This window comes from Microchirus variegatus (assembly GCF_963457635.1).
Source record: "Microchirus variegatus genome assembly, chromosome: 3".
Classification (NCBI taxonomy): domain Eukaryota; kingdom Metazoa; phylum Chordata; class Actinopteri; order Pleuronectiformes; family Soleidae; genus Microchirus; species Microchirus variegatus.
This window is the reverse complement of record NC_139804.1, coordinates 29,019,225-29,151,177: the sequence shown is the minus strand read 5'-3', so window position 1 is coordinate 29,151,177 and position 131,953 is coordinate 29,019,225. Positions and strand designations below refer to the sequence as shown.

General features: G+C 40.1%; 9 protein-coding genes across 10 annotated transcripts; 6 read left to right on the top strand and 3 right to left on the bottom strand.

Moving 5' to 3' along the window:
• Positions 1-2,161: 2,161 nt before the first annotated feature.
• Positions 2,162-6,486, top strand: sarm1 (sterile alpha and TIR motif containing 1; the record flags this gene model as incomplete). Its single annotated transcript, XM_083886550.1, has 8 exons — positions 2,162-2,646; positions 3,410-4,028; positions 4,124-4,336; positions 4,674-4,765; positions 4,859-5,185; positions 5,284-5,473; positions 5,969-6,090; positions 6,375-6,486. 8 exons carry the CDS (start codon positions 2,162-2,164, stop codon positions 6,484-6,486), a joined length of 2,160 nt encoding a protein of 719 aa, XP_083742676.1.
• Positions 6,487-9,067: 2,581 nt separating this feature from the next.
• On the bottom strand, positions 9,068-11,796 carry slc46a1 (solute carrier family 46 member 1; the record flags this gene model as incomplete). The annotated part of the gene is made up of 6 exons (XM_083886445.1): positions 9,068-9,122; positions 9,219-9,375; positions 9,495-9,578; positions 9,906-10,384; positions 10,512-10,903; positions 11,488-11,796. The coding sequence occupies 6 exons, from the start codon at positions 11,794-11,796 to the stop codon at positions 9,068-9,070; spliced, it is 1,476 nt and encodes a 491-aa protein (XP_083742571.1).
• Positions 11,797-15,421: 3,625 nt separating this feature from the next.
• LOC310925264 (solute carrier family 13 member 2-like) lies at positions 15,422-25,658 on the top strand (the record flags this gene model as incomplete). The annotated part of the gene is made up of 12 exons (XM_083887163.1): positions 15,422-15,523; positions 18,629-18,757; positions 18,860-18,996; positions 19,477-19,706; positions 20,997-21,168; positions 21,550-21,672; positions 21,772-21,981; positions 22,260-22,354; positions 23,855-23,970; positions 24,076-24,237; positions 25,150-25,287; positions 25,530-25,658. The coding sequence occupies 12 exons, from the start codon at positions 15,422-15,424 to the stop codon at positions 25,656-25,658; spliced, it is 1,743 nt and encodes a 580-aa protein (XP_083743289.1).
• Positions 25,659-50,954: 25,296 nt separating this feature from the next.
• Positions 50,955-59,826, top strand: foxn1 (forkhead box N1; the record flags this gene model as incomplete). The annotated part of the gene is made up of 9 exons (XM_083886941.1): positions 50,955-50,975; positions 52,602-52,709; positions 53,176-53,451; positions 54,182-54,277; positions 54,658-54,782; positions 54,912-55,008; positions 57,862-58,069; positions 58,208-58,666; positions 59,555-59,826. The coding sequence occupies 9 exons, from the start codon at positions 50,955-50,957 to the stop codon at positions 59,824-59,826; spliced, it is 1,662 nt and encodes a 553-aa protein (XP_083743067.1).
• Positions 59,827-62,029: 2,203 nt separating this feature from the next.
• unc119a1 (unc-119 lipid binding chaperone a1) lies at positions 62,030-75,343 on the bottom strand (the record flags this gene model as incomplete). Of its 2 annotated transcripts, none has more annotated exons than XM_083886197.1 (5): positions 62,030-62,142; positions 62,247-62,419; positions 64,054-64,147; positions 64,317-64,430; positions 75,220-75,343. In XM_083886197.1, the coding sequence occupies 5 exons, from the start codon at positions 75,341-75,343 to the stop codon at positions 62,030-62,032; spliced, it is 618 nt and encodes a 205-aa protein (XP_083742323.1). The 2 variants fall into 2 exon arrangements, with proteins under 2 accessions (XP_083742323.1, XP_083742322.1); XM_083886196.1 differs by having other exon boundaries at positions 64,054-64,144.
• A 4,429-nt stretch (positions 75,344-79,772) lies between these two features.
• Positions 79,773-81,362, bottom strand: crybb1l3 (crystallin, beta B1, like 3; the record flags this gene model as incomplete). The annotated part of the gene is made up of 5 exons (XM_083887311.1): positions 79,773-79,941; positions 80,256-80,398; positions 80,867-80,999; positions 81,090-81,208; positions 81,297-81,362. 5 exons carry the CDS (start codon positions 81,360-81,362, stop codon positions 79,773-79,775), a joined length of 630 nt encoding a protein of 209 aa, XP_083743437.1.
• A 2,753-nt stretch (positions 81,363-84,115) lies between these two features.
• Positions 84,116-86,215, top strand: cryba1a (crystallin, beta A1a; the record flags this gene model as incomplete). The annotated part of the gene is made up of 6 exons (XM_083886108.1): positions 84,116-84,244; positions 84,671-84,737; positions 84,832-84,950; positions 85,082-85,223; positions 85,539-85,681; positions 86,068-86,215. Exons 2-6 carry the CDS (start codon positions 84,699-84,701, stop codon positions 86,213-86,215), a joined length of 591 nt encoding a protein of 196 aa, XP_083742234.1. The 5' UTR covers positions 84,116-84,244; positions 84,671-84,698.
• A 1,532-nt stretch (positions 86,216-87,747) lies between these two features.
• cpda (carboxypeptidase D, a) lies at positions 87,748-106,562 on the top strand. Its single transcript, XM_083886087.1, has 21 exons — positions 87,748-88,461; positions 89,819-90,066; positions 93,307-93,449; positions 93,524-93,693; positions 94,283-94,704; positions 95,363-95,554; positions 97,023-97,190; positions 97,529-97,638; positions 97,861-97,963; positions 98,308-98,450; positions 98,544-98,713; positions 98,812-99,114; positions 99,273-99,468; positions 99,607-99,742; positions 99,847-99,993; positions 100,471-100,569; positions 100,654-100,718; positions 100,885-101,016; positions 101,708-101,893; positions 103,744-103,846; positions 104,475-106,562. The coding sequence occupies exons 1-21, from the start codon at positions 87,809-87,811 to the stop codon at positions 104,699-104,701; spliced, it is 4,116 nt and encodes a 1,371-aa protein (XP_083742213.1). The 5' UTR covers positions 87,748-87,808; the 3' UTR covers positions 104,702-106,562.
• A 1,571-nt stretch (positions 106,563-108,133) lies between these two features.
• Positions 108,134-127,565, top strand: gosr1 (golgi SNAP receptor complex member 1). Its single transcript, XM_083887350.1, has 9 exons — positions 108,134-108,173; positions 109,665-109,776; positions 110,651-110,738; positions 111,430-111,537; positions 111,732-111,823; positions 118,497-118,571; positions 123,457-123,486; positions 126,636-126,718; positions 126,971-127,565. The coding sequence occupies exons 1-9, from the start codon at positions 108,140-108,142 to the stop codon at positions 127,093-127,095; spliced, it is 747 nt and encodes a 248-aa protein (XP_083743476.1). The 5' UTR covers positions 108,134-108,139; the 3' UTR covers positions 127,096-127,565.
• The last annotated feature ends 4,388 nt before the right edge of the window (positions 127,566-131,953 follow it).

Below are 131,953 nucleotides of genomic sequence, written 5' to 3'. Positions count from 1 at the left end.
TGTAGACATACAATGTAAGTACGAAACATACAGTATATTGTTTTGTTGTAGTGTTTTTACAGTGCATACTTGTTATAGTATTTCTGTATAGTTTGGAAAGCTTTGTCTAAACCTCGTTGTTTTGGGCGTAGTAAATTGTTAATTCCTTAATATTTCTTCATCATTGGTGCTGTAGTACAGTGTTAACCTAGTGTTCTCATACGTAAGCAAGTTTTATTGATTTGTTTTCAAGGTACTTTCATATACTGCGGTCAAGTTATCTGACCCTCGTTTCTCCGTGGTCAAACTGATTTGGGAACTACAACATTAACATCCGGTTTTCAAAATAAAAACACCGAGTGCTCGTTTGAAAGCACCTTTGAATTGGAAAAATAAGGACAATCCTCACAACTATGTTTCATATACCTAATAACTGGATTTCGATCGACTGTATAAAGAGAGTTCTCTAAAAGTTCTGAATAAAACTGATAATATCTTCTGGATAGCAGACATTTTACTGTTTCACTGTGCATGTGAGCTTCTGATAAGCAAAAAGTTTCTATGTCTGTGGGTGCGTTCTTCTTTTGTAAAGTGATAGTTTAAGACCATATATTCAATACATCATGTATTTTCAATGTTATTAGTAGTTCTGAGTGTGTTGCATTTCCATGATGATAATTATTCGTTTTCCTATTTATGTGGTATTAGAGAGCCACTTTGTAGTCCTTTGAGTAGAACCTTTATGTGCTCAGAGCTCACTGTATTCTGCAGTGATGAGATAAGATGACCTCATTCTATTGACCTCTGCCTTGAAACCACCTCAGATGAACTCAGACTGTGGTGGATTCTACTGAATAACAGATCAGATGAAATTGATGGGTAATATGTCTTCCTGGTTTCCTGTCTGTTATTTAACAAGGCTGACTGACCGTATGTCTGTATTTATGTAATGAGTTAGGTAAAACAGGTAAAATATTTTTTTTCTGTCCCTGCTCTTTTCCAATTGTACAATGTTCAAAACTAACAACTTTATTTATCTGGTTAAAGTTGTATTACTTTTGTCATAACTGGCCCATTCTTTCACTTGTGCTGCTGTAGTTGATTTCCAGTGCCTCAATATTCTGAAAATTCAGCAATTATTCTTTTTGTTTTGATGCTGTTTGGCACAAAGACAATTATTACAGTATCATTATTTGTGTTGATATTATGGGACTATGCTTGCCATATTTTATGTGTATACTATATATTGCAAATTTTTGGGGGGCATTATTAGTTGCGGCCATTTATTTATTGGTATCACTATTTTTATTCTGTACATAGCTACTGTAATTCTCCCCCATGGGGATTAATAAAGGCTCTTTATCTTATCTTGATTGTTATATTTTTTGTTGAATGAAAAGGAGAACAAAACAAACACACACAGCATTTTCTGAAACAATGATGGAGATTTCCTCAGTTCCTCCAGCAGGGGGCCGTACTCTTTATGAGGACGCGCTCTGTGCAGCGGCCTTGATGCAGGAGGAGGGAGGAGGGAGGAGGGGAGGAAAGGAGGGGGAGGAAAGGAGGGGGTGTTCCTGCGGCCAGTGCTCAGGGCCAGTGGGCGGCGCAGACCCTTGAAGATGCATAGAACCTGGATGCGGATGCTGCTGACCTCAAGATGCTATAAGTCAGCTGCTGCAGGAGAATCGGTGTAATATAAAACGTTTCAGTCGGAAACATTAAGGTGGAAAGCCTTCGTGATGAACACAGTGTCTTTGTCTGGATATCTGTGACATTTGTGGGTGCGAGAGAAGACACAACCATTTGTATTTATTCCTCGGAAAACAACAAGGATTTGCTTCCCTGTCTCAGACGAGCGGAGGGCACCTTCTTTCCACCGGTGTTAAGTCGGATGAAAGAGAGAATGACAACAACAGACCGCGCGTAAACATTGACTGAGCGGCTTATAGATGCGTCTTTATGCGCTAAGCGTCGGTGTGATGACACTCACATAAAGAAGAGAAGAGAAGTGATGCTGTTTGTTCAAAGCTGTCACTTCTGATTTACAGCTCAGGCCTTAGGGACCTAAAACATCTTCAGGAATTTGTTAACAAACGCATAATTTATTTATTTTAATTCCTCTTGAGAGACCAGTGCGCGTCCGCCAGTCATACGCACTGATTCGTTTTACTTTGGCCGGTAGATGCTCTTGTCTCTGACGCTATTCCTGTGGAGACTCCATCGATATTTCTCCACCATGTTCAGCTCAGAGAGACTCTCGGTGCCGGATTATGTCAGCCGGTTACAGAGAGGGAGGAGTGGCTCCGGTCCAGTCTCCGGTTCCGGCTCCGATGCTCCGCGGGCGGTCTCTCCCGGCATCGGCGCCGATGTCCAGGCGGTCCTGGACACCTCCATCCCCGCCCTGCGCTCCGCCATCAAGAGGCTGAAGTCAGCCAAGGAGCTGGATGATGAAGAGGAAACTCGCGGGGCCATTGCGAAGATCTTTCAGCTGGTGGAGGAGGCCTGGGTTTTACCCACTTCAGGCCGTCAGGTGGCAGAGGAGATTTGCAACAGGATCCGGCTGGATGGGGGCCTGGATCTGCTGCTCCACCTACAGCAGACACCTGCTGTGGAGATCACTTATGAGTCTGCAAAACTGCTGGAGCAGATCCTGATCTCAGAGAACAGGTACACACTTTAACAGTCATACAATTTTGTTAATTTTAACCTTTAATTTATGAGATAAGGTTGCCTGTCAGCTCATGTTGTGCAAAACACACCCTTTAGGATAATGTAAATCAAAATACTCATAACTATTGTCATACAAATCAAGTGAATGCAGCATGTTTTTTGATTGTGTAGTACAAGTTGATTTGTGGGGTTTTATCTTAATTGATTGTCAGATGTGTATTTTTCTTGTCAAGCTGAGTTTAAAAGTTTAAGTTTAAAATTGATTTGACAAAATGGCAAAAGGCAATGACTCAACTGATCTTGTCAAGTTCCCAGTCAATGTATTTTTTTTAATAAGCATATGACGTCACTATTTTCTTCTGCAGTAGCCAATTTAAGATTTATTTTTTCCCCTTCCATTGTTCCATTTATGTTTGGTTGTATATGTGGGTGATACTAATACACTTTGATGCCTTAAAATAATCCTTTAATATGTACTAATATGGCAAAGGGCCTTGCTATGGATGTGCATTTCATGTTTAGTGTCAGAAAATGTACTACGTTATGCAAAGAGAGGTCCATACTTGTGACATGTGACAGTGTTTATATCTGGTCTGGTGTGTAGGCCACCATATTTACCCGACATGCATGAGAAAGAGATTGTTGAGCGGAAGGATCATCCGTTATAAGAATCATTAGTAATGATCAATTGGTCATTCTATCTACAAGATTGTGAGAGTCGAGCATCATCGTAATTTTTTTTATTTATTTCTCCCTACAGGGATTATGTAGCTCGTATGGGGCTGGGGGTCATCCTCAACCTGGCTCAACAGCAGGACGATGCTCAGCTAGCTCGCAGTATCTCGGGCATTCTGGAGCACATGTTCAAACACACAGAGGAGACGTCTGTCCACCTCATCACCAACGGTGCCCTAGATGCTCTGCTCTTCTGGTGTAGGAGTACGGACCCCACCGTGCTGCGACACTGTGCTGTAGCCCTCTCTAACTGTGCCATGTACGGAGGCCACCGCTGCCAGCGATGGATGATCGAGAAACAAGCGGCCGAGTGGCTTTTCCCACTGGCTTTTTCGAAAGAGGATGAACTAATTCGGTTCTATGCGTGTCAGGCTGTAGCGGTATTATCTGCAAACAAGGAAATAGAAAAAGAGGTGGTGAAATCTGGGACCTTGGAGCTTGTGGAGCCATTTATTGCATCTTTGGATCCGGAAGAATTTGCCCGCAATTTACTGGACAGGGCAGACAGCATGCAGGGCAGGACAGCATCTGATCTGCAGCATCTCTTACCATTACTGGATGGCACAAGACTGGAGGGAAAGTGCATTGCAGCCTTTTACCTCTGTGTTGAGACCAGCATCAAATCTCGTCAGCGCAACACAAAGGTATGTATTCACTGTCACCTTGTCAAAAAGTGCAAAACCTTTGGAAATGTTATCTGAAAGCTTTGTTGTGACAGAATGTTGTCATCTTTTTCAAGATATTTCAAGAGATCGGAGCAGTGCAGAGCCTTCAAAGAATCGCCATGTATTGCACTAATGGTACAGCCTGTGCCCTCGCGAAACGGGCACTGGTAATGATGAAAGAGGAAGTACCAAAACGTATCCCGCCATGTGTTCCCAACTGGAAAACCTGTGAGGTGCAGACATGGCTGCAGCAGATTGGCTTCAGTGCCTATTGTGACCTTTTCAAGGTGGGGAAAAATACAAAGGGCAAGCGCTCTTCATGTCATACAGGAATCTGAAGTCCCATTTTGAAACCTCAAGATTTGCTTGATTTCTGACTTCCATTCAAACTGAGTTTGTTGTGCAACCAGTAGAGTTGCTTCCTAGCAGCTTTTCAGCGTATTTGTATTTCCTGGTTGGCTTCAGGAGGAAACCGGGTGTTTTTTTTGTGTCTATGGCAAAATATCAAAGAATCATAATTTCATAGGAGCATACAGATCTACCCTTCATTCCCACAACATCTCATATTAATCGTTGATCTATCAGAAATGTGTTTGACATGTTTCTAACCATCTTATTGTACAGGCGCTGCAGGTAGACGGAGACCTCCTGCTGAACATCACAGACCAGGATCTGATCAGTGATCTGCGCATGACTACAGGCCTTACCCGGAAAAGGCAAGTGGTTTAAAAACAAATATACAATAACTATTAAATGTGTGAGCAAAAGCAAAATCCCGTCTCCTTCATTGATTCAATGTGCCTCTCCAGGTTTCTGAGAGACCTGCGCGTGTTGAAGACGTATGCCAACTACTCCACATGTGACCCAAACAACATGGCTGATTGGTTAGTCAAGGTGGACCCTCACTTCCGTCAGTACACCTATGGTCTGGTGCAGTCAGGTGTGGATCGCAACAACATCCAAAATCTGACCGATCAGCAGCTTCAGCATGACTGCAACATAGGAAATGGAGTCCACAGAGCCAATATACTGTCTGCTAGTCGCAGACCTTTAAAAACCTGTCACACTGATGCCCAGCCTGCAGGACCTGACGTCTTCATCAGCTACCGCCGGACTACTGGCTCTCAGCTGGCCAGGTAATGTCTGAATCAGAATAACAGGAGGTGATTGTATTATTTAAATGAAGCAAAAGATCTATAATTCATCCTGTCTTTTCTTCCTGCTTCGACTCAAGCCTCCTGAAGGTTCACCTGCAGGTTCGAGGATACAGCGTATTCATAGATGTGGAGAAGCTGGAGGCGGGAAAATTTGAGGACAAGCTGGTTCAGAGTGTACAGCGGGCACGTAACTTCATCCTGGTCCTGTCTGCCAATGCACTTGACAGATGCATGAGTGATACTGGCATGAAGGACTGGGTGCATAAGGTAGGCCATTTACTCGTTTGTTTTGATACAACCGTTTATTTTTACACTGTGGTATATTAGCCACATGTCCCGATTAGTTATCTGCTCTTCCTCTCTACATAACATACTTTGTGGTTTGCAAATAGCTGCAGTGTACCTTTGCCCACACTGAGTACACTTTTTAGCCACATTCACAAAAACTGTTTAAAAGATATCAGATATTTTACTTTTACACTCCACCTGGGCCTTCAAGTGAGTCGATGGTGTCTAGGGAATGAACCGGGAAGCCGGGACTTACTGCTGAACCCTCTGGAGGTGTCGTGGGCCTATCGGCGAAATACTCACTTGACCATCCCACTGAGTCTTGGCAGCATGTTGCAAGTGTGCAACAAGGGACATAACAGCTCGTCCTATTTATGCAATTTTTTCCAGATGATTCTTGACATTTGTGCTTTTACATTCATATTCCATTTTACAACCTGACACACTCAACAAAAATCAAATTTTGTCTTGCAGGAGATCGTTACAGCCTTGGGTTCTGAGAAGAACATCATTCCTGTCGCAGATAATTTTGCGTGGCCGGAACCAGCGTCTCTGCCGGAGGACATGAGGCAGATTCTCAACTTCAATGGCGTCAAGTGAGTCGCTGCTGTCCTCGGCATGTGTCTGGGTAACGGGGACAGTAGATTTTGGTGTTCACCACACAAATATGTGGTGGAAACTGGTTGCACAACAACATGTTTAATGCAGGAAATGTATCTGGGCTTTATCTGTGCATCCACACGTTTTCTATGTGCAAGCATTATTTGTCTTTCAAAACTTAGTAGTTTATCAATATAATGTTTAGCAGATGTGCAAAATATCCATTAAAGACAAATTGTTTGCTATTCTCATTAATTGCTCATTCCTTTTTTCAACACAGATGGTCCCATGAATATCAGGAGGCCTCGATGGAGAAAATCCTTCGTTTTCTCAAAGGACGGCCAGACCAAATGGACGGTCCAGACGCCACCAAAGGGCAGAAAAAGAAATAAATAGTAAAAGATAAGACAGATTCAGTTCAGCTATAATAACTCATGCCAAAGTCCAGACCGGCAGCTCCTCCTGCTCTGATTATGCATGGGAAGTGAATTTGATTATGTTTAAATTCCATGACCACATTAAGACCTAACATAAATAGGCCTAATATACAGAGGACAGTAAATTAAACTCTAAGAAGGGAATTAATATTGTATATAATAAACTTAAAGCCTTTAATGCTAGCATCCTTTTATCGCTGTAAATGTATAATGAGGTACGCCTACTGTCTCTCAGGTAATTAACTTTGCTCCGCTGTCACCGTCAGTGGCTCTTGGCAAAATCATCAACAGCAATGTTGGCGGCATCTGCTGACACATCAGTTTTCATTAGAGCTATAACGAGTCATCGGTCGTTTAACTCATATACTTAACATTCACAGGACAAAAGCAGGTCTCTGTATTTACCAATGTCTTTTTTTTTATAATGTTTTAATGGCTGTGACAGAAGACATTTCCTAGCATTAAATTGATTTCACAGTGGTTATAACGCAATATAACCCACATTATGTGCTATATACTGTAAACCTGCATGTGACTTTAACCAAAAAACGGGGAAGTGTACAGGCAACAGAAAACATGGATGTAGTATTAAATGTTTCCTTCCCTCTGTAAGACGGATAGATCATTTTACTGTGAATTCACTTACAATTATCAAAAATGCACTGCTAACTCCTGGGAAAATTATAACGGATAAATGCAATCAACACAATTTGTTGGCATATTGCAACATATTTGAACTACAAATATTACTATTTTGACTTGTGGTTTATCTGCTGGTGTTAAGTCTGTTGTGTGAGTATGTGTCTGCTTTGGCAATTGGTATTTCACTCTTGGTCCATCAGGTAAGTCAAAATAAGATATAGCCAATTAAATGTTAGAGAGAGAGCACAGAGCGGTAGACAACCAAGATGATCAAACTTTTGACAGTTCTGAAATATGTGATGATTCATTTGTGAAATCCAAATCAACCAAAGCCTTTGTCAAGTTGTTTTATTGTATGTAATGGCACTAAAAAAAACATTATTATGGCCTGATCTGCTCCTCTGCAGGGATTTCATCTGTTTTGCCTTAATATCATTTGCCTTTAATGTCCATCTTATTTATTAAAAAATCTCATTGTATGTGACTTTTTTTCTCAGTTCCCGGTGTACAACAAACACAATTTGATTTATTATTTTCCCTTTATTTGCAACATTTAAAAAACAACAAAGAAATGTGTTGTAAAACATGAAATAATGATTTAATTCATTACATGTGAGATGTAAACAAAGTACCATAATGTTTCACATAAATGGTCAAAATGGATCCAGTGCTATCCAATAAATACAGTTATAGCACTGTTTTAATGTGCAAACAATTATGTGGAAGCATAAGCAGCTTGACTGGGCCAGTTGGCTCAGTTTAGTCACAAAGAATGGCTCTGACCACATAACCTATGTCAGAAATGATCTTCATACAGATCAATTCAGAGAAGGTCAGTTAATGTCTCACTTAACATTGTAATTTCCCTGAGAGCATTTTGAGGCTGATTTGCCAGCTCTGGTTCCCTTTATGTGCGATGAGGTTGTGACCTGTGTGTGCATGTTGGGCTGTGGGACTATCCAGTGTTGTTGTTCGGGGAATTTGGACTGTGCTCTCTGTGCCTTATGGAAAACCGAGGAAGGGTCAATGTGTAACTCGGTAATCCCTGGTTGCTGCTGCAGTTTTGCTCTCTCTGCTGTGGATCATCACTGACAGCTGGGTAGACGATTCATCTGCTAAACAGTGTCCATGTCTATTTGAGGTACTGGTCAACATTCTTCTCCTTTTTGGCTTTAATCTGTGTCACATTGACCCTCCTTCATGTTCATTTGTGTTAAAATCTTGTTTTCTTTTTTAGCCTGTATTGGACAGGACAGATGTGCGTGAAAGGAGGAGCGGGGTAGAAACACAGCAAAGGAACACAAGCCAGTCAGACTTCTACCAGGTGAGCTATCTGGAACCCCTGTTTGCGTTTTCTGGAGATTCTCATTCATCGAAGTAATGGTTTTCCAAAGGCTTTTAATCAGGGGCGACGAGACATCTGTGTTTGTTTTGTTGCCTTTTTTTTGGTGCAAATAATGATTTGTGCCACGATATGCAGTTGAGCATAATTTGAAATGTGAAGATTATTTTTATCATTATAGTGAACACAGTGCGAGTCATTAGTTGCTAAAATCAACATACAAAATATGGATGTGTAAGACATTCTTTGGCACTCATTGTACTCAAAAAAACAAAAACAATTGAACATTATGTTGGGATTTTAGGGGCTGTAAACATTTCCCCTCACCCCACAGCCCATCATTGAATTTAATGAAAGGTTTTTCAGCTGATTTTTCATCCTTTGGTCTCGATCACTTTGTGGGGTGAGTAGTAGGAACAATCCTGTTGCTGTTAGCTTGCAACAAACCCAGAACCACAAACTCACGTAATGGATGTGTCTGTGTGAGAGCTGCTCACCTCACAGACACTGACACCATGATGAAAGGTTCCCGTCGGCTGTATTTTCTTCATGTCAAGATACCGTGGCGTCTCTCTGATCTCTTCTCTGGTCTAAACACTGCAGGGTCCTAGGACAGAAATAAAAGAAGTAAATGTTTTATTATGCTAATTTTAAAAGGAACTGAGTATGATGATTTTTTTTGAGAATGTCTTAACAGACTCACCCAATTATTCCAGCAGGGATGAAGAGGATGACGGCTGCAAAAAGGAAAGAAAATCCCTTCATGAAGTGCAGGGTGGCTGGGTAGATGGAGTTGAAGACACCACTTCCCACCAGAAAACATAAACTCTCCACACAGGCAACAGAGGCAAACAGAGCACCTGGAGAGAAAACAGCAGGTATGTTAAAAAGCTGTCCCTCCTGATGAAGGGGTCATGGGCTTCAACTTAAATCAATAACAATCAATTTTAGTCGTGTTTGTGAGTGATCAAAGACCAACCTTGCTCCGATGGGTTCACCAACTTTGACAGTTTTGACCTGAGCACAGGCGTCGAAGTCATGAAGAGGAAACACAGACCATAACCTGGTCACAGACAAATGAACAGATTTTCACTTTAAAGCACGAGCGAACGAAACGATATCACTATAACATGCAATTTGATAAAAGTAAAACCTTTTAATGGTCATTTTACATTACTTTGTATTAATCAACATCCCTCAATACAAAAGTCATGAGCACCAAAATAATGATAATGCAAGGAATTCTTGGCTAATGAAGGCTGAATATGCGAAATAATGCTCATACAAACATTCATTTCTGTTTAGACTTTGAAGTTTTCTAAATGTTTATGAATTCAAATCTGTTGAAAAAAACATCTGGAGGTCACAAATTCACTCCAGAGCCTCTCACCTGTGAAAATGAGTTGGGTGGTGTTGGCTACAGAGAAGACCACCAGCCCGATTATATTAGAGGCCAGACCCACGAGAGCCACCCACGAGTCCTCCAGGCATTGCTGCATGATCTTCAGCCCCAGCAGGCTGCTCAGGTACGCCAGGTGCAGAGCTGCCGATCCGAAGCCAATGAGGGTGGGGCCCCAGCAGAGCGGCGAGCTCAGCTCAAACAGCACATACAGCTCCCGCCCACCGGAATGTACAGTCACCACCAAGAAGAAGCACAGTGTGTAAAGCCACAGCTTGCATCTGTGATATCTTCCTCCATCCTCACCGCTACTGCCCCCTGTTGAGAAGAGGTGCCAGATGGCCTTGTAGTGGCGAGGGGTGAAGAGCTTCGCACTCGGGTCTGGGGGGACGCACTCGCGGACAAACAGGTAAGCGTACAGAGCGGACGCCAAGTTGGTGACCAAGACCAGCCAGAATGGGTTGATGTACCTAAACAAAGGCATAAACATTTTGAGGTAACGGATACCACAGGACATCTGCATTTAAAGTGTTAACAATGTTGAATGTGAACTTATTTTTCAGATATTGTGAGTGAGCAGCAGCACGCATTACCTACCCTTGTGCCTGCCGCCACTGCCCTCCAATAATGCTGGCTAGCATTCCTGAAACACCAAGACAGGCCTCCAACACCGCCACCCTGAAGGTGCGGGACTTTCTGTCGCTGGTATCGGCCACGTACGCAAAGCAGCCAGCCAAGATGGCGCTGAAATCACCTGAGAGGCCACTGAGCAGCCTGCCCAACAGAAAATAGACCACCGGTAGTTTCAAGTACATCACCACGAGGTAAACGACTGTCTGCAACGCCATGCCGAGGCCGGGGAGGATGAGGAATGGCCGGCGACCTGCAAGGTCACTCCATGAGCCCAGGAGAGGCACCACCAGCAGCCCTACAGAGAAGCCTGCCAGACTGATGTAGAGGTTCCAGTGGGCTGTTAGGGTTTCCACCTCCTGACAAAAAAGACACAATGTGATGTTCATTAGTAACAAGGAGATATTGCTTAAAAAAGTTTGAAACACCTGCTCAGTCCTCACTCAGTCTCCTCCACCTCACGTTTCTATTGCAACGTTAGCAGCCCCACTGCAGTACCTCCAGGGCCCACAAGTGGGCAGTGGCCAGCACTTTGAAAAGCTGCTGTATATCACAATTTTAACTTGACTCATCACATTTGTACTGGATTAAAACAGTCATTCACTTTTTTTTCCACGCTCAATTTAATTAAAAATATATGCCTTTTCAAACATTGCCTAACCTGCATGTACATGAATTGAACACCTGTTTTTTTTTATTTTATTTAATAAATCAAAAAAGTTCAGTACACTTAGCAGTTCAAGATTATAGCAAAATGTGCATAAATAACCAATTTTATAAATTGTTTTACCGTTTTATTATAATAAAACGTCATCAGGCCCAACCGATTAGTCAGTCTACTTCTATTCAAAGCACAGTATTATTATTACTTTAAACGTTAATAATGAACGATTCCACGTATTATTTAACCTCGTGTGTGTGTTTTTAATGACATGTTATTTGCCTTCAGAAGAGGGTCGGGGGCCACAGAGCTGTTGCTGCAGTCGGACCTCTTGGAGCCGTTGTAGCCGAGGTCCTCGCTAATTCTGTCCCACAGATACTGAGTGGACAGAGGCGCCTGCAGGGCCATGGAGAACACGGAGAGGAACAACACGGGCTCCACCGACACCGGCAGCGGGCACGTGAACGGGGGTCGTAGTCGTCCGGCGGCGGCGGCGGCGGTGGTCGGTACTTCTGCTTCTTTCGAATCATCCTCCGATGTGGCGCTGGAGACTTCGCCGGGAAGGATCGCTGCTGTGTCCAACTCGTCCATGTTGTTCAACCGTGAGTGATAACGTCCACTCACTGTAGCCGCGTTAGCGGAGTAGCTGTCATGCTAACGCTAGTCTGTCACCACTGCCTGTGTTTCTGTTTACTAAACAGCTAGTTGGGGAGAAACTTTATCCGTGTCCACAAGCTCTGTTAAATAAAGGAAGCGATACTGTAGCTCATTAAACGCAGGGACACAGCGACACCACTTGGACGATAAAGCGAACTACACTTCTTTGACTTTGCTAAGACTGTGTATTCACTGTAGCAGGGGCGTTTCAAAGGGAATGTTGGGGCCCCACATAACAATACAACTACTACCAGGGACCTGGGAAGTAATGGCGTGTTTCCACTGTGCAGTCCCAGCACGCCTCAGCTTGGCATGGCACGGCTTGACTACATGGTTTGGTATGGTTTTCCAGTACTATAGATAGTACCTAACCCTAACTAACATGGACAAAGTCATCATCACATGGTTGTATGAAACTGCCGTTTTACACGTGATCCACACACACTAGTGACTTGTAAAGCAGTTATTTTCGGTGTACTGAGTCATTAGAATCAGTTAATTATTAAGCTTTTTTTTCTTTTCTTATCAGTATTGTTCCGTACTTCCTGCATGAAATACAGGAACCTTGCAAGTAGGGATGTGAATCTTTGGGTGGCTCACAATTTCGATTAAATTCCGATTCTGACGGTCACGATTCTCGATTCAAAAATGGATACAATGCATAGTGTGTTAAGGCAAATTATGGCATCAAAACAATACAGTTTGTATAAGATAATGTGATATTGTGATCACACAAAGGCAAAATTAAGACAAAAGTTAACATTTATTCATTCAAAACAAATAAAAACTTACTTACTGTACAAAAAAATAACTTGCTTAAATAAAAGCTTAGACTAGCTGCCTTTTCTCCCAGAAGTTACAAAAATAAACTGTACACAAATAACACAAACTGGTGTTTTGTGTGGTTTTTCTAAATGGACACTTAAAAAGATCGATTTTTGAAGTTTATGAATCGATTCAGAATCGTGGATGATTAGAATCGCGATTCCTATGTGAATCGATCCCCCCCCCCACCCCTACTTGCAAGTTGCCCCACTGGGTAGTGGAGAAGTGCCATAAGTTGGGCTGCTGAGTGTAACTGCAGCGCCCCCTACTGACAAAGGGTGGGTGTGTAAATAGTTCTATAGTTTTTCTCCTAAAAAAAAAAAGTTTTTTCTTTTAAAAACCCGTAATTATAATTTGCTTGTAGAGGAAATGTTAACGTGATGTGAGTAAAATTGTCTGAAAAATTCTAAATCTAAATGCTGTCAATCTCAGCTGAGTGCTGACACTACGTTAAAATATGTTGATCCGCGGAGTTATATCAACGTCTGACGTCGTAGGTCTTGACGTGCGTTGAAGGACGAAAGTGTGTTGACACATGCTGTATGCTACACCTTGGCAAAATGATGATCCTGTGCACATGACTACTACTACTGTCTGTTTTCAAGAGTTTAATTTGTCACATGCATCGTTACTCTCGTTGCTCATTGCGTAAACTGCTAGTGTTTCTCGCTTCCTCTCTATAATAATACTAGGTTTCTGTCTACAATTTGATGTGGTTGTTTTTAGCAATGCTATAATGCCTTGATCTGCATTTGTCTTATTCTTTTGTGGAAAAAATGACCGCCGCGAAAAAGGTCTATTGCTCGGGGTTTATTCAACGCTTGAGTGTGACATAAACACGTTGAACGAGTTGAACGTATTGGAAACTTGTTAATATGGAATGAGTCCAACTGAACTTAAAAAAACTGTGTTTAAACAAGAAAGCAAGTATAGTGGTACAGTTAAAATGTTGTTTTTTTTAATTTTTTTTTATCCAGGTTCAAAATAGAGCCTCAAGGGCAGGGAGTGTTTGAAGCCACTTTTGCAACTTAAGTGGAGGAAAAAAGGTCAACTACCAAGTTTATGGTTTGAAGGGGTTGTACTTAGTCCCTCAATTATGGGTGTGTTTAGGGCGTCAAATGGAATAAACCAATCAAGAGTTCTGTCCCCATTTGCCTTTAACAGTGGTTACACCATGGTTGCTACTTCTCTGCAGGGAGAACTGCTGTGGGCTTGCAGTGGAACAAGGTGTACTCTTTTATCCGATGTTCTCTTGTGTTTATTCTACATTTATTACTCTTATTTCTATTGATCTTTTAACACAATTTCATTCTCATGTACGCTCTATGTGGAAATGACCATACATGAATCATAAAACATGTCCTCAAATTATAGCTACAACTGCAGATCAGATTTTTGTTGATCCGTTGTGCAAGACACCCAAACACTTGTAATCCCAAAACATTCCTAACATTGTTTTTGTATGCCTACTACAATAATCTTCTCAGGAAATCCTTTTAGATTCTAAGAGGTAAGTCAGTCAAAATTTAAATTACAAATGTAACACCCCCCCCCCCACCCCCCGATGGTGCAAGTATTTTTCCACTGCAGAAAGTTAGGGACTTTTGCCTTTATAGAGTAATTAAATACAAGCCCAAGGTTGTCTGAAGTGATAAAACAGCAGTCCTCACACACACACACACATGCTGCAGGAGGACAGTCTGGTTTATCGACATTTCAGCTACTGTGGGAGTCGTGTCATTGGAACGGCAACATTGTTATTCAAGAGTTAACACCCACATGAGTGCGGTGCAAGACCTTTAACTCTCTTATCTCATGGAACTTTGTTTTTTATAGATTGTTCTTTCCTGCTCAGTGAGACAAGAGTTGGTTTGTTTGGGTCAAAACATATTAAAATAACTAGATTTTATGCATCCTGTATACTTTTTTACAATAAGACATATATTATATTCTGTTTTACCATCTCTGTCTGGAACCTTGGTCTCTGAAATGACCCATTGTAGTTTAATTATTTATTATAATATTTTTATATATTTGATAATGCGTTGAATTTCACAATTATAACCATTAGGTCATAATAAGAAAAGTTACTTATTTGTTTTAATATACTGTTATGGTTTACATTTTGAGTATTCTATTTTCACTCTACTTACTTAAAAAAAAAGATTTATTTCATTAATTGCTACCTTTTCGATTTGACTCTTTTTAATTTGCAAGCAATTTGATATTGACTGGATGTTTTATTTGTACTGATTTCCTACAATTCTGTTATTTTTTATTTTTTATTAAATGTGCTGTTTTTAACGCTTGTGGACAACACCTAAAACGATGTTCGTGTCTTGCCGAACTTAACCATAATCTTAGTCCCTCCTTAATCTCCCATCATATCCCATTACCTCATTGTGCATGTATTTGTTTAGATGTGTCAACCCTTTGATAAGGGTTGCTTATCACTTTTTTTTCTCCTGTAGCAGTTTCCAGTCAAGAGTAAATGTTTTCATGTTTTTTTTAATTTGACTGTTCCGGGTTGCTCACCTTATCTGCTCATTTCCATACACATGGAAACACACCCCCAACATGCAGGCCCCTCACTCTAAAGTTAATCTTTAATCATGCTACACTATATAAACTGACATCATACGTTACTGCCTTTTACATGATATTGCGCTGTCACTAATCATTTTTGTCTCATTGATTCTTGGATACCTTGGATGTCTATCGCACCTGCTGCATCATGCCTGAATTTCTCAGATGGCTGTGGAGGTACAGGGATTACATTGTGATTGTTCTGACGCCTCTCCTGCTTCTGCCTCTGCCACTGGTCATCCCGACTTCAGTAAGTGCATCAACACGCTTTTGTCTATTTTTCTTGTCATGTGACACATCTGCAACCAGTGATACAAATATTAGAAAAAAAGAAACATAAAAACATCCTCAACGGAGTATAATAGACAAAAATGTTTTCAACAATATTCAGTGAATGATTTATTCCACAGTTTTAACATGCATCAGGTTTTGCAGTAAAAGCTTTACAAGTTCTGACTCCAGCTTTTATGGGGATAGGTCACTTCCACTTGCACTGTTGCACCAAGGTTTCTTGAGCAATATCTGTATACAATCATTTTAGGCAACTTCAAGAAACTTCAAGAATCCACCAAAGAGCAGTGTAGAGGGAGGTGCACACTGTAATATACTCTAACAGGATTTAGGAGTGTTTACAGTTAGGAGCTGCCGTCTCATCCTGGGTCTTCACTCCTACTCAGTCTGCACCTGAGCTGTACCAAGAATCTTCTCTGATATACAGATATACGTTGTACTTACTCCAAAGGTTAAAGTAAGGGCAATTGTGGCTCATGGAGCTCCAACACTGATTTGATATAATTTATCATCACTCATTCCTGGTCATCAAGTTGCCCTGTTACAATATTAGTTAGAAAGTCCTTTAAGTATGCTTACCTTTTAACTATAATGAATGAATGAATGAATGAATTAAGACCTTTAACTCTCTTATCTCATGGAACTTTTTATAGGTTGTTCTTTCCTGCTCAGTCAGACAAGAGTTGGTTTGTTTGGGTCAAAACATATTAAAAGAACTAGATTTAATGCATCTCGTTTTCTTTTTACAATAAGACATATTATATTTTGTTTTACCATCTTAGTGGCCATGGTCTTTGAAATGACCCATTGTAGTTTTTAAATATACACTCAAACTTTTATTTGATAGTGATAGTCATAATAGAAAAAAAGTTACTTATTTGTTTTTTATCTACTGTTATGGTTTACATTTTGAGTTAATTAAAACTCACTTAATTAAATCTGACTGCTATTGCAGTCAATTCGACCACTGCATTCAAAATGGCTGGCAGTGAATGAGTTAATTAATGAATTAAAAATCTAAAATAATTATGTGCAATTATGTCCTATTACTAGGTTAAGGGTTACTAAGGTTAAACTCAGAACTAAAACTATCGAACTAACTCAAATGAATCCATATTGTAGCGAAAATGTGCTTAGTTTTCGTCATTAATCTCATACATATGATGGGTATTTATTTATTTATTTCTGCGGATTTTTTAAAGGTTGAACTTGAGGCATAACACTTTTTGAATCTTGCACCTGGCAAATACTACAAAATATTACAAAAAAACCCCCCTAAAACTATGCATTTACAAAAAATGAAAACAAGCAAATCCACTCTAAAAACTAACTAATACAAACTCCTTTTATAAAAAAAAAGTCTGTCTGTCTCTGCTTCTACCAAAACACAATGAGAGAACATCATAGTTCTGCTGACATCACAATACAAGTGTTTCTTATCTTTGACCCTTGGCCAAAGATGTTATGATACAAGAAAGTTTTATGGACTTCTTCAAGCACAGTGCTGATTCATTGATGCCTAATAAAGCAGCAGTGAGCTGTGGATTCATGTTAAACACCAACACCTAGAGATTCCTGTGAAAGGCCTGCAAATATTGACTATACCAGGTTCTTCTCAGGTCAGGGTCCACCTGGTTATCCACATGCAGCACCTGCATTTATTGTTTTGCTCGAACCTTAACTTTTGCAGATGATATGAAACATCACATTTCATTGCAGAATGACACAGACCACACATACTGGAGCTTAACAGTTATGTTTACTCACAGAATGCAGACCTTCTGCGGAGGTTTAAACCTCTTTGTCTACTGCGTCGATATACTGGCACCTGAAATTTGTACATTTGATCCACTGGATCCAGATCTTTATCTGCTTACAGCCATTTCCATCTTACATAACATTACATTACATTACATGACAGAATGAATCCTGATCCACAAAAAATATATGCACCTGAACTTGGTAAAATAGACACCAAATCCGTAATGTGGATCAGATCTGGATGAAATTTAGTGAGTGAGACACTACTTTTTATTGGATTATTTTTACATTTTTGCCCATTATAAGAGATATTATGACGTGCTCAATTAGTAGATTCTTATCAAATTTTAAAGGGAACATACTTGGACTTGGGTGATCACAAAAGAATCAGATTCATCTGTCAAGAGTTAAATAAGGATACCCCTTCACATTTTTTAAACTAATGTATTTTGCTGTTATTTGCTAGTACTTACAGTTTAGTATTTTAGCAACTTACTGTGTGAGGTACCCAGTGTTTCACAAGTAAATCTCTACAAAGTATTACAGCACGATCCACACGGACAGTGGTAGTAGTAGAGATTAGAGGATGAAAAATGTGTTTAGAAGTTAATGAGGCAAAGAAGGAGCTGATTCTGCTGTTGATGTAGTTATAAATGAAAGTGATTTAAAAGGCCATGAGGAATAAAATTACTGTTTTCCTGAATCCACAGTGTATTGCTGGCACAAAGAGAGAGTGCTGTAGACAAATCTGCACTGTGATCACTGCAACACATTTTGATTATTTTATTATCAATAAAGGATCAAAGCCGGCGCATTTATTGTTTTACACTGTAAGGTGACCAGGAAAAAGGCTCCATCAGTGACCCTTTGTACCATGTAATCTTCGATCACAATAAACTGGAGTGAACTGATCACGTTTTATATGGCTTATTCAAACCCAGACAATAACTTTGTCCTTTTCAGCTCGTCACAATTCCTTCAAATGTGAGTGGATGTTAACTCCTCGTGATTCTTTAGTTGGCTAATGTTGATGTTCCTCTGTGGGAGCAGGCCTTTAGTAGTCCATTACAAAGGAGATTTGTCCTGAATTAAGTCCGTCATTAATTATGTACAAACACGCTGGCTGCAAACATCTCAGCAGTAAACTGAGGTCAGCTGAGTTCAGGAACTCTCTTCACTTCCACGCTTGGATGTTAATGTTTCATTTCCCACGCACATGCATCCACACGTGTCAACCTTGACCAGAGCATGTGTAGTCACGTGTGTAAGCATGACAATCTTTTTGTCTGTTTTGTTATTGCAGGAAGCAAAATGTGGCTATGTGATCATCCTCATGGCACTGTACTGGTGCACAGAGTGTATCCCCTTGGCTGTGACCGCCCTGCTGCCCGTCATTCTCTACCCCATGATGGGCATCATGGAAGCGAGCGAGGTAATTTCCGACTGTGCACTGCGAAGTCACAACATATCTTCGTCTCCCTTTCTTTCAGGAAAGTTGAATGTCATGCCCACTTTATTCTTGCTTTACCCCCAGGTTTGTGTCCAGTACCTGAAAGACTCTAACATGCTCTTCATCGGTGGCCTGCTGGTGGCTATAGCTGTCGAGCACTGGAACCTACACAAGAGAATCGCACTAAAAGTCCTGCTCATTGTTGGGGTGAAGCCATCGCTGTAAGAAACTTTATTATGTTCACATAAACATATGCACGGCAGCAATACAAATAATCATGGGGACACATCCTGCTGCCATGATTTGTTTTTTTGAACATGCTTTTATGATACTGCAAAACTCTGTTTATGGTTTTATTACGACAATATTCTTGTGCAGGAAACAAGGATCTGAATTGGTTTGTTTTTTTTATCTTTGATAAGGACAATTTGAACAAAGACATATGTCACATTTGTGACATCAGAGCTCTCCTGCCCATATCTCAATTTGTCAAGTGTGTGTGTGTGCGTTGAAGATCTCTGACCTCAACCTCATCCAACACATTTGGGATGGACTTGGGAAATCTCTTGTCATTCATTGGAAGCTAATCCATGTTGCCAGGATCCACCATTTTCAAAAAAAACAACCAAAAACCCTTCCAGAGGATTTGAGGCTATCCTTTTCTTGACTCCTTCAAACGAATCGTTTTGTGTCCTCTCCAGTCTGATGATTGGCTTCATGGGCACCACGGCCTTCCTGTCCATGTGGATCAGTAACACGGCGTCTACAGCCATGATGCTGCCCATCGCAAACGCTGTGCTGCAGCAGCTGTCCGACACGGAGGCCAGGTCTGAAGAGAGGGAGATGATGGAGGGTCAGGACAATCATGCAATCGAAATGGACGATTCCATAGAAAGCAATGGCAAACTAAAACAAAACAACATCAATACCGGTGAGTGGTTTACAGTGGCAGCTATTAAACTGACATTTAATCTATGGGTCAGAATGCTTTTTTGTTCACGTTTCATTTCAATAATAATGTCCTAATGTGTTTTGCAGACAAGGATTACACCAAAGACTTAAAGGAGTTCAAAGAAAATAATATCACAAGTAGGTTTTAAAACATTTTTTTTTTTAAAGCTCCAGTGTGGAACTTCACTTTAATTTGTTCTTATTCTGCCTCTATTTAGTCATCATGAGCAGAACATTAATTGTATTAGTGCAGTGGCCGTAAGAAGTATGTATTCCTATAGTGGGAGCTGAAGAAGATTTTTCAGTTATGGTAATGCATGCTAAGGAATGTAAAGGCTAATGCTAATCGAAAATGAAAACATTTGCGGTTGTGCCTAATGTTGTTGCACAGTGTTCGTATTATGTTAGCCCCACGCTAATGCTAATCGTAGCCTCGCTAGCTTACCTTTGGAAACAGGTTCGCCAAGTTAGCTGCAAAGTAGTAGCATGCTAATGCAAAATAAATATGTGCTCATGTATTGGTGAATGGACACCGACTTTGTCGTCTCAGTATAACACCATGTTCTGCAGTGAACCGTGTGAAAATATCTCACCCACCGTGAGGACAGCCTCTTCACTCTCCGCTCTAGACAGCGCAGCTGCTGCTGATGAGCCTCTGCCTGCCTGGTGTAAATCACCAACAAATTTAAATTCCTCAAAAAAAATTTAAAATCAAGGATGCACACCATCGGGCCATGCTCAACCCATATCCAAAGTCTTAGGGCGATCTGACTAACGGTCAGCGAGATATGCCTGTCACAGACACACAGACGCAACATGCTTTATAGATAGATATAGACCACAGTAAGAAAGAAGGAAACAATGGTATAGGCAGTTCATTCACAATTTTAAATTCTCTTTACAGACTGCAAATTCTGTGTTAAATGTTGTGATAAATCCGTCTCTTGTTTCATGATTGTTTCCTCAAACCACCTGGTTACCTTGAGTCTTTGGGGGGGAGATTGGGGGAGGATGATGCTCACCAAGATTTTTACATTTGGATTATAGTTCCTTATCTTACACAGCCCCATTTTTTCACAAAGTGCAATTACAAATGCAATTTCTTATCTTCAAATAGCAAATAGCTCTTGCCCCAGTCATAAATATCAGAACAAATATCACACAGCAACTCCAGCAGCGCCAAGAGAGTTTAACAGTTACAGGAAAATAGTAAAGCCTGAATTATGCCTTCTCCTTCTCCTTGCTGAAGATCCCAGCTCTGACCCCGCAGAGGTTCTTGAGAGGAGTCCAGAGTACGAGGAGAGACGACTGAGGAGGGAGGAGAGATATCTGAAGCTGTCGAAAGGCATGAGCCTGTGCGTTTGTTATTCTGCCAGCATCGGCGGGACAGCTACCCTCACCGGAACCACACCCAATGTCATCCTGAAGGGCCAGATGGATGAGTACGATCTAAAATAAACACACGTGCATGCACACATCTCCTGGATCCAGATCTATCTTCTGCTTCAGGAGTGAATTACAGTATTTCATTAGGGCAAAAGGGTGAAATTAGTAGCAGTCCCTATGAAAAGGGTCTATTTTATTTGTGCTTTTTGTTGCAAATGTGTATTTGTGTGCCACTGTGGTTGTGCAGTGTCAAAAATGACATGTGATAGACATTTACTTCCAGACTTTTACTCTGTAGAAGTAGATTTAGCAGTGCTAATGCTAGTTAGCTATAACACATTTCATTAGAGAATCAAGCCAGGTCTTTGGGTTTTTACAACTTATCAGTATTTATCTTTACCTGATTTTAATCCTATAATTATTTTCATCATCAACAGACTCTTCCCAGGAAACGGAGGAATAATCAATTTCGCGAGTTGGTTCGGTTTCGCCTTCCCCAACATGGTGCTAATGCTCGTTCTGTCTTGGTTGTGGCTGCAGATCATCTTTTTGGGTTTCAAGTAAGTCTCGGGATCTGGACCAATTCTCTGTTCTCATTAAAACCGCAAAGTGTCCACATTATGAAAAGTCAAAGATGTTCTTGCTCTGTGCTACTGCAGCATGAAAAAGACGTTTGGATGCGGTTCAAATAACGCCAGCGACAGGGAAGCTTATCAGGTGATCAAGGACGAGTACAAGAAGTTGGGTCCGATGAGCTTCGCCGAGGGCTGCGTACTGTTTAACTTCACGTTGCTTGTGATTCTGTGGTTTACGAGGGAGCCTGGGTTCATTCCAGGCTGGGCGACTGTGCTCTTCAACCAAGAAAAGACGTGAGTACAACTTTCCATCTCAACAATCACAATGATTGATGAGAGTATGAAATCAACAGTCCACTGTGAAAGAATTGGTTGTACTCAAGACCAGAGAGGATGTCATTCTTCTTTGTTTGCTTGGTAAACACACACTCTGGTTGGTCAGGGAGAGACTTCCGTAAGGCTTTTAAGGCTAAGCTTACAATGGCTATGAAAACCATGTATTTTATAGATTGGTGTTTTTCTTAGTAATGTTAATGTAAGTATGTGTAACATGTATTTATCTCTCTCCACAGGTATGTTACAGATGGAACTGTGGCCATATTAATGTCAACTCTCTTCTTCTGCATCCCATCGAAATTGCCCTTATGCTGTGGGAGGTCCAGGGACGGTAGGTCAATGTGCAAACTGTCAATAGTATCAAACAGGGTTTTAAACCCTTGAACCCTGTTTTCACTCACTTTCACTTAATCATTTTAATACTTATATTTGGGACTCTGGAGGCCCTATGAGTAGGCAAAAAGATGACTCACTCACTTTTTGTGGTCCGCCTAAGTCTAAGTACAGGAGATAAAACATGCGATGTTGACTTCCGCACTCATTGCTCATTGGAATTGTTGTCTCGTGGAGCTCCGCTTTGTCCCTAAAAAACGTGAGAGTGCAGGCGAGGGCACCAGTTTCCGGAAGAGCAGAAGTCCGTGAAGTTTTCTATTCTTGGCTGCACAGTGCAGCACAGAGTTCTACACAAACTTCCACCCTAAGAGGATTTAAGTGTCCAGTTGATACATTTTATATTTGACGGCAATCTGCTGGCTGGAGTTGGCAAATGATGGCTTTTCCAAATGCTAACTGCTGTTAACTGCCGGAGCCTCAGTAACGCTGACATAGTTTCCTGTCTCTGATTTGCATTTAAAGAGACAGGCACTCAAAAACTGAGTGTTCTGAACAGGGCTGTTTTGGGTGATTGAACTGCTGTGGTGCTTCATCCTTAAGGTACTTTGACCACTGCATGTCACAGACATGTTCATTAGGACACCAGGGAACTAGAAACAGGGTATAATATTTCTACTTTAAGGTGTGAAAGGTTGTTTCCTATGAGGTGGCATCACCTGTATCGAATGCATCGCTGATATTTTCACGTTTTATTTTGACGTTCGCCGACGTGAAAAGGAAGAGCTTGTTGTCCGGACAACAGAAGGAGAAGAGTTCATTGACCACTGCATCACATTTTGTATTTGCAGCCTTTAAAGTCACGTGAAGATAGGAGTGCAGTTTTACAACAGCATCTGTATCTCAAAGATACAGTCAGTAAACTTTACTGCCCGTGACAACTCATCTCGCTGATTCAGTGCTTTAAGGAGATGTTATCCAAACTCCTTCCTGTGTTGTAGTCTGATAGCCTGAAGGTCAAGCCTGTACAACAGCACATGCTCTGCTGCTTCTTAGAAAAACTGCTTTTGTATCAATGATAGTTTCCCCCCCCTCCCTTTGTAACTTAAGCTGAGCATGTCCAGCTCCTGCCTCGTAGCAACAAGGTTTCTGCTTCTCCTCTTAATGTGAGAGCAGTGTTTTGTACACAGAGAGGTGACACTGTTTCACACACACTTGGTTTTAAAAGGTGCGATGCAGACTCTCGGGTGCCAAAGTCAGTTTCTCACCTTGTAAAAAAAAGAGAATATCTCAATTTACTGAACCAGATTTTATTAGGATTTTCATGACTTACCACTTTGATTGTGTATCTTATCTTGGCCGAAAGCTTTTAAATTTGCGGCACCTTATCTGTAGACAATAAATGTTTGACTTTTTATTTTTTACAGTTTAGTTGCACGCAATCAAAATGTAATACTTTCCTAACCTAACAGCCCAAAGTAAACCACCTCACTCTTAATAGATGCACCTACCGAAGCTCCTACACCTCTGCTTACGTGGGATGTCGTCCATGAAAAGTTTCCATGGAACATCCTCTTACTTCTGGGCGGAGGTTTCGCTTTGGCCCACGGAAGTGAGGTAATTCATTTGATTGGGTCCCCATTTTAACAGATGGTGGTCCTTTTTATTTGTGTGTAAATATTTACAATCATTTCAATATTCCCCCCCCCAACCTGTTTATAGAAATCTGGACTTTCCGAATGGATGGGGCTAATGCTGGTGCCACTGGAGACCATCCCACCTTACGCCATCTCCATCGTGCTTTGTCTGCTGGTGGCCATGTTCACCGAATGTTCCAGCAACACCGCCACCACCACACTCTTTCTGCCCATACTGGCGTCCATGGTGAGATGGATACTACACGCGGTGCATACAGTGCAATGTTACACAGTAGATCCATGTAACAGTGCAGTTTTGGTGTGGGTTTTCTTTGGCCTACAGGCCTAAAACATGCAGATTGGGATTAGGTTGGAGATTTTGAATCAAGTTTTGGTGTGAGTGGATGTTTGTCTCCGTGTATAGGCTGATGTACCTGTCCATCAGCTTTGACCCTCACGGAATTAAGCAGCATATCAGTCATTGCCAGAGACTGGACATATTTTGTGGGCATATTTTGGGAAAAAACTGCCTTAGATAACAGATAAATGGATGTTGTGGAGAATCAAAACATATATAGATCTATATATATATATATATATATATAGATATAACTCCAAACCACCTTCTTACTTAAACACAGTATCACATACACTACCATTCAAAAGTTTGGGCTCACCTATACAATTTTTTGGGTGTTTTCCAATAGCCTTCTAACGCCATTAGCAAACACAATGTACCTTGAGAACACTGGAAATGGGCCTCTATACGCTATGTACAAATTCCATTAAAAACCAGACGTTTGCAGCTAGAATAGTCGTTTACCACATTAACAATGTATAGAGTGTATTTCTGATTCATTTAATGTTATATTCATTGAAAAAAAAGTGATTTTCCTTCAAAAATAAGGACATTTCTAAGTGACCCCAAACTTTTAAACGGTAGTGTACGGATCTATTTTGTATTTTTAGAACAACAGTCATTATTGTAAGCTTTTCTGGGGGCATTAAAACCCATCTAACCCATCAGTTTTTTCCCCCCCCAATTCTATCATATTTACCCATGCAGCAGTGTTCTCAATTTCCCTACTTGAAAACGCTTGTGTATTTTGGACTCCTTTCATATTCTCACCTGCCAAATATTCATTTTTTATCTTTTTAGGCCACTGCCATTAAGATCCACCCGCTGTACGTCATGTTTCCGTGCACCATCTCTGCCTCGCTGGCATTTATGTTGCCCGTGGCCACTCCACCTAATGCCATTGCCTTCTCTTACGGCAACCTGAGAGTTATTGACATGGTAAGACTTTTCAGAAAAGATGCAGAACCTGTGTCTTACAGGCTCATATCCCTTTTATTATATCTGATCGTATGTTAGTATGTATTTTCATACAGATAATATTCTGAAAATAACCATGCAAACACAGCTTAGTTCATTGCGTTGTATATGTAGCTCAATAGCTTCATCATACCTATTCTGTATTTTGTGCTCACAACACAACATATTGTTGGTCAAATTATAAATATGTTTGTCTGTTTTAGGCCAAGACTGGATTCATTCTGAACTTTGTTGGAGTCATAACCATCAACATTGCCATTAACACATGGGGTGTGGCCATGTTCAAGCTCGATACCCTTCCCCCTTGGATTAATGGCACCGGAACTCCCTGAAAACACAGGAGGAAAATGGGGAAATGAACAATATCTGCGTATTTATCAGGATTCTACCACTGGAGGACTTGGCTAGCAGGTGTTTTACTATTTTACATTTGATGCTCCCGTTTATATCTCAGCCGGTGTAGCCTGATGTTCACCTCGGCCTGTCCGTGAAGGCTGATACGAGCTTCTTCTTCTGCAGCTTTTCTGTCTTTATATCCTGCCTCACAATGTGACAGGGCTCAGAAAACCCGCTGCAAACAAAGGAGCGCCTCCTGTTCACGTTTTGACTGAACTGAGGTTTTAAGCTTCATTTTTGATAAGTCAAAAAAAAAAAACAGACCAGAACTTAACTTTGTGATTTTTATTCACCTTCAAGACATAAAAACAAAAGTTCTTACATAAAAAAACTGAGCCTTCTGTAAAAAAAAAAAAAGTATATATGTTGTTTGGTGTTGTGAGTTCATAGCATCTGTAATAAAGCGTTACACTTTCCTAATATAATAAATGTTAGCAAAAAATGTAAAATGGTTGATGATATTGATGATATTGATGATATTAAAGGGATATTTCAGTCTCGTGAAGAATAGTTCTATTACTTTCAGGAGCTGCTGGTCTTCTTCTGCCTCATTTGCTCACTTAATGTCACTAAGTGAAATCAGAATGAAGGATTTCAAACACAGAAGTGATAAAATAACATATTTGAACTTGCAGTGATGTAATATGAACTTCTGTTTAATGGCGAGCTAGAATCTCCTCAGTGCTGATAATATCATGTCAGTATTTTATACAAGCTCACCCAAAACCCAAACTGACCCTTTTAAGTGTTTTATTGTTATTGAACAGACATTGTCCTCTGAGGTAAGACACTCTGCTGCCTTTATACTACTATAAATAGTAACAGTAAATGTTTTATTTCAGTCATTATGTGTGTTTTAGAATGGGCATTTATTCACTCTCACACTCAGGGTATGAATATGACTTAATTATATGTCATTAACCTTGTTCTTTCTCTCCCGAGTTTGTGTCTTCCCTTCCTTTCCTCTCTCTCTCTCTATCCTCATCTTGCAGGTTGCAGGATCCAGATCCAGTTTCAAGGCTATTATTATTATTATTATTATTATTATTATTATTATTATTATTATTATTATTATTATCATACGCCATTATTATTATTATGCTACAATTAAACGCTGATATCAACATAATTGTTTATCAACAATCTCTGCTGCTGCTTGAATTAATGACGTTGTGGTTGTATGAATATGTCGTCTCGAACTGTCCTGTAACTTATAACCTCTGTCCCCCATTTTTCCTTTCACCGCAACCTGTCTTGGCAGAAGGCTGCACATGTTTGTGTCTGGTTCTGTCAGAGATTTCTTCTTCTGTTAAAAGGGAGTTTTTTATATATATCTCCACTGATTCCTAGTATTTACTCATTGTGTGAACTGCTGGGTTTCTCTGCTCCATGGTGTTGTCTATATTCAGTGCCTTGAGCCAATGTATGTTATGATTTGGCGCTATACAAATTGAATTGAATCGATGTAAATGGGCTTACATCGTATTGCCTTCCATAGGATGAGGGGAAAAAGACTGACTGAAAGCTTTTGATTAAAGTCCTTGGTTGGGGTTTGTATATTTGCTCTATTCCACCAAGGTCAAAAGAGTAAGCAGGTATAAAATCAAACAGATCTTTGTTTAATGCAAAGACCGTTCATCACACACAGAGCTGTCACTCTCTCTTTTGATTGCACGTTGGGTGTCCTGTCTTCACAGCTCATGTATACATTACATTATCCTCTGCCTCGCTGTTGATTCCTGTCGATATTTTTTTTCTGTATGTGACGTAAGCATCGTCTGTAATTATCATACTTCACCACTTGACTGTACATGTATTTATGAAAGTGTTTTTTTTTTTTTCTCGAAATAAGGGACCTGAATCAGCGATTACACAGTAAAGGGGTAATTGTGATACAGAGAACAGTCATTTGTGAAGATAGCAGCACACTTTTTTATAATGAAATATAACCCTGGGACACAAAAGGTAATTGCTGAGTTTATACAGTCGTGTGTGTGTTTATGGCGGTTGTGTAATTTAAAAGTCTGTGTGTGATAAAACGCGTGCATGCAGGCCTCTCAGTGAGACCTCTGTGTGACCTGCCACAGGGGTTTCATTTAACTTATATTTAGTCAGTAAATAACATAGATGACACTGGACAATTTGTCAATGTATCATAGTGGAAGGCAGAAAATAAATATAAATGTGCATATATTATACATGTACAGATTGATATTGTGTAAAAGTGACCTTCCTGCAATTTAAACTGACATAAATATAATGTAAAGTTGTTATTTACCCTGTAAACACAGTACTTACTTGTATCTTCACAATATAATAGGTGTTTAAATTAGGTTATTATGAAGTTATAGGTTTAGATTTAGGAACCCCTATCTCTCCTTTTCCAGCAAACCCTGATCAGAAAACCTTAAAACAGCCAAAAACAAATAAGGAAAGAGGCACAAGTTTGAAGTTGATCGTATGAATGTTTGTTGAGAAAAAAAAACTGAGATGAAAGAATGAAGGACAAGTAGATATTTATCACATGATATAGGCAACCACTCTCACTGTGAGCCAAACCGTGAGGTATTCAGTGATAAATCTCAGCGAACTCTCTTTGCCTCAGGGACGGAGGAATGTTTTCTTCAGAGTTTTCAAAAGAAACTCGTAAATCTCTCTTTCTAATTAGCGCCCGGTTTTATGATTAGAGAAAAATCTAATGGAAACAATTACAGTGGACTGACATAACACGTCGACATTTTAGGAGAGAAGAGAAAGCTCAATCCTGCACCAGGTCATGTCTTTATTGTATTCAGGTTTATTGTTTATTGCTTGTGAATCAGTGGACAATGTTACATGTGCTATAAACTGCACCTCCAGTCATTGAAGGAAACTATACAAGCTGTGACAAAGGGGTGACGGTTAGACAAAGCCTACACATGCAGGTTTACCACAAGTCTGAAAATACAAGCTGTGGTTTTCAGCTGTCAGCTCAAACAACCCTCACAACTTCTTCTTCTCCCAACTTTTTTTTTTTTACCGATCAGGTAACAGGTGGAGCTGATTTATATTCAGCTGAGCCCACTGTGTCAGTTCATTACTGTTATGATGGAACCATATCATCCATTTTCTACCACTTGAGGGTCAACGAGGGAGCCAAAGCTGACACTGGGGCGAAAGGCGGGGCATATTATGAATGAAATAAGGTAAAAGACAGCATGTTGCAGTATTATAATGTGGATTTGAGTCAAGATTAAAGCTCCCATAGAGTGATCCTGTTGCACATATATGTGAGTTATGGAGGTCTACTTACATACATTAACTTGTTTTTATGGTCAAAAACCTCCTAGTTGCTGGAAACGAGCCGATAGAAATCTCTCCTCACTGAAGCTCTTGACAGCCGCGCTGTTTCAGACTGAAATCTCACCCCCAGAAGACAGACTATGTTGTGATTGGCCAGTCAGCGAGGGCTTTCCCACCTGTCTTGTGATTGGCCAATACCTGGAAGTGACCAGTAAGTATTCAGCGCACCAGCTCTCAGAAGCGCAGCTCCCTCCTCTGGAACGGTGGATGCACTGCTACTCATTATTCAAACATTGTTTTAAAGGGACACTATGTAGTATTTATGGGTTTATATAAACTTTTTTATACATATGATGTGCTCCTGCATTGTCTAGTCGATGTATAATAGTTTTTGTTTCATTTTCGTAGTGTTTCAAAAAGTAATGTAAAATAACATGGTCGCGGGCCGCGGTTGCATAGCCACTGTTAGCAGCGAGACGCCATGTTTCTACCGGAGCCTGTAAGGACAAACGCGAGAGAACAAATCAAGCGTCCCTTACTTGTAGCGGAAGTCCCGCCTCCTCTCTCTCCGCTTCGTCTGCTACGGCCGCGGTAGCTCGCCCTCTTCCTCACCTCATGAACCTCATCTGCTGACACGGAGAAAGACGACGAGGACGACATTTGACCGGCTGCGGATACTGTAGCGCTCAGGGAAGGGAGGGGGTGAGCAGAGGAGTAGTTCTTTGTTGTAAATTTCAGCCTCTACTCTAGATGGCAATATAAACTACTTACTTTAACGGTGTTTAAAAATAGCTTATTCGCGACTCCCCGCCGCAGTCCCTTTTATGACTTTGACCCGGAGTCAGACCCAGAGTCTGTCGCTCGTGAAACACCTCTACAACGGACGTTATTCTTCTTCTGCGGTTCAATGCACGCAACCGGATGTGCCCGGACTAGTGCCCGGAGCAGGAGGATCTGCTGTTCAGGACTGCTGTTTACGTAACCGGAGCGGGTTTTTTCAGAGATCTCGCTGAGCCCGAGATTACAATAAAACACAGTGTTCTAAGTAATGGCGTTCCTTCCCTCACCTATGTTCATGAACTTTGGGTTATGACCGAAAGAACAAGATCCCGGATACAAGCGGCTGAAATGAGTTTCCTCCGCAGGGTGGCAGAGCGCTCCCTTAGAGATAGGGTGAGGAGCTCTGTCACCCGGGAGGAGCTCGGAGTAGAGCCGCTGCTCCTCCACATTGAAAGGAGCCAGCTGAGGTGGCTCGGGCATCTGTATCGGATGCCCCCTGGACGCCTCCCTCGGGAGGTGTTCCGGGCATGTCCCACCGGGAGGAGACCCAGAGGAAGACCCAGGACACGCTGGAGTGACTATGTCACTCGGCTGGCCTGGGAACGCCTTGGGGTCCCCTCGGAGGAGCTGGAGGAAGTGTCCTGCGAGAGGGAAGTCTGTGCATCCCTTCTCAGACTGCTGCCCCCGCGACCCGGCCCCGGATAAGCGGAAGAAGATGGATGGATTGATGGATGGGCTGAACTGTTTGTTTCGAACCTTCAGGGCTTCGTAAACAAGGTAATTACACAGATACACACTAAAAAAAAGGTGCATTATGTAATAAATCTAAAGCAACTGGCCATAAAATCCTCCTAACATGTCACAGAGACTCAGGAATAATGTTCATATAACAAACTGAACTCACCAACAACAACAGTACAGCCAAAATATTTACATTAAAAAAAATATTTTGCAGACTGCAAGTCATGTTTATGTTTTGAAATCATGTTTTGGCATGTGGCGCCACCTACCGCCGTCTACCAATCATTGCAGTCAGTAGAGTCTCAGCTACCGAGCAACCACGGGTTGCCAGTTAGGTCAGAAAACTAAACCTAAAAGACCTCTGTATTTTGAATTTGAATGTAGTAACCGTTTTTGGCCACATTCTTACATATGGCACTTTTAAGGAACATTTAATGAAGAATATGTAGAATATGGTTGACTGACATCAGTCTATGTGAGGCAGTGGTTTGTTTGGTCAGTACGATGACAGAGGGCAACAGTTTTCTGACTTTGTAACTATGTACATGGACAAGTTTTTATTGTTGTTTCTCTTGTAAAGTAATTTGAAATGAACAAAATATTGGAAAGTGCAGATTATATATAATACTCTTGCCTTTGCAGCAAGAAGACACGGGTTCGCGACCTGGTTGTTCTCCCCCGTGTGTGCATGGGTTTTCTCTGGGTTCTCCGGTTTCCTCCCGCAGTCCAAAAACATGGATTAGGTAAATTGGAAACTCTAAATTGACCGTAGGTGCGAGTGTGAGAGTGAATGGTTGTTTGTCTCTACGTGGCCCTGTGATGGACTGGCGACCTGTCCGGGGTGTACCTCGCCTTTCGCCCTATGTCAGCTGAGATTGGCGTGACCTTCGTTTGGAGAATGAAGCGGTAGAAGATGAGCGTGTGAGATTATCTCTGTGTGTGCTTTACCTGTGTTTGCACATCAGTTACTCCACATAACCTCTGGTGATTCAAACTCAGTACCCGTTATCACGCTCCACACACCAGTTTTGCAAGTATATGTGGCCCTAAACTGTCATTTACATTTTGCACTGATCAGACATAAACACACAAATGACTCCGCCACCCTTGGTGCTGACATTCTGCTCACACTCAAATCTCACTCAGGAATCCCAGAAAATGTGTCACAAAGGGAGCAAAGTATGATTAATCTGACGACTGGTGATTCTAAATAAAAACAGAACAGAAAGACATATGTGTCATTATTACATTTTCACTGACAGTTTGCCGTCCCTGTCAATTTCATAATCCATTTCTTTGTCTTTAACAAGCATCGACATATCGTGATATACGAGCCCGGGCATTTTAAACTCATTCTCATCGCTCCTGACCACTTCAACTTTATCAACTATGTTTAAATCATAAAAAAAGAGCTTTTTAACGCACACAACGTGATACTGCAACCGAGAACACTCGAGCACTGGAGCAATTATTTCCCAGAAGACAATGGCACTTTCACCCAAGTGCCCCCCCCCCCCCCCCTGGAATCTCTTCCCACATCACACCCTCCTCAAGAACTCCGTCTTTGGCAGAAAAAGCCTTCGGCGATGGCCTCGCTCTGCAGAGGCCTTGCACTGTAACACAAGAGTTTATTCAATATGTAATTAATCCTCAGTCTCTCTGTCATTCTGCCTCGCCCTCTCTATGAGGACAGGGTTTGTTCAAGGTATTGCTACGAGCTAAGGGTGCTGATGTTTTTCTGGTTCATCGGGAGGATAGGATAGGAATCTACCTGTATTGACATACCTCTACTCCCTCTCCTTCTCCTTCCCTCTCTCTCACTTTCTCTTTATTGCTCTACCTCTCTCACACTTTCGCCGCGAACTTTTCAGAGGAGAATGCAAGTTGACATTGACCAGAAAACAGACATGTCACCACCGCAGATCGTCTTAAAACACTCGTAGGAAGTGCCTGGTGGACAGACCACAACAACTTGATCGATGTCCATGAGTTGGGACAATAAAACTCCTGCATGCACGACTCAAATGCACCTATTTGCATGTGCATGCACATGTCTTTGTCGGTTTGAATGTGCATCAGTACAAAGAGGATCGAAAATCACATTTTAAGATGTCCTTTGCCAGGGGCGATCTCAGAAAAAAACAGGGCACGGTGCCCACTCGCTCCCTGCCACCGGCTGTAATCAGCAGTGTATCTTATGTCACTCAAACAAGTAACCATTCAGTCAGGCAAAGAAAGAGTGATGGAAGGAGGAAGGGAGTGCTGCCAGCTGCCAATGACTGTACCGGTAGATCTTTAGCAACCTGTAGAAACAGGTTTTTCTTTCTGTATATCTTATTGCTGGGCTAGCCTGGACGAGTGCCACACACACACACACACATGCAGAGACACACACGCACAATTAGGATGATATTCCGAGCTGCCAAAATGTGAAACCAGCCCATCAAGCAGTTCCGTACATATTTAGACAGTCGATGTAATCGTCGCGCTTCACTGTTCGGGTGAAGGCAGTTTGAGGTGCACGCGTCCGTGAGGAGGAGAAGTCGCTGTGGATGTGGACACAGATTGTTGTTTAGGTTTGAATGAGAGAAAAACCAGGCTGAAACTACAACATCCACCAAACAGAAGAGAAGGTTAGGTGAGTTCAACAACTTATTTGCTCCATTATAAACTCATAGATTACACGATTCATAATTTTATTTAGTTGTTGTGCTGTACATCATCTAACAGACACGCCGCAGTGCTCGACTGTGCGTCAGTGAAAGTGTTGGCACTGCTGGAAGTCATCGGTTAACCTCTATGAACATGTCAACTGTTAGTGTATGTAATTGTGATGATTATACTTCAGGTGAACAGACTTGTTCTTGTCCTTGTAGCCTCTCCTTTCATGGTAATCGAATTAGAAATGTGTGTTTAACCAACGCTGCACTGTTGCCACTGATGAGTTCAGCTCTGCACGTTATGTATTTTAGATATTTGAGCGAAACGGGCACTTGAAAATGTGACTTCATTAGCTTCAAGTAAACTTGTAACGTTATGTAGACCTCATATGATCATGTTTTAAATTCACGTTGAGCAGAAATATATTGCACGCATGCACGGTATAGTCTTTTAATAAACTGACAATGTTTCCTTGGTAACCTCATTTCAATTCAAGCTCATATTTGAATTTCGAAACAGCTAAAAGCGATCTTGAAATTGAAACCCCACAGTATTTACTCTACAGACTGTATTAACGTGGACACATGTCGAGTAGATGCCTTCGTTGTTCCTCTCTGTTTTGATCGTTACAACCTTTTCTTAGTATTACTAAGTAAATAAGATGTAGAGCAATTACTTTTCAGTCAATTCAACCTTTACCAAACACTGCTTTTTCGGTGTTATTTCATTTGTTCTAAACAACATTTTACACTTTCTCCAACAAGACTGAGTTGAAGACTTGTGTCAGAAATTCTCTTATTGTGAGTGAGACAAAAACTCTCAAAACAAAACTACAATTTAATTTAAAGACACACTGTGGAACTACTTCAACCTCAGTTGCTGCATTTATGATGATTTATTATATCATCATGATCACGACGACGGCTCAGTGAAACTCTTGCAGTACCTTGCATGCAAATTCGTAGCAGAGCAAACAAGTCAAATACATGCCCACAAGACAATAATAATGGTTATTATAATGTCTCAAGCGTGCATCATTTCAACCACAAGACAGACCAGACGTGTAGTACAAAGTGCCGCATTTTCATAAAGCGACAGTAAGATGTCGTTGTATCCTCAGGAGCGGATATTTACTCTAGACATAAATCATGTTGTCTGTGTCACACCAGACCCAGAAGTCTGTCAGTTACTTTATTGACGTCTGAATGACAGATAAAAAGAGCGATAAGCAGTATATGTCATACATACGCTTATTCTTTGCAGAACCATATGAGTAGTATATAGACGGGTAGTCTTAGTTCCCAAACCTGCCACTAGGGGCAAACATATCAATTTAATATAAAACTAATTAATTATGCATAAATTAAAATTGAAAAAAAAATTGAAAAAATGCGCATGCGCGAAGGGGAGGAGTAAGACAGGATGCCCTCCTTAAGGCTGTAATGCATCAAATGTTTATATTAATGTTTTGAGGGGTTATAAGGAGCTTATCCAGGGAACTGTTCATGACCCCTGTTACAGGCAGGAGGAGTGTGTGTGTGCGTGTGTGTGGGTGTGTGTGAACAATGTATGGGTTTCCTGTCGTGGACTGCCGAAGTAACTAGCACAAGGCTAATTATGGTGTAAATGTGTGTGTGTGTGTGTGTGTGGGTGTGTGTGTTAAGCTGATGCGCAATGTATGGGGCTTCTCGTCGTGGACTGCCGAAGTAAATTAGCACAAGGCTAATTATGGTGTAATGCATCAAACAGTGACATTAATGCTTTAAACGGTCAATGGTCCCTTTTTCACAACCGTTACAGACAGGATGTATGTGTGTGTGTGTGTGTGTGTGTGTGTGTGTGTGTGTGAGAGAGAGAGAGAAATAAATATTTTAATAAAAGAAGCTTTAATACTTTCAATCGTATTCATGTATATTACCCCTTTATCACCATATCTATTTTCTGTCCTCACTCTACAGCATACCCTAAAACAATCTACTTCAACACATAAATCCAGTTTTTACTTTCCTATGTCAATAGGCCCCAACCTTTCTATCTCCAATGTTCCTATCTAATAGAGTTCTTGTCAAGACTACAGCTATGTACCCTATTCCTAGTTTTGGATACAAATGTAAGCTAAAAGGCTTAAATGTATTTTATTCCAGATCTTACGAGTCAGAGTGTGTGTGTGTGTGTGTGATTACCCCACCCGTCTGAAATGTGTACCAGCATGGCAGGACAGAGGCAACATTTTCATACTAGCCAGGTCAAAGGTTGCTGGTCTGGCAAGAAAGGAAGTAAGGAGGGGTGTGTGTGTGTGTGTGTGAGAGAGAGAGAGAGAGAGAGAGATGAGACACATATAAGGACAGGATATGTGAGAGATAATTTAAGAAAATAAGCTTTAATACTTTAAATCTTATTGATTCACGTATATTATACTTTTATCACCATCTCTATTTTCTGTCCTCAATCTTACTGCGGCCGCTAAAGCAACATCCTTCTACACATACATATAATCTTTAGTAAGTGAGTAAGGAGCACCCAAGTGGTGTGCAGTATGATGAGGTCTTTTGAAACACAAGTCAATTTAAAATGGTGAAAAAGGAAGGTTTTGGTGAATAAAGTATTTGTTTTTCAACAGGCAAACACCAATCTACTTGGGAAATCACATTCAAATGTTTCAGATAAACAGAGTTTGACTTTTACAGGGTTGGAGAGTTTTGTATCTACTGATATTCTCTTTAGAGACTAAGGTGGCCCTCAAATAGTGTTTCAGATTAACAGTGTTTGACTATTTGTAAATTTTTGGAAGAGATTTTTTTGTTTTAAACAATCTATTTACAAATAAAATGAAGGGACTTTACGTTTAAATAAAGTAAAGGATATATAAAATAAGGAATGTCTGAACTGGCTAGAAAGAGCGGACTATGTACCCTATGCCTAGTTTTGGATACAAATGTAAGCTTAAAGGCTTAAAATGTATTTTATTCCAGATCTTACGAGTCAGAGTGTGTGTGTGTGTGTGTGATTACCCCACCCGTCTGAAATGTGTACCAGCATGGCAGGACAGAGGCAACATTTTCATACTAGCCAGGTCAAAGGTTGCTGGTCTGGCAAGAAAGGAAGTAAGGAGGGGGGTGTGTGTGTGTGTGTGTGTGTGAGAGAGAGAGATGAGACACATTTAAGGACAGGATATGTGAGAGATAATTTAAGAAAATAAGCTTTAATACTTTAAATCTTATTGATTCACGTATATTATACTTTTATCACCATCTCTATTTTCTGTCCTCAATCTTACTGCGGCCGCTAAAGCAACATCCTTCTACACATACATATAATCTTTAGTAAGTGAGTAAGGAGCGCCCAAGTGGTGTGCAGTATGATGAGGTCTTTTGAAACACAAGTCAATTTAAAATGGTGAAAAAGGAAGGTTTTGGTGAATAAAGTATTTGTTTTTCAACAGGCAAACACCAATCTACTTGGGAAATCACATTCAAATGTTTCAGATAAACAGTGTTTGACTTTTACAGGGTTGGAGAGTTTTGTATCTACTGATATTCTCTTTAGAGACTAAGGTGGCCCTCAAATAGTGTTTCAGATTAACGGTGTTTGACTATTTGTAAATTTTTGGAAGAGATTTTTTGTTTTAAACAATCTATTTACAAATAAAATGAAGGGACTCCGACTCCACTAAACAATCTACACAGGCATCATCTAGGCACTCTCCCCCCCAGGTCACTGCTCCTATCTAAGGGAATTCTTGTAGAGACCACTTCTAGGTATCACATTCCTAATATTGGATACAAATGTAAGATAAAAGTGAAGTTTCTTTAAAAATATTTTGTTTTTACTGATATTCTAAGCTGGACGGCAGAGAAAGTGATGGTGGACCCATTTATGACCCGTTTACGATCAGACAGTGTGTGTGTGTGTGTGTGTGTGTGTGTGCATGAGGGTGGGGGCTGGGGGGTTAGAGAGAGAGAGAGAGAGAGAGAGAGAGCAAGACCTACTTTAATAAGAGATTCTTTACTGCATTCAATCTTATTCGTTCAAGTATATTATACTTTTACCGCCATTTTCTATTTTCTATCCTCCCTCTTACTACAACCACTAAACAAGTCAAGACTTAAGTGAGAGAGGGAGGAGCGCCCAATTGGTGTGCATGAGTATGATGAGGCCTTTTGAAACACAATTCAAACTATTTAAATGGAGAGAAATGTAGGTTTTGTGAATAATGTATTTGTTTTAAAACAGGAAAACACAAGCCCATTGGGAATTCACATTCAAATGTTTCAGATAAACAGTGTTTGACTATTTGTACATGATTGGAAAGTTCTGTATCTACTGATCTCTACTGATCTACTGATCTCTCTTTAGAGACTAATGTGGCCCTCAAATAGTGTTTCAGATGAACGGTGTTTGACTATTTGTACATGTTTGGAAAGTTTTTAAAAAATATATTTTTTTACGGAGTATAGTATCTCCTGGTAACGTTTGTAGAGACTAAATACATTTATTCACAGATAACCTTAAGTGACTTTAAATAACATAAACCAATCGATGTATTGAGATGGGTCAATAGAGACACCACCCCCCCTTTAGAGGAGGAGACAAATAAAAGGCTAGCATTCAGGAGCACGTCTTGCCAATACCGATCTGACTACCCTAGCATGGAGACTCTACGCCAGAGAAGATTTAACTACATATACAATGACTTGAACACCACGGCAAAACTGAACTATGTTAGCGACGTTCTCTTCCAACATGGCATGCTAACATATAATGAGATGGAGGCGATATGTGGTCTAGTACACACAGCTGAAAAGGCTCGATTCTTGATTGACAAGGCTTGGAGGAAAGGAAACGCTACCAGTAATATGTTAATGGAAACCTGGGACAATTACAAGACCCCAGGAACTAAACAACAACAACAACAACAACAACAACAACAACAACAACAACAACAACAACAACAACAACAACAACAACAAACCACCCCAGTCTACACCGACAATGGACTACAGCCTAAGCACATACTTCAGATATTGGAGCGTCTCACCAGCATCGAGCTTGAGTTCCTCAAGTTGTACATGCAGATTACGCATGGTCAAGGAGCCATTCCTAATGCTGACATTGATATGACGGATAGACTGAAACTAGCAGACGCCATCTCAGCAAACTACAAAGATGAAGCCAAGGAAGCCTTGACGGGCCTGCTGGGGAAAATCAATCGCAATGACCTGATCGAAGAAGTCGCTACCTTAGCCGTCACTTCAAGCAATTCAGGACACTCGAATACCTATGCATGCCTATGCATGAAAAAGATAGGGTAATGTTGGTAGACTTTGTGTATCTCGACAATAAAAAAAATAATCTGCCCAATAACTTGACTGATAGCCTACTATTTGATGGGGTAATGCTGTGCAGAGAAATCACTGGTGATATACAGTTACAAATACTAGCACAGTTGTCAATGGTGATTTGCTACCCAAACAGGGCAGTGTGTGTGGCGGTTAAGCACATTCTTATTCCCAGAAAAAGTGGTAAAACCTGAACAAAGACCAGTGTCGTTCATGCATTGAGTTCAAGAATGTCCTAAGATTTGGAGTGAAAAACAACCTTAAACAATAAATCTAGGTATAGACGAAGTACACTATGTATAAGTTGATGTTTTTGGTGCGTGTTGCTGTTGATTAGGCTGTACATGGCATAGATGTTACAAGATGTTTTCTCAAATTAGAAAGACAAACAGACCGGGCTAGACAACCATGAGGCGTTTGGTACTTAACGCGGATGTAAAATCTATTTTCGTTGATGATTTAAACTGTTTTCCTCCAAACAATGATGAATTTCACAGGGGTCATGTAGCATGCTTCTGTACCTTTAGTACAGATTTATGTGTTTCGATGTTAAACAGAAAACCAAATGTTAAAAATGTAATGCAGTATCTGCATTACTACTTTATAAAATCCTAATTCTTGTTTTGAGTTCAAAATCAAAAACAAACAAACAAAACTGTTTAATGTGTCAGATATAACAACTCACTAAACACGTTCATTCTTATAACAAAAGCGATGGTGGGGGAAAATGAAACATATACTATCACCTGAAAAATGCAGGAGGATATGGGGGTATACAAAAGCTAAAAGAGGAGGGGGGTTTGAAAATACCTGGATTTTGTCACACAGATTCTGATTTAGCACATGGGCATTGAAAACAGAGTTGGTTACACTCTTCACAAAAGCTGCTGCATGCATTTTAAGAGAAACGGGGGTTTTAGTAAAAAATAGACAAGATATATTAGAGGGGACCTTTTATGGAGCAGAGCTGCAAAAACAGCCAGAATATGGCAAGAGTCAAAGGTGTTGAATGGTCTGATAAATTTAACGTGTGGAGACAAATCATTCATTTGCAGTTTCGAATTCCTAACCAAGTTACATACTGAGACATTATCCTTGCATGGCCGGAGAGGTTTTTTTCTTTTTTTTTTTTTTTTTTTTTTAAATATTATTTTTTATCCGTTTGTTTGTTGTGACAGTGTCTAGCAATTCTTCTACATCGTATTATCCCGACAACACAATAGCCAAGTGTTAGAACCAAGCTACCCCCAGCCTTTTCAGGGTAATGTTTCTTATGAAGTGGAGGGCCAATAGAAATTAAACATACTGAACATGGACAAACTTTCCACCAAAAGATGCAGAATTTGCTGTGTTTGGACAATAAAACAAACAAGAGGACCGGGCTAACAGTAACCCCGGATTCTACTCAACTATGCAGCAGATAATAACAGAGATAAACAAATGTGTAGGGGACAGCTACGGACTCCTTTTAAGAATCATTCACATTGCTGAAGCAAACAATCGAATGATAACAAGAACGTACGACAAAACCACATTTGGGCTTTTCCTTGAAAGACGCATGCGTGCTTACAATTGAAAGGGGACATTAATGAATCTGGGGTGATTTCTCCAACAGGGTGTGCACTCTCAGACTTGCCCTCTTTTAAATGTTTCTGCTTCACTAGTTACTAACACAGGCGGCAGTGATGGTGTTTATATGCTGTTTCTTCTAATCATGCCATCAGGTTCTGCTCCTGTCCACTGCTCAGTTCAAGACACCGAGCTTGGGGCTCTTGGTGAAACCTTTAGATTAACAGGTGGCTAAACTGTAGAATCTACATTGGTTCATGTTATGGCTGTTACCAATCTAACTGTCAAATTACTAAATGATTACTGTTCTAAATCTTAAGACATAACATAACATAACAAGACATTGCACAACTGATAATAGCTCCTGGTCAACTATTTAGTTTTGGTAATATTTAGTTTTGGTCCAATAATCAATTAAGATTCAACCCCATGTTTTGGTGTTTATATGCTATGGTGAGCAGGGGATTAAAGTAACTTTGAGCTTTTTTCTTTTAAGTCAGTATCATTACATTTTTACATAAAGATTATTTGTGTTTACAAAATTGTACTCCCTTGACTACACACGAACATGTTAATTTTAAATTATTTGTGAATATTGGGGTTAATTTTCTGCAACAGAGAAGAGATTATTATAACAGATTTTTGTAAAATAAAAATATATTGTATAATATATCAAATTGAATTTATAAAGTTCAATTATATCTATATTTAGTTTCTTAATATTTCCCAAGAGCTCAACACAATACTCGTGAATTGTATGAGAATGTCTCTAATGTAGGTATTATTTTGAAGAGTAAAACAAAACTACTAATAGTTATTTTGACATGTATAAAATATTTAGCAAATCCGTCCCCAAACAAATACTATCCATTGTATTACCAAACTAAATCATGGTATTTACATTTTTGCTTTTCACATTTACATTTACATCTTCCAATCCAAGCCAATCCAACTTTATTTATAAAAACTTTAAACACTACAATAGCTGAAACAAAGGGCTGTACATCAGAGATAAATAAATAAAACAAACCAAAATAATATTAAATAATTTATTGAGCTTCAAACAATTCCTTTTTCAGTTATAAATTAACAAATACATGAATAATCAAAAGCATACTTCATGTTTATTTCTTCACGAGAATGTTTCAATCATCTAAATCCCCGGAGAGTAATTTTTATGACTTAATATATTTAATATACAGATGAGCAGAGGTTGGACAATTGATGTGTTTTTGAGTGACCACTGGTTTAAGACCAATCGATCCACATCTTTAGCCCTGTAGGTTTTAGCCACAAGGAATTTGTTAAATAATAACGGGGGACAGAGGGTGAACAGCACCCTATAGGTGTATTTGTTTACTGTATGTAAGGCATTTGACACAATCATTATTCAATAATCCTGTGGCAAATCAGTGGTTAAGAAGCTCCTTAAATTTCAGCTTTCAATATGTAAAATGTAATAACCCTATGTTGTAATATTGTGATTTGGTACAAAACATCTGAGCTGATCTGTTAAAGAAGAAATGTTTTGCATACCAAACTGTTCACGTGTACTGTCATACATATCGTATTGTGTTGAGCTCTTGGGAAATATTAAGAAACTAAATATAGATATAATTGAACTTTATAAATTCAATTTGATATATTATACAATATATTTTTATTTTACAAAAATCTGTTATAATAATCTCTTCTCTGTTGCAGAAAATTAACCCCAATATTCACAAATAATTTAAAATTAACATGTTCGTGTGTAGTCAAGGGAGTACAATTTTGTAAACACAAATAATCTTTATGTAAAAATGTAATGATACTGACTTAAAAGAAAAAAGCTCAAAGTTACTTTAATCCCCTGCTCACCATAGCATATAAACACCAAAACATGGGGTTGAATCTTAATTGATTATTGGACCAAAACTAAATATTACCAAAACTAAATAGTTGACCAGGAGCTATTATCAGTTGTGCAATGTCTTGTTATGTTATGTTATGTCTTAAGATTTAGAACAGTAATCATTTAGTAATTTGACAGTTAGATTGGTAACAGCCATAACATGAACCAATGTAGATTCTACAGTTTAGCCACCTGTTAATCTAAAGGTTTCACCAAGAGCCCCAAGCTCGGTGTCTTGAACTGAGCAGTGGACAGGAGCAGAACCTGATGGCATGATTAGAAGAAACAGCATATAAACACCATCACTGCCGCCTGTGTTAGTAACTAGTGAAGCAGAAACATTTAAAAGAGGGCAAGTCTGAGAGTGCACACCCTGTTGGAGAAATCACCCCAGATTCATTAATGTCCCCTTTCAATTGTAAGCACGCATGCGTCTTTCAAGGAAAAGCCCAAATGTGGTTTTGTCGTACGTTCTTGTTATCATTCGATTGTTTGCTTCAGCAATGTGAATGATTCTTAAAAGGAGTCCGTAGCTGTCCCCTACACATTTGTTTATCTCTGTTATTATCTGCTGCATAGTTGAGTAGAATCCGGGGTTACTGTTAGCCCGGTCCTCTTGTTTGTTTTATTGTCCAAACACAGCAAATTCTGCATCTTTTGGTGGAAAGTTTGTCCATGTTCAGTATGTTTAATTTCTATTGGCCCTCCACTTCATAAGAAACATTACCCTGAAAAGGCTGGGGGTAGCTTGGTTCTAACACTTGGCTATTGTGTTGTCGGGATAATACGATGTAGAAGAATTGCTAGACACTGTCACAACAAACAAACGGATAAAAAATAATATTTAAAAAAAAAAAAAAAAAAAAAGAAAAAAACCTCTCCGGCCATGCAAGGATAATGTCTCAGTATGTAACTTGGTTAGGAATTCGAAACTGCAAATGAATGATTTGTCTCCACACGTTAAATTTATCAGACCATTCAACACCTTTGACTCTTGCCATATTCTGGCTGTTTTTGCAGCTCTGCTCCATAAAAGGTCCCCTCTAATATATCTTGTCTATTTTTTACTAAAACCCCCGTTTCTCTTAAAATGCATGCAGCAGCTTTTGTGAAGAGTGTAACCAACTCTGTTTTCAATGCCCATGTGCTAAATCAGAATCTGTGTGACAAAATCCAGGTATTTTCAAACCCCCCTCCTCTTTTAGCTTTTGTATACCCCCATATCCTCCTGCATTTTTCAGGTGATAGTATATGTTTCATTTTCCCCCACCATCGCTTTTGTTATAAGAATGAACGTGTTTAGTGAGTTGTTATATCTGACACATTAAACAGTTTTGTTTGTTTGTTTTTGATTTTGAACTCAAAACAAGAATTAGGATTTTATAAAGTAGTAATGCAGATACTGCATTACATTTTTAACATTTGGTTTTCTGTTTAACATCGAAACACATAAATCTGTACTAAAGGTACAGAAGCATGCTACATGACCCCTGTGAAATTCATCATTGTTTGGAGGAAAACAGTTTAAATCATCAACGAAAATAGATTTTACATCCGCGTTAAGTACCAAACGCCTCATGGTTGTCTAGCCCGGTCTGTTTGTCTTTCTAATTTGAGAAAACATCTTGTAACATCTATGCCATGTACAGCCTAATCAACAGCAACACGCACCAAAAACATCAACTTATACATAGTGTACTTCGTCTATACCTAGATTTATTGTTTAAGGTTGTTTTTCACTCCAAATCTTAGGACATTCTTGAACTCAATGCATGAACGACACTGGTCTTTGTTCAGGTTTTACCACTTTTTCTGGGAATAAGAATGTGCTTAACCGCCACACACACTGCCCTGTTTGGGTAGCAAATCACCATTGACAACTGTGCTAGTATTTGTAACTGTATATCACCAGTGATTTCTCTGCACAGCATTACCCCATCAAATAGTAGGCTATCAGTCAAGTTATTGGGCAGATTATTTTTTTTATTGTCGAGATACACAAAGTCTACCAACATTACCCTATCTTTTTCATGCATAGGCATGCATAGGTATTCGAGTGTCCTGAATTGCTTGAAGTGACGGCTAAGGTAGCGACTTCTTCGATCAGGTCATTGCGATTGATTTTCCCCAGCAGGCCCGTCAAGGCTTCCTTGGCTTCATCTTTGTAGTTTGCTGAGATGGCGTCTGCTAGTTTCAGTCTATCCGTCATATCAATGTCAGCATTAGGAATGGCTCCTTGACCATGCGTAATCTGCATGTACAACTTGAGGAACTCAAGCTCGATGCTGGTGAGACGCTCCAATATCTGAAGTATGTGCTTAGGCTGTAGTCCATTGTCGGTGTAGACTGGGGTGGTTTGTTGTTGTTGTTGTTGTTGTTGTTGTTGTTGTTGTTGTTGTTGTTGTTGTTGTTGTTGTTGTTGTTGTTTAGTTCCTGGGGTCTTGTAATTGTCCCAGGTTTCCATTAACATATTACTGGTAGCGTTTCCTTTCCTCCAAGCCTTGTCAATCAAGAATCGAGCCTTTTCAGCTGTGTGTACTAGACCACATATCGCCTCCATCTCATTATATGTTAGCATGCCATGTTGGAAGAGAACGTCGCTAACATAGTTCAGTTTTGCCGTGGTGTTCAAGTCATTGTATATGTAGTTAAATCTTCTCTGGCGTAGAGTCTCCATGCTAGGGTAGTCAGATCGGTATTGGCAAGACGTGCTCCTGAATGCTAGCCTTTTATTTGTCTCCTCCTCTAAAGGGGGGGTGGTGTCTCTATTGACCCATCTCAATACATCGATTGGTTTATGTTATTTAAAGTCACTTAAGGTTATCTGTGAATAAATGTATTTAGTCTCTACAAACGTTACCAGGAGATACTATACTCCGTAAAAAAATATATTTTTTAAAAACTTTCCAAACATGTACAAATAGTCAAACACCGTTCATCTGAAACACTATTTGAGGGCCACATTAGTCTCTAAAGAGAGATCAGTAGATCAGTAGAGATCAGTAGATACAGAACTTTCCAATCATGTACAAATAGTCAAACACTGTTTATCTGAAACATTTGAATGTGAATTCCCAATGGGCTTGTGTTTTCCTGTTTTAAAACAAATACATTATTCACAAAACCTACATTTCTCTCCATTTAAATAGTTTGAATTGTGTTTCAAAAGGCCTCATCATACTCATGCACACCAATTGGGCGCTCCTCCCTCTCTCACTTAAGTCTTGACTTGTTTAGTGGTTGTAGTAAGAGGGAGGATAGAAAATAGAAAATGGCGGTAAAAGTATAATATACTTGAACGAATAAGATTGAATGCAGTAAAGAATCTCTTATTAAAGTAGGTCTTGCTCTCTCTCTCTCTCTCTCTCTCTCTCTAACCCCCCAGCCCCCACCCTCATGCACACACACACACACACACACACACACACTGTCTGATCGTAAACGGGTCATAAATGGGTCCACCATCACTTTCTCTGCCGTCCAGCTTAGAATATCAGTAAAAACAAAATATTTTTAAAGAAACTTCACTTTTATCTTACATTTGTATCCAATATTAGGAATGTGATACCTAGAAGTGGTCTCTACAAGAATTCCCTTAGATAGGAGCAGTGACCTGGGGGGGAGAGTGCCTAGATGATGCCTGTGTAGATTGTTTAGTGGAGTCGGAGTCCCTTCATTTTATTTGTAAATAGATTGTTTAAAACAAAAAATCTCTTCCAAAAATTTACAAATAGTCAAACACCGTTAATCTGAAACACTATTTGAGGGCCACCTTAGTCTCTAAAGAGAATATCAGTAGATACAAAACTCTCCAACCCTGTAAAAGTCAAACACTGTTTATCTGAAACATTTGAATGTGATTTCCCAAGTAGATTGGTGTTTGCCTGTTGAAAAACAAATACTTTATTCACCAAAACCTTCCTTTTTCACCATTTTAAATTGACTTGTGTTTCAAAAGACCTCATCATACTGCACACCACTTGGGCGCTCCTTACTCACTTACTAAAGATTATATGTATGTGTAGAAGGATGTTGCTTTAGCGGCCGCAGTAAGATTGAGGACAGAAAATAGAGATGGTGATAAAAGTATAATATACGTGAATCAATAAGATTTAAAGTATTAAAGCTTATTTTCTTAAATTATCTCTCACATATCCTGTCCTTAAATGTGTCTCATCTCTCTCTCTCACACACACACACACACACACACCCCCCTCCTTACTTCCTTTCTTGCCAGACCAGCAACCTTTGACCTGGCTAGTATGAAAATGTTGCCTCTGTCCTGCCATGCTGGTACACATTTCAGACGGGTGGGGTAATCACACACACACACACACACTCTGACTCGTAAGATCTGGAATAAAATACATTTTAAGCCTTTAAGCTTACATTTGTATCCAAAACTAGGCATAGGGTACATAGTCCGCTCTTTCTAGCCAGTTCAGACATTCCTTATTTTATATATCCTTTACTTTATTTAAACGTAAAGTCCCTTCATTTTATTTGTAAATAGATTGTTTAAAACAAAAAAATCTCTTCCAAAAATTTACAAATAGTCAAACACTGTTAATCTGAAACACTATTTGAGGGCCACCTTAGTCTCTAAAGAGAATATCAGTAGATACAAAACTCTCCAACCCTGTAAAAGTCAAACTCTGTTTATCTGAAACATTTGAATGTGATTTCCCAAGTAGATTGGTGTTTGCCTGTTGAAAAACAAATACTTTATTCACCAAAACCTTCCTTTTTCACCATTTTAAATTGACTTGTGTTTCAAAAGACCTCATCATACTGCACACCACTTGGGTGCTCCTTACTCACTTACTAAAGATTATATGTATGTGTAGAAGGATGTTGCTTTAGCGGCCGCAGTAAGATTGAGGACAGAAAATAGAGATGGTGATAAAAGTATAATATACGTGAATCAATAAGATTTAAAGTATTAAAGCTTATTTTCTTAAATTATCTCTCACATATCCTGTCCTTATATGTGTCTCATCTCTCTCTCTCTCTCTCTCTCTCACACACACACACACACACCCCTCCTTACTTCCTTTCTTGCCAGACCAGCAACCTTTGACCTGGCTAGTATGAAAATGTTGCCTCTGTCCTGCCATGCTGGTACACATTTCAGACGGGTGGGGTAATCACACACACACACACACACTCTGACTCGTAAGATCTGGAATAAAATACATTTAAGCCTTTTAGCTTACATTTGTATCCAAAACTAGGAATAGGGTACATAGCTGTAGTCTTGACAAGAACTCTATTAGATAGGAACATTGGAGATAGAAAGGTTGGGGCCTATTGACATAGGAAAGTAAAAACTGGATTTATGTGTTGAAGTAGATTGTTTTAGGGTATGCTGTAGAGTGAGGACAGAAAATAGATATGGTGATAAAGGGGTAATATACATGAATACGATTGAAAGTATTAAAGCTTCTTTTATTAAAATATTTATTTCTCTCTCTCTCTCACACACACACACACACACACACACACACACACACACATACATCCTGTCTGTAACGGTTGTGAAAAAGGGACCATTGACCGTTTAAAGCATTAATGTCACTGTTTGATGCATTACACCATAATTAGCCTTGTGCTAATTTACTTCGGCAGTCCACGACGAGAAGCCCCATACATTGCGCATCAGCTTAACACACACACCCACACACACACACACACACACATTTACACCATAATTAGCCTTGTGCTAGTTACTTCGGCAGTCCACGACAGGAAACCCATACATTGTTCACACACACCCACACACACGCACACACACACTCCTCCTGCCTGTAACAGGGGTCATGAACAGTTCCCTGGATAAGCTCCTTATAACCCCTCAAAACATTAATATAAACATTTGATGCATTACAGCCTTAAGGAGGGCATCCTGTCTTACTCCTCCCCTTCGCGCATGCGCATTTTTTCAATTTTTTTTTCAATTTTAATTTATGCATAATTAATTAGTTTTATATTAAATTGATATGTTTGCCCCTAGTGGCAGGTTTGGGAACTAAGACTACCCGTCTATATACTACTCATATGAGATAAGATTAGATAAGATAAGTCCTTTTTTAGTCCTGCATTGGTGAGAAATGTACAGAATACACACTTAAATTGTAGAAAAAGGTTAAAAAAAATGAATCCGCAAATTAATGTCTGAATATTATGGTACAGGTAGTAGTTTAGCATTCTTTGTTTTTTTTTGTTTTAGTTTGTAGTTTTGACGTTTTGTTTTTTAAAATGAGTCAGTTTTAATTCATTTTTTTGTGCATTTTTTTGGAAATGCAAGATGCAAAAAAAGTGATAATAACTGTGTCATAAAAAACCCAGCTAAAGATGCAATTTAAAAAATTGTAAGAGGGAACAAGCATCTCTGAATCAAATATAACAGTCTACAGTGCAAAAATGGGCTTTATACAGTTAGTGTGAAAGGTAAAAATCAAATAATAACATAAATAATAATAATAATAATAATAATAATAAATAACCCTATCTATCTACTAACCACATAACAGATGTTATGTATAACGTGCATAACTTTATGCCTTATGTCCCACATTGTATTTTATTTTGAATTAATGAAAATGCTGTCTCAAATCAAATCTTTCAAAAATGCAGGCAGAGAAAATAAATAAATAAATAAATAAATGCACTTCCTATGAACCCAAATAGATTATGGATGCAATAAATGTACAAAGACGAAAACTAAGCACATTTTCAAAAAGAAACTCTACTTTTAATTTTTCTTTCAGTTAACAAAAGTGTTTTTTTTTTTTTGTTCGTTTTCGTTATCTCGTTCGTTTTCCTTAACTACAATAACCTTGCGGACGCGGTGCATAAAAACAGAACGGCTTCACAGATATGAAAGATCGGAGGTGTCACCGTGTGCTCATCGTCGACCAATCACATTCACACCAAAGATAAACACCTGCCTGTCATCAACCAGTGACACTAATAAACCCCAGACAAAGTTCAGCTGTTGGCTTTTCTCCTGCGTTGCAGAGTTCACAGAGAGATTTCAACAATGAATGGGGTCTAAAGATACGGATCAGGAATGGGGGGTTTGCAAGAGAGTCTCTGAAGCGTCTCATATACCGTGATACACACTGAAGACAATCAGTGGATAAAATGTGGCCGTGGCATTTACAAGAACAGGATGTTAATTCAGAATTGAAAAAAAAAAGAAAAAAAGAAGAAAAAAAAAAAAGAGGCCTGCAGGAACAATAAAGTATCTACAGGAATTCCTGGCAGGTAAAGTTGCTCCTACATGTGACAACAATCTCCCATATTCTTAATGTGTCTTAGTAGAAAAGGCAAGACCTATGAGGAAGGACGGGGGGGAAGCCTGTTCTTATAGACCGACAAACTAAAACTGGGGGACAGTGAGTGTGTTTACATGCACACTAAAAAACTGACTACTGGCCGTTAAGATGTATACATGACCTAAGAAATCAGATTATTGACAGAAACCTAGGTCTGTCAAAAAACGATAACGGCAATGAACTGATAATGAAATCAGTTTATTCCGTTTACATGAGCTCTGGAATAACCAGATAACTACAAAAACCCGATAATAATCAGTTTTTTAGTGTGTGCATGTAAACGCACTCACTGAGGTCACAGTATACACAGTGAAGTATGGCTTCATGAGCTTTGGAGCTGCTTTACTTCACGTGGAACTGAGGCTTTCATTTAAACCATGAACTGTTTTTTTTTTTGTTTTTTTACAGTACACCATACATTTAAAAATCACCACCTAAATACAATTTAAAGTTTAGGCAAACCCCAACGAGCTCAAGTCAGAATCAGAATCAGAATCAGAAAGTTGTTTCTATCAATGAGTTCATAGACTTTCAAGTGTTTATACACTTAGAAATAAAAGTGCTAAGTAGAACCATATAAGGTTCTTCGGCTTGTCCTCATAGGAGAACCCTTTTTGGCTCCAGGTAGAACCTTTTTGTGAAGGTTCCACCAAGAACCATTTTAAAACCCTTTATTCAGGAAAGGGGTTTTAAAGGGTTCTCTGGATCAAAATGGTTCTTACTGGAACCATTAGTGTTACCAAGAACCCTTGGAAAAAGAGGACCATTTTGGAACCCTTAAATAAGGGTTCCAAAAGTGTTCTTCTACAAGGGCTGAGGTTCTACCTGGAACCATTTGCCTTTTCAAGGGTCCTTGGTTACACTAATGGTTCCAGTAAGAGCCATTTTGATCCAGAGAACCCTTTAAAACCCCTTTCCCTGAATAAAGGGTTTTAAAAGGGTTTCAGGTGGAAGCTTTATAAAAGCCGAAGAACCTTAAATGGTTCTACTTAGCACTTTTATTTCTAAGAGTGTAGGATACATGAACCTTTTTTCTTCATCACAAAAAAAGGGTGAACTCTGACCGTAAAAACCAAAACCCAATTCTCCCAAAAACCGTAATCAGAGTAACTGATGCTTAAGATCTATATCTTACCTTTTAATGGTTACATATTACAACAAAATCTGTTGATTCTGTGCAGTCAGGGTTCAACACACACACACACACACGCACGCACACACACACACACACACACACACACACACACACACACACACACACACACACACACACACACACACACACACACACACACACACACACACACACACACACACACACACACACACACACACACACACACACACAGTTTCTACTTTTCCTTCTGTAAGTGCATGTATACCTGTAAGTAAGTAAGTAAGTAAGTGCATCCGCTCTGGCTGCTGTCAGTGTGTCTGTCAAGCAGATGAGAGGATTTGTTGCCACAGTGTTGAAAGGCAATCTCTCAAATTTGAACCCCCCCCCTCCCCTCCCCTCACCACCACCTATGCACGCACTCGGTCGCTCACACTTTTCTGTACCTCAGCGTTATCAGGCTTTATATGACCCATGCAGCCACGGTTTGTTGACACTTTTAATGAGCGTCGATGGTTCACGTCGAGGTTGAGGTTAACCTTCACTGAAACCTGCGCCACGTGTCTCTCATCTGGACCACGATCAGATAACACGTCCTGCATTGGAAACCTCTCACTGTCTCATAATGCTGTGTATGTGTTAATGTTTGGAGTCACTACTGAAAATGAAAATCCCAGTTTCCCACGCCTGAATTCACACTGTCAGAGATTAATTGATGAATAATGACTCGGGCAGATATCATCTGAAAAAATCTGTTGCTCCTTGTTGTTGTGGCAACATGAAGCCACATGAAGATTAAACAAGACTAAAGATTAAAGAGCAACCTTTTTTTTATCAGTTGTATTCTGTCTCTTATCTGATTTGGACACAATTTAAAATAATAATAGGCAGATATTTTGGGAAACACGTGCACGACCTCAAGCGTTTATTGTTCACACATTGAGAGATGTTCTCAACAGCAGGAGAATCTTTCTTTTTTGTTTTTAAGGAATAATAGTAAAATTCATGTATCTGTACTGAACTTTTACTTTTATTCCACTACTTTTCCTACAGAAATGATATACTCCTACTCCACCACATTTCCTTCTTTGTTACTCATTACTACCAAATAAAATCAGAAGAATTGCTATTGTTCTGTATTTATATACCGCTTTTCTAGTGTTGATGAGCTGCTTTACTTTATAGTTTTACTATTCATCCATTTAAACGTCTTTCATACCAATTCACACTTCAATTGAACTTACAACGTTCCGCTTGAAAGACAAGAATACTTTTACTTTTACTTCTAAAACTGAAGTTCATTTATAAAATGACACAAAGTGCAGTAAATGTCATATACTTTAAGATTTTTACTTAAGTAATATTATTAAAAAAAGTTTTTTAAACTTCTACCAAAGTAATTTTCTGGTAAGATACTTTTTTTTAAGGTACTTTTATCCAAGTATCCCTTTAAGGTACTTTATACAAGAGTGGCAGTTGTTTCAGAGGGTTTTGAAACAAAACCATGCTTCAGAAAACTCTTTCAAGAAGGAAAAAAAAAAAGATCTGTTTTTTTCAGAAAAAGTTCTGTCTCTGTTTTAGATAAGAGACCAAAATCTCCAAATCAAGTCACGAATGAATAATGAATGCATAATTCCATTCAAAAAGGATGACACTTTCTTAAAAAGTGAGTGTTACATGTTTATGGAAGAGGAGGAAGAATCCAAAAGTAAAACAGCATTATGGATGTTAGAGGCGTTAACGCCACTACCAAACCAACCTGTGAACTGAATACGAGCCATAGGTAAGATTTTAGTGCACCGGTATTTTTCATCTCAACTGTGCACAAGTGTTAGTGAGGTTAGGGTTAGTGATTTACAGACAATGACATACATAAACATGTGTGTAAAAGTCTAACATGGTAGACACACCAAAGGACAATGCTCTAACCATTAAGCAAACTGCCTCATCAACACACCCAAGGTACGACCCATAATTACGTTTCGTTGGAGGACAGTTTCAACCGAGTATGTCTTGCTTAGATGTTTGTCGTTGTCAAATGTCGATCTATTGCTTTAACACTCTTGAAAAATGGAAAAATTGGAAATGCAAGATCAAAAAATGCCATTGAGGAATGACGAGAAAGATATCAATGTTTTTTTCCCTCTGTTTCTTCACAGGAGCTGATTGAGGTGCAGCAAGGCAGCAAGTCTCAAACATCCTCCCTTCAGGCCAAACTACACACCTGTGAACCCTGTGGGTCCTGCCAGCAGATGGCAGAATCCCCGGTACGGAGCCGGCTTTTCTGTGCTTTTAACCCTCAAGACTCTTTTGTAAAGAAAAAAAACCCCCACACAGCTCTGATTTTTCTCTGAGTCAAGCTGCTGCTTGTGCTCCACCATGTACAGACTTAGGTTTTAAAATGAACTCGACAGGTGAATTGAATCTTTGCTCTTTGATGTCAATGGTCTTTTCAAGGACAAATATTGATCTGAAGGTAAATTAAATACCTTTGAAGAACGTGAAATATTCAAGAACAGAGGTCCACCTACAGTCATCTTCAGTTCTTCCTAACGTCTCACACTCCAAGACATTTGCTTCTAAAGGGCTTAGTTCGTTCCTTACAGTAGCACTATCTTGGCAGTAGCCTTTTCTGGCTACTACAGGTGTAATTACATAAAAAAACAACTTAGAAATGATCACTTGTATCCACTGCAGTAAACTGAGGTCAGGTGTGTCTGCTTCTCCCAGCAGGACACCTTCAGCCTGAGGACTGCAGCTGTGAACAGGAGACACAGCGCTGACGACGCCGTCAGCTCCAGGTCTGGATCGACACCGGGACGAGGCACCGTTGACCCCGAACGTTTCCACCCGTACCACCGACAGTTCAGAGACGGAGCTGCAGATTGTCTGCAGCCGTGCTCCTCTGCCTTCAGCTGTATGCAGGGAGGCTTCAGTCCAGACACAAGTTTACAAAGCCCCAGCAGTGAGGCACCACACTCCTGGGACCAATCCAACGGCAGCATACAGGTTTATAACGTTAAGCTACACTCATTTCATCCTTGCTTACTGTTTCTAAAAAGGTTTTATGCAATTTAAAACAAAACAGTTTTCCAGAAGAGTGATTTAAGCTATCATTCATACCTTTAAAGGGGGCATATTATGCAAAATCAACTTTTTAATAATTTAAATCCTTATATTTGAGACTCTGGAGGCCCTATCAGTCGGCAAAGTGTGAAAAAAGATGACTCACTCATGTTTTTGTGGTCCTCCTCAGTCTAAGTACAGGAGAGAAAACACGCTATGTTGACTTCTGCACTCCTTGGGACGTCACAGTACGCTAAATTCCTGGAATTGTTGGCTCCACAGTGCAGCACAGAGTTCCACACAAACTTCCAGCCTCAAAGGATTTATCTGTCCAGTGGATACATGTTATATATGACAGCAATGTGCCTGCTAGGGCCTGCAAATGATCACTTTTCCAAATGCTAACTGCTGTTAGCTCCCAGTAGCCTCTGTGTCTGATGTCATTTCCTGTCCCTTAAGGTGGACCTTTAAGGTGGACCTAAAGAGATACTACTAAACAGAGTGTTCTGAACAGGGCTGTTTTGACAGGGTGATTGAACTGCTGTGGTGCTTCATCCTTATGGTATTTTGACCAAAGAATGTCACAGACATGTTCATTAGGACACCAGGGAACTAGTTTAACTTGGAGAAATAGGGTATAATATGACTCCTTTAATATTCCATTTCAATGCAGACTTCATACCCAGAGCCACCGGCTGTGCTGGTGGAGCCAACCTGCTTCCGGTCTCAAAGTTATCCATCGTACAGCTCATCAAGCTCTCTGAATCAGGTGAGTGAGTATAAAGCCATGCTGCAGTAGATGGGATGTGTGTGTGTGTGAGATAATGAAAAGCTTAAAGCTGCTGTCAGTGATGCCATCTGTTGGCTAACTCTCGGATATCTTCCTGTGTGCTTCCTCCTTACTTCTCATGAAGACATTTAGTGAGGGTTCATTATCAAACAGCCTCAGCGCTTAGACGCATGAAATAAAGTGACAACTGTATGAATAGAGAGTTATTTAACCGTTGCACTGAGAGTAGCTTCAGGGAAAGATTTACTGACAGTTTATCGAATAGATTAGTCGACTTGGACTCCACTAAAGCAAATTTAAATACAATGTTTTTTTTTTACTTTTTATTGTTGTTATTTATGTCTGTGTTTTCTCTCCAGGTCTCATCCAGACTCTACTCTGACCAATCCAAAACTCCAAAGTACTCTGTCTCAAGCCTCTCCACGCAATCTCACCAGGAGACCACCACAGAACCTCTTTTTCCAAAACCCATTTACTCATACAGGTAATAGAGCATCACATCATTTTTTTTTAATGTAATGTAGTAATTTAAAGCATTAATTTCCGAGAAAAAAACCCCCTGAGAAATCCGAAAAAAGGAACTTACATGCTATTTTGTCATTCATCACTGCAGTATCTTGATCTTCATGGCTCTGAAGAGCAGTAAAACAGGGAGTCTGCCCGTCAGTGAGATCTACAGCTTCATGACTGAGCACTTCCCATATTTTAAGGTACCACAATGCACACACACACGCACGCATGCACACAATAGGTTTAGCTAATAGCCTAATAACTATAACTTTCACCCTTCTCTTCACTCTCCAACTCTCTTCTTTGTCTTTTTGTTTTCTCCTTCTTTGTTGGTTAACATGTGTACATCTATTTTATTCATTAGTTTAAGAAGCTGCCACTTCAAAACGTGAAATGCATGCTCTGGCTGGTTTGTCCATCCAGGCTGCTGTAGAAACATGGCGGCACAAGATGGCCGCCCTTGTAAAGCAAGCCCCTTGCTTGTGTAAAAGATTATATTTCATTTCTGATAATAAACCCTCCTAAATGTGATACATTGGACCTAGTTTGCACCATTTAAGCAAATCAAAGCACTTAAACTCTTTCAAAAAAACAAAACTAATCTCTTGATTAGAAGTACATATTTTTACGACAACAAGGTAAACATCCATCTATTCATCCATTGTCTATACCGCTTTATCCTAATTGTCGTAAAAACTCACGGTTCTCCCACCCTCTCTTCCCCTCTCCTGGCCATGTGCATTTGTTTTTAACAGAGCCATGGAGTCATGTCTAACCCATGTCTTCTTTATTTTTCTATTGTCGTCATTCAAAAAAAGGTTGTCCGATGTTGTCAGACGGTCATTTCCTCTTCCTCTGCCATGATGAAGGCCTAAAATAATGCCTTTGATGCCTTGATCTGATAGCCGTTACCTGGCTAGGGGGGCGAGAGTGTGTAGTGCCGTGTTTCTCGGGTGACCTCTGGATTCTGGGGACTGTGGTTCGACAGCCCTAACCTCGCACAGCAGGTTTTCTGCTAAGAGACATTAGTGGAAGTGGAGACAGCCCCCCATTCTCCCCACAACAAGCCCTTCAACCATCACAGTGACTCCACATCTGTTAAATTAGGGTACAAATCCTGCATAGTTCCACTTTAAGTAACACTTGACACTCTTAGTAGAACAATGTTGCTAAAATAAAGATGTCCAGTGTTGTTGCAGCGCTCACTCCCACCGACTGTGTGTCTACAATACCGCTCAAAAGTTTGGGGTCACTTGTACAATTTTAGCGGTGTTTTCCATTAAAAGTCACACTTTTATTCATCAAAAGAGTTGCAAAATGAATAGAAAATATAGTCAAGACATTGACAAGATTAGAAATAATGATTTTTTATTCAAAATAATAATTTTGCCCTTCAAACTTTGCTTTCATCTAAGAACCAGCGAAACTGTGCACAAGGGTTTTCAAGGGTTTTCTAATCATCCAATAGCCTTCTAACGCGATTAGCAAACACAATGTACCATTAGAACACAGGAAATGGGCCTCTATACACCTATGTATATATTCCATTAAAAAACAGACGTTTGCAGCTAGAATAGTCGTTTACCACATTAACAATGTATAGAGTGTATTTATGATTCATTTAATGTTATATTCATTGAAAAAAATAAGTGCTTTTCCTTCAAAAATAAGGACATTTCTAAGTGAACAGTAGTGTAAGTGTAAGAGTGGAGTTCAGATGTTATAGAAACACTTTTGACACCGTGCCCTCCCTTGAGGCGATATCAAAATATGTGTTCATTTTTCCACAATCTTGCGATGATTTATATCTGCGTGCCATAGCAAGTATCTGACGAACTTAAACAAACTCAAAAGATACTTAACAATATGAGGGTGGTTGTTTCAATGTATCTCAAAAATCATAGCTTTTTTTTTTGCAAAACTTGCACTTGCTTTTCCTTCAGTATCATCTGTCTCATGTTTTTTTTTATTTTTTTTTTATCGCCCTGCAGCTTGTTCAGTGTTATAGGCAGCTGTTTGGAAAGCAGCCATCTATACAGTGCCTTCTTGAATATAAATGGTAGCAAGTCTTTGAGCTCCTTCCAGAAGTGAGTCTGAAGTTATTTGATTTGTAGATATCTTGAATACTTTTGCGAAGTGGGTTAGGGTTAGTGACGACAGAGGGTTCAAACTGAGGTGCGACCGTGCAGGTGCATTCTTCATTCATACTAAATCATATTTTTTTGTATTTCAATGTCTCGCCTCAACATTATTAAGTGATTAGATCTCTACTTATATGGTTATTTGTCTGTGGTTTGTTATTCAGATTCTGACTGATTCAGATAACAAACACAAATGTTCTTTGAGATAAACTTTGATTTACAGCCACACACGCACGCATTCAAATCCACATATGACAGAAAAGGCAGGCCTCGTGTTAGCCAATTAAAAATGCCCAAATTATATCATGTTAATGCTAACATGGTGACTTTGATAATTAAATAATTTGTATTTTAAAGGTCCCATATTGTGCTAAATCTACTTTTTAATCATTTAAATCATTATATTTGGGATTCTGGAGGAGGACAAAGTGTGAAAAAAGTTGACTCGCTCATGTTTTTGTGGTCCTCCTCAGTCTAAGTACAGGAGATAAAACACGCAATGTTGACTTCCACACTCATTGCTACGTCACCATGTGCCAGAGAGTGCTAGCGAGGGCAACGGTATCCGGAAACCGGAAGTCCGCAAAAAAGTTCTATTCTTGGCTCCACAGTGCAGCACAGAGTTCTACACAAACTTCCAGCCTCAGAGGATTTATCTGTCCAGTGGATACATGTTATATATGACGGCAATGTGCCTGCTCGAGCCTGCAAATGATCACTTTTCCAAATGCTAACTGCTGTTAGCTCCCAGTAGCCTCTGTGGCTGATGTCATTACCTGTCCCTTAAGTTTTCGTTTTTACTTTTTTGAAGTTATTTATTTTCGTTGGAATACCTTTCCTCTTGTTCACTCCACTCTCCTGCTCGATAGCCTCCTTCTTTCTCACCCCATCTCTCACTCTCTCTGTGTTCAGACAGCCCCGGACGGGTGGAAGAACTCAGTGCGGCACAACCTCTCCCTGAACAAGTGCTTTGAGAAGGTGGAGAACAAGAATGGGAACTCGTCTCGAAAAGGCTGCCTGTGGGCGCTCAACCCAGCCAAGGTGGGGAAGATGCAGGAGGAGCTGCACAAGTGGCGCCGGAAAGACCCCATCATGGTGCGCAGGAGCATGGCGAGGCCAGGTGGGCTTTATTGATCAATAGATTAATCTAATTATCTAACTAAAATCTGAACTAGCTCTTCAAAGATGAAATGACAACCTGTGAATGGTGCATGTAATACTATTTGACGCAGAATTACACCCCATTTTCTTCCTACAGAAGACCTTGATACTCTTGTTGGAGAGAGGCCAGACAAGCTCAGGTCCTTGCCACCGTACACTGGCTCATCCCTCTTATCCAGAGTGAACCCATGTTACGGCACCTCCTTGTCGCCCTGTGGCCCAGCGCCGCTTCGACCGTCCTGCCAACCCGTTCACCATTCAGAGTTCGCCCGTATGCTGCCTCAGCCGCCCTGCTACCTCCCCGCCACCATAGCTCACCCCAGCAACTCATTCTCCCTGTGCTCACCCTGTGGACATCTGCTGGCACCTGGCGTCCCAGCGGCTCCAGGAGGCCTAAACTCGTCCGCCGCTGGGAAGATGCCGCAGGTTTATAATTCTGCTCTGCAGACTAAGTGCAGAGTTGGGATCAGGAGCATGCAGGACCTGCTGTTAGAGGGAGACGCCATTTATGACATTGACACGTTCAACCCTAGTCTGACTGACCTGCAGCTGCAAGGTACGATAGTGGTGGAGACAAAGAAATAGCCACAGGATATTTTTACTGTTATTATTACTAAGGTGATTGAACAAGGTGATTTAGTCGTTGATAGGATAAATAATGCAAGAGATATTGCTAACTTACATTCTCACCTTGAGCAAGTTGTTTGAAATTGTCTTTAAAGTGTTATTTTAAATTCATCAACTGTGTTTTTTTTTTGCACAAAACTAGAAAGAGGTGTTAAAGGGGACATATTATGCAAAATCAACTTTTTAATCATTTAAATCCTTATATTTGGGACTCTGGAGGCCCTATCAGTCGGCAAAAATAAATCACGCGACGTTGACTTCCGCACTCATTGGGACGCCACAATGCGCTAAATTCCTGGAATTGTTGTCTCGCGGAGTCCTACACAAACTTCCAGCCTCAGAGGATTTATCTGTCCAGTCGATACATGCTATATATGACGGCAATCTGCCTGCTAGAGCCTGCAAATGATCACTTTTCCAAATGCTAACTGCTGTCTGCTCCCAGTAGCCTCTGTGGCTGATGTCATCTCCTGTCCCTTAAGTTTCGTTTTACATTTTTTTCTTAAGGTGGACCTAAAGAGATACTACCAAACAGAGCGTTCTGAACAGGGCTGTTTTGGCAGGGTGATTGAACTGCTGTGGTGCTTCATCCTTATGGTATTTTGACCAAAGCATGTCACAGACATGTTCATTAGGACACCAGGGAACTAGGTTAACTTAGAGAAATTGGGTATAATATGACTCCTTTAATATTCAGTTTCGATTACCCGAACAGTGTAATATTTTGAATGTATTGACGTGATTTCAGCATGATTCTGTTTGCCGCTGACTCTCAATACTCTCCAGAACACGCCTGAAGTCTCCCTTCTGGTTTCAGGTAACATATGGGAGGAGTTGAGGGAGGACAGCCTCGCGTCTGACCCTCAGCTTTGCAGCCCCTCTGCCCTGCAGGACCCACACATGCCGGTCATAGCGCCGGTCAGTCACACGTCAGAGGACGCCACTGTCGGTCAATGTAAAGAACAGTACGACGGCGACGAAGACGCGGGCTGTGGACGAATGAATGGACTGCATCCTGTGGCGTACTCAGGGATGGACAACTTGGCCGGGTATCTGACCTCCTGTAGCACATCCATCTCCTTAATCTAAAGATGGCGATGGTTGACAAACAATCCTTATTACTGTGTGAAATTTGAAATGCAGTAACAAGCAGCTTGTACCAAAGTATTAGCTATAGGTGGTTGTTTAAGCCCAGTGATGCTGACTCTGTGTGTCAACATCCGCTGTCATCAAATGAGTTCAACTGAGACAAAAAAATACATAGCTCTTTTTATATTTTTTGTCAATTTGGATATATATTTATTTATCTGTTAAAAAACTGCATTTGTTGACTAATATCAATAACAATCATTTGTGGTTAAAATTAATAAAACATTCTGTTTGTCTTTTGTAAAATCACTATTTTCTATTGCAATCAGTCGATCACTTCTTGGTACATACGTGTATTAGTACATTTGTAATCTCCACTTTTTAAATATCTGATCATTTGTTGATATAAGAGAGTAAACGACACAAACAGGTACAATATGAGATAATATTATCTGCTATTTGTGCTTTATTATGCACAAACTGCAACACAAAACACTGCATTTTGATGATGTATTGTAAACATTACAGCTATTGGCTGTGCTGTAATATAATAACGATGCTGTAGGGGGCGTGGTTGTGGCATCAGTGTAGTAACGCTGTTGTCACTGAAGATGGCAGCAAAGACAAGCTTGCTCTCCTACTCGTGACCCTGATAAGTATTGATGCAACCACTGCATAAGTAAGTATGTTGGCATACCAAGTATATTTTAAGTACAAGTTCTGACTTTAATAGTTCTTTATTCTTTAAAGTCGAAGATATTTAACAGCTTCATTAGAGAAGTTAACATTTTAACTTCTTTATTGGAGGAACTGCTGTATATTTAGATGTTTTCATTTGCTTATTTTGTGCTGGCGACAATCACGTCTGTCCACCTCGTTCTTGTGCATGTTTGATATTCCAAATTTGGAACCAAAATATGCTTGTGCAAGAAAACTGCATGGAGTTTGTATGTGTGTGTGTGTGTGTGTGTGCGGCGTGGGTTTTCTCCTGTTTCCTCCCACAGTCCCAAAACATGCAATACAGGGATCAGGCAAATTGGACACTCTAAAGTGACCATAGGTGTTAGTGTGAGAGTGGATGGTTGTTTGTCTCTATGTGTCCCTGTGATGGACTGGCGACCTGTCCAGGGTGTGACCCCGCCTTTAACCCTAGGTCAGCTGAGATTGGCACAGCGCCCCCTGTGATAAAGCGGTATACAATTGATGGATGGATGGATATGCTTGCACAAAAGGATGAAATCATTCTATTTTGGAGGTCAAAGTTCAATGAAAAACAACGTGAATACCGAGATTTCGAAAACAAACAAACCCAAACATATTTATTGCAGTCAAAGTATTTCAGCTTTTGAAACTTTACATACCTTTTTAAATTCAAAACACACATCGTAAAGTACACATCGTGCTCAGTACTACAGAGAACATATTGGATATCAAAATTGGTATCTGACGTTTGTTTTTGTTTTTTTTAGACACGTGGCTAATGATGGTTTTCTGACACTTCAAAATGGCTATTTATTAAAAAATACTCCTGATGTGTAGTAGTACTATCGACATGAAAACATACAAACGAGTGACAAAGCTGATACGAGGAGGACAGAATCATTCAGATTCAGTGTGCTACTACAAATCCAAGTAGAAATGGAATGAGATTCTTATACAAACTATATAAATATACATACAAATGGAATAATTATTAAACTTCTTCTTTTTTTTATATTTTTTTTTAGTGTAGCTTAATTTCTCTGTGTCTCATGGTTGTGGTTCAGGACAAACAGGACTCACTGTCTTCTTTAACATCCGTGAAAAACGCGTAGTCTATGATGTAAATTGATGTAGATTCAGGGTTTTTCCTGAAGTGAATCCAACATGTCCAAACTGAAAAAAACAGTATGTACAGACACTGCATGTGTTTACTGCCCACACACACACACACACACGCGCGCTGTCGCTCTCTCACACACACACACACAGACACAGAGTGGCAGAATTCAGTGTTCCTGCAAAGACGCTGAGAGAGAAGAGAGACTGGTCAGACGGCAGAGTGACTTTAATGGAAATACATGGATTTGACAGTGAGACTAGAGCGTTTAATGCCGGCCGATCTGTCCATCAGTTCATGTTCTGCTGTTCTGGTCCTGAAGTTAAGCCTGGGTCATGAAAAAAATGTCTACAACAGGGAAGAGTTAAGGGCTGGAGGCCTTTCCTATGGCCCCCCACTGTAGGAGTAATCTGCCTTGTTGTGCATCACCAACTTGTTGTCCACAAAGTAGAAGCTGTCAGACTGCGTCTCGTACGGATGCAGGATCATCTCACGCACTAACAGAGAAAAATATATACATATACAGCAACGTCAAATCCCACTGTGGGTGTATTTGCCACTTGTGACTGTGTGTGTGTGTGTGTGTGTGTCAGACACTCACTGATTTCTTCTGACAGTGCGGGGAACTCGTAGATGTGCTCGCATGTGTTCTTGCTGCTGGGCATACAGAAGCCAAACTCAAAATCAAAGCTCTTGAGCAGCTGATCGCGGAAGTAGTGTCTCTCGATCATGCGGAAGTTGTTGATGGGGGTGTTGCCCACCGTGAACTCCACCCTGCGAAGACACGGTGCGACAAAAAAACTGAGAGACCGCATGGAAATACACACTTTTTGGACACTCTGAATTGACCGTAGGTGTGAGGTGTGAGTGTGAGAGTGGATGGTTGTTTGTCTCTATATAGTATGTGGCCCTGTGATGGACTGGTGACCTGTCCAGGGTGTGACCCCGCCTGTCACCCTATGTCAGCTGGGATTGACACTCATGACCCACCCGTGGAGGATAAAGCGGTAGAAGATGATGATGTATACAGGTTCATTTATAGTTTTAGCATGGTTATAGCAAAGTGAGAATGAGCAGTCAGATTATAACCCAGTTTTGAAACGAGCCAAAAACGGAATTCATACTAAGAGTTAAAGTATCAGCACAGCATCACTGCAACAAAGAAGGGGTGGGGGTGAAATCAGCAACAAATCCCTGTCTGTGTGCAGCATGGGGATGTCACTGAAAGGCATGATATACTGTATGAAGACCGGTTTACTGAGGAAATCAAAGCAATTCATATTGAGCTGTGTGATGTAATTTAAAGGCGCCATTATGTAATAATGTGGCCAAAAACGGTTACTACATTCAAATTCAAAATACAGAGGTCTTTTTGGTTTCATTTTCTGACATAACTAGCAACCTGTGGTTGCTCGTCAGCTGAGACTCTGCTGACTGCAGTGATTGGTAGACGGCGGTAGGTGGCGCCACATGCCAAAACATGATTTCAAAACATAAACATGATTTGCAGTCTGCAAAATGTTTCTTTTAATGTAAATATTTTGTCTGTACTGTTGTTGTTGGTGAGTTCAGTTTGTTATATGAACATTATTCCTGAGTCTCTGTGACATATTAGGAGGATTTTATGGCAAGTTGCTTTAGATTTATTACATAATGCACCTTTAACCCTTAGAACACGGAGCATTTTGGCTGCTTTTTTCCATGTTTAATGTTTCATATCGTTTTTTTTCAGCACAGCCTAGTCAATCTGATTTTCACCAACCATATAAAGACACCTGAGCAAAAAGTATTTAAAAATATTTAAAATTGGATTGAATTTGTGAAATTCGGAAATAGGTCACAGTTCAAAGTTCACTTGGCTCATTTTTACGAAGAAAAAGAAAAGAAAAACAGGCTATTTGGTGACAATTCTTGCTACTTTAAAACACTACAAAAAAGGTGACTCAATAGCACATAAGACGACAAAAAATCCACACATTTTATTTAAGCCTGAATATATGACCTATATACACACACACCCCCGGATGTCCACATAAGGAGTTGTGTATTATTCCCACGGCACATTACCATGGGTGCACCTAAGGGTTAAAGAATCAAATGGACAAATTGAAAGAAAACATTTGACAAATACATAGAGAAAATATATGTAGACGTAGGTTGGATTGAGATATGCAGTCTGAGTAGGAGTCTGATGATAATGATCTCTGCTCAGGAGCACTGACAGTTATTTGGTGGCTGACTCAGCTCTGTCCATGCATGTTCACACTCATCAGCACCAGCCTGTCGCCACACACTGACACACACCTCCTACATGTGTAGACATATTTGCATTGTCATATCTTTATTTACTGTTTGGGGGGGGGGGGGGGGGGGGTGGGGGGCGACGACACATTTACGCTGGTACTTACGTGGCTCCGACCTGCCGCAACTGCAGGAAGGCTGGGGTGAACTGGTATCGGACGAAGCGGCCGGCGTTAGGGTCACAATTCTTTTTACCGCCTGCTAAAGAGAGAGATAAAAAGGACACGAAGAGAAGCTTAACATTAACTCAGGCTGCATAATATTCTGCATGAGTAATATATATATATATGTATATATACATATATATACATATATATATATACATATATATATATGTATATATATATATAGCTTTGTCATTGGCGTTGACCTGGTGTTGGAGGCTTAGTGATCTCAAACAGCACCGTCCCCGTCTCCATGTCACGGATCTTAAACCTGGTGAAGTCGATCATGTGTACGTTTTCCTCTGGAGAGCAAAGATAATCTGAAAGGAGAGAGACATGGCATTCACATATAGTACATATAAAAGGCTTATTCTACACCTATAAAACTAAATTATTATTATATTGTCACGTAATAAACTTCAAAAAAACACATGAGGATTTTATACTGAGTTTCTGCCAAAAGACCCTCCTACACACACACACACACACACTGGAGATAACGTATTGTTAAAATAATATTATTTTTAAACTGTACTTAATGAAAACTATGGATTTAATACCACTTTATATCGGTGCTATTGTGTTATTATATTGTGACCTGATTGTATTACCGTTATTATTTACTTGCTGTTTATGTCATAAATGATATCAAATAAATATAATGAATATCATTTTAGTACATACACTACTTTATATAGTGTCTCTCTTTGTTTTCTGGAAACAAGAATTCTCACATTCCAAACAGGCGAGTGTTGACAGTTTCTACAAATGAAACCTCATTGAAAAAGTAATTGATTCATTCACTGGGGATTTTGTAAATATTTAGCTCTCTCACTGTCTTTTACTACATATTTAACATTTTAACTGGTTTATTTTAAGCTTTTTCATGAGCTCAGTGCTAAACACTGCACAGTATTCTTGTATTTACGGTGGCAATAGTGCATTTTACTGTGTGGAAATGCAGGTTTTATTTATTATTTCACATGCGGTCACATATTTGTTATTGTTTTTATGAGGTTATTTCATTTTGTTACCTATTGATTGTCTCGCTGGTGCAGTAGTATGACATACGGTGGTCTCTGTTTCATTATATTCCTAATCGAAGCAAATTTGATTTGATCATTTTAAGGACACATGCTGTATCTTTAATATAAAGTAATATAGAGTAGAATAAGTAGCTTTATATCTTTTTACTAAAGCTACACACACAGCCTGAGACAGCGACTGGTCAGTCCAAAAGACAAAAGAGCGACAGAAAGAAAAAGTGAAGTAATCCATGAAATACCCTGTCTATCACTTAAGTGTTCTTCCTGTGAAAAAGAAACAACAGGAAGACGAAACAGAACACGAAATCAGCCATATCTGACTACTACAAAAGAGGAAAATCACACCATGGACTGCACTCTTAGAAATAAGGATTCCAAAAGGGTCCTTCTACAAGGTCTGAGGTTCTACCTGGAACCATTTGCTTCTGAAAAACCCTGTCCCGAAGAAAGGGTTTTTCAAGGGTTCTTGGTAACACTAATTCCAGTAAGAACCATTTTAATCCAGAGAACCCTTTAAAACCCCTTTCCCCGAATAAAGGGTTTTAAAAGGGTTCTTGGTGGAACCCTCCAAAAAGGGTTCTCCTATGAGGACAAGACAAAATAACCTTATATCGTTCTACTTAGCACTTTTATTTCTAAGAGTGTCGGAAAAGGCCAAAGTCATCCTCCTCCAAAGAGAACCATCAACCTGGGATGAGGGGTTCTTATAGTACATCCTATTACACCCCTGAGATGCTTGTCCTCAACAGGACATCAGACAGCAGGGGGCGTAGTCACCATCTGCTGTCTGACAAGCAAACCTGTATAAAACAGGAAGCGAGACGTGTCACATGTAACGTCACGTGACCCTTCTGAGGAAGACCACAGGAAGTGATGGAAGCATGTCAAGGTAACCAAAAACAAACACATTTATTTTTGCATCCGACTGAACGAAACTTAAGCTTAACAGTAGAGTACGACATTATTAACCTTTTTATCTGAACTGTGATAATAATCCCGTGCATATATCACGGTGGAAAAACACATGTCAACACAAAGTAAACCCTGGAGCCTCGTGATTTTTTAGGGACCGTACCTATGTTTCCCGGGTCCTATGTTCCCCGCTTTGTATGTGACCGGGGAACATAGGATCCTTTCTCTAACCCTAACCCTAACCCTGCCCTTTTTCAAGAAAAGGGTCCCATGTTCCCCTGTCACATACAAAGTGGGGAACATAGGACCTTTTTTGGGAAAACGGGGAACATAGGACCCGGGGAACATAGGTACGACCCCATTTTTTATTGGTTGGTTTTGCTGTGTAAGATTGTCCTCACTATACAGAGCAGAGGGACACATTTGTGTGTGTAGGACAGATTTAGACCTAAGAGGCTTATTGTGTCTTACCATCACATGGACAGACTGGTTGTGAAACACACACACACACACACACACACACGCACGCACGCACACACACACATCGTATATCTCGTTAGGGTTATTGTTAGGCCACAGTTATTATTGGCAGTCTGTATCTTGCGTAAGCATTGCAGAGTCTTTCTGGACAAACGGCAGGGGTCAACACAAACTAATCTGAAAACACACAAAAAAACACACATTTGTGTGTGTTTGCACTCATAAACACTTTCACACTGTTGCTTCGTCTCTAAGATTTCGGAGGGTTAGGAAGCAGATGGTCCACATAAGCTTTAGCCACCTGCTTGAAGATATTTATAGACTTTTTTTTCCAAGTCCAGCTCCTGTACCTGTCACCTTGTTTTAAAATGGTTTGACACAGCACTAATCTATATATTATATATATATATATATATATATATATAAAAGAGTTTCATTGAAACTGAAACTTTGATAATGTCTTGTTTTTAAGCTGTTACAAAGGACATGCCAGTGTTTGTCAGATCCTTTGAAATACCACTATATCGTATACAAAAGAGTATTTATCACCTTTCCAAACATTGCCGAATATTGCAGCGCCGCACGGAAAACTAGAGAGAAATCACCCATATCTCTGCCAGTGCCACTCATTTGTTTTCCTTGGGCCATAAAACACATCACAATATATAACGACAATCAATATATATATTTTTTTAAATTAGACCCTACATTATTTCAGATACAGTCCTCTACCAAACAGTTGAGACATCTGTTGATAATAATATAATATATAATAAGTACAACATTCAGAACAAGTCACATTAATATTGTGGCAGTGACTGCAAATAAATAAACACATGAGCAATGATGGACAAGGCAACATCATACAATGACAGCAACAATGTCAAGAATGTAGTATTTGTAAGAATTTATTAAAATATGTTCATATTCATAGGCACTGTTAATATGTTACATATGTACTAAAACCGGACTTCATTACCCAGGATGCTCTTGGAGCAGATGTCGATGTGACGTGATGACGTCAGTTTGTTGTCAGGAAATGCTCTACCTCGTCAGACGTTACCTTTATGTATGTTTTCTTTGACTTTTTTTTTAATTTCACTAAAGAAAGAATTGAATGAAAGTCATTTTTAGTTAGCAACGGATTCTGCTCTATCGCCAGTACAGTGATCACCATCCACCGGCAAGAGCTAAGCCCCCCCAGACAGTCCCCTTAGGAGGCAGAGCAAACCCTTCATGTGCGTCCAGGGGTTCACCACATCATAAGTCTCCCAGTTTCTGTTCGGAGAGATTGCAAAACCTTTTGTTTTGGTTAATAATACATATATCTTAAACAAGAGTTTGGGAGATGAGATGTTTTTCGAGATTTTCTAATCCCTGGAGGAAGCACTAGGTCCAATTGGTTAGTTCTAAACCGAAATTACAGATTTTAGCTGCAGCTATTCAAAAACTGTTTTACCATTGATGCCATTGTGTTCCGTTATTGTTCCAGCAGGTGGAATGGAAAGAAATTGCTGCCTTCAATCATTTGTTCTAAGTGCCTTATTCCCTTTTCATGCTGTGAAGGGAGGTTCAGCATTATTTTATTTTTGTAGGATGTCTGGATTATTCCAAATTGGGGTTAATTTGCATGGGATATGTGAGGACCTAGTGATTTTTTGAGAAAATATAGTGCTGAGAGAAATCATTCCTGCTTTTACTCTACATTTATCTAACCACCCAATTCAAATTTGGATAAAATCAAAGTCAATGACTTGACTCTATGAGGGTAGATTCATTTCTGTACAATATAATAAAAAACAGGACAATATTTCTGTTCATATCTCATTATATTCTGTAAAACCTTTCTTCTTTCTTTCACCTACACACACACACACACACACACACACACACACACACACACACACACACACACACACACACACACACACACACACACACACACACACACACACACACACACACACACACACACACACACACACAAAGTGCTCCACTTCACTTCCTTCAACACTGTCACCTAGCAATGCTCCTTGTGATAGCATGCCAGCTCCATTAGCCTGTCTTTTTCCTTCCCCTCATCCACCTGGCTGCTCCGCGACGACAACGTGTGCAGCGTCGTATCAAAAGCGGCGCGTCTTGGGTTTTTGACATGAGTGGTATGCAAATGAAATGTTCCTCACGCGTTGGGGATCTGACGAAGGAAAACCTGAGGCTTCCTCCGAGCTGGGGCCTATATATACCTCTCATCCGGTCTCGACAACCTGAAGTGCTGAGGCAAACGCAGCGTGATGCGGAATATTAGGGTTAAACAGCAAAACAGATGACAGATTACTATATGATATGAAAATATAAACTCTCCGCACGGAGGATCTGCCACAATCATCCACTACATGTTCTTCTCCCCACCCTTACTTTTCAAGATATGTAAGATATAAGGAACAACCACATCGGGCAATGTGCAGTCATTGTTTTTGTTGTGTTTTTGCGCTGCAGGGTGAACATGTGTTGTGGTGTGTACATTTTACATTTCTTCACCGTAAAAATAAATCAGTGCAGTCTTGAAAAGAATCCTGTTGGCAGCAGCCACTCTGGGAATAAAATTAGCAACATGCTCATGAGTCACGCTGTGTTCCTGTATTCAGATACATAGAGGTTGTCAGACACCAAAGTGGCATCCACGAGGAGCAAGCAAGCTGCCACTTATAGTGCCTTAATCCCCAAGATTAGCCCAGAGTTACAGACTTTCAGCCACAGGAGATTGACTTCACATGTCGTCGTCTTTCCTTTTGACTCTGCGGTCTCCTCTCTCTCGCTGCCTACTACTGTACGCGTTGAATTAACGCCACGACGCGATTGGGAGAACAATGCAGACGATGTTTACGTCACGTTTAAAATAATCCCCCACCCCGAGGCAGCCGGTGACATTCGCATTAAACTGCGATATGGCGTGCACCTGTGTATGACAGGCTGTTTCACGTCTCTCACTTCACAGTACCTGTAGGCAAACTGGCAAACGGTGAGGTTCACAGGGAGGTGGAATTGTGAGCAGCTGAATGCAGATGAGATTCTTACCTCTTATCTCTCTCTGGCCTGCATCACTGAGTAAGAAAAACATGACATATCTGGTTTTATGAGGTACATATAGTGCTATATTGTGAGGTACATATGATATGAACCATCATAGCCAACAAAAAAAAAAAAAGCGGCCTCATGCTTAAATCAACCAGGACAGGAGGACAGACAAATGTGATTCACCTTCACCTTCAATATCAAATGCACCACGGTTAAAAGGCTGCTAATGCCTTTAATGCTCGTTATGTTTTCATGTATCTATCTGAATATAAGACATTTCTTAGATCTATCACCTTCACATGTATACTGCACACAGTACATGAACACATCAGCAGCACAGTCACTAACAGTGTGCTGTGTGTCTGTTGTTCAGGTGACACACATGACAACACTTCATTACAGAGTATGATCTAATCTTTGTCACGCACGGACGCACACACGCACGCAAGCACGCACGTACGTACGCACGCACACACACACACACACATCCATCCACCAACAACTATCCTTTTAAGGACTTCATTCATTTGGCCATGTTTACCAAAGCCTAGTTATGGTTATAACTAGTTAATATCTGTAAACCCAACCACAATTCAAATCTTTTTTGAACTCAAGCAGCTCCTCACGAATGAGGTTCTGCCTCATTAGGACCAGGTTTTGGTCTCCATGAGGACTACTGCTCCTGACCAGCTTTACGTCCATGCCAGAAAAGGTCCTAAAAGAGGTGACCAGTACAAGTTGACACAGCTTATATATATATACTGGGCCACTCTGAGGAAGAATTGCAGCACACTAAATGCACAACATTCATGCATTTATTGGAGCAAATTACTCGCAGAGTACAGTTTGAATATTTCATATTTATCCTTAGCAAAAAATACAGTGGAACAGAATAATAAATTGTGACTTTTAAATATTTTCTATGGGAAAAACATAACTCTGCAAGCAAATAAATAAATGTTTGGTTCATGATTTTACTGCTTATCCAAGGTCTCACTTAAAACCTCTTAGTATATCAAGTGATTAAAGGCAACGGCAGTAATTCAGATGCTCTTATTTCTTTCTCTGTGGCAGGAACCAAGTCACAAGTCAAGTGAAAGTGCATGTTTTATTATGTGAACATTGAAGAAAACAATGCTGTTTAATATCATTTTTGTAAATTGCATAAGTTAAATTAAGACTATATTCGAGGCACAATCTCCCCTGGGGCTCTATATACGTTTAGGTAGAAAGACAACACTTTGTTGCTTCATTCCTAGTTTTATTTTCACAATTCCTGTTTTCATCTCCTCTCAAGCATGTACTGTATCCTCTGAATTCTAAGCTGTCCCTGAGTATCAATTGTTCAAAAAGTGAGTTACCAGATGACTGTGATCATACAGCTACAGTACAGTTCAGAAGGATTTTCCTGTGTCCTATGGACCGAGCAAAGGTCAGTTTGTCGTGGAATGATTACAGGAAGGCAGCCAAAGGAAGACGTAAGGTGGTAAAGAAAAAGTGGGACATGCCGGGGAAATGAAGAAAGGAAGCAGGAGTACTGGGAGTCCGAACGTGGTCAAGGCTTATAGTGAGGTGTGTGGAAGGCTGTATCGCTTAGCGAGACAGAGCTGCAGAGAATGTGCAGCAGGTTAGAGATGGAAACAAACTAACAAGTAAACACGAGTGTGTTGAGAAGATGGAATGATTAATTTGACGAGCTGATGAATGTGGAAAATGCGAGAGAGAGAGAGAGAGAGGAGAACAGATGGAGGGGAGATAGTTCTTAAGGAAGTGCAGAGGATTAGTTTGGAGGAAGTGAGGGCATCTCTGAAGAGTAAGAGGAGTGGGACGGCAGTCCAGATGACATACCTGTGGAGGTATGGAGATGCGAGAGCGAGAAAATGGGTGATGAACTGTGCAGAACTGTAATAATTACAGATGTGTTCATATGATCAGCCACAACATGGAGAGATGGGAAAGAGGCCAGAAGCTGAAGTTGTAAATCTGTGTCTTTGTGAATTGTAGCTTATTATCGGATGCCAAGAGAGGAACTGCGGTATTTATACGAGGAAGTATATAAGATATGCAGAACTAGAGAAATCCCTCACACTCCAATAGCGATGGTTAGGAAACCTGTTTAAACTCAGACTGAAAAAAAAACGTTCTGACGACTGAGAACCTGTGTCAAATGACTGCAGTGCACGTTGGTTTTATCAGCTTAGACTGTGATCTGCATTAACCTGGGAGGGAGCTCATGACCCAGGTGAACATGCTCATTTCTTCTTCATCATTGGTGGAAGTGAGGCAAACTTACTGTGATATCTGCTGCTACCATTACATATCCTGCTGCTGATTTTTTTGCACTACTGTCTGTTGTCCCTTAAGTATTTAGGTCTTTAGTTTTAAATTATTATTTTATATTGTCTTTATTTGAACTTTCAGTACTGACGAGAGAAGAGATATAGTATTAAGATTTTTCTGTGTGTCCTGTGCATGAAGAAAATTGACAATAAAAGTCTCTGAATCTTTGAATTCTGACCGACTGAATGGTTCGTGCGCGAAAGGGACTGAAATCGTAACATTGCCACTGAGCTCCATGGTGGTGTTTTCCTTTCCCTGACTCGCTTGGTTTAGAGTGCATTTGTGATGCAGGGGTGAGACAAAAACACCACAGGACAGAGTAACTACTGGCACTGGGAATGGTGTTAATCCCTTTATTTTTAGCAGCTTCACCTGGGTTTGAAAATCCCATGCTCAGAGAGCATAAACTTCCACCAAGGTCACTCAGTTCCCCACAGTATTAATACAATCTCCTATCTTGCAACATTAACAATTTTTATTAGAAAAAAACAAAAAAAAAACTCCTGAATCCCAATCCATAACTAGATCACCACCAAAATCGATTCTTATGAAATTCTTCCTTAACATTTTTAATTTTGCTGCTCAATCACAGAGACGAGCACCTCTCGCCTGGTACGAAATGGTTCTGGAACTAATGAGCAACAAACTGAAGTAGAAAAAAAACAAAAAACGGAGATATGTTGCTCACAAATAGACAGACAGAAAATCCCAGTCAAAAACATAAGCCCCTTGGGTAAGGGATTACATAAAGCTGCATTTAATTGTGCCAAATAAACTTCACTTCATCAAGCACAAGCCACAGCTCCTTTAGAATTAACTGCTAATATGTATGTGTGTGTGTATACATGTGTATATATATCATTATTTATATATTATAGTTTTTTGAATTATATTTTTTATTATTAAAGATAAAAATCAACTACATTGGAGTTTAGTACATACTTTTTTTGGGAGCTACAATTTTTGCTAATTATTGAAAAGGAACATTTTAATATTCAAATTTGGCCTATTTTTAAACACTAGCAGGGAAAATGATGAAGTCTGAAAGTGAAAGACTACACAGTAATAACAAATTATTCAATATTTGGACAGGACAGATTTTTTTTTTTTTAAATTAATATGGAGCTCAACTTTACTCCACTCTCTGTGTTTTTAGGACCGTTTGAATGTAAATGATCAAAGAACATTTATAGAAGCATGAATTTTGCTATTTTATTTTATTTAAATTCAGACTCTTTTATGTTGAGTGTTCTCTCCAGTCCACCTCCACATATGTGGAGTAACAATTGGCCATAACAGAGACAGAGACAGTTTCACCATAAAATGCTTTCAACGCGATACGTGATGTGATGAAACGATGATGTAAAAATGGATGATTGTAACCGAGGACAATTCTATTTCCCACTTCTATTGTCCATCAGTAAATATTGTTATTATAAGGTCACAAAATGACACACATGTACGAGTTATTTGTCAGCTGCGGTTTTTCCGTGTTATTTTTGGCCTGCATATCATAAATCATCCCTCATGTACACAGTAAAGTGATAGATAATGTGCCATTTTTCATATCACAGCAGCGCTTCTCATCTGCCTGGATTATATTTCTTCTCCTCTCAGCCTGTGTGACAATGATGTGCTGTGCCTCGCTTATCAGTTCTGAACCACCGTGACAGACTGGAGCTTGGCTGCCCCCAAAATGGTTGTATTTACCTCCCCAAAGCACAACTGGAAAAGTCATTTACACCGCAGGAAGAGGCATTTTCTGCTTCCCCCTTTTCCAACCGCAATTTTCTTTCTCTTGCAGCAGAAAATGATGAGTCTGAATTGTACCACACTCTGTGCTTATCTCTGTCGTGTGGATCTTTTTTATGGTCTGCCATTTAAAATGTTTGGGCCTTGGGGAATAAATTGAACAGGAATCAAGGAGGCAGATTTAACATAAATGCATTTAAATGGACGCAAATATCAACCAGATGTGGTTTCTGACAGAATAAAGGAGGCATCTTTGACCATCATGTCCCTTTTTTTCCCCAAAAGCCAGTAAATGTGTGGCTCAGTAACAAAACAACTACATTTTAATGTGACATTTACACTCACACTTTGACTGCAAGTTCATTAATTACCTGTAGAATATGTTGTCTCTGCAGAATGCATGCAGCTCTACAACACTCCGGACATAATCCAGATTACTTGTCAGTGGCGAGCATAGATTACTACACCATCATGATATTATAATATTAACTGATTTTAATCCGACTGGACTTTATTGCACGATATACATTCAGACATTTGGTTTTCGTAGGGACAATGATCTTGTGAGGTGAAAAGCTCCAAGAAAGCTTGTATTTAAATTCAAAGAAACCTGATCATACAAATCACATTTATTTTGTTTATTTGACTCAAATCTCAGAGCCCTAAATATGGATTTAAGTATATGATTTACTTAATGTCACCTCCACAAACCCAAACCTGAGAGTAAAAGATGACCTAAACCATGTTCATAAGGCACAGTCATCATTTCATCCGAATCAAAATCATGCAACACTGTAAAATATTACGTAGTAGCTTTGAGACAGACTTTCCAAAGTACAAAATCAGCCTATAAATAGACTGTAAACAGTGACAATAGTGCATCAAACAGCAGACTTATGGTATTATTCTCCTGTGTTCTTTACAGCTGACTACTGTTTGTGAAGAGCTATAATCAGCGGATCACATCTCTGGCCACCTGTTACCTCAGAGCCACAGGTGCCATGAGGTGAGAATCTGTCAGAGCCTTGTTTTTTTTTTTTATTATTATTATTTAATCAGACATGATAGATGCACATGTCCACAAACGTGAACACATGGTGATGGATATAATGAAGCAGCAAAAGTAGCATGATCCATGAAGCTGTTCTCTCTCATTAACAGAGTAGTATGACTTTCCGGTGTCATATAGTCACTGTGCTTGGACGAGACATCAAACCTGTACTGTACACCTGCTCCCTGACTATTGATAATAAGTGATTTGTCTTATTTGCAGCTATAAGGAGACTCACAGGTGACCTTTTCAGCTTGTGCGCTGTCCATGGTACCAGTCTACTTCCGCGAGACAAACTGTGATCATGTTGAGCTTCAGTGTAAACACAGAGGAGCCTGAGTCGCATAATAGGAAGCAGCAGCATTTGTGTTTCAGTAACTGTATAAGGCTTTAACTATTCTTCTTCTCATGGTGCCAGTCACAGCAGCAGCAGCAGCACAGCAGGTCACCTACCCTTGGTGATCTTCTGCAGCCCCAACACATCCTCGGGCGTTATTACGGTATTTCTGCGCAGCTCTTCTTCGGTTCTGACCGGGATCCCCATGTCTGATGAGTTGCAGCCCTGCTGCACTTTCATGTCCAGCAGAAGAAGGCTGTTGGCGGAGCGACCTGACGGGAACCGAGGTTTGTGTCTGTCTCTTTGATGCGCTCGACGTCGTCGCCGCCGCAGGAGCAGATTTACTTGCGTCGGTCGGAGCCGTGAGTGACGCGCTGGCTTATACACCGCACAGCAAACAGGCTTCTGTGTTGCTACAAGAATAACTCATCCTCCCTCCCGCCCCCCCGTCCTCCTCCTCCTCCTCCCTCTCACGATCCGGTAAAAGATAAAAATCAGCCCTTGGCTCTCTCTCTCTCTCCCTCCTCCCCTGCTCAAGGCTCATCGGCTCTCCTTCTCCCCCACAAGCTATTTAATCCAAATCCTGTGGCTTTAAACCGGCCAGTGGCGCGCCTCGTCATCTGCTCGTGCACCTCCACCTGCGTGGCCACGCAGGAACATTTCTCAGTAGTCAGAAGATGTCACAGATAACCGCTTCAAACGGTGTATGTAGGTGAATTGTGTTAAAGCTCCAGTGTGTAACTGTGCATTTGCAACATCTAATAAGGACGATTCTCCTCCTAAACCCTCTTCAAGTACCAGAAAGGATGAAAGGAGTTTGTGTTGCAAGCAAATACAACCTGTGTTAGGTTTGTCATTTGGTCTGCAGTAGAAACAAGATGGCTGCCTCCGTAAAGAAAGACCCTTGCCTATTGGTGCCTTCCAGAAACAATCCAAACAAATGGGATGTGGGACTTATCCTACCTGAATTGTACTAGCTCCTACTTCAAAGCGTTCCAGGAAATTGAAGTCGAATGTTAGAACACATGGACGATCGCAGCGCTTTCGCTTTATGTTTGAAGAGGCATTTTGACTGTCAGCAATTCAGTCTACTTGCATACACAAGCGAGCCATATTTCTAAAAGCGATACATATCAATAAGTAAAGTCATGAGTATACTTTTACCGTAGCCCTACATATCTTCATGCTAACGGATAACAACAATGACATAATTTCACGCCATAACATGAAAAACAAGTTGTGATAAAATTGCTGTGTCTCAAACAACTCTACACGCAGAAAAGTAAAGTTTATAGCCTATTCATGTGATTCCATGGGCGCTGCCATTATTCTCTGACTTCATTTTGGTGACTTCGCTAGTAGAAGGTCCCACTTCGACAGGCATTCCAGTGCACTTTTTGTAGTTGAAGGTAGGATTCCCATCCATCCAAACCAGTGGATGGGCTCTGGAACGCACCATAAACTACACATGGGGCCGTTCACATGCGACGTCTAACAAAGCTTGAATAACACATGGAAGATGTCAGAGATGTTTTTAAGCAAGAATCTTGTTGGCTTCTGTGGCATCTGTTGTTACCTTTGCAACCAATGCCGTGTTTACATCATGGTACAGTTCGGTACAGTGTTTGGAACGGTAAAGCCCTGGGTGAGGCTTGCGTTTTGACTCAGAACAGTACCTTTACTTGGTAGGAGGGCTGTGCGCTGTGCCCGATGGCCGTTTCGGCGAGACACGTGATGAAACAACGACATCAGGTGCTTTGTTTGTGGCTGTTTGTCTCACAAAGATGTCAAGCTTTGTGCGAGAATAGAGTGCAAGCGTAGAAGAAACACCAGTCGCGAGTGATGCTTTTCTGTCAGCTGGCTGTCGTGGGCCTAGCTCTAACCATACCATACCATTACTGTGGTACCACCAAGTTAATGGTACTGAAAAATGGAACAGTTATTTTGGTACTATTTTGGTACTAGGAAACGCAACAAAATGTGTACCGTTCTGTACCAGACTGAACCGCTGCACTCGGTGGAAACACACCACCAAATCTGGGAGCTCCAAAGACGACAATGAAGTGACAGTGACAGCGACGGCTGTGGTAGAAAAAGAGGAATCAAAAGCAGAAACAATGTATTCACAGCACGGCTCTTCCCTTACCCCAGCTTTGCTATTCGATATGTGTATGGAGAGAAAAAAACACACACACACACACACAAACAACACTCAAAACAAAACTGGCAGAATCTGTGGGTGTTCAGAGCTTATTTCATCAAAGACCAGTTTGACCCACTTCTTTGGCCCTGGTATCGAAAGACACATTAAAAGCACTCACTGTATTCCAAAAAAGACGAGATATTTTCATCTTGGTACGATGTGGACGTGCCAAAAAAAACAAACCAAACCAAATCAAAATATCAGGCACTCCTTAGTGGATGTGCATTGCAAACACATCTCTTTGACCTGCATTGATATTTAAAATGTAGGCTTGTACATTTATAAAAATAAAATAAGTTATAAATGAGCATGTTTCTCACTGCCTCACTTAGTTTAGAAAACCTAAGCTCAACAGGTGTCATCATACCTCCTGATTTTATATCAAGCAGTAAAGTGTCAAGTTGCTATTGAAAAGCAAACAATAGGATAGTTTCATGTGATGTGACACAGAACAATTAAAGGTCCAGTGTGTAACACCTAGAAGGGTCGAGTGGCAGAAATTGAATAGTACATCATTTATTAAATGATGTGAGTTTCATAGACTTTGAATAAGCCGCTAATACGTATGCTAATAAGGGCCTTGCTTTATGGAGGCAGCCATCTTGCTCTGCCATTTTTCTACAAGAGTCCAAATGAACAAACTCATCAGAGCGTGTGTTTCACCCTCTGAAAAACTGAACCTGTTTTTGGCCACACGGGGGCAGCAGAACAGTTTATACAGAACATGGGCTAGCTACCGCTGACACTGAACGTAATTCGGTACTAATTTAACGTCATGTTTCTGACCTCGTGATGAGTTTAAGGCTGATATATATTTACATATAGTAATTTGGCAGACACTTCTTTCCAAAAAGGTCTTACAAATGTGCTCTCATGAGCTTCCATTTGAAAACCGGCCCACACTCTACCACTTTCAAATTACACGATCTGCAAACACTGATCGCACAGCATGATGGTGATAGAAAAACAGCACTATTCACATTTATGGTGATTTTTTTAATATATATACAAATGACGGCTCAACGCTCAATTTACAGTACATACTGTAGTAGGAACTGTGATATTCCATATCCTGAATAATTTAGAGAATATCATTCATTTTTGTATAATTTATGTAAGGAGGCTTATTATGACTTAACACTGGCTATGATTAAAAAAATGACCTGATGTTTTTCTACTGCTGCTTCTTTACTATGGTGAGAAAACAATAACACACCTGCAAAAGTCTTTTATAGAGGGTACATGTCGCAACTTGTCTCATGATATTGCGCCTTATTTAAAGAAAAGGTACATTTGTCTATCTTTCATAGCCTACACTTTAAAAAAAAAAGAAAGTAATTTCAGGGTCAATAATTATATGAACCTAGATTCTATAATTACTCATAATAGGACTCATAGTCCTATTTCTGACAGTGTGGGTACATGAATGTTGTTTCAAAGAGGTCCAGTGTTTGTTCCCTTGTTGCTTTGCATTTAAACGTGAAAAACAACACTCTTAAGATCATTATAAATCACAAGATCCTCCGAAATAAATCACTGTATGCTGATAAACTAGACGGCGTTTTAAAGTCACCACACAGTTCACAATTATTTTCCGACTGTGGGAACATGAACAAATTATTGTGATGCATGTTTAAAATGTGTATGGTTTCATCCTTATTCTGATGAAAAGAAGTCTGTCTATGTTTTCTATTAAAATACAAAGGAGAACAGATTGTTGTCGGGCGTTATATTTTTATTTCTTTTCTTTTCTTTTTTTTTCATTGGAAAGTTGCTTTCCAGATGCCAGCATCCCTGAGAAAGAGTAACACACTCATCTCCTGAACAGCCCCATCAGTGAGCTGGAAACAGGTCATTCAGCCACAAGATATCTGCATTAAAAACAACCCTGCACAGCCGCATCTCTCAGGTTTAATCGCAGACTGGACAGTGCCCTCCTTCAGTCTCTGAGGTGAGGAGACGGCGCCTCCCTCTGCCTGGTAAACTCACTGCAGGGCATGTGCAGAGCCGAGAGCTGTCCATGGTAAGAATACTTTGCGAGGAGTGACACGGTATGACTGTCTGTCACTGTGGATGAACGTGCTTATTGGCATCATTTCAGCTTGAAACACATAGGCAGGTGGTGTAGTTGTAATTAGCCTTGAAACAAACTAATGAACACAAACTATGTACTTAAATCGACTAATCCCCTTTATTCCCCAATTTCATAAATATAATAAATGATAGTATCTTTGTATGAGGTTTGTAGACAGAGAGCACTGATACTGTTTTTTTTTTTTTTTACCGCAGTTACTCTGAAAGCCTGTGACACGATGGCACATACTCCCAAATCCTACCAGTAAAAAGCAGTAGCAATATTCAAAAGCCGTTCGCTTGTGTGGCTAAGTGGCTGTTGAAGAATCTCCGAGGCATGTTTAGCAACCCCTCGTTGACCCCTCCTGTTAGCCCACAGTGTGCTGGACTCCTCTATGCGGTCATCTCGAAGCAGCCCCTGCGATGTGTCTGCATGTCTCTCACCCTGCGGATGGACTGGATCTGGGGACTGTGGGCCCCCCACTCGTTCCACTGTTTGTACGGGCCACACTCAAACACGTACTGGTAGCCACGGTAGCCAGGGTACTGGTATCCCACCCAGCTGTGTGCGGAAGTAGAGAGAAACAGATGTGAACCCCAAATCAGGCTCAGACTCTGTTTTATGTCGAAGTAGGGTTATTGTAAAACATATTTTAAAATTTAAATATGTAGAAATAGAATGAGAAATATGTACAAAATACAATTGATTGGTAATCACTAACATAATAACATTAATCCAGACTTGGGTCCTTTATTAATGTTTTTCACTACCCTTGATTTATTAATAAATAACTCAATATTGCGTGTTTTGCTTCTATAAATCGGTCGCTTTTTCACCCCACACAGATTTATCAAAAACAACGTGATGTAGCTTACGTTCCACCGGTGACCTGAATGCTGGCGACGCGGTCCTGGAAACCATAAGACCACAGGCTTGGAATATCCTCGTCGCACACTTCCATCTTTCTGCCCTCAAAGTTTGTACTTTCATACAGGCAAATCTTGTGGTCCTGGGGGTCCTATATAAAAAAAATGACAATTCAATTTGTTAGTGACAGTGGCCGTTGTTGTACCGTAGGTGTTAGAATTTGAACTGGCATTAGAATGAGATGTTTTATTTGCACAAAAAACCTATTTACACACCAGCGGTGAACACACACAAACCAGACACAGCAGTGGACAACACTTTTCTGTGCCCAGGGAACAATGGGGGTTGGGTGCCTTGCTCAGGGTCACGCAGCCCTTGACCTTTTCAGATTTTAACTGGCAACCCTCTGGCTACAAACCCATTTCCCTTCGGCTTGGACAAGGGCTGCCAATATTTTTTTCTTCACTCTCTTGTATTACAGTTACTTGAACAAAAGTACTGTTTTAGATGCCAAGGGGTTATAGGTTATCGTCAAATTAAAACACAGAAATAAACACGAGTATGGTGGTAGTCATCAGAAAAACTAATCTGAAACATTTGCAGACTGAACCCAACTCACCATTCGCATGGGCCTGACGGACATGAAGCGGTCACACCTGTAGCTGTTGGACCAGGTGTCCCAGCGTGGGTACTCTCCCTTCTCCAGAATGAACATCTCACCAGTCATGTTCTGCTGCTCATAACCCACCCAACTACAAAGACAAATATTAACTGGTCAAGGAGAGGGGAACACACTGCTGTGTTTGTCAACATCATTTGGCAGGAGACTTTGAAAGACTCACGGTCCACACTCCACTCTGATGGAGCCGATTCTTTCGAAACCCTTCTCGCAAAGGTTGCGGCACTCTCCGAACAGGTCCATCCTACGGCCCTGGAAGTTCTCGAATTCATAGAAGTAAATCTGTGGAGGAAAACAAGTGTTTTTTTTTAAAATTCATTATTAGTTTTGTTGGAGGACCAGTTGATCTAAATAAGAAATAAAGAAGTACCTTGAAATTGCGCAGCCCGATGGCAGAATGGCTGCCAATGCTGCCTTGAGCACCTGAGTGAGACATGATCACTTCTGCAAAGAAGAAAGAGACAACATCAGAGATCAGCATGGGACTGTGGATATGGTAACTACTCTTTCTATATCATTGTACCCCTGCTGGGTCAATTTATTTTAATTCATAACCATCATAGCTGAAGTGTTGTCTAGAAAAGAGGAAATTTGGCTTAATTTATTTCCTCACGTGGATAAAAATCTGTGTTTTTTAATCTTCACCCCTATAGGTTCTCTGACCCACACCCAGCATCACCAATGGTGATGTCACGGTGTAGTGACAGACCCTGGAGTGCACTTCTACACCACTAGAGCTAAATCTCATCAATTGCTGAAGGTTAGCATGTTTTTTTTGAATCTACATTAAAGTTTGAAAGGCCAAATAAAGAGAATAGAAAGTAAGTAGATTTCTGTAATAATACACAGGCATTGTCGTACATATCTGCTGTTTGGATTATTATTAGGTGTTCTGTAAAAGTGATTTTCCCATCCCTTTTGTAAATTTCTCACCACCTCCTCTGACATTGTGTCAAAACCACAGAACAAGAGCAATCAATAACTATCCAGAAAGCAATTAATCTCTCCATCACTTACAAAACCCCATAATGGATTAAACCGAACCAGTGATTTACTCATCTAATTTACCACAAGGAAAACTAACATGAACATGAGAGCAGCTCCAAACCATAAAACACCCCCCCCCCCCCCGCTGCATTTTTATATACGTACCATCTCTACTCAAGTTTTATGTACAATAAGTTGAGGTGGACGTGTGAGCAGACACGGCAAACCACAGTAATACACTCAAAATATTCAACTATTCCAGCACTTACACTAGAAAACACTCAGACTTACAGTAGAGCTGCAGGTTGAAATGCACCGACCTTTTGGAGAAAAGTGATTGACGCGGACCTTGTGAGAGATGGTATATATATACATTCACATCCCAAACCCAAAGTCTGTTGAGGCAGAATTCTGACTCCCCATTGGCTGCGAGCGTTTTTTTGGGGGACAGTGCAGGGCCAAAAGTCACACTCTCTAATCCACCTGCTGACTCGGCTGCCTGTTTTGTTGTCCAGCACCATTGTGGGCGACGGAGGACAGTCACTGCCATCAGCAGAAAGTTTGCTTACCTTCGCATGCTCACACACACATGGTTTTACACAGCCGCCGTCCTCATGGTCACTCCCTTACTTTCTTTCTTACTTTAATAACTTATTTCTAGGGGCTTTTTTTTGTCTCCTTTCTCCTGTGTTGTATTCTGCAGTTTCTCTCATTCTGCCACATTTTCCCCCTCTTTCCTCGTGATCCTTTGTGCAGCTGCTCTGAGCCTTTGAGCCCGATGCATGTAATGTGCTGACTGCAAAAACAACAGCCATCGCTCTGTTGTTGAGAAAGGCAAGTGTTGGACACTCACTGGTTTATTATAAACTGTTTCCATATGCACATCTCATGCCTCGTCACTTGGCATGTAAGGCAGTCACACATGCTAATAGGGTTATTTTCTTATTGAGCAAACATCTGCTCTGTGTATTATAATAATTTATTTTACATGTGTTTATGGGTATTTGGGGAAATATGGTATTGACAATGTCTTCAGACAGATCCTATTAGATCATTTTAATAGTTGTAATGTAGTTTTTAGATAATATTGACAAAATTGTGGGAAATATCTTTGCTTTTGCTGCCAGAAAAAAAAAGAAAACATACAGAGAACACATCTGAGATATTCAGGTCTCTTCTGAGAAAATGTATATATATATACTGTATGTATATATATATATATACATATATATATATAAATGTGTGTGTGTATATATATATGTGTATATATATATATATATACGCACATTATACTGACCACTGTTTGGCAATACTCAGGCCTGATTCGACCACTTTCCACTCACCAAATTTACAGAGTACACAGACATGTTCAGGCTGCAGAATGGGAATGAGCGCAGCACTATTCTCCCAACACTGACCCATGTTATTTTAGGATGGAAAAATTGGATTGTGTTTACTATTATTCTACAAACCGCTTACCTGCAGAGATGAACATATGAAATGAGTCTTTTTGTGTTACTTGAATACATTCAATCAAACATCTGGGATGTTACACGGTTAACGGGAAGAAAGAAAAAAAAAGACTATGTGTTGGTTCCTTTGTGTGTAAAGAAAGTCTGTTTGTGTTTCTGTCTTTGTTCATGTCCATGGGTTACTGTGCATGGGAGTGACCGAAAAGGTGAGAGAACCAGGTCAGATGACATGTCCGACCTCTGCATGTAACACATCCATTTTACACACCATAGTGAAAAGCATTTCTCTACACCCAGGGAGCAACAGGGGTCAGCCAGGGGTTGACCTTACCACGATTTGAACTGGTGACCTTTCAGTTGCAAGCCCAATTTCCTTCCACTTGACAGTGGCCTGTTAGGCCCAAAAGCAAGCTTGACCTGATTTTGGATCCACAATGTTCTGTTTCTCTCCCTATTTTTGAATTCATACTTTATCATAGCTGTTTTTTTCTTCCCTCTGTTTTTCTCCAGAGTCACTGGCAAGATTCTTCACATTTCTGAGTGAAGATCAGTTTCCTGCATCAGGCCGTGCCAGGACTTGGTCCGGCCCACTGCTCAAGGACCATTTGAAAAGTCTGCTTATCTGCACTGGGCAAGATGCCCTGCATCCAGTACCACTGCAACAAACTAAAGCCCAGCAGCTCAGTGAGGGACCAATGACTGGACCAACAATGTGCTGACAACTGCCCTAGCCCACTGGACCTGATACATCTCAGCACCAGCATGTATATATAGGCCAGTTTACTCGGGGAAGGGGGGGTCAGGACATTGATTTGATTCGGTGGAGCCCCTCTGCATGCACAGTACAGCTATTCTTCAGGTAAGCCTTCCATCTCAATCCATTCAGCCTTCTGCTGAGTGCGCCATTGTCACTCAACATCTTTGGTCTTGGGTGATTCTGCACAGGCGCATACATCTATGGACTGAGGGCAAACACGTAAAGGCGTAGACATACTGACCTCAGACTGAGAGAACAAATATCAATTGTTCCTGGATCAACAGCTGACCAACAGCTGACTCTATGCATGTAATCCTGTATGCATATACTGTGGTGTACACTGCAGTACAAGAGTCTCACTACTTACCTGATCTGTTTACTAATTCTGAAACATTTGGAGATGCATCCCTAACATCCTCCCTGACACAGTACAATAAATAATGAACATTAGCAGAGATGCACAAGTTAGTGTGCAGGAGGTAACAGGCTGTCTTTGTGTAATGTTTTACACTTCTCTCTACTCTGAAGGTAGATCAACACTAAGATACACAGTAGTATGGCGCTGAATAATCCCAACCCAGTGGGACCATGGAAGGTGAGACTAACCAAAAAAAAGCACATTATATTTTTTTCCACGTCTGCTCGTTTTATTGTTGATGCTGACTTGTCTGCCTTTGTGTATTCTGCAGGTCACAGTGTATGACCAGGACAACTTCCAGGGGAAGCATCTGGAGTTCACATCAGCCTGCCAGAACATCATGGAGGGTGGTATCGACAACGTCCGCTCCTTGAAGGTGGTGTGTGGAGCGTAAGTTCAAAAGTGGCAAAAAACCTCGACCTAATAACATGCAATTTGTATGTTTTATAAGTGCCACAATGATGCATCAGAGCAGTATATGTACATGTTTGTGTGTGTGTTTGTATGCTTGCTGGGGACAGCTGGACAGGATATGAGCATTCCAGTTTCTGCGGACAGCAGTTTGTGTTGGAGCGAGGAGAATATCCTCACTGGGAGTCATGGAGCGGCAGCAACGCCTACCACATTGAGAGGATGATGTCCTTCCGCCCCATCTGCTCTGCTGTGAGTGTCCGCTTCCGTTTAACATCTACTGTGTCCATCTATCTGGACTGATCATATTGGTACATTAAACACTTGTTTTCTTATGTTTCAAGCCTACAGAGTGACTTATGCCAGCTGAAAATACACTGTATTTTGCACACTTGGTTTTGTGTTTAGTGTCAGGTTATAAATGAGCATTTCAAAGTGTTTGGTTACAAATTTGATATCCATGGTGGTTACATCACCCTAAAGCATCTTCGTTACACTCTCGCAGTCATGTTTCTCTGTGTAAGTAACGTGATGACTAAATCTTTACATGCACCAATGGGGAAACAGAACCACAAGGAGTCCAAGATGGTGTTGTTTGAGAAGGAAAACTTCCTGGGACGTCAGTGGGAGATAAGTGAAGACTACCCTTCTCTGCAGGCCATGGGCTGGCTCAACAACGAAATTGGATCCATGCAAGTTCAGAGCGGCGCGTAAGTCTCCACCCGTGCACCATGTGACAAATGATACTAAATACTGACTCACAGGACACAATAATTCTAACATGAACAATAAAACCAGGTCTCATTCAACAAACAGCCCTTGTATATAGTTGATACCAATATTTTATTCTATTGTACACCTGACTGATGTAGAAATACAGAAATAAGCTTTTGATCTTGATCATTTCCATTAAAAGAGGATTTCTGTTTCATTAAATCAATAATAAAATTAACAGTTTATATTTTTTTAGTTTGAATGGAGTGAGTGGTCAATTTTTAATCAGTGCATTTCAAAACCCGTAGGTCACACATTCACACATTTACCATAAATCCCGACTTTGCGCTTCTGCTTCACCCACCTGTTCTTCTCCCTCCAGCTGGGTGTGCTACCAGTTCCCAGGTTACCGTGGTTACCAGTACATCATAGAGTGCGATCATCATGGTGGCGAGTACAAACACTACAGAGAGTGGGGCTCCCATGCCCAGTCCTTCCAGGTACAGTCGGTGCGTCGAATCCAGCAATGAGACGTGCAGACTCCTCACCCCCCAACTCACTCTTTACCTTCTCCACCTCCTCTTCCTACCTTCACCCAGTCATTCCAGCACCTTCTGGTGCTTAACCATCGAGATATCGACAGCACTTTTGTTTTGTTCTGTTGTCAAATGATAATAAAGAGCATTTAGGGACATAATTAGGAAAATAAAAAAAAGCGAGTGAAGAAAAGCTCCTGACTGACATCCCACTGAGTCTATGCTTTTCACATTTGATGCAAACAGTGATTAATATTGAAGGAATGGGGAAGTTGAAATAAACAGAAACACTGTAGTGTGCTGCTGAACTCCAAGGTGCTCATTTTCTTTGCTTTGGGGACATTTTGTGTTGAAACACTGTAAACTCGCAGCAATGCGTCTCAATTTGGTTTATGTCAAAAGATGTTTCGTTCACATGACCATGATGGTTTATTAAAAACTGTTGGCCCTACCATCACATGCTGTAGAAAGAGGCTTACAAGTCATGTGAAATTCTCAAAATGCAAACAGGACGTGCTCTGCACCTATTCACACAATGAAAGCCACTGCATACAAGGTAAAGAAGCTGCCAGGATATCACTTAACAGCAACAAGGAAACTAAACACTGAATGTCACTTAGAATCCTAATGCTTAATCTGAGTAAACAAAGAGCAATTAACCAGCTTACTCGATAACCACCTCATTAATCTTTAAACTGAACAAACTAAACAAAACAAAAAGTTGTGTTCCTTTTGTGTCACTCTTTTGTACAATGCATGCAAGTCCAATTCAACTGCAGAATTCACACAGGGAGTTGGGCATGGGCAACATAAATAGGAAGATATTAAAATGTCATTAAATAAATAAGGGGAAAAGGCTCTGAATTTGGGTCTGGGGACTGTTCATTAGGGATTTGAGGCATAGAACTGGATTGATCTGATTATTTGTATCTTTAAGTTAAAAACAGTATCAGCTTCTTAAATACTTAGACGTCACAATTCAGCTGCCTCCTCTGTTACACACCCAATCGAGCCTACGTGCACTAAACAATGCTACTGTACAGCAGAGGAAATACTGCTTTTGTTATTGAAACAATCAATCATTACCATCATGTTAAGGTGAGCTATGTAGCTTCATTTCCATAGTAACCAACAATGTTACTTGGAAATTTAAGATAGCTACAACAAATATAAATACAACATGACAATTGAACAGGGGAATTCTATTCTATTCTTTAAATATTTGTATTAATTATTTATATACATAATAAACACAATGAACATTTTATTCATTTATGTATTTCTTTAGAGTCAAATCTCATTCTTTCGAATGCCATAAATGAAGGTTGTGAGTGACTACATTGGGCCTAACGAATTATAGTAGCCTACTTACACATGAATTCGAACTCTGCCGGTCCACCTTAAAAACTCGACGTCATCATTGTAGCCCCGCCCTCGGTGAGGTAAGAGGAAGTAGATGGAAATAGACGGGCCGCAAAGACAGTCACACAACAACTGAGCAACAAAATCACCCTCTAAATCTCCGAACCCGGTCTTAGTTCGTACATTTCAGAGTCCCAATGGTGCGGTAACAGAAGACACGTCAACATGGTCAACACATGGGATCGTCTGTCAAAGCTGCTCAAAGTACGACTGTCACTTTTCGCCTTTCTTCTCGCTCTTGTTGTCTCCTCCGGTGACGCCAGGCTTGACCGGGCACGACGCCTCAGCGCCGCCGCCGCCGAGGAAACGGCCGAAACTTACGACAAATACTACAATTATGTAAGCCTAACGGGACTTTTGCAGTCTTTGTCGCAGAAATATCCTCACATTGCCAACCTGTCGAGCATAGGTCAGTCTGTGCAGGGGAGGGAGCTGTGGGTGATGCGGATCACCACGGACCCTCACACAGACACGCCGGGGAAACCGAAATTTAAATACGTGGGGAACATGCACGGCGACGAGACGGTGTCCCGGCAGGTGTTGGTGTACCTGATAGAATACCTGCTGGCGAAGTACGGCGAGGAACCGCGCGTCACCGAGCTTGTAAACACCACGGACATCTACATCATGCCCAGCATGAACCCGGACGGCTTCGAGAAGTCCAGAGAGGGAGACTGCAATGGCGACAACGGCGGACGACACAATGCCAAAGACGCAGACCTCAACAGAAGCTTCCCCGACCAGTTCGACGACACTACTGCCTCTCCAGAGAACATCCCGGAGGTCATGGCCATGATGAGATGGATCCAGGATGAAAAGTAAGTTTTTGCTTGTTTTGTGAAACACACACAAACCCCCCCCCCCACACACACACACTAAAAAAAGTTTCTACACTACATACAATACAATAAACTGTGAGGAGACTCACTCAGAATAAGATGATCCTGGTGAATTTCTGGGCTACTTAACTGAGAACTTTGTTCATATTTTACTTGAGGGACTTTCAGATGGGGATAGACTTGTTAAACAGTTAAACATTTGAATTTTTTGTTCTTAGAAACTGGACAAAGGATAGTTGGGAAAACTATTTTGACTGAGGGCCACAGTAGCATATACATAAGGAATAAATGTAACCAAATATAATGTAAACTAAAGGTAACCACTCCGTAACATATTGCTAAATAACTTTCTGTATCTGTTACTTATTCAAGTTACAAATATGATGCGTGATAGATGTAACCCGGTCCACGATGGTGATGCCGTCACTTTGCGGGTAACGCAATCGCCATGCATTGTGGGAAATGTAGTTTATGGTCAACGCACGCCTTAAAGCAGCATTTAACATCAACACAGATTTTTAAGACCAATTAGTCACTCGCAGGCCACATAAAATGACGTGGCGGGCCACATCTGGCCCCCGGGCCTTGAGTTTGACACATGCGATTTAGAGTCTTTGGTTTACGTATAATCCCAAATTTCCCTCACAGAAGCTCCATTTCCATCCGTCCATCCTAATGCTCATCTCTCTCCTCAAACGTTTATTTTAATACAATACATCTAAATTTAAATCTTTTGGCTTCATGAAGTTGAGACGGATATTACCATATTTTGTAAACCGCATGATGCTTACTTTGCCCACAGCCCTAGTGTGAAGAGTGATCAACATAGTTGTCAATGAGTAACTCAGTTTGCCACCTAATTTCCATTTATGTTAGCGCCTCAGGACAGCAGTAGAGAGGGACACGTAACTATGCAAACACCAGAATAGCACGATGTGTAAACTGAGTGTTAATTTGAAGAGACAAGAATCCACTCCTGCCAAGTCCACGCATATTAATGTAGTTAAAGCACTGCTGAATCCAAGAGCTGCTGAGCAGTACTGGTTTCTCACCTTTATTAAAAATATATTTTTCAGGGTGTTTTTATCTTTAATAGATATAAGAGTATAGCGTGAAGGGATATCAGGGCCAGACATGCGACAAAGGGCCACAGGGTGGAATTGAACCGGTAACCAGTAATATAATATACTCTTGAGACTTGACGTCCTCTTGAATTCACTGCGACTGCAGACTGGAGGAGCAATAACAGTTTCTTTTAAAACACATATCAAGAAATGTCTGTTTTGTCACTACATAAATTTGACATATAGTTCAAACCTGTTTTTTTTCTGTCCAGATTTGTGCTGTCAGCAAACCTGCATGGTGGCACTGTGGTTGCCAGTTACCCTTATGATGACTCAGCTGTACACCGGCAACAGGGCCACTATAGCCAGTCAGAGGAGGACGGTCTGTTCCGGTACTTGGCGCTGGTGTATTCCCAGAATCACCCTGTGATGAAGACCGGTGAGCCCAACTGTCCTGATGCCATGGAGGAAACATTTAAAGATGGCATCACCAATGGGGCACAGTGGTATGATGTACCAGGTAAGATTATGCTGTTTGATTTTATTATTGTGAAAACCTGTTGTTGTCTAAGATATGACATTCTCTACCTATCATCTCATCTGAAATAATGTGCCATTGTTTGCAACAGAAAGAAAACTGAAAGCTCCCAAGTTCAGTCCTCACTGTGGATGTTAGGTTACTGCACTCCATTTCAGATCTGCTTTGTTATGTACAGTTTCATGTAACAGTGGTTAGGCTTCTAAACTGGGTGATGATGTGTGGACATCTTACGAATTGACAGTGCGATGTCAGTGTGAACGTAAAATAACAAATCTGTTCAAATCTAATTTCAAGTTTTCCTTTACAAACTCCACTCATTTTGTAAACAGGATTACAGGATGGGAGGGGGGAGTGTCAGTGGTGACTTTTTACAAGGGGTGAGGATAAAGTGGTAGACACTGGATGGATGGATGGATGGATGGGTACAATAGGTACTCTGAAACTGCAGGGGGAACACCGTAGAGAAAAAGGCAAAAATGCAACCACACGTCTGCTCTTAGCTCGATGTCCTGTCACACACTGTGCATTTTAAGGAAATAAATAAGAGCAGAAAGCACATGCTCTTAGATGGCATCAGAAAGTAGAAAATGGCTTACAGCTGCAGATAACCCAGTTTGGTTTTGGTGGTTTCTTGTCTGGAACAGTCATAAGGTCAACAGAGAAAAGTAATTTTATTATGCTGTTAATTAAACCTCTCAGCAGCAACAGTGATGTTCATAGCTTATGATGATGGTGATAACAACAACAGGTGTAAATCAGTCGCTTAGACAATGCTTGTGTTTGTCCGACTCACCTCGGTGTGGATGAAATGTCATGGGTAATATGGTCGATGATAAGAGCAGGAGATGTCGGGAGACATAATGAGTCGTCATGGCTGAGTGCCAGGACCTGAAGTCAAGAACAGGAGGGCTTTTTGTGAGGCCATCAGGGCTTGTTCCAACACAGCATGTTATCTTGACTCATAATCTGTTATGTGCACGTTATTGAAAATCGTTACGCTTCACTTGCTAGGCCTAGAGAGTCTTCCTCCTCTTCCAGCTGCTCCAGATTGGGTTCACCGTAGTAGATTGTTTGGCATTTATCTTTCATATCCATATATTGATAATTTTTGTATTATTATTTTTTTAATGACAGATGTCCTCCCTGACTCAACCATCTCCATTTATGTGGATTTTGGAGAACATGTAGTGGCTGGATTAGATGTCACTGCTTTCAGACATGAAAGAGAACAATGTCCAGAGTGTGGTTTTATTCTATAAATAATATACAAGTTCTATTGCTTTGATAACATTAGTTCCCTGTAAGTGTCTGAGCAAACCCAGACCTACATTTTCATGCTAGTTGAATCTTTTTTCTCCTCTTATTGTTAGACCGAATGGGATATTTATACTGTATATTCTTGTATTCTGCCGTCATTTCACCTAAGTTCCACAGTAAGCTTGGCTGCTAGCACCCTTGTCTGACTAGAAGTAATTTGAGGGTGTGTCATTGAGTCTGTTTCACATGATATTTAAGTTTGGGGCTGTGCTTGTTGCACTCTATCAACATTTGGAGGATGTTTACCTAAGTAATTCTTTTCAAAGACAGTGGACAAAAGGATCTCGTTATGAAGTGTATGACTCACAGGCGGGGTGGGGGGGGGGGGGGGTGAATTGATGAATTGATTAGCTGATTAGCTGTTTGGAACATAAGATGTCACAAAACGTCGATCGACGTTTTCTCAGACCACGGAATGATGAGGATCTCCTCATTAGTTTGAATTTTGAAGTTTGACTTCTTTGTCATATCAAAATAATTGGCAATGAATTGATGAATAATTGAGTATGTGACTAATCGTCGCAAACTATCGTCAGAAAAGAGGAAGCGCCGCACATGAAGAGTTCTTACCAGAACTACCTCCCTTTGCAAACGTGACAGAGTGAGTGTGTTTAATTAAGGAGTGATGGCGAAAGGTTAAAACCAAGAGCCCTAATAATGATGAGGAAAGGAATTAAAAAAAAAAAAGGGATGCCCACACTCTGTATTGACAACAGTGACTGTGTTTTTTTACATCTTCTGAAGAGACATATTCTAGTTTTCAGTGAAACAACCTCCTCGTTTGACCTGGAATGACTCGGAAGGTCTTTGGTTTGTGGTGTGTATTTTTGGTATGTTTTCTCTTAGAGCTGAGGCATGTACCAAACCGCAGCCTGTCGGTTTTTTTTCTTCTCCTAGCTTGTAAGAGATGAATTATAATTATCTTTACAGCATTATCACCACTTTTTTAAAGTTAGTCTGCAATACGTCTTCCAGGAAGATGCAGTCAATCAGATCATGTTTTGAAAATGTTTTTTTTTTTACCAAATAATCAGTACAGGTAATGGAATTACAGAAAGGAATATAATAAAATAGGTTTAGGTATGCATGGCACCTCACTGTTTGTATAATACATTTTTGAACACAATGAACCCCCTGTAAGAGCAACATACACACTGTCTTTGTTGTGCGTTGCAGATGCCTAATATTTGTGGGTTCAATGTACAGCTGAACATCGCTCATCTCAGCCTTCTCTTCCAAGTGTGTTGGAGAATATATATATATATATCGCCTTCATTCAGCATCAAAGCATCTTTAGTTGGTCTATTGTGGGGTATTGTAAAAACAGGCTGGTCCAAAATGGTGACCTCTTTAGAGCCGAACTGTCTCCTGATATAAAAATAACTGGCTCGTTCTGGGGTACTAAAATTCTCTTTCTCATTTATGTTTTCGGATTTGTTCAGGTGATGTGTCACTGTCTGGTGTTTGCGTCAGCCTTTTCACTTTTTACTTGTGCAAAGTGGCAAATAGCGGCTGCTTTATTGGGCTTGTTGTGGTCACACAGCAGGCAGTCATGGAAACCCTCCAGCCAGGGAGCGTCTGGCTGCCTGCTGTCGCTCCAGAGGGATGGCCCACTAAACAGCCTCCCCTCCTGTGTTCCTCTGTCTGTTTGCCTTACTGACATACTAGGTCGACTGGCAAACTGAAGATGTCATGGCCTTTTGCCACGTTAAACACCCTCTTTAAACAGTGACATTGAAGAGACAAGGACAGATTCAGTCCTGTTCTGGCATCAGTGTTGTGCACACCAGTTAAATTCCTGGATTTAGACCTGCCTAGCTTGGTATTCTGTATGTGTAAAATGAATGTTTAAAAACCATGTGTAATATGCATGTTCTGTGATATTTCGGGCTTGTTATCCAGGAGGGATGCAGGACTACAACTACCTCCATGGAAACTGCCTGGAGATCACTGTTGAGCTGAGCTGCTGCAAACATCCCCCTGCTACTGAGCTCCACAAGGAATGGGATCTGAATAGGGAATCCCTACTCGCCTACATGGAAAAGGTAGAGCTCATTGTTTAAAGGACAGCGCCAGATCACTGTGATGTCTTTGTTATTAAAACAATGCTGTCTTCCAGATACACATGGGTGTTCGTGGATATGTGAAGGAGGCCGTTAGTGGTGCTGCACTCACCAACGTTAACATTGTAGTGGCAGGCATTCACCACAACCTGACCACCAGGAAATATGGGGACTACTATCGCCTACTGGTCCCGGGAACATACAACATCACAGCTGTGGCCCCAGGGTGAGCCAAACTATGCACAGTATATTTACAAAAACAAAGGTTATGTATCGCAAGACTCACAAGTTTGTTTTCAAATGTAGATACAAGTACCAATGTCACAAAGTGACTCTTGGCTTAGGTCACATTGAAATTAAGCAACATTTGTCATGTGGCTCTTGTGACTTCTCAAACAAGAAAGCTCAGTCTCAGACAGACATGGCCACCTGTGGTGCTATAAATAAGTCATTATTTGTTATTTAAGTAATTAAATGTCTATAGATAGACAGATAGATGGATTAGTTAGTTTTGCACCATACAGCAAATGTCAGAAAAGGAAAGAAACATTAAACATCCATCCTAGATATTGACCTTTACAAACCGCAATCACACGTCATCACCAACCCCAACGATTAATTTCAAAAACAGACCTGTGAAATTGTTCTGTATTACAAAGTGCACTTTTAAAGTATAACTTCACTATTGAAGAGTTTCAAAGTAAATGCCCGGGTGACCTGTTTGTCACTGAAATTGACTTTGACTTTTGTTGGTCAGCAGTGCTTTTAAGGTGGACTTAAATGTCCTCATGCATGTGTGGTTTTTGTGTTCCCAGTTACGCACCAATGACCATCCTTAGTGTCCAGGTCTTGGAGGATAAAGCCACTGAAGTTAACTTTACCTTGGCACCTGTGGTCAGTGAGTCTTCAGGTACCATTGCAGTGCCCATAGCCTCCACGACAACAAGCCGTGATTCTACAACCACCACCACCACCACTGAACTGTCCGACTCCGCCCAGATGGGAGGAACTGCTCCTGAAGTGAAAACGAACAAGCCGCTTACACCAACACCTGAAAACCAGCCCATCCAGCCCCAGATATTTCGACACCACAACTATGCAGACATGGAACTCTTTTTACGGAAGTACAACAGCGAGTTTCCCTCGATTACCCATCTTTACTCTGTTGGTCGCACTGTTGAAGATCGTGAGCTCTATGTGATGGTGATCTCAGACAACCCCACTGTTCATGAGCATGGTATGTCTTACCCGGCAGCATAATAGAGTTATTACGGATTTAATGTTCTTTTTGTTTACATATACACTACCATTCAAAAGTTTGTGGTCACCTATACAATTTTGTTGTGTTTTCCATTAAAAGTTACACTTTTATTCATCAAAAGAGTTGCAAAATGAATAGAAAATATAGTCAAGACATTGACAAGATTAGAAATAATGATTTTTATTCAAAATAATAATTTTACCCTTTCGTCAAAGAACCAGCAAAACTGTTTTCAGCTGTGCTAACCCTGCACAAGGGTTTTCAAGGGTTTTCTAATCATCCAATAGCCTTCTAATGCAATTAGCAAACACAATGTACCATTAGAACAATGGAGAGATGGTTGCTGGAAATGGGCCTCTATACATATTCCATTAAAAACCAGACATTTGAAGCTAGAATAGTCGTTTACCACATTAACAATGTAAAGAGTGTATTTCTGATTAATTTAATGTTATATTCATTGATAAAAAGTGCTTTTCCTTCAAAAATAAGGACATTTCTACGTGACCCCAAACTTTTGAACGGTAGTGTAATGGAACCTGTGGCTTTAAATAATAATCTCTCATCATTTATTTTTAATTTTTTTATTAATATGGATTTTGATTTGGTCTCTTGCTCTTTGTTTCCATGCCAGGTGAGCCAGAGTTCAAGTATGTGGCCAACATGCATGGTAATGAGGTGGTGGGTCGAGAGTTGATGCTTAATCTCATTGAGTACCTGTGCCTTAACTATGGTACCAACCCGGAGGTCACGCGGTTGGTCAACGACACCCGCATTCACATCATGCCCTCTATGAACCCCGATGGCTATGAGGTAGCTGTTGAAGGTAAGAGAAGGCGACGTATGGATACACAATAATAAGTGGCAGCAATGCTGCTGTGGCTAATATCCAAAACACAATGGAAAACATTTCAGTATGCAGGTCACACCGGAATTATATGTGCTGGTTTTGAGTACAGGTGTAATATTACGGCACAAGTAATTCGATCTTTTGACTGACCTCCCTGTAGTGTATGTTGCTAACACTGTGCGCCAGTATTTCTTATTTTATATTGAGAACCACTACATACTATAAAGTGTGAGCAGAAGTGCATAGTATAACTTTTCTGAATATTTTACTGACTTTTCTGCCGCTTTATGTATGATATTAACAACATAAACACTTCTTATGTTAAAGGGGACATATTATGCAAAATCAACTTTTTAATCATTTAAATCCTTATATTTGGGCCCTATCAGTTGGCAAAGTGTGAAAAAGATGACTCACTCATGTTTTCAAGTACAGGAGATAAAACACGCGATGTTGACTTCCGCGCTCACTGAGACGTCACATTGTGCTAAATTCCTGGACTTGTTGTCTCACGAAGTTCCGCTTTGTCCGTAAAACACGCGAGAGTGCAGGCGAGGGCAACGGTGTCCGAAAACCGGAAGTGTGCGAAGTCCACAAAAAGTTTCATTCTTGGCTCCACAGTGCAGCACAGAGTCCTACACAAACTTCCAGCCTCAGAGGATTTATCTGTGGATATATAACATCTATCGGTGGATAGATGCTATATATGAGGGCAATGTGCCTGCTAGAGCCTGCAAATGATCACTATTCCAAATGCTAACTGCTGTTAGCTCCCAGTCACCTCTGTGGCTGATGTAGTTTCCTGTATGTTAAGTTTTGTTTTACTTTTTTTTTAAGGTGGACCTAAAGAGATACTACTAAACCAAGTGTTCTGAACAGGGCTGTTTTGGCAGGGTGATTGAACTGCTGTGGTGCTTCATCCTTATGGTATTTTGACCAAAGCATGTCACAGACATGTTCATTAGGACACCAGGGAACTATGTTAACTTGGAGAAATATGTCCCCTTTAAATGCTGGTAAAAATTCTGCAAAACGATATGGCAACCCAACAAAAGATCTGTGACCAATCTGTGTGTCTCGACCTAGTTTTCTGGAAATGATTGCTATATATATCCACTGTGAATGAAAAGGCGCTTGCAAGGATAATTAGATCCTATACATACTGTTCTGTATGTGATTGACAGAAAAAATGACGTTCTGTTTATGGAAGAGTTCTTTTTATGGTCAGTAGGAGATCAGACTTCTTTCTGCAACATCATGCTTCCTCTAAAGGAGGAGATGACTCACAAAGCACTTTCCGCTACGATCTTTCACAGGAAGTAGAGAGGAGGCGGTGGAGATGCTGTGTTTATCTTACACTACATGAAACAGGAAGGCAGAAGGAACATGCTTTGGTTACAGATTAAAATATAATATATATAATGTGTTACCTATTTCCTCACAGGTGATGTAAAAGGCTACAAAGGGCGCAACAACAGCAACAATTTCGACTTGAACCGTAACTTCCCTGACCAGTTTACAACCATCACAGAGCCCAGGCAGCCAGAGACTGTAGCTGTGATGAAGTGGGTGAAGAGCATTCCCTTTGTCCTGTCAGCCAACCTCCATGGAGGTAAGGTGTCATACAATGAAAAGTTTTTTTTCACAGTTCACAGCATCAATATCTGTCACATATGTCACAAATACAACCGTTTCCTGATTAAAAGTAAAAGCACCAATTTTTATTCTTCAGCAGAGTTGTATTTGGAAATGATTTATTTGGAGATGAATGCATGGCTTCATATTAAGGAGTCCTGCCATTTATATGAGAACAGATATGATATTTAACAATATGTTTCAAAAGCAAACCTGGTGAAATACAGTCACAGCAGATCAGCACCTAAGCTGTACCTTGCTGCATCATATTAACATTTTTCTCTCTCCGTGTTCTCATTTTGTTGCGTATTGCAGGTTCCTTGGTGGTCAACTACCCCTACGATGATGACAAAGAAGGAATAAGTCGGTATAGTCAGTCCCCTGACGACAAGGTCTTTCAACAGCTGTCCAGAGCGTACGCGCAGGTAACCGGACACCGGTCTTGTAGGATCTGTTTCAGGCTGAGATAATGTCTGCTTGTGGTTTCAGGTTGTAATAGAACACAAACTGTGGCATTGAGGAGCACTGACAAGAAGTCATGTGATTTTTGTCAAATCTGGGGACACAAAAGGTTTGAAAAGTTGACTAACAGCAGCACTCATTGTTCAGCTCTCTGTGGGTTTGTGGGTTTTTTTCTGTGTGTGCAGGACAATCCTCTGATGCACAATGGACACCCTTGTAAGGACCTGTACCCTGGTGAATATTTCGATGATGGCATCACCAATGGTGCAAACTGGTACAATGTTCCTGGTATGCCTTCATCTCTCATTCTCCCTCACACATTACATTTTGATTTAGACAAATGTTGTTTCCACTTCCACAAAAATTATGGAATATATTTGTTAGCTATTTGCTTTTTTAAAATCTTTGTTGCATAATTTAGCAGTCTGATTTGAAGTGTAAATGTGGCACATCATTGCTGTCTATTTCTGTGTATAGTTGGTAATTAAATGAAATTCAAGCCACTACATGTAGAATTTGAAGGGCTGAAAACAGCACTTGACCCAATATATAAAGCATGTATGCATGTACATAATGACTTTAACTGAAACCTTTAAGATTTGAGATTGACTTAAAATTAGCAATATTTTCAGGTGGAATGCAGGACTGGAACTACTTAAACACCAACTGTTTTGAGGTGACCATTGAATTGGGTTGTGTAAAGTATCCCAAGTCTGCGGACCTGCCCAACTACTGGGAACAAAACCAAAGATCCTTGCTTCAGTTTATACACCAGGTAATAACACAAATCTCACATTTGCCCTAACTTGTTGCCACACAGTCACTCAGGTCAGCCAGTCATTTGTACTATGTTAATGTGTCTGTTTAGGTCCACACTGGAGTAAAAGGAACAGTCTCCGACAGTCAAGAGGGCTCGGGGATCCCCAATGCCACCATTTCTGTGGCGGAGATAAACCACAACATCACCACAGCCCTTAATGGAGACTACTGGAGACTCCTGGCCCCGAACACCTACTCTATCACTGCCTCTGCACATGGGTAAGGTTTATATGAGTGGAGCGCAAATTGAAATGGTATAGTCTCACTGACAAAGATGAGCTTTCTAATAACTTGAAATAACTTTCTCTGTTGTCCAGGTATATTCCTGTGAGAACCTACGCCACAGTCTCAAAAGCGGGAGTGGAGGTGGTAGACTTCAGGCTGACCCGTTTACAATCGGACTCCAAAGGCCAGAATCAAAACGGACCCCAACCCACTCAGAACCCGTCTGAGAAGGAGCTGCATAGCTTAATCAAGGAACTGTCACAAGACCAGGGTTTGGAGCAGTTGGTCAAGAGCACGGCCACAGAAAGCAGCTTCCGCTACCAACGATACAAAGAATTGTCTGAATTCATGAGGGGCCTCACTCTTAATTTTCCAAAAATCACGTCTTTACGCAGGTATGCATGCATTCTCATTCAACATGTATTATTTCCCAATGAGAGTACATTATTGACATCATACCTCTATTGCTGTTGCTACTGCCCAGTGTTGGAAAAAACAGTCATATGATTCTGACTTATATTTTGTTTGTTGTTTTTTTCTCCACTGTGACCAGTTTGGGCCAAAGTGTGGAGTATCGGACTATTTGGGCTCTGGAGATTTCTAACAAACCGGGGGAAACTGGATCATCAAAACCAAAGCTCCGCTTTGTAGCAGGGATCCATGGTAACGCCCCAGTGGGCTCAAAGCTCCTGCTGGAGTTTGCGACCCTTCTGTGCATCAATTATGGCAAGAACCCAGCCATCACCAAGGTGAGTTTTTGTGCACCTTGATAGTGCTCTCAAATTGTACTGTACATGTCTCATCAGCAAGTTCTACCTTTTTTTTAAACACACACACAATTCTCTCTTGTGTGCTGTTATCATTTGCTTGTGATTCCCTGTTCCTAGTTGGTCAATGAGACCCAGATCATCATCGTGCCCTTGGTCAACCCAGATGGAAGAGAACAGGCTGTTGAGAAGCAGTGCACTTCTATCAAGGGTTTCACCAACGCTCGCGGAAAGGACCTGGACACAGACTTCTTTGGTCAGCTTTCACTTTTGTTATTACTGTAATAGATTAATGCCACTGCTCATATGTACTGTAGCGCAAAGACGGTGCTGATGTGTGACGTTGGGTTTCTATTTAAGGCAATGCATCACAGCGTGTGGAGGAGGCTCAACCAGAGACCAGAGCGATGATGGACTTGATTTTAGAGAAAAGCTACACTCTCTCCGTCGCCCTCGATGGAGGCGCCCTTGTTGCCACCTACCCTTATGACAAGCCTGTCCAGTCTGGTAACGTCACTATGGCTTTCTGTGTCATGTTTGCAAAAATATTCTTTTTGAGCTCACATGATTTATAATACATTAAGTCACAATAGAATCCACCCATTTTCTTTCATATAAAACACCATATTCATGCAAAAATCCTCAGATCTGTTTAAGATACGACAAAGACTAACTGGTTTATTTCTAACAGCTTTCATGCTCTGAAAAAGTCAAACCTTCACTCGTCACATTCGTGCCAAACCTGAGCCAGGAAAACAATATTTTCTCTACAGCCAGCTTAGTAAATGGATTAGATAAATCCTCAGCCATCTTGATTTTTAAGACATTGGAGCCTTTTCTTTAATCCCAATTTAGGCTGTGCATTGGGGCCAAAACGTAATCGGCAGAAAACGACAAACTGACCGCTGATTTGACAGAGAATAACAAAAGTGTAGCAGTGTCCCATACTTCATATTTGTGCGTTTGTATTTCATTCATTTCCAGTTGAAAACGAGGGCACATTGAAGTACTTGGCGAGTGTTTACGCCAACAACCACCCCACGATGCACCTTGGGGTCACTGGATGTTCAAGTAATGGGCAGAGTATGTAATTAATAATACTATAACCAAATACCGCCATGTTGGTGCTGAATGTCAGCCATTAATAAGAACTTTTCTGTCACTCAGCGGACAACGTCCCTGATGGAGTAATGAGAGCAGCAGAGAGACAAAGCCACATGGGAAGCATGAAGGTCAGTTTCTCCACAAAGCAGTGCAGTTCAAGCTGTTCATTTGTCAGCCGAGTTAAACAGAATGTTGATTTCCTGTTGTTAAGAGTTACAGTACACGTCCAATCAAACAGGAAGCAAAATAAAGATACGAAACACGCCTCGGCTCTCTGTTTACGTCTCCTTCTAGGATTTCAGTATGGACTTTGGCCACTGTCCAGAAATCACTGTGTACACTGGCTGCTGCTTGTTCCCTCCTGCTGAGCAGCTGGCCACGCTCTGGGCTGAGAACAAGAAGTCGCTCCTGAGCATGTTGGTGGAGGTATGATGCATGATTTGACATTTTAACATTGATAAAAAAAAAAAAAGTTTCTTGGACGTTTAGACACAAATGTGTGATCATTTTTTATAAAAGAAAATGTATATATACACTACTGTTCAAAAGTTTGGCGTCACCTATACAATTTTTTGTTTTCCATTAAAAGTCACACTTTTATTCATCAAAAGAGTTACAAAATGAATAGAAAATACAGTCGACAAGATCAGAAATAATGATTTTTATTCAAAATAATAACTTTTCTTTCGTCAAAGAACCAACAAAACTGTTTTCAGCTGTGCTAACATCATTGCACAAGGGTTTTCAAGGGTTTTCTAATCATCCAATAGCCTTCTAACGCGATTAGCAAACACAATGTACCATTAGAACACTGGAGAGATGGTTGCTGGAAATGAGCCTCTATACACCTATGTACATATTCCATTAAAAACCAGACGTTTGCAGCTAGAATAGTCGTTTACCACAAGAAAAGTGATTTTCCTTCAAAAATAAGGACATTTCTCAGTTACCCCCCCAAAAATGTGAAAAGTGACCCCAAACTTTTTAGAGGTAGCGTATATACTGAATCTTTCTTATATTGATTTTGAAGACAATGATATTCTAATATATATTTCCCTAGTTACCTGTACAGAATCTAATTGTCATCGGTCCTATCCAACTTATCCTCCATTTCTAGGTGCATAAAGGGGTGCGAGGCACCGTGAGGGACAAGAGTGGGAAGCCTATTGTCGGGGCCGTCATTGTACTCAACGGGGGTGTGAGAGTGTTTACTATGGAGGACGGCTACTTCCACGCACTGCTGGCTCCCGGAAACCACATTATTGAAGCCGTTGCCGACGGCTACCAACAACAACGTCAAGAGGTACACATTTTTCTTTTTTTTTACGCGGGTTAGGAACGTACTGTTCCTCATTAAGAGTGACACGTGTGGTAAAAAAAAAAAAAAAAAAGAATGAATCACTTAACTGTTTGTCAAGTAGCAACTGGGTGGCATGTGCATATAAAATCCAGTTGTGTGTGTGTGTAAGGCCCACTACATTTTATGATCTGGGTTTTTTTTTATACAGCATTTAATCCTAAATCACAATTAATCTGACTCATGGTTTGTTTACATCACTGATGTTTAATATGTTTAACTCAACAGTGTAATTCAATTATGTGCCTCTCATGTTTATGCTCAAGAACATGGACTAGTTTTTTACCGAGTATAGTTTTATGATGTTAACTGATGAAAAGGTAGAAATCAGCTCTGTCCCTTTTGTAAACAAATACACTCTATTATACAAACACACAGAACATTATTATGTCAGAGGTTGATGCTCGTAAGAAAAAAGTTCAACACATTATGTTCAGAAAACATTTGAAATGAAGATCTGTTTTCCACATTATTATTATTATTATTATTTTTTTTTTTTACAAAGGAAACCGTAGAATTAAAAAAAATAAAGTATAATCCATCATGCAGAAAGTCTGTGGGAACATTACAGTCGTTCCCCTCAACTGTCAACGTCTATGAACGGTGTCGGGCGGAGCACACAAAATCTCTCCATCACCTCCACTCTCCTGTTTGGCTGCTCTGAAATTTGAAGCGTTGGGTAAGCCAGCTCTGTAAACAGCTGCTCCTTAATGTTGCGTCCCAGCTCCAGACTGTAGGCTGTGAGCTTCCCGCAGTGACTTAGGAGCAGGGGATCCACCACTGAATGATACATCTGCTGGTACTCTGCTACCGTGAAGCCGTGGATCATCAGAGACTGACTAGTTGGCGCACGGCTGCAGGTTTTCTCTTCAATGCAGAGGGCTTCTTCATCACAGGTCTGTTTCAGATCTGGAACAACAGCAGCGTTCCTTAAATATCTGTCATCCAGTGGTTTATTCTGGGTGTGTGCTTCACTCTGCTCACTCACAAAGTCCAGTTCCTGACTTGGGGCCAGCATTGACGTCCTCTCCTTAATAGATTCCCCATATTTCTTAGGACATCGAATACTTCGTCTTAGGCCATAAGGACGCATCTCACACCTCTGCAAAGTAAAGGAGAGATAAGTCGCTCTGTCAGCAAACCACTGAGATAGTGAGACACATTTAAAGATGCCAGATCAAAAGGTGCACTTACTCTTTGGGTGTGTGTTCAGACCACATTACTGAATCAGGTCGTAAACCACAGGGTTTGAAATACTTCTTTCCTGAGATTGGATTTCACTTTTCCCATGTTTTTAAACTGCGCTGAGATTCTCGTAATTTACCTCAAATCCCATTTTAGTCGCAACCTGCACCTCATTATACCAAGCAGTCACAGGTGCAGATGAGAAGTGCTGATTAAGTCATTAACAAACCCACTTGTGTGTGTGTGTGTGTGTAGCTTCAGTGGATCTGGTGGAGTGGAGTGTGTTTTACCTACATGTGGTGAAACTGCCAGGATGGATAAGAACATGTGCTAGAGCTTATGTTACTTTTGTTGATGTGTTTTCAGATTCATTTCAGTTTTCTATGTTTGTGAACATATCTTCGAGAATTGTTGAATAACCAAACACAATAGCTTGATCTGGATTTATTGAAAAATGTGCATGCCAACAATGTACTTTTTATTAAGCCTGTGAATGTTTGTGGACCAAAATGTATATTTAAAAGCTACCACATCAATTCCGAGGCCTAAAAATAAAGGCATTTTTGGAGTGGGTTGTATTATTGGTGTATTTTTTTTTTGTTGTCTTCCAGGTGGTTGTTTCTTCCACTGCAGCTGCAAGCACCATTACCATCGAGTTTGACATGGACAACAGCATCTTTGGACTGCCCAGAGAGTTTGTGGTGGCCAGTGCAGGTAAGCGTTGATTATATGCACCGTGTGACCCTTCATAAGTACAAACGGAGCCTTTTACCATATGCCATTTTGGCTACACTGATGTCATGCTAATGTTGCTGATCAGTTCATCTTAAATGATCATTAAACCCTGTGATCTTTAACACAGATGATGGCAAAGACACATAGTTTTTGAGCAGTTTAAACTTGATGTTTTGACTGTTTAGAAATGGTCAACTTTACTATTATTGTCAAATTCAGTGTGATTAGAGCTGGCAGTCATTTATTGGCACTGTATTGATATATTTTAGCAGTATCAATATAACAAAGTATAAATCAAAGTAATGTTTGCACAATCTAAGCATACTTTTGAAACATAATTGCTTTTCATATTTTAAGATATGTGAAATTTCTGTCCATGAAGATAAACACGTTTTTAACGCTCAGGTATTAGCAACATTTCACTTATGCACCATTTATTGTGACTTTTTGGGAGTGTGTTCAACAGCTTCATAGTTAATAAATATTATAGTGTATAATATAATAATATTTTTGGCCGTATAGCACAGCCCAAAGATGTGAAATAATGTTGAAACAAAAATTAGCCCTCTCTAAATGCAGATGCACTGTCGTGTCTTTCTGTGTGCAGCGGCCTCCATGACGGCGCTGGTGGTGACCGCGTGCATCATCTGGTGTGTGTGCGCAGCCAAGTCCAATCGCCAGAAGGACGGCTTCCACCGCTTGCGGCAGCACCGCGAAGAGTACGACGACGAAATCCGGCTCACGTCGATGGGCTCCAAGAAGTCGCTGCTCGCCCACGAGTTCCAGGACGAGAGCGAAAGCGACGAGGACACGCTGTATGCCAACAAACTCTGAGATCGGTGGCATCCCCTTTTTTGTTGTTGTTGTTGTTTTTTTGATTTCCCTCTCAAGTCCTTTACGAGGAGCAGGTTGAACTTTTGAGGAGCGTCCCTCTCTGTTATTTTTATAACAGAAACACAAGTGATACACTTATTTTTGTTAAGGCGACAAGTTCTGAGCACTCAACTTCTGGTCACGGTGGTTATTAGTGCGTCTAAATTAATATCACAGAACATGATTGTATGGAGACTGCAGAGCTTGTTTTTTATTTTTATTTAAATGGTTTCTGGATCTCTACCAGATACAGAGGTCAAAGAAAGAGTCAGTCCTGTACCTGTTATCCATCCTTTTGACTGGTTTTTGGGTCCTGCTAATCTTTTGTCCCCCCCCCTCCGCGCCGTTGAGTGCTCTTGAAGACCGACACCTGTCCTGCCGCTCTGAGGAGGTCAAGCCGTGAAGTCCAAATCCTCGTTTAGTGGATGTGTAATGAACTCTTGATGAAAGTGCTTATTCTCACACAATCCCCACCTCCCGCTCCACTTCACCATGCCTTTCTTTTACTACTGCTTTGAGCGTCCGAGTCGAACATTAATTTTGGATTCTTTTTGAGACAACGTTGCTACATTAAAGTGTCCGAGCCTTTGGGGGAGACTTAATCCAGTACTGTGCCTTGGCTTTCGTAAAGTTTACAGTCCGTTCTGGCGGCAGTATGTGACGGAAAGTAGCAACATAGGAAAATAGCGTCCTAGTGAATAGATAATACCCGGTCCGCGTGGGAGATTGATCCTTCCGATACTCAGGTGGTAGGAATAATAGAGACATTTAGGATTTTGAAAGACTGCGCATTTCCACTGTTGCACTGTTTCTGCACAGATGACTCCAGGTTGACTGACCTGATATCAGCAGGTTTGTGTAAAAGCTTAAACACAATTACGGAGAATCTGTTGAACTTGATTGAAAACATTCTCAGTTTTTCATGAGTGGCCTGATGTAGTGTTTAGATGGTCACGTCGTGCACTAATTGGAAAACAAGTATCATGTTGTCATTGGCCAAGAAACAACTACTTTACGATTGGACGATTTAATTCTGGACGGATTGAGATGAATGAATATCACATTGAGTCTGCAACCTGTTTTTGAATGTTCATTTTTACTGTAATCTATAATCTCATAAGGAATATAACGTTTTGTTGTCTTTGGGCTGTTTTATGTGTGTTTTCCCACTTTCCTATTGCTTTGAAAAAGTCGTTGCTGCTTTTTCCATCCATTCATGATTTCAGAGCCACCCATATGACATGATTTTAACACGCGAATAAGATCATGTTTGAATTTTAAAACAAAGCGAATGTAGGTCATGATCCATTTGACTTTGAGATGCAACAACAACAAAATAAAAACTGGACATAGGACAAGACGTGGGGACACCGTGGACAATATGCCAGTCCATCATCAGGCCAACACAGAGCAACAACCGTCCGCTCTCACACTCACACCTACAGTCGTTTTCGAGTGTCCAATTAACCTCTGTGTTTTTGCAATTTTGCACACGGTTATATAGATATCAAGTGGCTCTTATACTGGAAATGCTGTGCACATTGTTCATCATTCATACTCAATTGTTTTCCTCTAACAAAATTGCCTTGATTCCCTGTTACTTTAAGATAATTTTTATTGAAACAGCCACAGCTGTCAAGTCAAGTCAGACCCAGTATCTGTGTGGAGACTTTTTGTATATTTTTTATTTCCTACGTCTGTGAATACTCGTGAATGAATTTTGAACGTTGAGCGCATGTCGGTGTCTTTGCAGACTTTGGTGTGAAGATTTTATATCAACTGGAATCAACTGTACATAATGTTTGGCAATTGTGATGAGGGGGAGGGGAGGGAATATAAGTGCAGTTCATGTGAACCATGAACCAACATTTCATAAGAATCGCTGTGTGTGATCATGATAATGCTAACAAACACAAAGACACCTTCAAAATAAATCCTTTCACAATGTGTTTCTGTGTTCACTGCTGTTATTTGTGACACCTTTTTTCTTGCAGCAGCAGACTTCTCCAGGCCTAACACCTCAAACGAATGCGTTTCAGTTTCAGCTCTGTGGGATCAGCATTTTCAAAGTTTCAAAGCATTATTTTAAAGAAGATCATGAGAATTTGTAAAGGTGTGATGACCAACACAATTTACCTTTCACTGCAATTTGTAAATATTCCTTGTGGCATTCTCAGAACAGTCTGCAGGTGGCACTGTTTTATTATTGCAGAAAATCTTCCCTATTTTCTTTAATGAAGTCTTGTGCTGTTTACTTTTAAACATTTGAGAATATTTTGCTTTACACTCATAGTCAACACTGACAACACATTTAAAGGTGCCATATGTCAGAATGTGGCCAAAAATGGTTACTACATTCAAATTCAAAAAACCGAGGTCTTTTACGTTTCGTGACAGCAGCTGAGAGTCGACTGACTGCAGTGATTGGTAGATCGCGGTAGGTGGCGCCACATGCCAAAACATGATTTCAAAACATAAACATGATTTTCGGTCTGCAAAAGAGCAATTAACTAAAAAAACATTTTTTTTTTAAAGTTTGGATTGCTGTAGTTTATTTAGAATTTCTCCCATTTTTACCAAAGCTTTTTCACAGCTTTTACATAGTTGTCAGATGTGATTATTTAGCTTTATATTTTATTTATAAACCATTTTTATGACCTTGTTTCGGTAGCCTAAGTATTTGTTTATTTTATTTAATGCTGTGGGTTTTTTTTTTACATATAAAAGTCAAATCTTCGTATTACAGGAGTGTATTTTGAATCCCTCACAAAGATTGTGCACATTTTTAATATTTTAAGACCTTAATATCTTAATATTTTATTTATAAACCGTTTGGTTTTATGTATTGATTCTCTGTGTCACCAGTATGGGGAGTTGCTGATTTTGCCAAATATTAATTGAAAGATTTTTCAGTAAGTTTGCAAATCTGGTGTCTGCTTCCAGGCAACAAAAAGTTCTCACATTTAGTTTTACAAATTAGTATTCGTATTCGTGACAGAGTAAATAAGTAGAATACCTTTAGTATAGTGGGTGTGTGAATGATCCATAATCATTATTATTGGCAGTAACAGAGGGCCCCAAAATCAAATTTTGCTTAGGGCCCCATGGAGGCTTGGGCCGGCCCTGCCTATCCAATCAATTACAATCATTTTCCTGATAAAAATTGAATTACCTTATAAATGAAGGTTGTCTTGTTAGTGTCAACAATTAGGCATGAATGTGCATCATGTAGTGAAGTTAATTAATGCTCTCTCATAAAACACACGTCGCTGGGGCAATGTGCTTCCCGAGTGTCCCAGCAGAGGGCGACAAAAAACATTTCACTGTCTTTTTTTTTGGAGTGGAGCGTCTTCATGTGACACGTGACACGGAACTTGGTGACGTCGTAGGACAACAAAGATGGCAGGGATAGGAAGCAGCAACTACTGGGAAGGTAAGGGAGCAGCGTTTGACGGGATTGACACAGAATACCGTTTTACAACAACACCCAGAGCGGCATTCGTCAGGTCAACAGTCATTTTACCAGTGTCGCTGCCGCTGCGTTTGGCTCACACTTTCATAATTTAAACACATACGTGTCCACATCGACTGGCTAAGCTAACAGTGGCTAACACGTCGGTGTAAGTTGTCGGTTGTTATTCTCGGCGGGGATATCCGTGTCGCCTCTCTGTTATCAACGCTTTTATGAAACAGTTCTATCGGGTGGTATTCACCAGGACACGGTTTATTCTGTGCGGTTGAATAAAATAATATTTAGATATTGTATGTATATCATAAAATCTGAACACATGTAGTTATTGATTTAGCTTTAAAGAATCTCAAGAAACCTATAATTATCTAAAATAAAGAAAGAGAGACGATTAAAGACTGTCTTCCTGAAACTAGTTAAACGTGGGTTTTCAATTTCTGGAGAAACGTTTTAGATAAAGTACTCCACATAACAATTGTTTATTGTTAAATGTGCATTATGTAATAAATCTAAAGCAACTGGCCATAAAATCCTTCTAATATGTCACAGAGACTCAGGAATAATGTTCATATAACAAACTGAACTCACCAACAACAACAGTACAGCCAAAATATTTGCATTAAAAAAAATCTTTTGCAGACTGCAAATAATGTTTATGTTTTGAAATCATGTCTTGGCATGTGGCGCCACCTACCGCCATCTACCAATCATTCAGTCAGTAGAGTCTCAGCTGCCGAGCAACCACGGGTTGCCAGTTACGTCAAAAAAACGAAACGTAAAAGACGCCGGTATTTTGAATTTGAATGTAGTAACCGCTTTTGGCCAAATTCTTACATATGGCACCTTTAAAGGTGAAGTAAGTAGTTTATAGTGCCATCTAGAGGAGAGGCTGAAATTTACAAAATCTGCTCACCCCCTCCCTTCCCTGAGCGCTACGGTATCCGCAGCTGGTCAAATGTCGTCCTCGTCGTCTTTCTCCATGTCAGCAGATGAGGTTTGTGAGGTGAGGCGTCCCGCTGCTAACAGTGGCAATGCAACCGCGGCCCGCGACCATGTTATTTTACATGACTTTTTGAAACACTAAGTAAATGAAACAAAAACTATTATACAGCGACTAGACAATGCAGGAGCACATAATATGTATAAAAAAGTGGATTTTGGGTTATATAAACCCATAAATACTACACAGTGTCCCTTTAAGTAATTGCACAGTGCATAAACTGATAACATGGCAGGGCACAGAAGTGAAAACAGATTTTAGCCCCTCACCAGGAGTTCTAATAAAATGTAGGCCTTCTCATATCTGTGATATCACAATTAAATGTTACTCACATTTCCTTAGAAAATAAGCACATTTTGCTGGTCTACTGCTGCCTCTTATGTCATACTTACATACATACATGTCATTATTTGACTTCATTGATTGTTGAAATGATTTTCCTTTGTGTGTCACAGATCTGCGAAAGCAGGCCAGACAGTTGGAGAATGAACTTGACCTGAAGTTGGTCTCCTTCAGTAAACTGTGCACCAGCTACAGCAGCCCAAGGGACGGACGTCGAGGAGAAACGTAAGATCTCGTTTCCTATGTTTTAATGGCAAAATAGGTTATCGTTTATACTGGAAGTGAGATATTTAAACATAGTGGGGTTCTTTAAAAATCTGGATTTGTAATGGTGTAATGGAAGCTTTCCAGCACATTGAATTGACGTGTGTATAAATGAAGTGAACGTCCCAGGACAGAAGGGGAGTCAAGCAACATGTCATGACTATCTATACCATCTTGTATGCAGTAGGGCTGTGCAATTAATTGAAATTGTGTTTCAGTTTTGATTATGGCCCCCAAACGCTTAGAAAAACAAAATTATTATTACAAAATGGGGGCTTTTATTCTCATGATAACACATTTATTGTTGTAATGGTGTTTGACTTCCTGTCCCGCTCATCATCTGGCACAAATATAGATGTACAATGTATGGTAATTTATAGTTATTTTAAGGTAAATTCAAACGGTTCATTCAAAATGTCATGTTTTTAAAGCCACTTTTTTATGTGCAATAAATTCAAGTCAATCAGTAACCGTTTGAAATAACCGTGATTTGAAATTGACCCAAATAATCGTGATTATAATTTTTTCCATAATCGAGCAGCTATAAAGCATAGAAAAAAAAAGCATAGTAAACAGAAAAATCATTGTCGGTTTATGTCATTTAAAGTGATGTTCAGTGGCAACAGGTGGACAATTTACAACAATACTTGATAGAATAAATAAATACAATTATTATTTTAATAGATAAGCAATGGAAGAATTATTATAAAATCAAAGAAAATCCTTCACTTAATTGTTCACATAAGCATCCATTTCATATGATGTTTTTGAACTGAAATAACTTTAATCAGTATGCATTTTACTATGTTATCTTTTGCTCTGTTTGCTCCCCAAGGTCAGACACTACTCCTCTACTAAACAACTCTACACAGGACAGGATGTTTGATACCATGTCGGTAGAGATTGAACAGCTGCTGGCTAAAGTAAGTAAACTCTCATGGGTCAGTGGCCTGTGGAAGGCAAGCCCCTCTTTCAACAGGGAATAAGTCCACACTGCAGACTCCTTGGACCCTATCTTAGGCCCAGTGCAAACCACAGCGCAATTGTCATTTCTAATTTCTAACCGGTGCTGATAGCAAACGCTCATCAGTGCACCCGTGGGTGTGTTGGTCTTAAAATTAGGAGTTGGCAGGAGACCATGGCGCAGTATTTTCATGCTTATGACGCCTTCCCCTCAGTTAAATGCATTTTTAATGCCGGTGCATTGGAGTTGATGATTGGACAGACGGTCAGCAGACGGTGGAGGCAAATGTCTTCATTTGATTAGCAAGCACTGGACCCTTGAATGATTAAATGTAATTAAAAAAAAAAAAAAATCTAATTACTCTTGGGGCAATTCAGTGGCAGACTCTGCAAACAGTTCAACTTGAATGTAGACTCAAATGTTACATTATAGTATAGTAGTAGAAGAGAAGAACCTTTTAATTGTTGTGCAATTTTCACCACAGAAAAATACAAAAGCGTTTAAAATGTACATTTGTGTGTAAATGTGTCAAGTGTACAATAAAAAATGCTTTGCTTTATTTCTTTATTTCTTTTACCATTCTAAAGGCTTTATTGTTGTGTTTTTTTTTATCTGTGCGTTCGTCCATTCCATGTCCATCTCTCTGCCAGTTGACTGCAGTAAATGACAAGATGGCTGAATACACCAATGCACCAGGAGCAGCTTCTCTCAATGCTGCTCTCATGCACACACTTCAGAGACATAGAGACATCTTACAGGTTTGCCCTCTGAAATGTTCTTCCCCGCTTGATTTTTAATTACATGCATGTGTTGTATTTTATATATTTTTATAAAAGCATTGTGTTTATTACCTCTTCTATATTATTTATTTATTTTCGGAGCATGTGTTTTTTCCAGCTCTTGGTTTTTTCTTCATTTAAAAAAAAAAAAAAAAAATTGTTTCTCCTCGTAGGATTACACACATGAATTCCACAAAACCAAAAGCAACTTTTTGGCCATACGGGAGAGAGAAGACCTACTTGGATCTGTCAGGAAAGATATTGAGTAAGTACCTCACACCAGCATATGTCACAGTTTTGGTTCTGTCACATTATGGTCTTTGTCGTGTCTTAGTCACAATTTTCGGCATGGGTTATGGAAAAGTCTTGAATAATCCTGGGAGAAATTTAAATTTAGGGATGGGCATTCCATGCAAAAACACTATTCGATAGTCTTATCATTGTCGAAAAATCAGTTCCTGAGCCAGAGCCAGCAGTTAATTTCAACAGGCAGAGGCAATGCTGCTCTGTGTCGGGCATTGTGACACTGTGACAAATTTCGCGCCTCAAATGTTTTTAAAACTGTATTCCATGGTGCAGAAAATGTTTTATTTCAAGTTCTGAGCCAGTGTTTGAACAGGACATGCCGAGGTACCACTGCTCTGTAGCGAGCACCGTGTACGCCTTGCATCTGCATTAGCATACAAGGCTGTGTAACACAAATTTATTTTATAAATTTTTTAGCGATCACCAGATTGTGTTTATTTGGTTTGTAAGCAGTCTGTCAGTTAACAACCAAAACATTTCAGTGAAAGGTTTTGGTTCTTGTATGTACACTGTTACTATTACAGTATAGCATCATGCACTTAGCCATAAATGTGTTTTACCCTCAAAATTAGAGTGTAATTGTTGTAATATGCGTTCGTGTGACATTTTATCATGCAAACAGAGGGAGAAACGTTCAATTATCGGCCAAAAAAAACGTCAGCATATATCAGCCATCGGCTAACCCTTATTTCCTTACGTCGGCATCGGCAATAGAAAAACCCAAATTGGTCGACCTCTGGTCGGTGTCATGTGATGTCATTGCTTGTGTTTGACAGTGGTCTCATCATTACATGATGGCAACACAATACAGGCTGTTTTCACTCTGACATTAGCACAAAGAAGAGCAAGACACGTTTTCATGAATTAAACAGTTTCTTTGTCTATACTATACTATACTATAACCATTTGGCAGTGTAACGGCATCAATGCTTACCAACACTTGTGTTTAGGTGGATGCATTTTGGCAGCTCACATTTGCCACTGGTCACCTGAATTTCCTCTCTCTCGCTCATTTGTCGCTGTGCGGTTGTGTCTTGGCTGTCATATTTTCCATTTTCTGGTTTTCTGCGGTAAGGCGTAGCAAGATGCTGTGACCTTGCTGCAACAGGCTAAACTGGACTAACCAAACACAGGCCCCGAAAAACTTGCTAAAATATTATCTCGCCAAGCAACACTATGGATTCAACAAATTGGGAAAACTCTCTGTAAGACTGTAGTTGCCCTGCTAGTTGCTCCATTCAGAAACATAGAGCACGGGCATGACACTCATTCAAACTTTGATAAAACACAACCATTTTTAAAAACTTAAAATATTTGAAGATAATTGAGGAAAAAAAAGTGTCTTTTATTTGGGACAATAATAGTGTCGTCTCCCCCCACAGCCCTTCAAAACTCTCAGCAAGTCTTTCTGTTCTGGCACTGCACAAAAGTGCTGAGGCACGGTACCTAAATCTTACAAAGGCAGGGAAAACATTGTGAGTGGCCATGGAGAAATAAAAAGCACAAACAATCATTCATGGTTCTCCTATGTTGTAGCCCTTATTCCTTATTCCAATAGTTGAACCTTGACTTCCACTTGGCACGCTCTTGAAAAATGTTGGCCATTAAAACCTTAAGACGATTCATTGCCTCCCTGGCCTTGTATTGAGAAAGTGTGTCCTTTCCTAAGATTGGCTCAGTTGTGAGTCAGTGTATTGAAGTAAGATGGAGGCTCCCCAGACCATGACTCTTGTCGTTTTTTATGGCTTATTGATCTGTAAGATGCAGTGGTGAGTATACGGTGAGCACTGCAGGATTCCTATTGATTTACCTCATGAACTCATCCATCTTGTATGCAGATAGTTTACAGCTGCCTCATGCTGGCATGCATATTCTATGGGCCTCAGATACAGTTATTCTTTGTTATCAGGGCCTTGTGTTGTAATGCTAAAATAGCGTTAAGCCCCTGGCATGCCTGTTTCATTATATGTTGTCAGTTGTATTGTTCTTTGATTAGTTTTCTCTCATTGTATAGGGTTTTTTTACAGGTTAAAATCATACTCGTAATCATATGTGGTCATGGAAGAATTAGCATATGCCAGATTTAGAGGATACTGTACACTGCCACTTAAGTGACTATTGTCCCTGTCTTAAATTACTACTAGTATTAGGTGTGTTAACCAGCTTCATTTTATGCACATTTTTGTAGATAAAAACACCTGAATTTTTGGTGTATTGATAAAAGATCAGTTTTGGCTGATTTCATTGTATATTCTGGTCTTCTTGTTCTTGTAAATTCTGTATTTCGGGAACTGTGTTGAGAAAGTATTCAGGCTTTGCACCAACATTGAATCGGATTCTAGGAGGAACTGATTAAAATTTGGTGGCCAAGGTCATTGTGACCTCAAAATAGTGACTGTATTTCTTTCACAATTAATAATGATAGTAATTCACTAATGTTGGGTTAATGGCGGAATGAATGAGTCTGAATGAAAATTCCTCTTCCTGGTGCGACAGTGACGTTTTTAGCATCAGACCATCTCTTTTATTATGATTAATGAGACTGAAATAATAATGTTGAGTATATATGAATGTTTCACAGCATTAAGACACTACTGGAAATGTGTGCAAGGCAGGTAAAGTTTATTTGTATAGCACATTTCAACAACAAGGTAATTCAAAGTGCTTTAAAATAAAACATTAAAAAGCATAGAAAAGAGACATTTATCAAATCAGATATAAAATCAAACACTAAAAACAAGCAGGTAAAATGTATATGGAAAACATTAAGTAGAAGATTTTTATGTGTTTTATGTGTAAGTTTTAATGTGACTGTTGAAGTTTAGGTCTGAGTCCATGACAACACCTAAGTTTCTGGCTTGTTTTGTGGTTTTTAGTATGACCATTTGAAGCTGGGTACTAACTTTTAATCGTTCCTCCTTGGCTCCAAAAACGATAATTTCAGTTTTTTCTTTGTTTAATTGGAGAAAATTCTGCTCCATCCAATCATTGATTTGCTCAATGCATCTACTCAGTGCTTGTATTGGGCTATAATCTCCTAGTGATAGTGTTATGTAAATGTGTGTGTCGTCTCTGTAGCTATGGTAACATATTTTGTTGCTTTTCATTATCTGAGCCAGTGGCAGCATATAGATGTTAAACAGAAGAGTCAACCTTATATCTAAAAACAACAACAATAATAATAATCATAATAATAATAAAACACTTTTGTAAATGCCCTACCAAGCCGCTATTATTCAATTGTAAATTGAGTCTGGGGCTGCAATGACTCACTTAATCGAAAAAAAAATTTGATAATAATTTTTTAACAATGAAAACAAGTTCTCTGATTGTCCAGTTTCTTAAATGTAAATATAAGGAAATCATTAAAATGTAATAATCTTAGTTTGTGGACAGAAATCGACAGATAATAGTTCATGAAAATAATCATTAGGAGTAGCCCTAATTACGTTACACTGCACCGGTGCAAAATTAACTATAAAGCTACTTGGCAACATCCCATGAGGTCAGCACTACATGCAACAGTTCACTCGATCTTCTTTTTAAATTACACTGCTAAGGAGTTTCACTGACCCCTCTAATAGGCTCGGTGCTGATGAATCTAATGCATAGAAATGAGTCTGTGTTGTTGACCCGGTGCTCAGGCTAATGATGACTAATGTGCTCGGGGGCTGCTTGTGCAGGAGCCGTCTGAACTCAACGTGGGGGGATTAACAATTGCTGCTGTTATGGCAAAGTGCAATGAGTTGAGGTGAAATGATTTGTTTTGAAAAGTCTTTAACTGTCTCATTGACCTTTCATGTGGGAAGATGACGATGAGTTTCAGAGTCGTGCACAGAGAAGATCAATTATCTCGGTTTTATTCATGTTTTCTCGCAACAGTTGATGAATAAATGTGCATAATGACTTTTAATTTATACGAATTATAAAGGCATAGACCAGGGCTCAGCAATTCATTGTTTTCAAATCATAATTGCAATTTGTAGCAACACAGTTGGCAAATCGTAGAGGCTGCAGCTGAATCATTCTACTTTGGATTGTTCTATGTTCTATGCCAATTTAGAAATGCAGTGCATACATGTTAATTCATTAGGTTTTCATCCTTGCATTAGAGTACAGTATTTATTATTTTTAAAATTGTATCTTATGAAGTAATGTTCCATCGCAGACATTTGAATTGCAATTTTCCAAATCTAGTAAGGAAGCCCTTGGAAAAGAGATTTGCAAGCTCAATGGGATCATCCTGGTAAAATAAAGATATGATAAATCAACAATTAATTAAGTATTAAATGTAATAATATTAATTAGCAATATGTAATAATAATAATATTGCAAAAATGGCAAAAATTGTAATGTAGACATTTTACCCAAATCTTCCAGTGACCCATCACTGTTTGTTTAATCAAACCAACATTCAAGCACAACAGCAGCAAAAATAATACAAATGTAATGTAATGTAATCCGGATAAGGGGTCAATGACAAGTGGAATTGCAGAATTACTTGCCACTGTGGTGGATGTGTCTGCTGCCACTGAATGTTTTGTCCTCTTTGTCAGGTAGAGGGCAGTAGAGATCTTGGGCTAGAGCTTAGAGTAGACCTGGTCAGGATGCTGTTCACTGTAGATTTTTTCTTTTGGTGCTTATTCAAGTTTACAATGCATGCACCAAAAAAAAATCCATAGTAATTCTAATTAAAAGAAATAGTGCACATCCTTTGATTTGTACAAACACCTAAATGAGCAGTGTGATATTTAATCGAATCAGTGGCTGCATGCAGACTGTGGACACAAAAACAAAACGCCTTCACATGTATGCATGTACACATACATTTCCCTTTTCACAGCTGGTCCATTCACAACAACAGCATGGAGAAGAGCTGATGTCAGACCTAACGCTCCCTCTGCTCGTGCTTTGATTTTAAATGTCGGCAACAAAAATGACAGCCTTACTGTGATTTACATTTGTGCCCTTTTAAAATGCTTTAATGTAGAGAGGGAGCTGCCTGTCAGAACAGGCAATTCCAGCACCTACAGAAAGGCATCAGCCCTGTCGGCGAGGCAGCCAGTCAGGGCTGAGAGCAGCCGCTGTGGAGTGTGCTGTGTGTGCACTGAATATAGTATTTCCATTCAGTGGATTTGGACGGTGCAGTGGGGATGAAGTAGGCACATTTGCTCTTGGACTGCTTAGCTGGGTGGGGTAGGATGTTTATGGTACTGTATATATGTGTGCAGACTCATGTTACACAGGTCCCCCCCCCCTCCTTCTCCTGCCTTTTATCTGTAGGGTGGGGCTGTTAAATGACCAGAAACGCAGGAGAGAAGTGAGAGTCAGCTGTTTGCGGATGCTGAAAGCCAGAGTTGCATGAAGCCTAAGAGAATGGGTGGCGGTGATGTGTTTAGTCTGGAAGTGGTATAACAAGCCGTCCATTATCTTTGACTGCTTTGCTTCCAAATAGCTCAGTGCTCTTGTATTAATCTGGGATTGTACTGTACTGTTGTTTTCAGTTTGAAGATGGAGCTGAAGCTCTCTTACAGTACATAGATAATGCTGAAAGAAATAAATGGTTTATCAATGACCAACTAATTTTGAACCATTTTCAATAGCTGCCCATTCACAAAATTCGAAAGAATTTGATAATACTCCTAAACTGAGTCATTGATAATTCAGTGATTCTTCAATGATTTAATGACTGCCCCCGTGTTTTGCACATATATAATTTATGTTTTAATTCTTCAGTTGGAAATGTGTAGTTGTAGTAGTGAGGAGAAGGTGATAGCTTAGCAGAGAAGACGGCAGTAAGTAATGCAACATTACAGATGCCAAGTGCCATAAAACACCAAAGAATAGATAGAGAAGGACAATGATGGGTGTGAGTTTGATGGAGGATTATAGTGTAAATAAGCCTAACCCTGTTTGTTGACAGCTGAACAGGAGGCAGTCAGCCGTGACATTTGCCAGGCTGTGGCATGCTGAGCTGTGATTCTAGGCATTTTTACTCCTGCTACTACTGTTTTTGCTGTAAGCTTAAGCTTATTATTACTATAGAAATAAGCTTTGCTTTGTTCTGCTCCAAATTGTGGTAGAAGCTGCGCTTCCCCTGCTTCTACCATCTTCTTCTTGCTTGAGTTGTTTTTGAGGTTTTCTTCTATGGCAAATTGGCAATCACACTGGTGCTCTGTTTGCTGTGTTAAGTTATTGCTTATGCAAAATGAATTTTTCCTAAAAGCTTTCTGCTGGTGAACCACAAGAAGGCTTTTACTGAAACATAGGTACAGGGATTGTAGTGACATTGGCGCCGTCTGATACTTCACTAGAACTAGAACTGTCTATGCAGAAGAAACTTCATGACTTCTGGCTTTAGGTGAGATTAGTTGCTGCAAAATACCCCAAATTCCATCTTCATTTGTGTTTCAAGTTTCAATAAATGGGTGATGATTCCATTAGTTATTTATCTGACAAAATGATTCAGATTCTCACAGATACAATATTTTGACAATGTCATTATCCGTTAAAAAATAAATTGCCGTTATCTTATTGTTCTGAATATTTGTCACATTAATCAAAAAATATGTCTGACATTGCTCTTTTGAGATCCTGTTGTTTTTACAAAAGCATTTTAATGTTCCTTTCAGGACGTACAAGAGTGGCTCTGGGGTCAACAACAGAAGAACAGAGCTGTTTCTGAAGGAGCACGATCATCTGAGAAAGTAAGATTCCTGTTCATGTCTTTTTGCCATATTTGAAGTATTTGAACTTGATAATAATCCGGCTTAATGATTCATCTTGAATTCATCCTGATGATGCGGCACAGTCATTGGGAATAACATTAGGAAATCATTGCTATTGCTGAGGCCTGCTTCTTAAGCACTCGCACTCCTTGGTACTTTATCTCTGAATGCTTTTACTTTCTAACAGATGAGACGTTTTCATTATGTTGCAGCCATTTATCTAGAATTTGATGTATAATTCAGGATAGAGAAAGTGGAGTAGACTGTATTTGAGTGCTTTCCTGGCTGGTTATAATAAACCCTCTGTGTGCTTTGCCTAATGCTTTGTTCAAGAAGGAACAGATTTAGACTCAAGCATGAGCATGTATATATTAGGGGTCTTATAAAGCACACCTTTATAGGGCTTCAGTTGTATGACTTTGCATCTTAAAGTTAGGCATACTGACTCAGTTGGTAAAAACCATGATCTGCCAGCAACCTAATTAGTGTCCTTCCATCATTTGGCTGACTCTCAAGTACTGCAGAACAGCACGAGGTAGCAAAGTTTGTGAAATATGTATGTGTATACCTGCGTGTGATAGGCACCCTATGTGGAAGGTGAAATTGGATATCAGCAGGTTATTCACATGCGCCACAAAAACAAACCAAACCTCTGAAGAAGAACTTTTAACATTGTCTAGGTTAAAGGATCCTGGTAAAAGTATACTTGCAAGTATAAAAAAGTAAAGCAGTCTGATTAACTTTCTCTGTGGATTAACGTTTGCTTCAATTTAAAAAAAGAAACACACTAATAATGGTCCGGACATACCACTCATAAAATTCAAAAGCAACATTTGCCAGGTCTAACCTGGTATGTGTTTCTTAAAGCTGTTTGGAGAGTGCCTCTTGTCCTGTACAGTGAGTGAACTCGACTACATAAACCTGTAAAATAAAAGAATCCATCATGTCCAATAGAAATAATCTTACGGACCGCATTAAGTCCCACAAAGTGTTATTTGTTCCATCTTGTGCACACAAGTGATTATCACGTCAGCCTCTGATCTCTCAGATGAAGCACTATCTATCCATTGAGCAATTGTCTTGTGTGCACAGGATCAAATTACTTAACTTTAAATCCACTTTCTCTACAGATCCTAACAGCTCAGCGTTGGAGACAACCCGGTTATTCAAGTTATATAAGACATTTGTGCTCCTCTAGCTCACAGGATTTTCATATGCAGGAATCGGATGTGTTCAGTGTGTTCCAACAAAATAATCATCCAATATGCACAAGATATGTAAAAAAACAAAAAAACAAAAGGGAATTTGTATAATCCAGTAATCCTAATGCTATATTTGAAGATCCAAATATGCTTCATGGCCAATAATTCTAAGTGACCAGAATATACTGATTTAAATGCGCACCTTGCTTGACAATGATGCATCACTGCCACCTCCGTTTGTTGTTACTACCAGCTGCATTTCCAGCAGTTAAGCTCTAGCTCCAATCAGCACAATTGATCAGGATATTGATAATGAAATTATCTTAATAAACCACTACCCATATTTATAGGGCTTCCCCAGAACAATGACACAACTGGGAGGGGGATGGAGGCAATTGGAGATGAAGATCAAGTTATGCTTGATTCTATTAGAGACATAAAACAGGAAAGGGCTAAAATGCGTTAGTTGCCAGTGCAATGTTTGATAAAGATGAGATATTTGAGTTAAAAATGCTTTCTATCTTTTTTTTCTCCCTCTAATCAATTTTCTCTCCATTAAAATTGCATGGAGTTTTGCAGCTCAGCTTGTGAAAGACTTTTGACCATGTTTTGGGGAGCCAATGTAAACTATGATCAACACACATTTAGCAATGGTGTTTGTGTTCCAGTCTATAAATATTGACAGACTGATCGCCTCTAAAACAAATCACTTTTGCGAAGATGGATGATTGGATTCATTTGAAAACAGCTCCCTCTCTAGTATTTGCCGGTAGTGAGGATTGAGGAAGACTGTGGTTTATAGAACTTCCTGTATATTAGGTGTCTAAGTGGCTACATACAAAATTGGCAATAACGATTCAAATCAAATAATGGATTTGTTGAAATAATTTGACACTTGTTTAACTATTAGTGGCTGTAAGTTTTTATGTGACTTTCTCCATAGCTCTGTGTCTTTTTTACATCCCAGTGTCTATGTTTCCATCTCTTAGGTCATAAAGGTCCATGTTCATGAATAAACTAGAGGGAGGGAGGGGCAAGACCATTAAAAGTTCATGCTGGACCAGCTCTAATGGTAGTGGTCACCCTGTTAAGGACTTCCTGTCAAATAGGATGTGTTTTGACACAATGCAATGTGGGAAATTTACACCTTACAGTAGATTATTTCCTTAAATGTAATGTTTTTTTTTGGTCTATATTTATTTCTCTTTAACAGCATAGGTCAAAGCCTCAATTGAAGTTCCTTCTGTAATTTACTTTCAGTAGTTCTTCATGTTGACAGGATTGGTGTATTCATCATATTGGGGGAGGCAATTAGCCTGGAGCTAATTAGCAATTTAATGACTGCAGCAAAACTCTATTGGCTAGGGTAAACAGCAGGAGCCCACACGTTCGCATATACATGAATGTGATTGCCCGAGATATCTTACCACTACTGCTGCAGCTTGATGATGGGGAGAACAAAACATAAATCTTTCTCCCGTCCCTACCCTGCATATAAATCTCCATGAATCAACGCTCACCTTGGCTCACACACAGACACTCTCTCTTGCTTCTCAGCTCACGTTTTAAAAGCTGAACAATAAATAGTTAAAGGTTTACTTTTCTCTGTTATCCTGTCTGCTACTGCGTTATTTTAACATTTATTTTAACCTGTCTGGTCTTCATGTAACCACATTCTGCTTCATGTTTAAGGCATTGTTTGCTCTTATGTGCCTTATAGAAAAAATATCTTTCCAGGTCAGTTGGTTTAAGACCTGAGAAATTGACATAGTTGGTGGCATCTTTTCATTTTTTTTCCTGTCTAATAATTAAGGGTGTTGCACTAAGAGGGGCAGCCAACGAGATGGATTCAAAGACCCAAGTAAATGTAATCACTTCTGCAGCATCTTAGGTATATTGAGCTTAGACAAGCTACTTCAAGATGCATTCATGAAACATCTTGACCAAAAACTTGCTGCTGCCACTGCTTTGTGATAATATATGTACCACAAATTAGGTAGTAAGTGGAGTAGAATTTTTTTTTTTTATGACTGCAATCAATGACAAAAAATCTGTTAAGTGTTATTACTAATAGTCCCAACAACTGATTAACTTCCCATTCCATCCCAGTATCTACCTGACCAAATTGTGTTTATTAAGGCCATTTTCTAATTTGTCCGCCACCAAAAAAAGTCCCGGTTTAGGCACCTGCAAAGCACCAGCACTGTTTTGAATCAGTTAAGCAACAGTAACAAACAATACCCAACTGTAGAAATGTGGGGACAGTCATATGGGACAGCTGTCCTCTACATGCTGTCCCGCAGTCGGATTTAAAAAAAAAAAAAATGGTCTTATCAAAAACACTTGCTCAAAGTTCATGTGTATATGCAAGTGTGGTATTTATGTTTCCCTCCTTCTTACAAAGCAAACCACTCGAGAGGAGTCATACAAGACTTTCTCACTCATCCATCTTTCTCTGTATGTTTAACATGTCAACAAACAAATGAAAGAATGTTTGCCGACATCTTTCGATGTGATTTAAAGAGAGGATTTAAAGAGGCTTTTTCTTGAAGGTAGAGTGAAGTAAGTAACATCAGCCTGCCAGGGACTGCAGGTGAACATTAGCTTCAATAGCTAAATCTGGTACATTTACATGACTTATGAAATGGGCATGTAAATTAATGTACATTAATTGTCTCCAATTGTCCAAAAGAAGAGATACACGACAGACGCAGAATTATGCTGCTTCTCAGCTTCAGCACTATGGTTGGTCAACAAACCAGGAAACGTAATGAGGTGTGATATTAAAAATGAGCTTTGAGATGGTGTAAAGTGACCCTTTAGGTAAAGGTTTTGAGATGGCTGCGGTTTGGTATGAGTTTTATGTTCTTGTAATTTGTGTGGGATAACAATAAGAGTATTTCAACGGTAATGTGGAACTATTGAATGGACATTGAACCATGAAATACAATCCCAGCAGTTTTGTGTTTTGGTTCGCTTTATTTCTCAGGAACATTATCATAAATTGATTCCAATTTGGACATAAACTGCTGAGAGCATTGTTGTTTATGAGCAACCCGAGACACAAAACTGTTTTTGTGTGTGTGGGTGCGTGGGTGTGTTTCTCTTCCAGGATTCCCTGTTGGTCTAGAGCAAACATCTGACACTCCCTCTTTCCCTGATGGTTAAGCAGAAGGTTAAGCTCTATGTCTCTGAGGTGGATTCCTCTCTGGGTCTACTTAGTCTCATTAAACCCATGAGGAAAAGACCAATATTTAATATTTAATGCAGGAGCTTCACTGAAACCTAAAATTCCCTTGCGCTTGTGCCTGCATATTACACATTGGGAAAGTTGAAACACACTCACTGGCCACTTTTGAAGGTACAACAAGTGCAATCTGGTTAGATCTCAAATGCATCTTTCATGTGTAGTATAGTTAATGTTATTTTCAAGTACGAATGGGATTTAGGAGAGGGAACAATGTGTGTTTGTGTTGCATAAATCATTTTGATGGCCGCTGTCACTTGCACCACCAGTACCAGTTAGTTCAGTATTCATCACTCCAGATCTAAATTTCCTAACTGTCACTGCCATGTTGTAAAATGCTAGTCCGTGTTTTGCCCCACTGCCTCAGAACAGTAACTAACTACCTCTCCTCCCCCTCTCCCTCTCATGTCTACAGTTCGGACAGATTGATGGATGACACAATAAGGTAAGACCTGCCTTGGCTCACACTTATTGGAGGACATATATTAATATGTGACAGCCATCAGCCCCTCTCTCATTGTCTTATTAACCTGCCAAACCCCACTCAAAAAATGCAACATCGTATCTAACATAGCTTAGGTATGTCGAGCCCTGTGGCTCCTATTGAGGTTGGGCTGGGTACATGGAGTAAATTGCTTCTCATTTATTGTTCCTCATTCTTCATTAGCTACCAAGATGAGTGAATACATTTCTTTTTTTACCCTCTGTAGTCCTACAGTGCGATTTCAATATAAGAACATGTAAAGGAAATGGGGCACAAATCGTGTCCTGGTCATATCAAACCATAAATCTGTTTTCTGTAAACAATGACCATCTGTAGGTTAATGCAGGTGGCTCAGGATAATGACATAATGCAGTATTATGTTTCGGCTAGTGATCATAAATATTTGTGTACAGCTGTGTTCACTGGGTTGTTATAGGAATGACAAGCTAGCCTGCCATAGCAAGAGCTAACAAATTCATCACGTCGTTATACTAAAGTTAGTTTGAATTCTAGGATTCATCCAAATCTAAAATCAAATCAATGTATTATTGTATACTCGCTCACAATCATGTCATTTGCAATCCCGCTAACATGATTTATTTTCCTCCCCATAAATGTCCTAAGGGATTACCATTGGCTTTTCCACCTCAGTGTTTTTATGTGTAATGTTTTGGACCTTGAGTTTGTATCAATAAACATTTCTAAATGCTAAAAGGATTATACACATCGAGGGCTTGGAGCGTCTTTAACTGTCTAAAATAATCTGTGCATTACATGAGACTTGCTCAAGTGTGTAATCCATCTCTACCGGTCCTTCTTTCCCCTGATCTCCTCCCAAACGTTGCCTTTTCCCTTTAGCTCTTTCCAATTGGAACTAGGATCCCTACAATGTTGTTGTCTTATTTGTTGTTTTATATTATGTAAATAAAATCCCTTACTGATCACATAGAGTGTGTGGAAATAATCTTCATCCTCCAGCTCTGATTTTCATGAGCTGGTTAATATTGCGATAAAGGCTTGTCTGGGTTGCTGAAGTCAGCAAAGAGTTTCTTCCTGACTGAGGAGAACATGATCCCAAAACACAGATCCAGGCCAAGACTGCGGACCGTCCCCTCAGCAAACTCCAACCGCAGGAGATGCCATGACCTCACCAGCACCCACACACCCCACCTATCACACACTCAAACTTAGACACTGCAGGTTTCTGACTTCACATGAAACGTCCTTTCACAGTCTACTTTTTTTTTGGGGGGGGGGGGGGGGGGGCTGTGATAGAAAAACCTGTCAACCTTCTACCTGTAATAACTAAACAATCATCCAGAAACCATGCACACAAAGAGCCGCATCAACAGTCAGCAAAACAACCGTGTTGATTTCGATAACTTTGTTTTGTCCTGCCTCTTCTGGGGCCTCTGTCTCTCTGGGATGAGTGGGAGTAGTTTGTGCCCTGTGGACACTGACGCCACGCTGCTTTTCAAGTGTTACATAATCAGTGAAGAAAACAACCGTTGTACTAATTGTCTGCTGAGCAAATCAACTCAACATAAAGTTTACAGCACAGTGCATTGACAGCAGGAATATGGTGTTTTCCTTGTTTTCTTTGCTGTGGCACATCAACATCTGACCTCACTTCACAGAAGAGGTTAAGATTGAATAGATCACATGTATCAGTATTGGTGACAATTGATATACAACAAGAAACAGTAGGATGGACTAGGATTGAGACTGTAACCTGTCTTGGCTATATAGTTATATCAACACTTATTTAGTGTTTATGTTAAAATACTGATATTATCCAATTAATCAGATATTTTAAATATAGAAAATCCACTTTAACATCCATTATTTGTCAGGATGTAAACAGGATCTAAACATCTTAAATGTCTAGATAGCCTCAGGACATCTTAAGGTGCAGATTAATTAACTAATAAGGAAAAGTGTGTGTGATTCAGTATCTCTCTTTGTAGGAGGGACGGACCCATACGTCTGCTTGGCACCTCCTATCGATTACTGTGTGTAACAGATGCCACAGAAGGCAGAGATAGAGCCTTAAACTTTTCTTGCCAACTGCACAGCTGTACTTTCTTGCCCTGAAAGTTGCTGAGGCCCCAGTTTAAGAACAAGAACAAGAAGATAGAATAACACAGCTATTCTATACCCTCCCTCTAAAAGCCCAGGCTGTTCTCACACAGCAAACTGAAATCATCCTCCAAAACCTAAAGGACAATGTGAAAGAGTGATGCCCCCTCCTTGGCATTTACATACAGTCCGCAGTTTGACATGCAATGTAATCCATGCAGGAGAATATTCATATTCCTAAATGTGCATGAATTATTTGCTTGGCAGATTGACCCATTTGTGTCGTACGTAATTAATAGTTAAATAGTTAAAGTAGATTTTAAATTAAATATATGTCCCTCTATGTTCCTCTTTTGCCTTAAAATACTGTATGCTATATAGCATTTCTATATATTTCAGTGCTTAGATGTCTCTCTGAGCTTGTCTTGACTGTGAATGTAGTTGGGAACAATGCTTGTAGCCTCCATTGTTGGATAGATTGATGTGTGGAGGTTGTAGATGTTATTGATCTTCTGTCAGAATATTATGGCACAATTTCATTGTTCAGGTGATTGGATTTAATACTTGTTATACAGGTCCCAGTGGAAAAACGCCCCAAAGCTGGCCAGGCTATTACTAAGCACCATTAAATTTGTCTTTAGGTTTTATTTTCTTTATTTTCTTTGTGCAGAAATACTGTTGTTGGCTTTTTTTTAAAAATCATCCTGTCATTTGAATTTAATGCATGTGTCAAAGTGTAGAAAAATAGTCTAAATAAAAGGAGGCACATTCAATTTGAAGTATCAAAGCAAATGGTCTGGACACAATGTCAATGTGATATTTCACTGGTTTCACTATCTTGATGCATTACTGTGTACAGTTTGAAGAGGGTTATATTTATCTTAGCATATTGAAAAAGAAAACAAGCCTGAATATTTTCCAAATGCACTGATTTTATCGTCCCATTTGACAGTTCTTCACCTCTTGGAAACGGGATCTTTTAGTACATGTAGTATTGTCACCTCTCAACTAATTTTGCTTTGTCTTTTTAGTATCGCCATGGCGACCAAGGAGAACATGACCTCCCAAAGGAGCATGCTGAAATCCATACAGAGCAGAGTCAACACACTGGCCAGTATCCTTTGTTCTGCATACAGTCAGTGCATGTGTAGGGAGTGGAATTTGAAGAAAGCACGCGGATTGAGAGCTGGGTGAAGGTAAACGGTGAATCTAAACACCAATAATTGTGATAAGGGTTGATTTTGTGATTTTGTTCACTGGATTTAGCTTTTAAACTAACATTGTTTCTATAGTTTATTTCTAATCACATAAAAGAAATTCAGGTATGCAAATATATGTGAATTTCCTTGACATCTAACTCTCATAGACCGTTTCCCTACCATTAACAATCTCATCCAGCGAATCAACCTGCGGAAGCGACGAGACTCTCTCATCCTTGGCTCGGTGATTGGTGTTTGTACCATTCTGCTTCTCCTATATGCTTTTCACTGAAATCCAGGCCCAGTGAAACCTTTAAAGGAGCAGGACTGATGTGCTTTTAATGGTGCGAGACCCCCAGGAGACTAAGCTCAGTAGGTAGGAGGAGGCTAGAGGACACTGAGCCAAAGGACTTTCTCTAGGTCTAGGTTCTTAGACCTGGAAAAAAAATGTGTCCAGCATGAACTACTGAACTTGTATTTAGCAGTGGACAGATAGGGACCTGGTGATTGGGTACTCTTCTACAATGAAGGAACATGGAGACCAAAAGTACAGATAAGACTAGATTTTAAAGAATCATATTAATAACTCACTTGGAAGGAGAGGCAGTGAGGCTGAAACCGTAAAGAGACTGTGATGCATAATTCTTTTTTTTTTCACAGGTGGAAGGATTTTTTTAGTTGAATAGTCATTTTTAATTGATCAAGTGGGATGAATATTTCATTGTGGGCTGTAAAATGTGAATTAATAAATTATTCATATCATTATGTGCAAAAGTGTTTGACACTAATAGATCCGTGCATTAAATACATTTTATATTTCAAAAATCCATGACTTAAAATGTGTCATTATCCCTCCATTATTTTTTTTTTTTGTGGAATTAAACGGTAAGAAATTAAACCATGCCTGTTAACAATTATATTTTATTTATTGTATTCATCTTCCAGTCAAAGGTTTGGACACACCTTTTCATTTAATGTTTTTTCTTAATTTATGTAGTTTTCTAGGAGACATCAGAACTATGAAGGCACTTCATATGATGGACTTGTCTAATTAAGGGTACATTCAGAGCCTCATCTCGGATCGCTTGCAAGTGAATTTCATAGCGATTTTCCACACCTTAGCGTAGCGTTTACAGCTGCATCCTCAGCGTTCTCATCTCCACCAGCAAGTGAGGAGAAGTTAGAACAAGGATGACATGGCACGTCCGCAGCATGGAGCAGCCAACTTACCACTGATCCTTGGCTGCAAGCAGGAGGATGAGGGCGACGCCTGCGTGTCAGGATCCTCCTGCCGCTGTGATGCTAGCTGGGCTAATTGCACTATCTTACCTGTGGAGGAGGAAGAGTTGGGGCCTCCCAGAAACAGAGGAGGAATGTTGTTTAGTGGCGTAAGTCCCTTCTGACTATCTGTGGTTCTCCAGGTCCTCTCCACTCCTCACTTGGAAATGTGGATGAGAACACGGTGGGAGCAGTTGCTCCACCATGCCCAGCCACCTGCTGACCTTCAGTGCAGCAGGACAGATGGACTTTTACCTGCTAATGCTCCATGATCATCATCAGCCTACTTATCAAGAACTGAGCGGTATTTCTAATTGCATGCATTTTGTTTATAATTGAAAGTGTGTTTGAGATTTGCCTTTGCGAACATGAACCAAACCAGCTGAAAAATTAAACAATATTTCAAATTTCCATCAGGTGTGGACCAGCAAATTGAACTATTTGGAGCGAATGCACTCTTGGATTCTTCAGAGTAGCCACTCTTGGCTAGTGACATCAGTTGAAGTACTTCCCTCGAATATAGTGCAGGGTGATTGCTGAAGTGAACTATGTTAGTAATTGCAAGTATCACTTTACTCCACCACCTAATAAGCTGCACACTACAATATTTGTTGCCTGATTTATCCCACAATTCATAGTTGGGCAGAGTCTGCACCAGTCGGCACGAGTTGTGGACAGTTGGCACAGAAATCTCTTAAACTGTCACTCTCGTAGACATGGTCGCTCTCGCGAGAGTTTGATGCGCTCAGGTGGCTTCAGTTGGAGTGGCAAATCATGTAGTCTACGGGACCCAGATTGTCTGTAGTTACGTTAACAGACGCACACTGAACATGTGTCTGCGACTTGGACTTCCTTTCCTGGAGTGGTCCTCTTGAGAGCCTGTTCCATCATAGCATTTTATGGTTTTCTTGGCTGTACTTGGGGATAGCTTCAAAGTTCTTGAACTATTTCGGGTTAAATTACTTTCATGTCTTAAAGTAGTTAGTTGAGTGGTTCTTTCCATTAATATGCATCATAACAGTAGCCTCCCTGTTTCCACTGAAAATAACATATGCTATATGGACAAAAGTATTCAGATGCCTGACCATTACACCAACAGGGATTGAAATGATGTATTCAAATACAAATACTTTAATATGGAGTTTGCCCCCCTATTGCAGCTATAACAGCTTCCACACTTCTTGAAAAACTTTCCTCAAGATTTTGAAGTGTTTCTATGGGAATTTGTGCCCATTCATCGTGTAGAGCATTAATGAGGTCCGATGTTGGACGTGAAGACCTGGCTCACAATCTCTGTTCCAGTTCATCCCAAAGGTGTTCGATGGGGTTGAGGTCAGGACTCTGTGCAAGTTCTTCCACACCAAACTCGTCAAACCATGTCTTATTCGTCCTTGCTTTGTTCACTGGTGCCGTCTTGTCAAAATAGAAAAAGGGTCTTCCTCAAACTGTTGCCACAAAGGTGGAAGCATAGCATTGTCCACAATGTCTTGAAATGCTGAACGATTGCCCTTCATAGGAGAAAAGGATTGAAACACCTGAATTATGCTGCATGGGAAAGCTCTTTCTTCTCCATTTGGCTTCGAGCTCTTGTTTTGGCAGCTTTGACAAAAGGGCAGATGGGTGGCAACCATTTTTTTTCTTGAAAAGAAAATCATGACGGGCGGGGTTGATGTATTTTCAGGATTGCATCAGGCCTCTGCACTAGGTGTAGCTGTGCTGGGAGCTGGCTTTAAAATATCACACATTGGTATTGTCCTGTAGCTGCGGCAGCCGTGATAAATTGTGTTTTTGTGCACTGTTGCATGTACAGGGTGTAGATAATACAAGGAACCACTGTTCATTGTAGTGCAATCCTAGTAAAACGGACTGAAGTAGAGTTAAACCACTGCATTTCGCTTTGTTATTAATACTACATTTTTACAAATGAAGTATTATTCTGTAACATTGTAGCTCTGATCGTGTCCAACGCAGTATGAAACGTATACATGGCAAGTAAGGGAAATTTAAGTTGCTGTTCGTGAAATACTAGAAGTTCCAAACGTGTTAAATATCAATATTATGTTTGTTCAACATAATATCTGTGTAGAACATTTCGAGTATCTCTTGAGGTGATACAAGAAGGGGGAGGGGAATGCTAATTGAAACACTGGACAGGAAGTTATGCTTTCATGCTTCCATCCAAAAACATTTGTCCATGACATAATACTTGCAATATTGACATTCCCCTCAAACTTAGCTGTATTTTATATTTAGTGCTAAATGACAGATATAAATCTGAAATGTTGCCATGGTGAAGCATTAGCATTCATTTCAAGAGCATTCCCTTTAAAGCGGCTTAGACTACTCGTGTATTTCTTTCTGTCCGTCAGTGCACAACAATTGGCAGAGAAATGTCCCGAGACAACACTTGGACCATGCATGGTAACATTTATTCCACACATGCACAAATGTACACTACAGAGATAAAAAGTGGCACATACAATGTACTGCAAAGGAAACAGGGCAATATAAAGAAATGAAGTTGTTGAACTTTTGCTGACAGAACAGTGCTTATAGACAGTTGACTCCTGGCTGCCAGGTTCACACATGTTGAATGTTAAAGAACAACTCTACCAAACAACAAAAATGACAGGTCACCCTTTGGTAGCAGTGTGATGTACAGCTTCGTTTGTCTTGAGTTTGTTCGTAAACATGAGGAATCTTTGGATTTTGCTGCTTTCGGATGCGTTTGGATAAATAATGTAGTTCTTATATGTACAGCTGTGAGATGGAATGGAATTGGTATGAGCCCATTTTGCACATAAAGCGCGTGCCTTATAGTGTTAACACTTGACATAATATTGCCGTCGATCGGCCTTGCAATGACGATATGCAGTTTGAAACACGTTTGAGGTGCATAGTCTGACGAATTTGATTTCTTGTGTTATGTGTATGGTGTCACTTCTTTAAGAGACTTGGTTCAACAGTTTCCTGGTTAACTCGGAGAGAGAAAAACAAAAAAAGCACTAATGCCCTAAGGAACACGGTGGCTTCAAATGATGCTACGTGATCTGTTAGAGTGACGTTACCTGTGCTTGTACCATAAGCCTGTAACTTGTCGACATAACAGTCATGTGCGTCCACAAGAGACTGGACACGGCAACGCTTCTCTCTGACAAAGTGAAGAATACAGGCAATTCTGTCGTGCTTGGATTTCAAAGAAGGATTCTTTAAATGCTTTTCGTTACTCAGTCAAACTCACAGGCTTGCTCATATACAAAAAAAAATAAAATAAATGTGTGAGGCAACGTGGCCCACAGCATGCGTACATATTGCATATATATTTTTCCCATATAAATACGTTTCATACCAATACAAGGAGTGAGAAAAAAAGCATCACTGGTATGTAACGGTAAATGTATAACAATGTAAGAATGCTTCAGGGAACGGGGATCGGTGGTGCAGACGGGAAGATGGACTAAGAGACGAAACAGAAGGACAGCAGCCACTCGAAAGATACGCGTATGAAAGGAGAGGGATTTCAAACATCTAGGAAGGTTTTGGCAGAACAAGCCAAGGTCACAGTCCTCAAACAGTCTACAGTGGCTGCACTCATAATGTACACAAATCAGTCTTCCGTGTGCAAACCTGCCTGTGATAGTAAAAGAGACAACAACAGTCAAAAATGATGGCATAGAGGGTTGGTTATCTACATTCAGGCATGCAGTTGGTGTTTTTTTTTTGTTTTTTTTTTATAGTTCCAAAAATATAATAAATAAAAATAATAAAAGTGTTCCCTGTGGCCCCTTTAAACAAACCCTTGGATTTCCATATTCCAAGTGCTGACAAAGCAGCCGTTGTGACAGTCTTAGCAAACCCCGCACCACATGGCA

Excerpts from the sequence above, each read along its gene's own strand:
- cpda (XM_083886087.1), top strand. The coding sequence starts at position 87,809 with ATGGTCAACACATGGGATCGTCTGTCAAAGCTGCTCAAAGTACGACTG. Across the intron at positions 93,450-93,523 it reads TACTCGCCTACATGGAAAAG|ATACACATGGGTGTTCGTGG; the intron begins GTAGAGCTCATT and ends GCTGTCTTCCAG. Across the intron at positions 98,451-98,543 it reads TGCTTCAGTTTATACACCAG|GTCCACACTGGAGTAAAAGG; the intron begins GTAATAACACAA and ends GTGTCTGTTTAG.
- gosr1 (XM_083887350.1), top strand. The coding sequence starts at position 108,140 with ATGGCAGGGATAGGAAGCAGCAACTACTGGGAAG. Across the intron at positions 109,777-110,650 it reads GACGGACGTCGAGGAGAAAC|GTCAGACACTACTCCTCTAC; the intron begins GTAAGATCTCGT and ends TTGCTCCCCAAG. Across the intron at positions 123,487-126,635 it reads TTGATGGATGACACAATAAG|TATCGCCATGGCGACCAAGG; the intron begins GTAAGACCTGCC and ends TTGTCTTTTTAG.